The 132,643-nt window shown below is 40.6% G+C and overlaps 4 protein-coding genes and 1 non-coding gene across 10 annotated transcripts; 4 read left to right on the top strand and 1 right to left on the bottom strand.

Moving 5' to 3' along the window:
• Positions 1–12,471: 12,471 nt before the first annotated feature.
• MOS (MOS proto-oncogene, serine/threonine kinase) lies at positions 12,472–13,818 on the top strand. The gene has a single exon (XM_064706118.1). It carries the CDS (start codon positions 12,535–12,537, stop codon positions 13,582–13,584), a length of 1,050 nt encoding a protein of 349 aa, XP_064562188.1. The 5' UTR covers positions 12,472–12,534; the 3' UTR covers positions 13,585–13,818.
• A 16,496-nt stretch (positions 13,819–30,314) lies between these two features.
• On the top strand, positions 30,315–33,324 carry RPS20 (ribosomal protein S20). The gene is made up of 4 exons (XM_064706117.1): positions 30,315–30,484; positions 31,765–31,864; positions 32,607–32,680; positions 33,101–33,324. Exons 1-4 carry the CDS (start codon positions 30,482–30,484, stop codon positions 33,281–33,283), a joined length of 360 nt encoding a protein of 119 aa, XP_064562187.1. The 5' UTR covers positions 30,315–30,481; the 3' UTR covers positions 33,284–33,324.
• On the top strand, positions 32,465–32,528 carry LOC135444742 (small nucleolar RNA U54). The gene has a single exon (XR_010439270.1). It is a non-coding gene; the product is annotated as a small nucleolar RNA U54 (small nucleolar RNA).
• A 2,220-nt stretch (positions 33,325–35,544) lies between the features above and the next one.
• On the top strand, positions 35,545–59,485 carry LOC135443304 (kinesin-like protein KIF20A). Its single transcript, XM_064703515.1, has 19 exons — positions 35,545–35,550; positions 35,920–36,068; positions 37,237–37,311; positions 40,354–40,473; positions 41,371–41,509; positions 41,599–41,783; positions 44,943–45,039; positions 45,526–45,723; positions 45,806–45,917; positions 47,389–47,460; positions 48,921–49,067; positions 49,687–49,852; positions 51,207–51,377; positions 52,032–52,171; positions 53,698–53,863; positions 55,434–55,551; positions 55,641–55,708; positions 57,270–57,389; positions 58,578–59,485. Exons 2-19 carry the CDS (start codon positions 35,937–35,939, stop codon positions 58,821–58,823), a joined length of 2,472 nt encoding a protein of 823 aa, XP_064559585.1. The 5' UTR covers positions 35,545–35,550; positions 35,920–35,936; the 3' UTR covers positions 58,824–59,485.
• A 1,401-nt stretch (positions 59,486–60,886) lies between these two features.
• Positions 60,887–110,460, bottom strand: LYN (LYN proto-oncogene, Src family tyrosine kinase). 6 transcript variants are annotated; one of them, XM_064706112.1, is made up of 13 exons: positions 110,389–110,460; positions 89,159–89,295; positions 87,914–87,962; positions 87,716–87,821; positions 87,164–87,262; positions 86,955–87,058; positions 85,359–85,508; positions 83,947–84,099; positions 77,865–78,047; positions 76,325–76,401; positions 69,118–69,271; positions 67,720–67,851; positions 60,887–62,534 (listed from the first exon to the last, which is right to left on the bottom strand). In XM_064706112.1, the coding sequence occupies exons 2-13, from the start codon at positions 89,288–89,290 to the stop codon at positions 62,332–62,334; spliced, it is 1,542 nt and encodes a 513-aa protein (XP_064562182.1). In that variant the 5' UTR covers positions 89,291–89,295; positions 110,389–110,460; the 3' UTR covers positions 60,887–62,331. The 6 variants fall into 6 exon arrangements, with proteins under 6 accessions (XP_064562182.1, XP_064562180.1, XP_064562185.1 ...); XM_064706110.1 differs by lacking the exon at positions 110,389–110,460 and adding an exon at positions 110,230–110,360; XM_064706115.1 differs by lacking the exon at positions 110,389–110,460 and adding an exon at positions 110,230–110,360 and having other exon boundaries at positions 89,222–89,295.
• Between the last annotated feature and the right edge of the window lie 22,183 nt (positions 110,461–132,643).

The following is a 132,643-nucleotide window of genomic DNA, read 5'->3' as shown; positions in this document are numbered from 1 at the left end:
GTTGTAACGTAGTAATGCAGAATATTTTGTCGCAGTTTTTGTTTGAATTCTTAACTTGCTGTTTTTTTCTCTTTAGTAGCATAGAGAGAGTACTGCATAGGAACCTTCCAGTAGTGTGTTCACGGTTGTAGGCGTCAGTCTCCTCCCCGCTGCCACCGCCAAAGGGTGGATCAAGTCCAGCCAGAAAGTGTGTACCTATTTTCGATTCAAAACTAGTGTGCAGTCAGAAAGTGAATGTAAATTTGCAACTACCAGTTTGTTTTGTTTTGTTTTTATTGGAGTGATCTTTTCAGTTGTGTTACATGGTGTGTTATGTCCTCCTAAGCAACAAGTTAGATGTTAATCACACTTTCTACACCTGGGTACTTGGTTAGGGACTTTTTGCCCATTGCCAAGATTTAAAGACAGGACTCTTAGGAGTGAAGTAAAAGCATATTGCTTACACCACTTTTACCTAATGCAATATATATTCTATTCCCCAACCCCTAATAACCAAAAGAGGAAAAAAAAAACCCTAAAAAAGCAACCAACCCTGTGATGCATAAAAGCAAACTAGATTTGCTGTAATTCAACAATAACATTATTTTCCTTGTCATTTTTGTACAAGGAATTAAAAAATGGAACTCAAGTACATTAGTATCTCTCAAACTATGAATAATGAGAATTCATACAAGGTTTTAAGTGGTTAAACTAAATATACTTCACAGAAACAAAAGTTGCTCCCATTTAAGGAGCTCATGCTCCGGATGTTTTATCAGTAGCTCCTACTGTTTTTTTTAATGCTAGGAGCAATATGCAGGTGTAGTTTTACTATTTTATACATACGTGTATTTAAATTTTATTACTGAAAAATAACATTTTTATAAATGTGTTTGTGTTCCAAAGGCATTAAAATAAGGATGTATTAATAAGGAAAATACCTTTTGAAATTCTGCAAACTACTCCTAGATTTTGGTTTTAGGAGCAGGTTATCTCAAAGTGGGCGTTTAGCTCTGCTTCACGACTGCTTCCTCTGGTTTCTGTGAAACAGATTGCTCGCTTGCTTACATCTTTAGTTGAATGATTTGTTCAATATTGCTTTTTTTCCATTCACCTTTCTAAAGGAAAGAAAAACACAGATGAACAGAGCACAAGCTGAATGCAACCGAATGTAGCTCTAGTTTACATGAACGACCGTAACGCATCTAAGAAAAACTTGGATTTATTCTCAATCCTTTTAATCTGAGATGAAGATAAATGGACTTAATTCCTGCAGTGGGTTATGTCCCGTGTGGAGCCGAGCAACTGCAACTCTCCCTGCCGCAGAGGAAAGCTGCAGGTGCTTGGCATCCTGCAGCTGGCCCAGTAGCGTGGCCAGGCAGCGCTGCCCTCCCTGGGCAGCCTGTGACACACAAATTTCTAGTCTGGAGCCACTTGTTATCAGCCCCAGCTGCTGAAAGACCTTGAGAAAACCAAAACCCACAGACACTTTGCCAACGCCCGTTTCTTAGTGCGTAGCCAGAACCCTTACTACCTTGTTTGTGCCTTAGCTTCCTGAAAAGGGATTGACATTTCACTTGGCGTTAGATATACATTTCACTTGAGAAATAGAGACCTCAGACAAGATATTGAACCTCATTCAGTCAGGGTTTCAGTGGGTGGCTGCACCCAGAGTGTTTGCAGCTGAACTAGGATGTAGGGTAACATGGAAGCAGACTGACCCTTAAAGCAATACCAGCACCACCAGAGTGCTTTTGAGCATCACTTAGGCAGAGTCACTATTGGCCACTACTAAACCATCAGTTTTTAAAACCCGTTTTCTTGATTTCCCATGGATTCTTGGTGGGAGGGGGGAGGGCTGGCTGATCATGCACCACTCTTTGTGCAACTTCTAAACTTCTAGTAAGGTTGTTTTGTTGTTGTTGTTTTTTTTTTTTTTAAATATATATATTTTTGTGTACTTGTTGCTTGTGCTTTATTTAGTAGTAAATTGTGGAATAGAGTGATTTATTGTTAATTTGGCAGTAGCGGTTTTTAAAAACCATATACTGACTGAAACATGAGCCAGAGCTGATTGCTTTATTAAGCTAATAATGAATGTTAAGAGTACATATTTTCAGGATCATTTGCCTAGTGAGCTAAACTTGTATTATAGGCCAATATTTTTTAAAATAAAGCTTGGTCAACCTCTATGTTACACATATTACAAGATATAGCACTTTCAAAAAGAAAACCTAAACCTTTTAAGAAAATTTCTTACAGGTTATGCTTTTTATTATAAAACCTTTTATTATAATTTGTTTCAAGTGCCATTAGATTACATATATGTAGGCCTTTGGTATAATGCTTTGTGTACAAAATGGTAGACATTGTAATTTTAAACAGGTACATTTTTACAGTGTTTTCTTATCAATTTGCTATATTGCACAGAACCAGTGTGTCTTTCTTAAGGGTTTTACAATGGTTTTTACTAGGTTTACATGTTTCAAACTACACTGTCTTCTACTGCCATTTTAAATACCAGTCAAAAACAATTAGGAGTTTGTCCTCACCGTTTGCAAACTGTCTTCTGGAGTTCTTGATGATAAACTTCGTCAAAAATATTTAACATGCAGTATTTGATACATTTTTTTTTATCACATCCTATCGCTATGCTGCTGTCTGAAGTTAACTTTGGGCCTGATCCTGCATCCGTAAATGCTATGGGGATCCTGCATCCTTTGTTATGTCTGTCTCATACACTGGTTTAGCAGCTTCTCCTGTATTCTTCTCAGTCTATAGATAAGCCTCTGAAATATATGTACTTATCTGGTATGTAGTAAACCATTATAGGCTTAGCTGCCCGTCCTGCTTGCCCCCAGTGTACAGTTTAAACCACAGCTTACTTAGCATCATGCTCAACTTACAAGTAATGCCACAGTAGTTCAAAATGTGTTTGGGTAGTCCCAAAGCTTTTATGCAATAAGGGTGTCTTACTTTTGTTGGAAGGCAGTGTCTTTTGATAACAGTTATCTAGCCCTGGAAGTGACACAGAACTATTGCTAATCATATGTAAACACTTTTCAGTATAAGCTTCAGTGGTACAGTTGAACCAGAGTGAATGTTTATCTCCTCAGAAACACTCCTGCAATATTGTTATATTGGATCATGCTGCTAATGTAACTTGGGATACAACTCCTCTCATGGTGCTACAAACCTCCCTGTCTCATTCAGATGTATTTTTACCCATAGAAAAAAAAGGACTATACTAGACCTATAGTTGTATGATATATTTTTATACTGTGACTTAATTTGTCATTAATGAACTTTTGTGCAACACCACAATGTATTCATATGCACTTGCAAAAGTAAAATTTTGGACATGCAAATTTAAACGCTGACAAGCCCAGCTCTTGTTCACAAAAATAGGTGACTGCTAGTTAATGTTAAATGTGGGCTTTTTATATGGTGTGGAGTGAAGAACATACTATATGTTACTAAAAGCCTTAGACAAAAACTGGGAAGAGTATATTGGTGAATGATGTCACACCCAAACCTGACTCGGATTGCTGAAATTATATTTTTAGCTATAATTGTTTGGACTTGGAAAAATTGTTTGGACTTGTATGCTAAAATGTTTTTAATGATAAAAGTTTTGAGTTGGAAAAAAATAGAAAAAAAAAAAAGAACACAGAAAACCCTGCATTCCAGACTGAATTTGTATATGTTTCTTGCATTTAAAATTTGCTATCCTGTGATATGGAAAATTGAGTTGCTTATCATGTATATGTACTTTAAAATGTATTCACAAACTACTGTTGTATTTGTATAAAATATAGACAAAAAGATTGCATATATATTTTTGTGTATAAGCTCTGTAAAATAGCAATCACGTTATGAAGCTGCAGCAGAACTTCATTTTAAACATTCACATCCAAAGAAACAGACTATTTATTGTCCACATACCCTGATTATAAAATATACCTTGCTGCTATTAAACAATAGTGCTGCAGCTTCTTGTGGCCTACAGTGTTATGTTTGCTGTACAAAAATATGTGAACTCCACAAAATATATCAATAAAATTACAGAATGGTTTTAGTTAATGAATAACTTATGCCTGGCATTTCAATAGATAATCTTGATCTGCATGTTTGGGATTGCAAGAAGTAATTACAGTGTTCATCCAGTTTTGCTGGGAGTAGTTTGCAAAGGCATAACTCTCTTTATAATTTATGGCTGGTAAAATGTCAGTTTTTCAGAAAATCTTAAGGCATAAATATCTGTGTTTCATGATTTCACCAAGGAACAAATGGGATGATGCTACTATGAACTGAAGGAAGCAGTTGAGTTTGCCATCAAATTGTGCTTTGAAACACTGTGAGACACTGGAAGGTAAGTATGGGGTGTCCATAGTGGGACCATTCCTTTTGGACACGTAGGTGATTCCCCTTAATTTCAGATCCGTGCAAGTCTCATACATCACTTCTTGTAGTTTGCAGGACAAACTTTGAGGGCGTGCCATGTGCTAGACACAGTATGTTGGATGTCTCTCTGCAGTATTTCCAGGAGAAACTCAGTTGCTTTGATCCCATAGATGATCCCATAGATGTCTGTCTGGCCTGGCAGTGACTTCTGAAGAAGCCAGGCTGATGCCTGGGGAAGAGGTGCCTTGCAGCCAGACAAGCAGCCTGCACCCAACTGCAGAAACTTACCTCTGCTCATTCCACAGGTGTTCCCTAGCATAGACTGTTGGCCAGGAAAGTAAAAGAGTAGCATTTCACATTTCTTTGCTTTTTGGAGCATGTTTTGTTAACATCTTTAGCACTGTCTGGGTTTCCCTGCTTTTGAGTTCCTTTCTTTCCCAAATCTTGGCTTTTTAGGTTCCTTGCTGTAACCTAGCTGGAGAGAAATGATTGTTAAAAAGAGTTGGTGGTTTTCACCTTCGCCACATGCAGACATCTTTCCTTTCTTGTGATCCCTACCCCACTCCTCTGAGCTGACTTATCACTTCTGTGCCACAGGTTTCTAACTTGTTTGAGAGGGTTGGCCTTGTTATTTTGAGAGTCAAAAGCTCAACACATGCTCTATGATATGAAGTACTCTGCAAAACAATTTATAACCACCCACAGACACATATCCCCCACACACACCTTGAGAGAAAACCACCCCGTTCACTGTGTTGCTGTCCTAGCTGGTCTCACCCACTGTAGCTGATTTAATATGCCCTCATTCCAAGCAGAGAGCCTCTAGAAATTCCATCAGCCTCTGAGTAATTGCACAGATGACATCTGTGTGTTATATAGAGATCTCTTGATGCAGTCCCTCCAGAATTTCCTTGTTAAATTCAGAGCCACAGACATCTTCCCTTCTGTCTCTCCTGTAACCACTTCTTTGCAAAACTTGCAGAAGAAAGTACAGAAAAATGGTTCTACAGTATCCTCTGTAGCTGGTCTCACTGTCCTCCAGGAGTAGAAGAGGAAGGTTGGTTTAGTTTTCCCCTTCACTTTTCCTCATTCTTTACACCTTCTTTTTCTTTCCATGTACAAGCATGTCCTAGGATGAAAACTGGTTTTTGACAGAGAAATAGAACTGATACAGAGCTACTGCTGGATGAGCAAGAACTGAGCAGCTACATGCTGTTGGTTTCCCTGCTTTGCAAATCAAAACATTCTATAAAACCGGATAGAAATTAAGTTTTCCAAAGTGGCAGCTGCTGTAGTTGGCACAGCAAGGATTGGCGATCACACACAAGCAGCAAGCAGGACAGCAAGATAAACTCTGTTACAAAATTGAGTCTGTACTTAATAGTTCAAGAAGCATTTCGGAAGATTAACTGGTGCTTATCAGTGTAAGCTGAGGCCTTTAGCAAATAAACAGCAACACTGTATTTCTGTTTTGGGCAACACCGGAGATAATGGTATTGAAAATGACAGACCCCAGCAGTAGTGTGAAGTTTCAAGTTCCTGCTCGTGGGCTATATCCCAGGTAATTCAGTATGAAAGTTCTCTTCTCCTAATAAAAATGTAACACTTTGCCTGGTATTTTTATCTTTCTATACATTTTCTTTCTACATTTATTTATTGATTTATTGATCTGCATGTCCTCAAGTAATGAACATTTTCAGAGAAATAAGTATTTGTAAAAAATATAATGAACAATTCTGTTCTCCATTGTCATTGTCGTCACTCAGCCTTTTTACATTTGGGGATATTTGTATCACAAGATCACCAGCTACAGAGCTGGTTTGCCTGAGAGGTGACTGAAAAGACATCAGCTGCCAGCTGAGCTTTCTGAGAACAAGCCATGGTCATGCCTGCTGTGGCTCAGCTGGAAATCATTTGAATTGATCCCTTGATATTTTACCTGTGGGGCTGATTCTCACTGTTGCACTGAACTGCCACGTACAAAAGAATGGTTTAGTGTCACTTTCATGTGTCAGATCTCTGTTTGATGTGTGCTAAGTAGTGCAGAAAACCTGAAAAGTCACAGTTCCTAAAAATCAGTGCATTGCTTGAACTCTGGTGAATATTTTGTGTGCACATGTACGTGCATGCATGTATGCATGGGAAAGTAATCCAAGCTGGAACAGTTGCTAAATTAACTTCAGGTTTTTTTTTCATTTTGGTTTCCTCCAAAATGTTTAAGTCTAAAGTGTTTGTGTTTTACAAATCCAAAGTGAATCATATTGTTTATTAAGGTATCCCCAAGTTAGCACAGTGTGTGGCTTCCCAGGCAGGCCAGCAGAGCTTCTTCCAAGTACTTGATTAATCTATGAGAGACAGCAGTTTATCTAAAGGGTGCACAGACTCCAGTGAGGAAGGTGTTTGTCAGCTCTCCTTGTGTAGTCCTAGATACAATTTCAGCAGAAAAGCTCTATAGGCTGTGCCTCTGAAATTAAGAGTTAAGCCAGGCTCAACTCTGGCTTACTGGCTTTTGTGTTAAATTGTTACACACACATGGTCATGGGTAAATCCTTAAAGTTCCTTCACAAGTACTTATATTGAAAATAAAAATAAAATACAGACTTTGGTTATGGTTTAGGGGGACACCATAAGTGGGCAACATCTGAGCTATAACATAAGACTACCAAATATCAAACATTCATGACAAATAAACACAGAATAAAGTCCCAAACTTTCTTAAGTCTCACCTGAAAATTGTCTCCTTTTATTTTGTCAGTGTTTGACTGACAGCGAAGTATTACAGGGTTGCCCCATACTTTATATGTTCTGTTTGGCTTGGGCTGAATTCAGCAGTGTTTTTACAGGAAGCTTCTGCTTACTCACTGAAAGCCTTGCAATAATGTATTTGAATTGTATGACCCATTTTAATGTTGGGCTTAAAACCTTTTGACATAAGGCACCTCTGTGCCCCACCAGAGTACCCAGGCCACCACTTCAGAGCCACCAAATTTAGTGGATTTTCTTCCCTCTTCCCCCCTACAACCCTCCAAAGAGGTGTTTGCAGGAAGCCGCCACATTTGCCATGGCAGTGTATTTAATACACATCCCAGAGCTGGGTGTGATCTGTGTAAATGGGATTGTGCAAGCTGCTGGGAGAGACTCACCCCTTTAGGCATCAGTCTAGGCATCAGCATTAAATCCATGTACCTGGCAAAGCAGCAGCCTCCAGTGCTCGGCTTAGCTCTGACATTACCCCCCTGGGTCCTTTGATGTACATGATTAATTTTGCTCATTAAGCATTGAAGCTGTTTCCTAGTCCTTAAGCTACAAGTCTTAAATTCCACCACTATATTTGGCATCTCTCTGTACCCAGCAAAGTCAGCTTTGCTCCAGGGGCAAGACTGCAAAACCACTCTTGGACAATTTGGCTGAAAATACTGCACAAGGTGCCTGCCACGTGATAGCAGTCAACCTGCCAGGATAGGTATTGGTCTTTGCATGGCCAGAAAATTCTGCTGTGGGTGAGAGCCTGCAGTTTACATTTCATTGTCTTTATCCCTAAGTTTGGATTCTTTTAGCTCGTCACGAGGTGCTCGTTTGAAATTGTAGTATTAATCTGCAGCATTAGGTCTCAGATTGTTATCCCTGGTCCACCTTGGTCACTGAGCCCCCTGTAAATTTGCTGTGAAACCTCACCTGCCTTCCCAGTGCCTCCAGTTAAAACCTCAGTGTGTTCAGGTAAGAAGAGCCTTTGCTTCATGCTCTTGAACACATGGAGTAACCTTAGTGTGAAGGAAAAAAAGCATCAAACAGCTGTTTGGCAATGTGTGTTTGAAACTTGATCTTATTATTTATAAACTAGGGTTTAACCTTTTAAAATGTTTATTATTATTATGTCTCAGCAGTAAAACAGCATCACAGTTCTTGCAGATGTACTTTTTCCTTGCATTTGGGTTTACCTTTCATTGCTTTAATGAAAACTTGCTTGTATTTGTGGTTCCAAGGTGTCATTTGTCTCACCAAAACAGCCAAACTCTGAAACATGAACTGGATTCTTTTCTGGCTTGTTCTTGTAGTGAAGAAAAAAAAAAAGAAAAAGAAAAAAAACCAAGTTGTTAATCAGTGGCCTATCTTCAGAGCAAGCCTCTGTAGGGACTGGCTCCAGACAATACTATCACTTACACCTGTGCAATTGATCATATCAGAATTCCTTTCAGGCAACTCTGAATATCATTTGAGGTCTATGAGGTGTGGTCAGAAGCAACACTTGGACTATGAAACTCTGGGCATAGGGAGAATGGAGGTTCATCATCAAACCCTAAACTGAGATCAGAGGGACTAACAGTAGAAGAAGAAAAAATAAAACTTGGTTTCAAACAGAGAAGAAAACCTCTCAGAAGTCACTAAGCCACAGGCTGTGGAACTGTCTTCCTTTGAGTGGGACTGTAATTTAAGTACTGAAGAGCTGCACTTGGCTCCTTTAGCAAGGTTACAAAGTAACCTATTAGAAACACAATGCTACCTCTGTATTTTAAGGCAGTTCTTAGAAGCCTCTGGATAGCCAAGCCTTCAAGGGATTGTTACATAGTACAACCACCAAATGTACAAATAAATTAATCATTGTGGAGAAACATATATATATATATATATATATATAAACTATACACTCCTAAACTCTCTGAAGTCAGTTCTGATCCCCAGCCCTGTTCCTCTCCTGTTTTAGACAAAACTGGCTATTAAGCACAAGAGTGATGCACCTTGATGAAAACAAAGCTGGTGTTTGGTACGTGCCCTGTGTTGTGCAGGGTTACATCCATGCCTGCCCTTTAAGGCCCTTGGTATCAGGGCTGATTCCTCCTGTGCAGTGACCAAACAAACAGCAGTGGTAACTAAGAGCAATGGCAAACAAAGAGTTTCTATATTCCTGATGTGCAAGTGAAATAAGAATGGGGGAAGCAAGTGAGATTCTGTATTCCTTCTCATCCAGAAGCACAGTCTAGATGGGGCAGCTGGTGCAGCACTGGGTGCACAGGTATGTTTTGCCTGCAGAAATGCAACACACAAGCTTGGAACAAACCCATTGATGCTGCAGTTTATTGTAGCTGTGACATATTGGAGCCCACGGGACACAGACTGTGTGCTTCCCCCCTGTCCCTTTTAAAAGCTCTTATTGCACTCTGTACTGATGACTTCTGGCTCCTAGAGCTTCCTTTTCCCACATGGAAAAGGCAGTGCAATGGGAACAGTGTGGCTGGAGGCTGCTGGGGGTTGCCCTGGGGAAGGGTGGCCAGGAGGGAAGGGGCAGTGCGTCCCCAGCAGCCCTGCTCCCCTCTGCAGGTGGCTCCCCAGCCTGCAGTAAAGCCAGGGCTAAATGGGGCCATGAAGCTTAACATGGACATCCTGCAGCAATTGTGGCTCCTGGGAAGTCACTGGGCCAAATCATCAATGGATTACAGGAAAATGGTGTTCACTAAGAATAAAAGCCTGCTTGCATTTAAACCAATCATATTCACACTGAAAGACTCTGGATGTTCCCTTCCTTTGGTCCTCAGCTGTAAGATTGAGGCAGGATAGTAGGTTACACTGGGGCACTTTACATCCCAGAGAATGCCCCTCTTCCTGTTCAAAAATTCACTGTATTCTCCAACAGCAATACAACAATGTCTACAATGGCAGGGCAAAACAGAAAGATTTCTGACAGAAAAGGGTATCAAGAAAATTACCTGAAATGGCAGCAAAAGGACAGCTGACAGATGTGGACATGGAATTTGGAAATAAGAATGTGGAAGGTCTGATACAGCCTTTTGAATGAGATTTCAATCAAAGAAATTTGGAAACAGCCCTAATCCTGTCTATTTTATGAACAAAGATTTTATTGCTATTTTATAGCATTCACAATCATCAGAAAGGCTGCTGTAGTTGTCAGCTTAACAGGTCTGTGCTCAGTCTTTTCATCCACACATCCTTCTACCTGTGCCTCTCCACATTCAGCTTTCCCTTTGAACTTCACTGCCACCATAACCTGTTGAAAACAGGCTTGGAGAATTCAGAGCAGAAATGTCTTTCTGGTGCTTTTATATGCTGTATGGCACAGAAGCCTGTTGAAGAACTGGAGCCCTACTAGCACTCAGAAAATAGGCATAAAAATCTTTCTTATGTAGCTGCATCCACTTTCTGCAGCTTTTCATTTCCACCACAACTCAGCTGCCTAGAAGACATTCTCTGCAAACATTGGAAATGAAGAATTTACATACAGACTTAACACCTTAGTACTATTTAAGAAAGGAAAGTTAATACCTGTTGTCTCCATGGCTTATTTCACTGCACATTTAAAAACCACACTAAAGATCCTCTGGTCCTCCCCCACCCCCAAAACATCCCTGAGTAACTGATGATGAGCCAGAGAAATGCCCCAAAGTGGGGGTAGCAGTAGGATATTACTTGGCTGGCTCATGCTGCACAACGGGCTGTGGCAGCACCTGGTGGGTCCTGGGCCCTCTTGCGCTGCCACAGTCCCTTCTGGGAGGGGGCAGGAAGGAGGAGCCTTGTACTGTCAGGCGGTCCCATCTGCAGGAACTGTCCCACCCTTGGAGGTCTCTCGGCATCCCTTAGTCTTTGCACTCTCACATTTTATCAAGTCCTGTTAGCACCTGTTCATCTAGATCTTCCCCAGCCTGCTCCATACTGCCAGATGATAAACCACATTCTCCATTCCCACTCAGCTGTGGTCCAAGTTGGTTTCTCTGTGAATTGCTGCCACAGATTTCTCCAGATTGTCCTAAATGTCAATACTGGGGAAGATCTCCATCACTGATTCACTGAGGAGTGATGTCTTTGAGACTCCCTGGTCCTGCTGATCTAGAGTTCAGGGAGGGTAAGGAAATCACTTTGAGACATCAGGTTTGTGAAAAACTGAACCCATCTCAAGGAGGAGAACACTCCAGTTCTGCTTGCACATGGTCTGGGTACTCTTGTAACCCCCTCTCAGCAGCCTGCCGTCTACATTATACACATCCAGATTAAAAAAAAAAAAAATCAAAAATTAAAAGAAAACACCAGGACTGCCTGCAGTCAGTGCTGCCCAAAAAGAAACCCTGGAGAAAGAGGCACTGTCAGTCTGAAGTCCCATGGCAGAATCTGTACTGAAAAATCTGAAGAGTGAGGAGGTAGGAAATCGCTTCCAAGCTTTCCAAAATATTTGTCATCATGTACAGAAAGATACTGGAATATTCAAAAATCCTCAACTGTATAGGTCCCATAAGGGTGCTCTGCTGTCTGGGCAGTACAGCTTGTACCAAACACTATGGCAGTTAGCACAAGCACTGCAAATATGTGAGAGGGTCAAAATTCAAAAGAGCTCTTTAAAAACCACATGGACCACTAACACAAAATTATGTTTCTTTGATTTCTGCCAGAACAGCTCTGTAAATTGAGCAATAATTTTTCTAAGAAGGATCCAGAAATAAAATACACACCTGTAGTACTGCATGGGGTGTGATGGGAAGATGACCAAATACTTATGTGTAATTCTAGTTACTGTATCCAAAGGATGATGCACAACAATAATTTGTCTTTGTGCTGCTGTTAAGGCTGCAGTACTGCATGGGCAAAGCTGAGCACCCAAACCAGTCCCCTTGTCCCAGTTATGTTTAAGTGGTAGGGTCCTACAAACACAGTTTTATATTTATGCCTGCCATAGCATCATCAAATGTTACCACTCACCACTTCAGCTGCTTCCACTGAGAAAGACTTTGAGCTGTTTAATGCACCTGATGCTGATCATTCCTGCCTGGAGCCATGGTGAAATGCAATCACCTGTCACTGCTCTATTTATTCCTGGGGCATTTTGCTAGAGGCATTCAATGGGCAGAACATATTTCTTTTTCTTTTGAGATTAGGAATTATGTGAAATACTTATGAGTTAATAATTTTTTAGCTTTAAATCTGTTTGCCTTGATTTTCTAGAGATTTGCTTCAGGGCTGAAGGAGAATGTTTCCAGGTGAACCTGATTTGGTTCTGACAGTTGGGACAGATGCAGTTCATTTGGGGGAGGGAGGGAAAATGGTGAAGGGAGGATAAAAGGCTTTGGAAGGTGTTTTGGAGTCCTTTCTCTCAGGGAAGCTTTGTAGTCTTCTGTCTTAGTAGCTGCCTGTTGTTTTCTCCTTCATATTATGCCATCACCTATTCCTCTTAATTGTTTTCTTTCTTTTGAGTATTCCCCCTCTAAAAATTTGCGCCCCTGCAGCAGCCCTTTAGTTATCCCTGGCAAAGACAGCAAAAGCTTTTTGGGAGGAGATTCCTCAGCCAGGACTCGCCGCTTGCCCTCACGCCTGTCCTGGTGCTCCATTGACTGGGAGCAGCTCTGCCTCCTGCAGCCCTTGGGATCTGGGGGCTTTGGCTCTGTCTACAAAGCCACCTACCATGGTGCAACAGTGGCTGTGAAGCAGGTGAAGAAGAGCAGCAAAAACCGGCTGGCGTCACGGCAGAGCTTCTGGGCTGAGCTAAATGTGGCCCAGCTCCAACACAACAATGTGGTACGTGTGGTGGCTGCCAGCACCTGTGCCCCAGCCAGCGAGAACAGCCTGGGCACCATCATCATGGAGTACGTGGGTAACATCACTCTGCACCATGTCATTTATGGCACTGGGGATGCATGGAGACAGGGGGAGGATGAGGAAGAAGGATGTGGAGGGAAGGCCCTGAGCATGGAAGAGACTGTGTGCTATTCTTGTGACATCACGACAGGCTTAGCCTTTCTGCACTCACAGGACATTGTGCACTTGGACCTGAAGCCTGCAAATGTTTTCATCACTGAGCAGGGAGTGTGCAAGATTGGAGACTTTGGGTGCTCCCAGAAACTGGAGGAGGGCTCGTCCCAGAGCGCCCGCGCTTGCCAGCAAGGGGGCACGTACACCCACCGTGCCCCTGAGCTCCTCAAGGGCGAGAGGGTCACTGCCAAGGCAGACATCTACTCGTTTGCCATCACCCTGTGGCAGATGGTGACACGCGAGCAGCCGTACCTGGGCGAGCGGCAGCACGTGCTCTACGCCGTGGTCGCCTACAACCTGCGCCCGTCGCTGGCTGCCCCGGAGTTCCACGAGTGCCCCGTGGGCCAGGCCCTGCACAGCATCGTCAGCTGCTGCTGGAAGGCCAACGCAGAGGAGCGTCTGCGTGCAGACCAGCTGCTCCCCAGCCTCAGGGCCCTCAAGCAGCGCCTCTAGGAAAACTCAGCACTCTTTATATTCCTTCTGTTGAATTTTCTTTCCCTCTACCCTTCCTCTGAACATAATTAATTCAGCCACTGTGTGATCTAAAGGTTTTGTTGCTGTTTTTTATACTGGAAAAAAATACCCCAAACTGTTTTGATATAGGAAAATTAAAAATAGAGAGATTTAATGAAACTGTGGGGTTTTACCCTGGAAGGGGATAGTGGCAAAGATAATGTTTTTTCTGTTTTTTTCTGGTTGATGTGTTGTGTAATGCCTTGCTCACTAGGAAATGTGATGTGCAGAGAAAGTGTTGGTTGTAATTAAGTGAACTAAAAACCAGGGTCTGCTTTTGGAAGGTTCTTTATACATAATACCTTTTGGTATTTTTAAAATGTCAAATATGAGTAGTTCTTGACACCAACTAGGGTAGTGCACTTCAGCTTTTCCTCTTCACTAACCAAGGAATGAGTATGTATTACAAATCAATTAATGCAGAAAAATAAATACAGGGTGTCAGTGGTCTATTTAACTTGTTCTTAGATGTACCTAATTTCAGTAAGTATGCTGCTTCTGATATGGAAAATGTGAACTACTCACATACTCCTTGAAATAAAGAACCTTTTTGTCAGTCTAAGGCTACTAAGAGTAAGAAGTTGCATTAACAACTTGTCCTTTTATAAGACTTCCCTGCTACCAGGAGTGTCAGTAGCAACTTGCTAGTTGGAACATTGTAAATTTTGAAGCATTATAAGAAGATTTTGTGCAGAATAGAGTTTAAAAAAGGTGGGAGGAAGAGTGGTAAAGTGAGGATTATTTTGCTTTATAACACATGGCTCAGTGTTGGACAAGATACTGGAAGTACTGAAAAGGAAGCTTGCTTACAGCAGTAATAATGTTCCTCTGCTGGTGCTCAAAGCATACACTATTGAACTATCCTGTGCACTGCTTATGTCTTATCTGCTATCTTTCCTAATCTGGTTGTAGTGTGTCTGGGAAAGGAAGTGCTGGAGGCAACACTGAAGACAAAAAGCTCTGATCCCTGACTTATCAGAGCTGATAATTGTACATCTGCACCCTTATCTGGAGCTGCCTGCTGTAGCTGATATTGCCATTCTGCTCAAAGCCTCTGCTTCTTTTTAAGACAGGAGAAAGAGTGATGTTTCAGTCAAATTGTTTTTCTTCTTTACCCTTCCTCCACCCTGCTTCCATTCTGGAAAAAAAAAAATCCCAAAGGAATGGAGCCAGTTTCCTGATTTCTGACACACATCTGTTCTTAGCCCCGTGAAATCCTGGAAATGAGCAACTATGTGAATTTGAGATGATTCTGTAGGTCTTTATGGTATTTGGGTTGGTAATTGAAATTAATGGTTTATAAAGCATATCTGAGCTTAACTATTTCTTGGTCTTCTGTCCCCCTGAAGTGGAAATAGAAAATGCTGGCTGGAATAAAAAACCCTGAAGTAAATTCTGGGAAAAGTTTCCTGTGTTTCTCTGTCAAAATAATTATGCTATAGAACCAGAACTTTTTTTGTGTGTGTGTATTGTGTAACTTATTTAATAAAGAAGTTGTTTTATAGAAGTTATGATAATAAGTCAGCTACCTTTTGAAATGATTAGCTGAGGGCATGCAAGATAAATTTTTAGATAAAGCCATTGACGTGCCTTACCTCAATATCAAGCAATAAAAATGTTTCTGCAGCTTTGAAAAGAATAAAGAATTGAATTAATTTTTTCTAGTAGTTCCTAAATGCTTGTGTTGCATTTATTTTGCCAGTCTAGGAAGCTTGCTGCTTATACTGCTAGAAACCTGTGATTTTTTGCTTAATGATACTTTAGCATCAACAAGTGCTACTTGAGCCTCTGTGAAAAATCAAGCACCCTTCAAATTCTCTGTTGTACTTGACAGAAGGATACTGAATGGCCAAGGTCTACTCTTGAAGTATAATCAGCTCAGCAGATGTTTCTGTCAATTTTATGGGATTCTCTTTTGATAGTGTGAGAGAGAACTCTGCACAGCACTCAAGATGTAGGCACACCATACTCTGCTGCCATAATGATGGTCTCTGTTTTATTAACTTCAAAGGTTTTGTTTTGTTTTTTGATTGCTAATGAGCTCTGAGTTGATACTAATCAAGAAATATCTCCATCCTAACAGCTCAGAATCCTTGGTTCTATGTGAGATGGTAAGTTTGCCTGTTTGCCTCACTTTACAGTAATATACCTTGAATTTCTTTCTGCCAGTTTGTAGTTGGTCCTTGCAATTAAATAACTCCGCCATCAGCATTTTTATTTCTATTCTGGCTCTCCATCCTGCACTTCATTTGTGGATATGCTGGGCAGCAGAGGATCCCCTGAAATACTGGTGGGCACTTTCTCCTGCTGGGAGAACTGGCAGTTTTACCCCCTGTGCCCATCTTTGACTTACCCAGCCCCGGGATTTCTCTCCTAAGTGTGGCTGCTTAGTACCTTTCAAAAGTTTGTAGTGAAGGATTTTTTAAATACCTCTGGAAACCCTGAGGGAACATATCAATCAGTGCCTTATCAACGTGCTGTCACTGCTCCTAAAGAATTCCAATACAATCCAACTGTGAAGTGCAATTCTTCCAATGAAAGCAATATTGGCTCCTTCTAAACAAATCATTTCAATGATGAGATGATCTGTTATTTGTATCTGTTATTTCCTTTAATACAGAATCTGCTAATGTATCTTGTACAGATGTCACTCATGGAATTAGGAAATTGATTTTTTTAAAGACTTCCCTGGGATATGAACCTGGAGAGAAGAAGGGCCAACAACACCTGGTTGATTTTCAAGTATTGCCTTCTCCAAGCTCAAGACTGGTCCATCCCCACGAGCAGGAAATCAGGTAAAGGTGACAGGATGCCTCCAAGGATAAACAAGGAGCTTCTGATTAAACTCAAGCATAAATAATAAATATGCAAGAGTTGAGAGACCAGTGTGGGGTCTGAAGCAAAGAATATTTACTATTGATGAAGAAGGATCAGGTTAGGGAACACTGAAACAAACAAAGTGTACAGAAGTTCATTGGCCCTGATGGGATGCATTCACAAATGCTGAGGGAGATTGCCAATGTCATTGCTAGGCAACTCTAGGCTGTCTTTGGAAGGTCATGGTGCTCAGGAGAGAATTCTGAAGTCTGAAAGAAAACAAATGTAACTCCTGTCTGCAAAATGGCCAAGAAGGAGGATCTGGAAAACTTAGAGCTAGTCAGCCTCATCTAAATCCCTGGAAAACTGGTGGGAAAAATAACTCTGGAAATCATTGCCAAATGTATGAAGGACAAAAAGTGATTTGGAGTAGTCATCAGGGATTTATAAAGAAGAAATCATGCTTGACCAACTTATAGCCTTTTGCTATGAGATTACTAGCTGCTGGAGGGCAGGGGTGGTTGCTCATCTTGACCTTAGGGAGGTTTTTAGCACTGTTTGCCATTACATCCTCAGAAGTTGATGAAGTACGGACTAAATAGTGAAAACTGAGAAGTTGATGAAGTACTGACTAAATAGTGAAAACTGAAAATTAGCTGAGCTACTGGGCTCAAAGAGTTGTGATCGGTGACATGAAGTCCAGTGGGAGACCAGTCATTAGTGGTGAATCCCAGAGATTGGCACTGGGCTGGCTAACATCTGCATTGAGGGCTTGGATAGTGGGATGGAGCACCCACTGCAAGTTTGCAGGCGATTCAGAATTGGACGGAGCAGGCAATACCTTGGGTGGTTGTGCTGGTGTTCAGAGCCATCACCAAGCTGCAGAAATCTGCTGATGGCAACCAGTGCAGGGAAACCCAGCGTCTGGCCGTGCAGCAGGACGCAGCCGGGGCCGAGGGCTGGGAAGGAGCTCAGCGGATGGAGCTGGAGCTGCGGGCAGCCACGGAGCAGAACATGAGCGAGCAATGCACCCTTGCGGCAGAGGCGGCCCACAGCACCGGGGCGCGCTCCGGAGGCTGCTGCCAGCTCCTCAGCACGGCCGCGGGAGATTATTGGAGATAATCTCCTCACTCAGCCCCGGTGAGACACACGCAGGGCAATGTGTCAGGGCTCTGCCGGAACAAGAAAGTCACGGAGGCACTTTCGGGGGCCATTCATTGATCACAGAATTGGAACTTCTGCATGTGAGGAGAAACTGAGAGATGGGAGTGTTCAGTCTCAAAAAAGAAGGCTCGGGGGGATCTTACCAGTTTGTAGAAATACTGATAGGAGGCAGTATTTATCATCCAATAAAGACGGAGCCAGTGTCTTCTCAGTGCTGCCCAGTGGCAGGACGAGATGTAATGGACACAAACAGGAGGACAAGAAACCCTGTTTAAATGCAAGAGAAAACATTTTTACTGTGAAAATGGTTGGACACTGGAGCAGGTTGTTCAGAAGGGTTAAGGAGTCTTCATCCTTGGAGATACTCAGAGCCCAGCTTGACATGGCACATTACAAGCAGCTCTAGTTGACCCTGTTTTGGAAGGGGTTGGACTAGACAGTCTTCAGAGATCACTTCTAACCACAGAAGTTCTCCAATTATAAAAAGCATGAGTTGAAAGGTCTGATTCTGGCCTTTTTTCCTTTTATTTTATAAAAAATTGCATTCACCATCCCAATCTCCCCTGACGCGTCTCTTTCCTCAATAATAACATTCATAGATGTTTGAATTTCAGACATCTCCTGAGTTCTACAAAAATCCTTCTAGCTTGAGCCTATTTTGTGTTTCCTTCAGGACAACATACATGCAAGACAACTCTGCTTCTTTACAATGGCTTTGTTATCTTGGGGGGTTAAAATGTTTAGGTGGGGATAGTCTTGATCTTGTTTGCGGGACTTTTTTTGTTTTGTTTTTCTTTTAAAAACCTGACACAAATAGATCTGCCAGTGAGTCTTGGCAGATTTCTTGTTCTTGATATACTGAAAATAAGAAATTTTGGAGTTTCTGTTAGTTCCCTGAAGGATTTTTTCTCCCTCCATTTTTATATGTAATCCACCAGACTTTTTTTTCTTTTTGTTTTCTTCATCTGGACCCAGCTTCAGGTTTTTAAAAGATTCTTTCCTGCATCTAAAGCTGGAATGAGCTAATGAGTGTAGCTGCACTTTGCTATTAACTTTGTCACACTTGCATACCTACAAATAAACTGCCAATAGAAGGCACATGATGCTAGCAGAGCAGTTGCAGACAATTGTGTCACAACTCTAAGGGGATTCTGTTCATCCAGATTTTTCTCTTTCTATAAACTGGTTTTGTCCTTTCTCCTTGCCCATATATACGTATGCAACAGAGCTCCAGATGGTTAGCAAGACATGGTTCTAAGTTATAACCCTTAAGGGCTACTTGTACCTAATTTATTTATTCTCTTTGTTTCTGGAACTGATTGCCAGAAGCTTGATTAGCCTAAACAGGAGATTTATTGAAGTATTGCAGAGATTCAGATAATGCAAGTGTAAGCCTGGGAATTGGTGGTATTGGAATGTCCTTGACAGCCAGGAATGCTCTATTCAAGGCATGAGCTATCTGATGCTAACAACATCAAATAAGAATGTACCTCCTCAAATAAGAATCACCACTCATCTTTACTGTGTTCTGGGGAAGGAACAAAGCCTCATTTCTCCCAGCTGGTAAATGTAAAGGTCAGGTCTTTCTATTAAGATCAGATTAGATCTTAAGATCAGGTCAGATCTATCTTACTATTAACCAAATTTCACAGCTTGATATAATTATTTTCTTCGGAAACTCAGCTATTCTGGTGTTTCGTTTATTGTTTGTTTATTTGTTTGTTTTGGGTTTTGTTTTTAATACGTTGTGTGCTGTTCCTGGGACCCTGGGATGCCATGTCACAGTAGCCAGCTTCTCAAGGTGAGCTTTTTGTTTTGTTTTATGTTTTCTGTCCCTAAGCAGCACAAGCTGCCTTTCAAACTTTCAGCTCTGCAGCACTGAGAGCTAACTCTTCAAAACTGGGTGGTTAGCTCCTGCCTCATAGCAGTCTGTGGTAGCCACAGCCTGCATGGAAACCTCAGCTCCTTCTCATTAGTCTCCCAGTACCTAACTACCAGACCTGGTGGCATTTTCTAATTTTGGAAAGTATATATAAAGAAGATACTGGAAAGTGCTTGCATTTTCATGGATACTAACCAACAGCAGCAGCCTTGGACATATTATCCATATTAAAGTGTTGTATTTTGTGCTTTCTTGGTTATACAGAGTATTGTCCACTAAGGGAAAGCATAAGTTAAAAGTTCTGATTCTGGCCTTTTTTTCTTATATTTATAAAAAATGTCATTCACCATCCCAATCTTCCGTGTCATGTCTCCTTACTCAAATGGGCTCATGTATTAAGTTTGACAGGATGCACTTAATAATGATTTTTAATGCACTTATAAATGATTTTATGTAATTTTACCTAATTCAAACTCGAATCCCCAGATACGAGTCAATACTAATTTGTGCTGAAATAGTTTTAGGTCAAAATTAATTTTTTTCATGCCTTACAATGAAAAGCAACTTCTACATTATCCTGAGTTCTGCAAAGTGCAACCTGAGTTCTGCAATTATTTTAGCAGTCAAGTGATTACAAGAAAGACAAGAAAAGATTGGTAGAAGCATGGGAACAATGCAATTATAATAAACAGTTTCTAGGAAAAATTAGATAAAAGGAAAAGAAAAATCATCAAAGACTATAATTCCATATTAATCTTCAATTACTATACTATTGCTTAAGGTTTATTGTCTTTGGATCCCAAGTAGAAATATCAAGAGACATTTCCTGATAGGTTTTAAAAGAAGTTAGCATAAGATACAATGCTTGATGCTATGCTTTTTATTTGGCTGGTTCTGTTGTTTGCTCCTGCTACTTTTTTTTTTTTTTTTTTGGATTGTGCTTTACTCAGTCCAGAAGGAAAGTGATAACATCACTATTTTCAAACAATAAAAATACTATATAACTTGGAAGGGGGCACATAGTCAATTCGGAAGGAAGGTAGGATGGGAAGCATGAAAACATAAGTCTGAAGAAGTATGAGTTGCTACTGTATTCTGTGGTAAGATATATCACAGCAAAGAAAACAAACAAAAACAGTTTCATACAATATACCACAAACATTTGTAAATTCAATGGGACTTAAGTGCATGCTTACTATTTGACTCGTGTATCAATTTTTTGCAGTGTTAGTATCTGTGTACGTAATTTCATCAGCTACAACTAAGATGAAAATAGGTATAGGAAATTGTTATTTTTAAAATTAACTGTATGTGGGATATTCTTTTACTTTGTTCTAGCTATTTATGTGCTGCAAATACCTTCATGCAGCGCTCAAAGAGGCTTTTTCTATGCTTCAGTTAACCCAGGCTGCCAAATATTTGTCTGCCTGTCAAAGAAAAGCCTTAAAACCAGTTAAAGAAGGTAAATGGAACAAAAAAGTTTACTGGCATCTATCCCAGTCTGCCAGCAGCTAGGGATGCCCTGGGACAATTTGACAGTGGAGGCAGCACCACCCAGCCCTGGAGTTCTCTGAGCACGGGGCTGAGTTCTGCTGTCGACCCAGCCCGAAGTTCAATAGCCCAAGTGTTCAGCAGAGCAGGGAGGTGATTGCATTTGCCTTTGCAGGGCACCTGGGATAATAGGGCAATTCATAACTTAATAAATATTCTACTGCACATGTGCCAGGCTACAAAGAGCAAAGTCGGCTGCAAATTGGAAATGTAAATGTCCAGTTCTTTTTAAGTCACTCCCTCCACAAGGGCAGAAGGAAAACCAGTTTTATTTTCAAGCCATGTATTTTTCTCGAGCACTTAAAAATGGTGCAAGTGTTTTGATTCAGATAGGGCACAAATGAAGCTTGTACCAGAGACAAGTATAGAAAGTTGCACCTGAACAGAGATGGTAAAAAAGCTGAATGTAAATAAGTGAACTGATAGGCTGGGGAGGCTGGATTTCCTTTTTAATAGCAGTTAATAGTATATATTACATAGTACAGTAAATTTAGAGAGATACCATATACCTTTTCCACATCCTTGTTTTTCTCTTAATTAACAGTTCCAATAAAATGGTCTACAGATAACACAAAGGCTACATGCAAAACCTTTGAAGGAATGTATCACTGCACTACCATGCCAACAGATCAATGTCACACTGATTTCTCTTTGTTAAGGTTACAGAACTCCAGACCTCCCATAAAGTTGTCAATCCTTGTACAGCTTTTGGGAGTGAAATGATTGCTATTAAATGTTTTCTGATTGAAAGGGGAAAATTAGATATCCCTAAAGTTTAATAAATCATTCCTGCCAACAGCTGACTTTCAGAGGAAACAAATGTAGTTAGTAGTAAATTTAAAAAAAGGTTTCATGGTTGCACTGTTTGTTTTAAAAGTTACATATTGAATTGCAAACAGCATTTGAAAAAGTGTCATGATCATAAAAAATCAGCACTTCCTGACTGATCACAGCAAAAGAGCCATTTGCCCAGGAAGACAAGGGAGGGGGCTGGAGGAGGCAAGGACATAAGCCAGAGACAGGGAGAGAGGAGACATCCCAAAATCCAAACCTATTTGCTACAACCCTTTCAATCAGTGAAGCTCTCACAGAAAAGTAAGTTTATATTGGCATGTGGCTTTCTGTGTTGTATGCTGGAGATACCTGCCCACTGGACTGTCAGGGTCCTGCATGACTTAAATTAAGGTCTTGAATTAGTGCTTAACCTCAGAGAAGGGCACTGATTCAGTTCAGAGTGGTCACCTGCTCCCACCAGGTCAGAGTCGTCTCTTGGTTTGTTCAATGAAGCATAGACTTCCTCTTGTCCCAGCCCCCAAAAACCCCAGCTGATCTTGAAAACTTGTTTAATTTTAATGGCTCTGCAAGCCATTACCAGACTGCCTGAGAGGGTTTTTAAATTTCCTTTCCTTTACAATTGCACTATTACTAATTTTGATTAATTAGTGCTATATTTAAGTAGCACCAATGACTTGCTGTACAGGCTAGTACACAAGAAACGGTAGATTTTTCATTGGAAAAGAATTTTCCTTTATATGCAAAAGATTTTTAAGAGTAACAAACTCCATTTTCTGTATCGAAGGTGTGTTGCTGCTTTTGCCCTTTTTTTGTAGTAAAAATGAGAAATAATTCCTAGGTATTAACATAAGCATTTGTTCCTGCCAGAACAAAGGGGTTGGCTCTCTCTCACACCAGGAACATTTCCCAAGAGTGTATGAGAATCAGTTATTTCTCTGAACAGGTAAGGAATTCTCAAAAAGCAAATACACCTGTAGCAGTGTAGTAAGGGGCTACTGGTAGGATGAAGTGACTGCTGGATGCTCTCAGAAACAGCTTCCAGCAGCCATAATTATTGAAACAGTATTTTTAAACATATGTGTTTCATGCATAAACTAAAAACCTGAGGTCATAATACCGAAAAAATGACAGGTATTAATATTTATGAATATTTCCAGGGGATATAGGTACCATACTCAAACCCACCTTCTGTGTCTATCACAATACCTAATTTTATTTGCCTAAAAATTGAATGCTTGACGACAACACTAATAAATGTTAATACTGTCTCTTCCTCAGTTTTAAACCTGTAGGAAATACTGCCTCCCTTGATCTGGAAGATCTGTTGCTGGGGATTTCACTGTGTACGAGGCAGGAATGTCGGATGTGCAATCGTTTCACATTAATGCACATTAATTTACATACAGTTGCTGTTTTTAAGTGATTGCTGCAAGGGAAAAAATACTTTTCTGTTTTATATAATTTCCTAGGGGAAAAATAGAGCAAACTGTACTCCACATTTACAACCATATTTTGTAGACTGGCGTGAAAGGCCATGCACAAGCCCCATTTTCATGAAGTAGGAACTTCTGGCATTCATTTAGGTGAAAGATAAGTTTAATAGACTTGCTGTAATTTCCTAGTAAGACGTTCTCTTAAACAAAACTTCTGGGCCTTCTATGAATGATATAACAAACTCTCTGGTTGTTGCTCTGGCCCTGCCACTGCAACCTCATAACTTCCATGCAGTAAACTGCAGCTGCCACTTTGCCACATTAGCCTTGTGGAGAAGTTAGCAAACCCTTTGAAACCAAAACTTCTTCATATTTGATGCCTCTTGGATCACTTTCATGTTATATTGTGGATCTGACCAGCTGTTCTGAGCAATCACAGCGTGATGATTTCCTCAGTGGCTACTGACTCCTGTTTCTAAAGCACATCTTTAACACCACAGTATCTCCTTTAGTTCCAAGTCCTAAGTTCTGTGTTGCTATTCCTGTTTCTGTCAGGTTTTGAGTAATTTAGCTTGGCTGGTTCACAGAGGGTCAGGTCACAACAGGAGAAGCATTGCTGAATGGGCTTTAATCTCTCTTTCCAGATGCCAGGGTTGGGAAGGGCACCTCAAGTTCCAGAGAAGGCCGACACCTGGATGTAATCTAGATAAAATTGCAAGTTGCAACTAATATCCGGCTCTAATAGTCCTGTAACATGAAGGTGGAAATCACCCCTTGCTTTAAGTTTCTTCATCATCTGTGGGAAGCATTTGCTAAATTTTGTGCTTGCAAACATTCATAATCTGAAAACTTGTTGGATCAAGAATATCACAAAGGGACACCAGTCCTAAAGAGATGAGGATAAACTTTTCATTAACAAAAAACCCACAAATATAGGGAGTGATGCATTCCATACCAAGAGAAATTTTTGTTCTAGTCATAAGGCAGTGTGAGGCCAGAACCATTCCTTAAATTATCCCTGTTCCATGAAGAGAAGCAGCACAAGCCCCGTGAAACAATTCCCTAGTACTCTGTCTCGCCAAAGAATTACATTAGATTAAACTGGTCTTTGGATGAAAAAAGCCATGATCAGCAACTCCATATCTGGGCTCTGAAACACATGGGCAAACATGTATATGGGCTACATATACTGGTAAACAGAATTGCTGTAAAATTAAACACCATTTTTTCCTCCCAGGACAGACATCCAACCAGGCTAATACCCCGAGGCTGGCAGCTTCCCACAAAATCTTTGCAGGAGGCAGACATGAGGAGGAAAGACAACTCCAAAGTCTTTCATAGCACAGTCTTGTGAGAGTTTGCATGCACCAGTATGTGCCACTAGTGCCTAAACACTGTCAGTACAAAGCATCCATAGAGAAGCCAGTGAGGTAGGAGCAGCAAAACTACCTGTGTCCTGGAAGCCATTTCCAATTCTGGCATTAAAACAGCTTCTTCTGTTCAATAAGTCACACAGATATTATTTGGGTAGGTGCAAGTTTGCAATGTGTTCTAAAAACTACTGCAGCCTTCTTGAATTATTTTCACAAAGGGAAAAGACCACAACAAACAGTGCCAAGTGGTGCTGCCTCAAGTGGCCAAATCCAGACTGGAGAGATTTGTGGAGTTTATTATTTTTTGTACTTGATTAACGTTTACCCACATGAAGTCGTCTGAGGTGATTTCTAAACTGAAAACTGGATGCAAAAATCCCACAGTTCTGTTTGTATGCCCACTAGTTCAACTTTCACTGGGCTGATGCTGGGGATTTTTTGTACAGGAATTGGTAACCTGGCCTGGTTATGACAGGTTATAGGGTAGGAATGCAATAGTGTGTGTGAACAGAATACCCAAATTGGCGTGTTTTGAGAGGATGCTTGCCCAAAACCTGATAACACTAAGAAGAAATTAACAAAAATAAAGCTTGCTTAAGACAATGACCACCCAGATTAAATGCTAACCAGGGAATTAGATTAACAAGAGCCTTCTGAGGGGAAAAAAAAAAAAAAAGCTCGAAAAGCAGTATGAGAATTTGTGATTATTAGAAGAAAACTTGCAGCAGGTGGTAATATTTCTAAGACTCTCCTCATCAGACACACTGCTGGTACAGACTGGGGGGACTGGCAGGATGAAGGAATAGTAGGGCCCCACACCCCTCCTGGTATGTGGAATGGCTGCACAGGCTTCCAAAAGTGGGACTGTGCATGTTAATGCACACTTCTTACAAGAAACTGGAAGTGCATGTAAGAAATGTGTGACTATGTAAATGACATCAGTGTAGAAGGGTATGAAACTTGTAGGTGCTTACCAGCAGTTTGTAAGCCTCTAGTATTGTGATTTCTGTTGTAGTGCTGATACTGACCCACAATATATAGTTCATTGATTACCAGCAAATTATAGGTTGCTAATCAATAAACCACCTTAGCTGCTATCCAGACTGTGTGAGTTACACAGTCATTTTCTGCCAAAGGTGTTTTTTTCATTATTATGAGTTTGACAGAAGCATCACATCTGCAGAGCAAGGAGTGGAAAGAAAACAAACACTCTCCCAAGAAAGCAGAGAACACATAATTCATTATTTTGAAAAAAAAATTAAGATTGAACTAGAACAGGATGAATTCAAATATCCTCCTGAAAGCCTCCCAGATGGACAATGCTGTTTCAGCCCCAAGTGTTCGATGACATATTATAAGGATGTATCACAGATTCAATGTCACTAGAAATGCTGTAGCATATCAGCAGCTTTGTATTTTTTGTCACAGTGACCTGTGTCAGAAAAACAAGGCAAAACAGGCTGACAAGGGAGAAGTTTTGCTCTAAATACATCAATATTAGAAGCCAAGTGTATTATCTGCCAGGCACAAAGCATATATTTAGAAAGAAAGGGCTTGTGGTGGTAATGAAAAAGTTCAAGTTGCCCACTTGAAGATATCTCCTAGCAATCAATATTTGTGGCAATGTTTGTCAAAAGTAAAGGATTCCACCAAGGCACAGTTGCTCTTTTTCTCAATCACAGACCTAGTTCATGTTTTCCATGCCTACATGAGGACTTTTTAAGATAAAGAGAGCATAGTATTTTGAGAAGTAATTGCATTTTTATATGCTGAGCTTTATGCTAGAACTGGCATGAAAATTTACAAAATGTAAAATGGACAGGCTAGGTGCAATACGAGAACTCAAGCTGTGCATTCCTGTCTGCCTGCTACCTGCAAAGAGCAATACCAGTTAGCAGCTACCCATCTACACAAATCAGTCTTTGAAAAGGGGGTATTTTTTAGTTTCAGGTTTTTTTCTGAAGTTCCAGTAGCTCAGGCACTTGCAGAGAAAGCTAATCGCTGAGCAAAGAACTTGGCTGAAAGTTCTGCAACATGATACAACTGAGAAACTTAACACAAGAGGATCAGCAGATACCTACAATTAAGACCAAGCAGATGCTGTAGCCATTCTTAAAAGGCTATTCTTAAAAGGGTTGAAAATAGATTTCATTGGATTTCTCCTGAGTGGTTTAGAGACTCAACCATCCATTGATGGCCTTTGTGGAAGCCTGCTTCCTATGATCCTGCTTCACAGGTATTTGAAGAGCAGAGGCTCAAACAAAACCCTTAAAAGGGTGTTCAGATCCCAATGACCTTGGAGAAGGAAGTGATTTACAAGTAAATAGCAGTATGTTCATCACCACTGAAAGCAAATATTAGAGGTATTAGGCTGGCATAGCCAAGACAGCTTCCAGGGAGCTGCCCACATGAAATAACCACTATGAAAAGTGATTTATGAAAAGCAGATTTAAGAAAGCTACTGTGAGCTCTACCAACCACGGGCCACCAATGTGAAACAAGCAGAATAAATCTACTCCAAAAAATGGATGGTGTTCACAACCCAAGCTGCAAAGTCTGGAGAGTATGTCTGTCCTTTGGCTCAGCCAAAAGTTCATCAGAAAGGTTCAACATTCACCAGAAGACAACAAAAATCTGCATTTCACTTAGTTACTACAAAAGACCTGAATGACTACAGCACATGCTCCTTCTGTCACATAGACAGACTCATCCAAGGATTTACTCTTCTGAAGGATAAACTAGTCAAAGGCAGAGAGAAAAAAAAATCCCCTGTGATCTGTAAACCCCAAACCAAAAGTCAGAAAGTATCATGAATGCACATGGACTGATGCTCTGCATGATAAGTCATTAAATTAGGTATCAAGTTCTTTTTGCTACAGACTACTAAATCATGTCAAGAGCATGTCTTGCCTCCTAATCGTTTATCCTCATAATTACTTGACATGAGGGAAATGTTCCTGGAAGCTTCACCTAAAAACCAACAGGCTGTTGGTTATTAATTTAAGCTACAGAACCACAATCTCTTAACTAAAGTCAGCATTGTCTGGGGGGAAAAACCTACACAAAAAGCAGTACGTAATCAAAGGAAAACCAGGCAGAATACAAAATATGAACTAGAAGCTCAGAATGAAAAAATACAAGATAAACAAAAAGTTGTATTTAGAATGGCTTTTTACTTACAAGAATGGCAAGAAGGAGCATTTTTTAATATACAGCGTGTTTCAGGGAAAACAGAAAGTTTAGATAAACTTCTGTTGCACATTTGTGGAAAAAAAAACCATATATCAGAAAATTCCAACAATAGCCATGGTAAGCCTTAAACACAGGAACAGAAGTGAGGCGGTTTTTAAATCAGCAGCTCCAGATAGCCTGCATCCAAGAATTTTAAGAGCTGGCAAAGGAAACTTTTGTGCTGTTAATGTGGATTTTCCATAAGCTCTGAGAAATCTGGGGAAACTCAGAAAAAAGGAAAAATCTCAAAGAAAGCTGAGGTAATGCAAATACTAGGAAAATAAGTAAGAAAGGAACAAATTCAGGCACTTACGATCAACCTCGCCTTAATCCCAGGGAAAAAACACCAAACCCAAACCAACTTCTTCATACGGGAATAAGAAATAAATGAGCAAATTGTACTTAAATTACACAGCTCAAATGTATGGAAAATGTATATTTTCAGAATTACTTTTTTTTTTTTCCTCATGCAATTACAGCATTTGTTTGGTGGACAATAGGAACAGTGTTGATATAACACACTCGCACATTGACTTTTTCAGCAGGACACAGAGAAACTGGCACAGTTATGCACCTACAGTTCACAGCAAGCAAATTAAAACCAAGGCTACAGGTTTGTCTCAGTCAGACATCTTTTTAATTGAATCCCACAGGAATTAACTCTTGGCAGCAAAGTACTCAGTATTTTATCTGGAAATAAAGTTTACTAAGAACATTCATAAAAGCTCTAAGTAAACCGTGCAGCAAGGCTGCTGATTGGGAACCATCTGGATTACTGGAAAACTAAGTGCTTCAGCATGATCAGTGTGAGGTCATGTATTTAAGAGTGATGAATTTAAAACACTTATAGATGGAAAACTTCCTCAGGAAGTAGCTGGAATAGCTGGTAACAGAATAAACATGGGTATGAGTTCAAAAATAGTATATATGTAACTGTTAAATGATTCCAAAAAAACCCAGAACAAAATGATCTTTTCATTGCAGGGAGCAAGAGACCAGAGAAACACGAGTATCACCAAAACTTATTTTTTATGTACTGATCTCCATTGGCAAAAGACATTGCTGCATTCCAGGAAACAGCAACAGGATGAAAACTTCTTTATCCACATTTTTTGGAGGTGCTTTATTAGAATACAACCTCTAGTACTTTCAAAGAATATATTAGTAAATTAGAGATTTCAAATAATCCAAGTTTAGGCAAACGAGCTTAAACAATGGAACAGCTGGAGTATAAAAGTTAACTGCATCACATGAGGTTTAAGGACCAAATGAAGACATCTAAAGCAACTGGCAGGGGAAAAAAAAAATACACATTAAAGCAGAGTGTGAGAGCTGAAAGTAAGCTCATCTTAAAACACCAAGCAAACTTTCTTGAATAACCATATGTATGAATAACCATAGTAATAACTTCCTTGAATAACCATAGTAATAACTAAGCTTCCAGAGGTGCAGTAGTTCTGCTAACATTATACATGTCTATAATTCCTGAACAGAACTACAAATTAGAATTTAGTAATTAATTTTAAAAGATAGTCATAGTGACCCTACTGTAGGCCATCATTTCAATACATGTTTCTCAGGTTTTCCAGTGAGGTAACCTGAAACAGACATGTTTTCAGCAAAACGCTTGGTTTGGGACTAACAATTACCACTGTCCAGGCCAAATCAAAGACAATGCTCAGTAAGAAATATCCCTCCAATGCCCAAACTGAACAGATAATGGAACTTCCATAAATAAAATTCATTTCAGTTTTTAAATTTAAGCATGAATATAACAAGCACTTTTACTTAAATCATTCAATTCTGCTCTCACAGCTCCTCTTGACAGATTCACACGGGGCTGGACCAGACCTCTGGGGCCAGAGTCCAACCTGTGCCCGAACCCCTCCACATCCAACTAAACCATGGCACATCCAGCCGTTCCTTAAACCCCCCCAGGAACAGCGCCCACCATCTCCCTGGGCAGCCCATTCCAATGTCTAGTCACCCTTTCTGCGAATAAGTAAATCCCTACTAAATTCCAACATAAACCTCCCCTGGCACAACTTAAGACCATGTCCTCTCTTCCTGTCGCTTTCAGTTGTGAAAGAAGATAAAAAGACCCAAAGGCTCAGACTGGAACGGGCTCGCTGTCACTGGAAGTGATGAAGCCTCGCCTGTGCGCCAAATCTCGGCCCTCCCCCCAGCAGAACGCCGGAATCTCCCGGGAAAGGCAGGCGGGAGCCCGAGATGCCCGCGGGACCCGAGCGGGAAGGGCGCTGTGTCCCGCAGGCCAGCCCGGGCCAAGCCCGAGGAGGGGGCACAGGAGGTGCCGGCCCCGGGTCCCGCTCCGCTCCCCATGCCCGGGACTGTTGGGCCGCCATCCACCCATCGATCCCCGCAGGAAGCGGAGCCTCCGCGGCTTCCGCGCCCGGCGGGCGGGTGAAAGGTCCCGCGGCGCCCGGATGGAGGCGGCGCCGCTCCGCTATATAAGCGCCCGCTGCCGCCGCGCCCGCCTCTCCGCGCCGCCGCCTCCTGGCTCACCGCTGTTCGCTGGGCCCCGCGCCGCCCGAGCCCGGGAATAAGTCGGTCAGGAAGGCCCCGCTGCCGGCATGGTGAGGCGGGGGAAGTGCCGGGGACGGGGGAAGGAGCGGGGGCGCCGGGCCGACCCCGCCGCGTGTTCGCCGTGCCGGCCGGAGCGGTGCAGGCCCTCGGCCCCGGGAGAGCGCTGCGCTTCCTGGCCGTGCGCGGGGGCCCTCGGCTGCCGGGGCAGCTCCGGAGCTCACCCCGAGCCGGCGGGCAGGGAGGGCGGCCTGGGCGCCCGGCAGTGCCGTTCCTTTCGGGGGCGGCCCCGCGGGGCAGCGCAGGCGGAGGGGAGGCGGCCGCAGCCCGGCGTGAGCGGCGCTGATCCGGCCTCGTGTCTGCCCTCACAGGCCGCCCTTGTTGGCGAACGCGGTCACTGAATGCGGCAGGTAGCACCTCATGGCCAGTGAGACATGCCGTGTGTTTCACAGAAGCACAGAGTAGGTCACGTTGGAAGGGAGCGCAGTGGGTCGTCCAAGAGCACATGGCACAGGATTAAGCCCGGACGGCTCTTACTATCTCCAGAAAGGGATAGGCCATACACAGCCTCTCTGGGCAGTCTGTTCCCGTGCTGGGTCACATGCACAGTAAAAAAGTTCTTCGTGTTCAGGTGGAACTTCTGTGTATCAGTTTCTGCCCGTTGTCTCCTGTCTTACTGGTTGGTACCACCGAGAAGAGCCTGGCTCCATCCTCTGGGAAACCCCCCTGTTTACATTTTTATAGAAGCATATGTAAATATATATTTCATTTCTCTTCTCTTAAGACCTTTGTCCATGTTTTTATTCCTATTTCATCAGCTCACTTAACTGACATTAATGTCCCATTATTTGCAAGTGTTTAATTGCTTAAGCTCCTCAAATCAGTTTCCCGAGTGGCCGAATTAGTCTTTCTATCCAGGTGCCCCTTTTTGTTCTCGTGGTGTGAGCTGTTGCAAATTTATTGATCAAGTCTTTGCTGCTTTATTTGTGCTGAGGTTAAGTTGTAAGATACACAAAGACTGAGTTTTTTTTTTTTGAGGAAAAGGAATGTTGGTGCCAGCTGTATATAGGCAAACCAGGGAAGGGTGTGCTTGCAGCTTCCCACCCTGAGATGTAGTCAGACACTAAAAAATTGCTTTTCCTTAGAGTTAGGACTTAGCCGTTTCATTCTCTTCCCATTATTTCCACCATGCCGCCATGCCCTTCAGATAGTTCTTCTAGTCCCATAGCTAAATTGTTCTTTACCCTTTGGAGATCTGTTTCTAAGAGGCAGTGTGGACAGTGTTAGTCGGTGTTCACTGCAGTGTCTGATACTTGCAACTTCAATATTTTAGGCGTTTAAGGATACTGGCAAAGCACCTGTGGAACAAGAGGTGGCGATTCATCGCATTAGAATCACTTTGACAAGTCGCAATGTAAAATCACTGGAGAAGGGTGAGTGTGCTTCTCTGCTTACCTGGGGAGCTTGTCAAGTAATGAATAATGGGTGCCATGTAAGGCATTGCAAAACACAATGTATTTAAACCAGTTGTAATTAAAGCTGTTACTGTTTGCCTTTTTGTGCGTGCCTCGGCTTGCAAAGCCAGCCCAAAGTGCTTCACACACCAGAAAGTAAATTCTGATTTAATTTTTAATGAAAGTTAGTGTTTTGGGGGTTTTCATTATGTGCAAAACTTACGTCATGACTCGTGTAAGAGAGTGCAGCTTCTTCTTCCCTTTAGTTCTTATGGAGAATTTTGAAGTAGTTATCACACTTTGAATGTATAAGAACTGAAAGGCACTGGTTTCTCCATATTTTGTCATTTGTGTTATGAAGAGTTTAGTGTAACATTCTTTAAAAAATATTTAATCTTGTTTAGGAATTAGCTTTGCCAGTGTTTAATCATGTAATAAAAATGTAAAAAAAGTTGCTATTTGCAGGATCTTCAGGCTGATAACAGCTTAAAAATGGTTTAAACATCTAGTAATGGCTGCTGATTATTGTTGCACCATGACTTTGCTCATCGTGTCACAACACTTCCAGTTGTATGTGGTTGGCTATGAGGAGAAAGCTTAAAATGAATGGCAGTGATCACTCATACGCTATTCTGAGCCAACACCTTGTTTGAAATACTTGCTCAAAAAATCAAGCAAGTTAAATAGTTGCAAACCTGAGCTATTGCATGTCTTTTTTCAGTCTGTGCTGACCTGATCAGAGGTGCTAAGGAAAAAAACCTGAAGGTGAAGGGACCTGTTCGCATGCCCACCAAGGTACTTGACACTGTTTTCCTGTCTTAAAAGTTAATTTTCTTCCTGCAACTGTGTGCTTAAAAACATGTTTTTTTAAAGAGGAAAAGGTGAGGTAAAAAGCAATGCTACTAAACTGAGGTTGACTCAGTGTAAAAAGATGATTTCACAAATTGCTATGACACTAGGGTAACTGTTAAGTGCAAAACATGTTGAATCTGGAAGGGCTTTTCTGTTCAATTTATTTTAATAACGAGCTCATTTTTTAAATGAAATTAACTATGTAGGGAAGGAGTGTTAACATCATTAGACCTATTATAATTAATAGGTAACTTCCTAATGGCATAGATACTGTATAGTATTTGTAGGTGATGATCTTTCCATGCGATTGTAAATTGCTCCTCTCAGTGCATCAGCTCAATGCCCCTGTGTTTGACTTTTCAGACCCTGCGGATCACTACCAGGAAGACTCCTTGTGGTGAGGGTTCCAAGACCTGGGATCGCTTCCAAATGCGTATCCACAAGCGGCTCATCGACCTGCACAGCCCTTCGGAGATCGTGAAGCAGATCACCTCCATCAGCATCGAGCCAGGCGTAGAAGTTGAAGTTACTATTGCCGATGCCTAAACCATGGTCATCCTTGAATAAAGTTGATTTACAAATTTTCATCGCTTGTTTCTTTTCTTATGTGTGCCAAGAGATAGTTCTGTGGTGGTTTTTGTCAAGGAGGACAGCAGAAACCACAATCAGAATGCTGTGTGAGAGGACTGTATATTTAAGGAAGAATATGCCAGCCGTAAATACCAGGAAAATTTAACCTGGGTGTCCTTGTTTCATTGGGGGCTGGCAGCTATATGGTTGTGCAGAACTTTATGAAAAATATATTTTCAATAATTCAGGGTTTGATTTTGGCTGAAACACTAGTTTATACACAGACATTATAAACAGAACCTACATTAAAATTGATATTTAGGTAAAATTACCAAGTTTTCAATTCTTGGTTCTTGCTGTGCAAGACTAAACCAACGCTTAGTTTATTTGGATTTATTTTTCTTCCCATGTGTGTCACAATCAAAGGATCCTGGAGGGTGGTGCTAGTTATAAAACTTCCCAATTTGTGGTGAACACATTGAATTAACAAGTTTATTCTTCTGATGTGCATGTAGAGTCACAAAACTGAACTATGGAACTACCTAGTTGTCCTTTCAGGTTTAGATTTCCATAGATATTATTGCTAAGAGTAAGCATCATATGTAAAGCAACAAAACAGCCATCTTTATTGCTGCTTTTAAGTTTCTCAAAGGAACTTCGATTAATCCTTAAACCAACAAAACAAAGCCCAGAGTTACAGAAAACAGTTTTGTTTAATCCATTAAGGATCACGTTGCTGCTTCTGCTTCAAGCATAGGAGAGAACTTGAATTCTAATTAAAACAAGCAGTGGTGGTTCTCTGCAAGCAGGTTGAGGTCTTGTTTATGTTTGCTAAGACCTAAAACTGACCAAAGCTTGAGCTCTTGTACTCAAGATATGAGAGGCTTTCAATTTCCTTTAATGCCTTGCAAGGATTCTGACCCCCTAGTTGTTAGGCTTGAGAGCTTTGATTGAAGGGAGATGAGTGAGTTAATGGGAACAGATTATGTCAAGCCTACTTCCTTGAGAAACAAATGTGTGAGCAGAGGGGAAAATACCCCCCATCACAAAACACCTGTGTCTTCCTTAAAGTCTGTTTCTGGTAATATGCCACAAATATAAGCTGCCTGATAAATACTTCTAGCTGTAGTTTTGAAATTACTTGTACAATACGGGTTGTTCTTTACAGGAATAATTGGCCAACAAATAGCACATGGAGAGACACTTTGCACCCACTGACATAAGTTACTTGTACGAAACTAGTCTGATTAACAGAGCAGCCCTTGGACTGACAGCACTTGGAGGGATCTAGGCACGGCAGGCTGGGTTTGACACCATTTCTGCCTCTCGTTTTTCCTGCTGTTCAAGACTGTGGAACAGTTTTGTATCTGCTTGCACCTGGCTGTACCTCTGACTTGCCGGGTACCTCTTAAACCCACCTAAACGACGTGAAGTCCCACCGATCTTCTTTCAGCTGCGGCACTTCAAGGACCAATCTCCTTTGTCACCTCTTCACTTGTCTCCTACTTGCCCATAAACACAGATGCAGCCTTACCTTTGTGTCTGGGTCCCGCACTGTGCAGAAATGCTGCTGCCCGCCTCCTGTGTGACCAGGCCGGCTCACACAGGAGGGCTTTACATTCGGTACCGGGAGGGTCGCTCAATCCGTAGCTTGGGGAAGGCGCTGGACCGCGGAGCTCCTCCAGGCTCATCCCGCCGTCCCTGCCCTGCACACTCCTGGCTTTCGCGTGACCCGCACATTACACGATTTTATTTATTTCCTAACTTCGTTCTCTACTCCTACACCGCGGCAGCGCCGGGACGGTTACCTAACACCCACGCTGACTTTATATAACCCGCTCGGATGGAAACACTTCGGTACCCGCGTCTCCGCCGCCCATCCTCCCACCTCCCCTTCCAGGCAGAGCACCCCTCTCCTCTGGCCGCCGGCTGTCGGTTCAAAGCTCTTCTTTACCGCCGTGCCCTACTCAGGACGACACGCAAACCCTGCGCACCGAGCACAAGCCGCTCCATCCCGCTCCCCTCATTCCCCGCTCCCTCCTTCCCTCACGAGCCGTTGCGCTGTGCGGCGGCGCCCCCTGCCGGCCCGAGGGAGCGCTGCCCGCGCCTTCCCCGCTCCCCCGCGCTCGGCCAATCAGCGCCCGCCTTCCCCCCGCGCTCTGCCAATCAGCGCCCGCCTCTCCTCCCAAAATGCCCCCCCTCCCCAGCGCGGGCCTCACTCGCGGGTTCCCGCGCGCGCCAAGGTAGCGGCGGCGCTCCCGGGAAAAGGAGCCGGGAATGGGGAACGGGAGCGGGGGTGGCCCTCGGCCCCGGTGCCTGCGGGTCTTGGGCCTGCCGGGGAGGGGGCTGTAGGTGGATGAGAGCAGTGCCCAGCTGAGGCTTTCCCCTCTGTGTTTTTCCTAGTATAACCTGCCAGGTGTTATTTATTTTTTTTTAAAGGTCGTACTCCCCAAGCTTCTCTAGATTGCCTTCGGAAGTGCTTGTTTATATACGAGCTGGCATAACATCTTTGTTATGCTCCGTGTGTATTTTTGTCCGTTCTCTCAGAAAATGTTGGTGATTTTTTTTCTTTTTTTGCCTTTTTTTTTTTTTCTTTCCTCTTTCCTTTTAAGTTCCTCTGCAGAGAACGATGGCAGATGAGGGGAAAGGCCGTGTTCCCACGGAAGTGTGCGATGTGTTGGAATCGGTTTCTTTTCTGAGTGTAGAGGGTAAAGCATCACCCTTGGAGTCAACAGTATTGCCTAATACAGAGGAACAGCAGGTGTGCATTGGTGCATTCACAAGGTGTATTCCGGTCACGTTGGGTTATTTTTTTGGTGGATTTTGGGTTTTTCTTAAGCTTTAATAAATGCTTCTTTGGTGACAACTGCTGTACTCTTCTTCCCCTAAAATGTGTTTGATTTTTCTGCTTATTTCTTGTTGCTTACACACGGGTCATAGCCTGCACCAAATGCAGACATATGGTCAATGTTAAATCTGATGTGCTCAGCTTTGAGGGAAATAAAGTAAAGGACTTCAGTAATTGCAATTTGACTGTAATGAGACTGTACTGTTCTTTTTAATAAGCTTTAAAAAATACATGGATCCTTAATGTGCAAGCTCATTAGGTGCTTGGAAATAAAATCTATAATGTTCTACTGTGCTCGAGCAGAAGATAATATACCCGGCTATGTGATTTTAGAGGGATCTGTTTCCTGGGTGACTTTTCCTCAGGTGGCTTCACTTTGTCTGCTTAGTGCTGGTCACAGCTGGGCTGTGGAAGAACTCTGGTAAATCCATCTGCTGAATGAAATGTTGCCAAAGTGAAGGCAAAAACTCCTTGAGAAAGGAAGGAGTGCTGGGACCCCTCTAAAATGCTCCCTGCTCTCAGTGCTTTACCTGGGAAGCGAGGCTGTTCTAGAATGGCTGGGAAATGGAAAAGGCCACCTGAGCAACTTGGAGCGGTTTCCTGCTTGTGGCTGTGAGGAAGATGAGGGTCTGGTGCCTGGGTGGTGGTGAGGAAGCAGTCTCTTGGGGCTGGGAAATGTGTCAGTCAGGGCTAATGCTCCATTGGAAATAAAGTGCTGGGTAGCAGCTGTTAAATTAACACAGCTTGAGTTCAGTACAGCGGGAGCCCAGAAGGTGGAAGCACTGCAGTTCGTGCCTCAGATAGTGTGCTCTTGTAAAATCAAAATACTGCTTTTGTCGTGAAAGAATGCTAAAGGGAGGGGAGGGAGGGCGCACACTTAAAGGGTTATTTGAGGACAGTAGAAGGGAAAGAGGCGAATAAAAGCTTAGAGTCTGAACTTGACATGAAAGGAAAATGTAAGGCATTAATATAAAATAGGAAACACCATATCAGATGGTATGCTGATATGATTTGGGGCTGTTCTGCTTAAAAAGTGGCAATTATAACTGTGTTTTGTATCTTTCTTCTTTTTAATTAATAGGTGTATGAACCTTTGAAAGTCTTCTTGAGAGTGAGGCCCTTTTCTGTAGCAGAGCTTGAAAGTCATGAATCCCAGGTTTGTTGCAGAACTAAGAAATAATGTGTTTTTTGGGTTTTTTCCTCCTCTGAACAACACATAGTGTTGTAAGGCAGAACTTTCTTTTGCATAAGCCATGTACTGCCCTTATGTAGAATTATTTGGCATCTGGATAGATGCAATATTTTTTTTTCCCACGCCCCTGACTTTTAATAATTTGTATGATATAAACATGCACACCTGTAGCTCTTCGAAGTTTCACTGGGTATGTTATTTAAAATCTGGTGTCACCTCTCTGTAGTGCTCAAGATACCAAGGAGTTCCATGGAAAAGATTATGCAATTCTAGGTGTAATTTGAGTATCTGACCCTAAAGCTTCTTTGAAATACTTGAATAATCTCCTACCTCATCCTGGTGACTTCTTGCTCAAACCTGTCAAAAATCTTCTGTAACCTCTACATGGTCAGATTCAGATGCTTCAGTGTTTTAAACACACACATGTACAAACACTTAGAAGTGCTCTCCTTCCCCTCAATGTGATCACTGATGCCAAGAATTCCTTTAGCTGTCTTTGGAGGACAAGGTCTCTGTATCATAGCCCTTGTCTTTGCAGGCTCTCTGATTGAGGAGAGGTCAGCTTGCAGAGCTCTAAGAAAGATTTAATGTTAATTCTTATTTGCTTCTTGCAAATTGCTTTTTAAATATGCATTCTTGATCTACCAGAGTTAGAACCTTTGTATTGTTTTCACTTGGATAATTCTTCCCACTTCCCTTTGCCTTTCCTTAGCTCTCCTTGAATAGTGTGTACTTCCACAGTGCTTCCAGTTTGGCAAATTCCACTCTCTGAGCTGGCTCCAAGTGTAAACTGATTTGCAAAATCAAATTGTTTCAGGAGTTGTTTAGTGCATTCCTCTTTGGAGTGAGACATTTCTTAAAAGTAGGGAGGAAAAAGTGAACACTGAAGTTTGTCCAAATTTTTTTTTCTTTTCATGTAGTTCAGGCTGAAATAGTTGAACTTCCAACCTTTTCCTGTAGAATTTGTTTTGCATGGGATTAAGGCTTTTTTCTGAGCCTCCAAAAATGGAATGATTGAAAGATCTTCAACATTTTAAGTGTTTTCTACTTTCTTTACTATCACCTGAATCCAATTTGCTTATGAATACCAATTTGCTTGGTAACAAATGGAAGAAGCCCACACAAAACAATCAAGTTAGCCTCACTTCCTAATTGTTAAATCAAACAGATAAATTTAATTTTTAGTTCTTATTCCTCCTTGCCATTCATAATTTTCCAGAAAGCACCTTTGTTCCAAATCTGTGGCACAAAAGAAAAACAAAGAAAAAGAAAAAGTAGAACCCAAGACCTATTTCTTATAGTTACAGGCTGATGCTTTAAACAAAGACAATCAACAGGTTAACTGATCAGTTGATGCTTATAGAAATAATGATATATGGAAGAGCTCTGGGTGAAATTCTGTACTCCTGTCAGCAATTCTCCAGAGTCACCTGTGGGAAAGTAGGAAGTTGTGGTTTTTGGATGTAAGTGATGTGTTCAGTGCCAGAAATGGTGCAGCTCCTGCCAGCTTACCTGCAGGGTTAGCTGGGGGAGACAAGTGGAGTGGATTGTTATAAACTGGTTTCCATCTCTGCAGAGCTGACTGCTTTGGGCCTCTACTCACGGGCTTCTGTGAGGTTGGTGGCAGCTGATGGCACATGCTGCACATCCTGGGTTATTCTGTAGCTCTCTGGGGTTTGGTACATCTGACCAGCACTCCTGTCCCTGCTGATGTGGGAGAAATGTAAAAGACTGTACAGGTTCAGAGTCTGGCACGGTGAGCAGGAGATTGGTCTGAATTCCGACAGCAGTCTCTTAGAGCTTCTCAGAATCACAGAATAAGCTGAGTTTGAGGAGACCTGCAAAGATCATCAGAGCTCAACTTCTGGCACAGGACAGCCCCAGGAGTCACACTATGTGCCTGAGAGTGTTGTCCAAATGCTTCTTGAGCTCTGTCAGTCTTGGTGCTGTGCCCTCTTCCCTGGGGAGCCTGTTCAGTATGCAGCCATCCTCTGGGTGAAAAACCTTTTTCTAATATTCAACCTAAACCTGCCCTGACAATTTCAGGCCATTCCTTCATGTCCTGTCACTGGTCACCAGAGAGAAGAGATCAGTGCCTGCCCATTTTTGTTTCCCTGTGAGCAATCCTTAGGCTGCTATGAGGTCTGTGCCTGTTAATTACTGGCATAGAGCTTCTATATCAGTTAATAATCAGACTTGTTAATTGAGGCTCCTAGGAACAGCAGCACTTCCTGTGTACATACACACGTGGATTATTGATCTTAGAAGTTCTGGCCAGTCTCTGAACATAAATGTCAGAATAAGTTACAATCAATCTTTACAGATGATGCATCAAGACATTGCTAAGCTATACTGGGAGTTCACTTTGCATCTTTGATAGCCTATCTGGTATAAAATTAATTTTCTTTCAACACTGCATTCTACATTTATCAAGCTAGTGAGTGTTTGGTAATTGTGTTTCACCTTTACTTAATTGAAAATAGCAATCAAATTACTTGAAACTAATTCAGTTTCCTTCATTACTGGTAACACTATTTATCAACCAAAGGGTAACTTACTTTACTTTGTTAATTCTGCTCTTAGGCTGTTTCATACTGAAAATGACTGTGGAAAAACAGTAGATTTCTAGGTAACTTTGTTTTTGTAGTGACTATGCTGATCACAAAATATGAGGGTTTAGAAAGTGATCCCAAGGAAAAGTTGCTGGAAGGAATGTCAGTAAAAGTTTTTAGTTCTTAGGGAACTCCAAAGGATTGCCTTGACTTTGTGCTCTGGCTTTCATGTGAAGTGAATATCTCTGTAATGACCATGCCTTGAGATGATAATTTAATATAAATTGAACATTTAATGTAAATTCTGGGACTTCTTGTAGCTCTGGCAAATGGGTGAAGATACTTGGCTTTGGGGGTGGTTGAAGGGGGTGTTCATTTTTTTTTTTTCTTCAATTGACTTTCCTCCTGAATAACTATGTGCTGTGCTTTAGTTTACCTTGTTCTGTTTCTTAAGGGTTGTGTAACTATTGAAGACGCACAGACAGTAATTCTTAATGCACCCAAAGAGTCTTCTGCAATGAAAAACAGTGAAAGAGGGATTGGTCATGCTGTGCACAGCTTCACCTTTTCTCGGGTAGGCCAAATTCTTTCAAATTTTTGGTTTTGTTTTTTTCCACTATAATGAAAGCTGAATTTTGTATTATGTCATGCAACGTGATTTTTTTCCTTTTAATTACATGTGGTACTTGCCTTTTTTTTTTTAAAAACCCTGCTTATTAGTTACTGATAAGCTGTCAGGAAAGCTGTATTACAATGGAGGTGCCTATTAGATGAGACAAGGAGGCTTCTTTGGCAGATCTGTGGTTTTCTTTGGTTAGATGCTGCAGAAACATGTTGTAGGCACAAACTTACTGTGGTTCTGCTGTTCCTGCAGATCCTTTTATCTCAGAAACCTTATGTTTGTAGGAATTTATGTAAGCATGTACTTAGTAACTTCCTTTTGAAAGAACAGCAGCTTAACTGCTTAAACCTTCTATTCTGAAAGCAAATTTCTTTCAAATTTCTTGCAGTAGCTTTGCCTACTGCAAGAAGTTCTGTTCTTACAGTACTGAAAGATAAACAGTTCTAGAGGTTGAGTTACTTAGACCATTGTAAGGCTGATTTTTCTCATCAATTGTGGGTAACTGGTGAAGAGTGAGGAGGGAGTTTCACATCACCAGCAGAGCTCTTGAAAATGTCCACTGAACAGCATGTGCACAATAGAATTCTGAGCAGTTTATTTTAGGAGTAGGAAAATATTCAAAAATGAGTGCAAGCCTGAGTGCCCCTCAGAATTAAGTAGGCAACCTGTGAGAACCCAACAGAAAACATTGAATCAGAAGGGTTCAGGCAAGACAGGAAATTAAGCTGGTGTCTCCTACCCAGCCTGTTCTGAAAAATCAGTCATGTCTAATCAGTACATAATATTTTGGCTTATTAAACTTCTTTGTGCCATTTGTCACTTCTTTTTTCGTTTTTTTCCTTATCCTAGGTCTTTGGACCAGAAACTACTCAGAGTGAATTTTTTGAAGGTTCAATGAAAGATATCATAAGAGCATACATTAATGGAGTGAATGGACTGGTATTTACTTATGGAGTTACAAACGCAGGCAAGACATTCACTATCCAAGGTATAAAATATTTGCATGTATAAAACCCAAGTAAAATCCAATGACAAGTTTTCATGAATGTTTACACTTAATTTTTTAATATTTTTAAGGGACTTCAAAACATCTTGGTATTTTACCTCGCTCACTTGATGTGATTTTTAACCACATAAGAGGAAGACATTACCTGAAGATGAACTTCAAACCATATTTGAGCAATGATGTTAAGAAACTAGAAGATGAACAAGTTAAGCAAGAAGAAGCCTTAAAAACTGCTATTCTTGCATCACTGAAAGAGGTCAGTGACCAAATGCTTCTTAAAGCTGTTCTGTAAGACAAAGTTTTAAAAGTCTCTATTCCACTATTGATTCTTATATATATAAAAATCTACAGTATGCATACTTGGTGAACTTTGGAATAATAAGACAATTGGCTGTTTTTGGAGCTCAGGGTGAACTGGAAGAACTTTCTACAGCACACAGTTCAAACCAAAAGCCAAATCTCAATTTCTATTGAGAAGTCTCCCCTTTAGAGGAGCAGGTCTGACACTGTGGTGACAGTAGCCTTTGAAAAGTCTGAGAGCCACACGACCTAAGTAAAACCTGGTTTTTGTTAAGTGTCTCTTCTTGCAGGTTGGGTTCCCAGGCTGGATCTTGGTGCAGTCATTCAAATGCTTGTACCTAGCTCAGGAGAGATGATGGCACTGTCTTAGCAGAGGCAATGAAGAAGGCAGGGAGAACCCCTTTTGGTGTAAGCCAGTCTTAAGGCAGATTAAAAAGTTTATTAACCTGTGATTTATGTAACCTCATAAAGAAGTTTTCTGATTCAGCAGGTGAGGGAAGATGCCACAAAATTAAATGTCCTAAAAGGATTCCTCTCTGCCTTAGGGGACAGTATGTGACTAAGGCTGTAGGTAGGATAGACAAGTCTTTACTGTGGCAACCCTCCTGCTCTTATTATCTAGTGATTTGTGTTTTATGATGAGAAATTATCTTACCAGAAAATGGGCATCCATGTACTTGGGACTATTTTATACTTCTAAGTCCAGCTGCAGTTTGCTTGTTGTCAAATTCCTTTTGCTCAGAAAATTTTCCCCTGAACGTTGATTATGTGCATTTAATCCCAGAATGCAGTAGGCTAAGCTGGTTATCATTCAAAGCAACTCTAAATTAATTCTGGGATGTACAGAAATAATGATTGAGTTTTCTTTTTTCTGTGGTCTTTAACACTAACCGTAAGTGCTCCAGTTAACTGTGAAAAAATATCCTCCTATGATTTAAATTCATATGTTAAGTTCCAGATTAAATTTGTTGCTAATTTAAATCCTGCAACCCAGAATTTTGTTTAGTCTGAGTCTGGTTAACTCTTGAGGAAATATCGCAGATAAAAAACCTGAAAGATTTGAAAGATTACATATTTCTTTTGAAAGTGTCTCTGAGTGTATATGCACATAGAGGAGGAGGGCATCTTAAAGAAAAGTTGAGATGGTTAGGAGGACAGTAAGTAAATATCTTCACAATTTTTATGGAAGCTACAGCCTTGAAAGGAAAAATCAGGAGCCCATGGTCTGGAACAAAAGGTCAATATTTTGAAGACAACTCAATAAAAATATTTCCTTCTATTAAATCACAGTCTTACTTAGTAGTAGCTTAGTAACTGAATGTTGCAGCAGGTGATCTAGATGCTGATGCACTGTACTGCAAAGAGAGCAACACTCCACCATCAGGAAGGACTGGTAAAGCTGAATCAGGAGACTATTACATGGCAGGACCTTGTTTGTGTGTTACAATGCTTCCATGGAGATAGCTCAACCATCCCCAGTTCTGATAGCTTGTGAATGAATAGCATCACTGTTTGGATGCTTCCTCAGCTGTGATTTGAGAGCAGATAGAGTTTGGTGGGCTTGGCTTTAGTTGACATGGATTTCTGTGGGTTCATTTTCCAGGCTCAGTTTACAAATCTCACAGAAAGAGTTTGCTGTTCCTTTCATTCTCCCAGTTTTCACTGCTCTGAGTTACTGCAGCACTTAATGTCCCACTATTTACGTTCTGTATGTGGTACTGCTGAACAACTCTTGCTTAGCATGGTTCTTACCCTCCCTTCCTTCCCTTTCCTGGTTCTTTTAAAGGGGTTAAATACTGTTTTTTACTGGATTAAAAGATGCTTTACCTGCATTCCTATTCCCACCTATTGTGTTTTCTATTAAATGTCAGCTTCTGTCATTGACAAACAATGTCAGTTCCTGTTCCCACTTGTTTTTAGCATCCTCATGCTCTTTGCTGTATTTCACCTGAAAAGCAGTGTAGCAACAGTTAATTCACTCAGTTTTCTCACAATACCTTTACAAAAACTTATTACATGCACAAGTCATGTGGTGCTGAGTTTTCTGCATTTTTGACATGCTTGTGTGTCAGTCCCATATCTTGGTTGGCACTTCACAAACAATGAAGAGAACCCCTGCTGTGGTTAGGCTGGTAATACTCAAGAAACACAATCATATAGACAGTGCAGCTTCTGCAAAATGGTCACTTGTATGATTTTGTTGTAATTCTATTCTATGCCTGTTTATCTTAAAAATGGAAGATCTCAAATTATGGCTTTGTGCCTCTCTGTAAGGATTCTGGTTTGGGTGTACCAAGTGGGTAACATTGGCATCAGCAGTCAGTCCATGATCAAGTTAGTACTGCATTTGAATAACACTAACACTAGGGTTTGCTTCTCTGGATCTGTTCCCTCCTACTGCAGGATGATCCTCTGTGAGGAAAGAGAAATCAGAGTGAATGTCCTGATTTATAGGGGCGTATAAAATAAGGAGAGAAGGGTACTATGTGGAGATGCCTGGCTCTAGTGGGAGTTGCTACTTTGTTACATTAGTTTTTCCTGGGGTAACTTCAAGGCTGTGCTTTGGTGAATCTTGGCAAATTTAAAACAGTTCTGTTGGTGTAAAGAAATTCAGTAAATGTGTGTATTTAAAGAAACTGTATTTAAAGATGCTGTTGTCTGTTTTTCATGGCCTTTTAGTTCAGTCTAAATTAAACCAACACAGTGTTTGTTTGCCATAACTGAAGTCCTACCACCTTGGCAGTTCCTCCTGGAGTGGGTGGCTGAAGCCCTGTTCAGATTTGGTCAATGGCTTGTAAAGACACTCTAAGCTGTTGCAGTCTGGCAGAATCCTTTTTCTCCAAGGACTCTGAAGTTAAGTGTGTTAGCAGCAACTGGCCACTAAAACTGGTCGTTGGGAGTAACAGCAAGCAATAATTCATGTGGTGGAAAGAGCATTTATTGATTATAGTTCAGTGTTATTAAATATGTTTTACTTTCAGCCAGAGTAAGGGTGGCCTAACACTTAATGCCACTTCAATATTTAAATCTGAAGTATTGGAATTGCTGTCATCTTTAACTTCTGCTTTTCTTATCATCTGTTCATGTGGATTTAATAGTCTCTTATTTTCTTAAGGAGACAGAGAGCATCTCAAATACCATAACAAATTTCTGTGATGTGAAGTTGGACTCTTCTACCTGTACTTCAGACAATCACCCTTCTAACTCCCTAGGTAAAGTGGAAAGCTGTCATGTGTGGGAAAAACAATGTGAATTAAGAAATATTAGTGGGTTACTGCCAATGGATAAAAAAAATCCCTCTACTATACTGCAAAGTAAATACATATTGATTTTCACCAAATTTTTGTCTTCCTCTGGAGAAAGGGCAACTATATAAAAGTATTTTGATAGTTTCACTCCTTTTGGGGGGAGCAGGAAGACTTAGTTTTGCAAATACAATGTATAAATTGCTGGAAGTCTGTGATAAAGTGAGGCCATCAGCTTGGAACTTGGGCATATTCTTATAACAGATGACTGCTGAGAAGTCTGAACATTTTTTGATAAAGCTGAAGTTATCCATGTATATTTAATTGTACAACACAGATGTATCTAAGCCTTCTCCTTTAGCAGGTGCTGTAGGTCCTTTTATAAGATTCTATGTACTGATTTAAACTCTCTCAATGAGTTGATCTTTGAACTCTTCCTCTCTTTTGGATTAGCAGAGAAGAGCTTTGTTCCACTTGACATTCATAAGACCAATATGCAGCAAAGAACACAAGCATCTGTGTGGATTTCCTTTTGTGAAATTTACAATGAATATGTGTATGACCTATTGACTATTTTATCTACATCAAAACCTCAGAGACGCAGAGTTTTAAGGATTTGTGAGGACCAAGGAGGAAATTGTTACATTAAAGGTAGTAACACTGTTTTATGGCCTGGGCAGTTGCACTGAATTTCTCTGATCAGAAATTGTATGTAAAAGATCTCTTTTTGCAGATTTAAAGTGGATTAATGTTCAGAGCACTGAAGAAGGCTGCAGACTGCTAAAAATAGGAAACAAGAACCGAAGCTTTGCCTGTACTAGAATGAATGAGCAATCAAGTAGAAGGTTTGTTCCTCTAATTATAAGCATACTCTGTCCCTTTTGAGGGGAAGAGAGGGCACTTTAGAATGTGTGTGAAATGAACCACTCTTCAGTAATAGTTTAATGCATCACTTGATTATTCTGGTTTTGTTATGAAATTCTCTCTGAAAGAAAACCAGGAGAACCCCGTGACTAGTAGTAGCTGCACTTGGGTTGCTATTCATGTCTTTGGACAACCAAAAAGATCCAATCATGTTCATTTCTGAGTGCCAACAGGGCTATGCATCTTGGCAAATGCTAGTGGTGCTGAGTGAGAATGGCTGTGTGAGGATGCTGAAGGAAAATCTGGTTTATTTTTCATAACTGGCAGTATAATTCTTGGAAACCTGTAGCCTGCCACTGGGGGATATAGGAAGGATCAGGTCATGGGGTGTCTTGCTGTGCTGCTTGACTTTCTAGATGCTTTTAGCTTGCTGTGTTCAAGCTGAGCTTAGTTGGTATCTTAAGAAGTAAACCCCTACCTTTTTATCCAGCTCTGGACAGGGATTAGGGAGAATCTGGCTTTTGATGGAAATAGAGAAGGGTGGTCTAGTTTCAATAGAAAGTGCCTCCTTTCTTGATTTTAATGAACCTGTTAATAATTTGTCCTTTAAGTGTGGAAGGGCTGTGTTTTATTTTTAGCTAATACAATCATAGCCTGTAATACAATACAATCTAAGCCTGCTTTTTTCTGTAAAAAGCAGGAGTTTTTTTGTTCTGTATTAGCTAAAGACAGCTGCTGTTAAAGTTCATGCTCTTCTTACAGAGTTTTATGCCTAGAATGCCCACTGCTTAAGGAATATACCAAAGAAGTTTGTTTGCTGTACTTCCTGATGAATCAGAGAAACTGGGCACTTCTGATTTTGTGAATTTTCTCTTTGGTTTCAGACAGCATGCCTACTGCTTGTGTGGATTGCTGTCTAAACCAGAGTTACTGGATTTTTCAAGTGTTACAAGCTCAACCTTTTTGGAAAACATATTTATTTTAAAACCAAACAAGTAACTGTGCATATTGAAGTAGGTAAAATTACAGGACTATAAAACGTGAATTTATTTCCTTCCCTCCACCCTTTGTTTTTAAGTTAATTCTTCAGATCTGCTGCGTTCAGATACTGCCAAGAGTTTTCTATATGAAGTGGCTACATGACTACTCTTCTTTTGATCAGTAGACTTTAGTGAGCTGACTTGGTGTTTTTCTCCAAGACAGTTTGTAGGCTTTATGTGATATTTTTCCTTTTCTTTTGTGAAAAGAAATAGAAAGTCATAAAATACATGTTTTTTTTTTTGCTGCTGAATGAATGCATTGCAAAAGTAACTAATATACCAAGATAACAAGTGAATAAATTTTTGTCCTTTCTTCAGCACTGAGCTTTCTGTAGCATACAAATTTTACTTTGCTTCAGTGACTGCTTAATTTTCGTAACTGATTATTAAAAAGAGTTTCTTTCCATTCCAGTCACAGTATATTTTCCATCAGGCTACTCAAGCTAACTGATGAGCATCAGCCTCGTGTTCTTGGAGTATCAGAGTAAGTGAATGCTTCATGCAACTACCAGCAATGTAAATACTTTGGAAAAATTATTAAGGTGTAAGCATGCCAAACTACTGAACTTTTTAATAATAAACAAATTCTGCGAGAGTTGAGGAGGAAATCAGAACTCCACTGAGCACATAAACTGACTGGAAGCTCAACAGGGACAAGCACAGAAGTGTTTTCCCGTCTCCTACTCTAAGGTTTTGCTGGAGCAGCTCTGTCAATAGTGTGTAAATTGAGGAAAATGTGTCTTTTCTCACATTATGGGGAGGTGGTGGCAGAGTAAGACCATGCAGCACCAGGTGATCTGTCCTGGTAAGCAGAACTGAAGTGCCTGGCTGACAGAGGGTGATCTCTGCAGCTGGAGGGCAGCAGTTGCTGCTGAAGGGCCAAGGTGCAAGCTGTGCCAATCTGTCTTTCTGCCCTGGGACCAGACTGGACTTCATGGGCCAAATGTTTGTGACAGCACATTTGGTGTGCTCCTAGAATGTAAATTAAAATCTGTCATCCCAAAAGAATTCTGGTGGCATGATCTCAGACTGTTCCATGGTCCAATGTACAGTAAGAAGGGACCATCAAATGATTTGCTGAAACACTGTTCTCATTAATGTAAAATGCCAATGTAAGTGCACCCTGTGAGAGCAGTGGTAAGTCCTTACATTTAAGTCTCTGCTCTTTTCTGGTTTAGGGGAAGCAGCCTTATCTTCTGGCCTGAAGGCATTTAGATACCTTTTTTTGGGATGGTGTGTCTGTCTTTCTTCTGATTAATTTAGCTTGATACAGAAAAATGAAGACAGCCTGTAACAGAATGTTTTAGTTCAATCCTAGCTCCTACTGCTTTCTCCCTTGTCTCTGCTGAGCAGGGATGGTAATAAATATACCTCACTGTGAGATAACACCTTTAAATGTCAGATGTTACAGTGATAAATACTCTCAAGAAAAGATAACTTGAGAAAATTACTTCATCTGTATTTTTTTTGCTGTTCTCTATCATAGTGGATCCCCCTGGCAAAACTTGCATCAGCTGTTAGGTGAATGACAGAGTTTGTGTGTTGTTTAAGGCTTTTCATCTTGTGCTGGAAAGGATGAGGAACATAAGGCTTTCATACATTTGAAATAGGTTCCTTAAGAATTTGTGTAGGATTTACTTTAGCTGTATGAAAGGTTATGGTCTTACAAATTATTTAAATAAATTTATGTATGAGTAATGGTATGGTCACATAAGTTATCCAATTTTCAGAACTTCCTGTATTTCAACAGCTTTCCTAATATAAAGTGAAATTTATTGAATTTCTTGATTATCCAGGATGATTTTCTGATTGTAACCTATAGTGCCATGAGGGACAATTCAGTGGCCTGAGTTTAGCAGCAAATAATTCTATAGCCAAGCAAAGAGCTCTAAGGTGAGCTGGGAAGGACTTCATGTGTGTGTTCTGGATAACTCTTTCATGCAGGTTGTCCTTCTGTGACTTGGCTGGTTCAGAGAGGTGTAATAAGACACATGTCTTTGGAGACAGACTGAAAGAAGCAGGAAATATTAATAATTCTCTTCACATCCTTGGAAAGTGCATTGCAGCACTGAAGCAAAATCAAAACCCAAAGTAAGTGACAAGTTTTAGGTGGAAACACGAAGTATCCCTTTATATTTCTGTAAGCAGTTAGCACAGAGAAAATTGGAAATCTACAAAATCTTTTAAGTCTTCTTTATTATGGATGTTACTGTAATACCTGCAGAGTTCTCCATAACTGGTGTTTGTGGAGAGCAAAAAAAGGTACTTTGCAGTAAACTACCATCATATTTTTAGTGTATGAATCTGAACAATACACTTTGTACGGAGCTTCAGTTTTGTCTTCTTTACTTCCACCTGCAAATTATATATATTTATATATATAATTATATATATACAATATTTGTCAGGTACATTTGTCAGGCAGCTCATGGATGACCTGTACTTAGCTTTTGGCTTATTCCACCATCTGCTTTGGAACACTAGGAAACTGTGATGCAGACAATATGCTACTTTTAAATAGTTCAGTTTGTTGGAGAGCCTATGAAATCCAGCAAGAGGTTGCTCTTTGATGTAAAATCACTTAGGCTTAAATATGAGCATCCTACTGGACATCTTCCCTGAAAGAGAGAAACAGAATTAATGTGAGCTACAATAGCCCACAATATAATTTTTTTCCCACAATTTAATTTCAATTTTTTCCCTCCCTGAGGATGAAGCCAAGCTACATTCCATTCAGAGAGAGTAAGCTGACTCGTCTGTTTCAGCCATTTTTCTGTGGGAAAGGCAAAGCTTGTATGATTGTAAACATCAATCAGCATTCTTCCACATATGATGAGACACTGCATGTAATGAAATTTTCAGCTCTAGCCAGACAGGTAAAAATATATCTACTTTCTCTGTATTCTTAATTTTTTTTTGTTAGCAGTAATTTGTGAAATGATCAGGTTTTATGGATTTTAGTGTGATTTGGATTCTTGATTCTTCAAATTAGTTCTTCTTGATATGACCTCTCTCTAAAAGGCTTCTAGTAGCCTTTCCCATCTTCAAACCTATTTGTGGTAAGAAGTTAAGACAACTGCAGCTGTTTGACTGTTCAGTTCTGCACCACTGATGTTCTGTGTAAAGCACAAGACACTTTCAGATATGACTGATTTATACCATATATCTGAGCAAATGCAGGGTTTCAATTCAAACTTTTGATGAATTACTTAACCTGGGTGCAGTTAAACATCTGTTGCACAAGATGAGTTGTTCAGTTCTTGGACAGTTGGTGATGGTAAAAGGAGTGTCCTTCTGTAGTCTAAATGAGACATTTTGCAACTGCATTGCTCCTATTTGGCTGAAGTAAGTAGTTAATGCAAATAATTAATAAAAAAGAAGTGTCTTGGCAAACTTTTCCTCCATCTCCTTCAGTGGATCCCATCCAGCCCCACAGACCTGTGTGTGTCTGTGTGCTGCAGGAGGCCAATGACCATTTCCTCCTGGATTATGGGGGCCTCATTCTGCTCTGTCTCAATCTCCCCCTGAATTCAGGACTTGGGTTTGATGCTTGGCCTCAACCTCATTGAAGTTCCTTGAAACTCCTTCTCGCAGGGAGTGGGATGGTGGGCTATGCTGTGTTTCATGGCAGAAATACAGTTATTTTTTAGCCTGGAGCCACAGATGATTTCTGTCATGTTGTTACAAATCTGTAATAGTATGTCTAATATGATCTCAGAGAGGAAGATTTTTCTGATTATCTTCAGGTGTGACTTTTGTTATAAGTGTGTACTGTGGAGAAAAACTTCTCTGATATGCTGTCCTATGGCATAGTTACTCAAAGTCTTTATGTAAATAACATGAATTTCTGAATCTTGGTCATGTTGTTTCAGGAAGGAGCAAATGTTGCAGGGATTTTCTGCTTTTTATTAACTTTGCAGGAAACTTCACCAAAACCCTTATATTTTAGGGGAAGAGAAACCACCTGTCTAGACAAGTATGCTAAGTTTGCTAGCAGATAATATTTCCATTTTCACTCTTTTTAGAATACCCAAGTCTTATGTTCACATAAGAATTATGTTACATTGATGGATTCTTCTTTATTCTGCTAAAAGGCATGCAAGCTTTTGTTGACATGCATGTAATCATTAAATATTGTGTAAATAAAACAATGCCTTCATGCCACTTCTTCCTGATATCCTGATACCTACAATATTGGGAGCATTGGTAAATAATCTCTGAATTTTTCAGGTTGTCCAGACAATCCTGCCCAAAAATTTTGGTTATTTCCCACCAAAGCTAGTTGGAGGTGATGGCAAACCTGTGATGCACTTTGATGCTAACACATCTGTAGATGACTTTGCTGACAGTGCTGAAACCTCTGCAGAAGAGGAAGTGGACATCACCATTCTGAGTCATGAGGTAAATGCATGTCTACTTAGAACTGCACCTAAGAAAGCATTTCTGTTAGTTCTAATACTGTTTTAGCATAAGAGATGTGCTGAAAGCTGCACCAAATGGGAAGTTTAAGTTTCTGTTCAGTGTCAGACTGACTAGACTTTGAGTGGCCTATTTCAGTGTAGCTGTGGAAGGATGCCCTGTGGCTTTCTAGTTAGGTCAAGTGCTAAATTTGGAATTCAACTGATTGCCTAACAAGAAGACTGAGGAAGCAGTACATATATTTAAAATATAATTTAATTTTTTGTGCTTTTTTTTTGTTTGAAACAGCAGTAACAAGTTAAGATGCAGCATTTCAAAACCAAAGATAAACAATCTAATAGCAATAAACTGTAAAAATAAAGTAGGTTTTATGTAGTTATGCTGTACAAACTAATATTAAAATGCCAAAAGAGAAGTGAACTTTTTGATAGTGGACACCATCAAGATGAACACAGGATGTATTTGCAGTAGAGATTTACATTTGAAAATATTTAAACTTTGGTACAGGCCCCCAAAAAAACTTAAGTTTGTAAAAAGTACCCTCTGTGGATGTCTGCCTGTATGAATATTTTGATTGAGATGAATGTCAATATGTGTTTCAGTCTTGGTTTTTGAAGTGAAATGTTTTAAATTTAGGACCTCTTGAGAGCTGCAGAGGACCTAAAGGAGAAGGTGGCTGCAGAAAGGCGCAGTAAGCTCCTTCTGGAGGTGAAGATCCGTAAGGAGATGGCAGAAGCAATGTTTCGCCAGCTGCTGGAAACAGAGGAAGCCTGGAGGCAAGTCCCATTGCAGCCTGCTTTGAGGCTGAGAGGGTTCCATGTGTGTAAATGCACACATGTGGATGTGCGTGCATACAGGTGTACATTCAGGACATTTCTAGTTGTGTTATGTAGAGAAGACAGGGCTGCACAATTTCAAAACCTCAGAAGGAAAGGGAAGAAAGAACATTAAACTTGTTCAGATCAGCCTCTTCCCATTTTCAGTGAAAAAGTAATGCTGTTTTCTGTTCAACTTTCCTCTGCTGAATGTGTAATTACTGGAGCCTGTCCTGGCTTGTTATTGCTACTTAGCAGATGTGGAAGATTGCTACAGGTACCCCACTGAGGCTATTTTTCCAAAACACACTCTGTCATGTTAATATGTATGCATGTGCTTAAGGTAGTTTGAATCAGGCTCTTTTGAGCTCCCTGCATGACTTGTGAGCCACTTTTAGTTTACTATCTATTACTGTGCCTTTATGAATTGTCTTATGAATTATGAACCCTGCACTGATGTTAATTTAGGAATTTTTTTTTCAAGTCCAGATTCCTCAAGTTGAGTTTACTTCCTCTTAACTCTTCTTTAAATCGGTTTCCTGCTGTTTGAATTATTTAAAAAATTAACACCAAGTTGCCAGCTGAGCACACTATGGTTTAACCCCTGCACTAGCTTTAAATTAGTTTGGTTGCTTTGGCCAAACAGATGAATTAACATTGATGCTTTTTCTCTGTTGAGATGATTTTCTGCAACATTGATGGGGCATGTTTTTGAATTTTGACAGTAATGTGGAAAGTATTGAAAAAATAGATGGGGAGGGACTTCTCACAAGAGTATGTAGTGACAGGAGAAGAGGGAGTGAATTCAAACTGTGACAGTTGGTTAGCTTGGTTGCTATGAAAAAATTCTTTACTGTGAGTGTGATGAGGCACTGGAACAGGTTGCCTAGAGAAGTTGTGGGTGCCCCATTCCTGGAAGTATTTGAAGGACATGTTGCAAAGGTTTAGTGAAAAGTGTCCCTCCCCATGATAGTGATGTGAGATCCCACAATAGGGATGTGAGAATTAGATTATCTTTAAGGTCCTTCCCAACCCAGGCCATTTTCTGATTCTATGAAAATGGATTTGGCATTTGTCTTAAATGGAAAAAAAGAAAAACCAACCAAAACCCAAAGTGAAAGATGGCCCCAGGATGCATGTTTCAAATATAACATCTAAATGGGTGTGGTCACTTCTGTTGCTGTATGTTGGTGGGTTTTCTTAATTTCTATAATTTTTTTTCTGACAGGTGTTACATGTGTGTTCTTCTATAGCATTTCTTTGGTATATGCCAAGTAGAAGTTACACGTTGATGCAAGTCTGTAGGATCACTGAGATTAAACAGAAAAAAGTGGGTTTTGTCTTTTTGTTTCACTATTTCTGATTAGAGAAATAACTTGAGTATTCTCAATTGAATACATGTAGCCAAATGCACTAGCTGGAATGCAAAGTTAGTTGTATTATACATAACTAAGTTATATTATACATAACCAACATGTTCTCTTCAGCAACCGCTTGGAAGACATGAAAGACAGCTATGAAGAAAAACTTGAGAGCAAATTTGAAATGTATAAAGAGGCCATTAAGAAACATGCATATATGTGTGCAATGGAACAAATTGAAGAGCATTATGTTCCCATAGAAGAATTTCTAGCTGAACAAGAGAAAGTTGAGGTATGACTTGACTGCCATTAAAGTATGCTCTTTAGATTTTGCTTTTCTTTAACAGAATCATTCTGGGATTTTGAACGTAACACTAAACACGGAAAATAACTAGCAGTTCAGCCTTGCTGTTCTGTATTCAATGCTCACCATAAGCATCCAGATGTCTTTTTTCTGGCACCACCTTTAGTGCACACCTAAACCTCTTGATTTTTGAGGGCACAGTTCAGTTAAATCCAAGTAGTCTTTATCTTTGTGGTGCAATGACTGGAACACCCAGGGGAGTGATGTACACAGGAGTCTGGCTTTCTACAGATCTTTGGCATCATAGGATGTAGATTAAAATGCTGCTCTGAAAAGGGAATGGGGAATTTGTTACAGGATACCTATTTTAATTATAACTGGTCTGGAGGTGGTGGGAGGATTGTGGGATAAGAAACCGATGAGAAATCCAACTTAATGCAGGAGAGAACTGAATCTCCTGAATGTACTCACACATAGAATTGCTCAGGGTTGGCATTAGTGAGTTGCTACTCCTTTTGCAATGCAGCCAGGTCAGCTATGAGCAGCTCAAGTTTCTAACCTCTGCATGGATGGTTAAGTGCATGCAGGCAGCAGATGAGCCCTGTGGGTCTGGTTGTTTCCAGAAGGTTTTTAGTGGAAGAGTAGAACAGCTGTGGTGTCCACCAGAGGAGCTTTCTCACTGCACTCTCCTGTTCTGGAACTGAGAAGCCATCACAGTCTATGGATAGACAGGTTCCTTTCAAGACATGAGGAGTGAGTTTCTCTTAAAGATTGTGGAATAGAAATATTTCTGCTTTTACAGCTTTCCATTCAGGTGCTGACAAGCAACACCATATTATGAAATGGGCTGTGTTTTTCCATCTCCCTCAAGTTTGTCTCTTTTCCTCACTTGGACTCTGTTTCTGTGTTAAATCCTAGCTATAAACTATATTAGAGTGAAGAAAAAGACTTTTAATAGTGCTCTTGTACTGGCTAAGAGGCTGCATAAGGGAAAATTCAAAGAGCAAGATGCTTTTGGTAGCAAGTCAGATAAGAAACTACTGAAATCCCTGAGATGTAGAAGGGTTAGCTGACAAAAGAGAGAACAGCATGAATCTGAGTGGGCAGCTTCAGAAAACCAGAATTAGATGAATAACTTCTCTTGATGATGCCACTTGTTTGATTTCTCACTCTGAAATACCACGCCAGCAATCTGACAGATACGGGAAAAGAGTTTGAGATTAAAATGTGGCTCTGTGAAGTATTTTTTTCCTTAGCTGGCAAACTAACTTGCGACAATGTTTAGCACAGACATGCTAAAGTTTCCTTTCTGCCATAAGGTTACTTTTAATACAGTTTGGAAACCCTCAGACTGGAAGAGTTGACTCCTTCGTAAAGAAACTTCCTCCTAGATGTTTTTGTGACCCGAGTGTTATCCCTTACTGTGATTTCCTAACCATAACCTGTGAAATAATTTAAAATTACACATGTGTGTGATGTAATTGAAGGATGTGCACTAATGCATCAGATCAAGCAGAAGTGCAGACAAATTCTACCATATGCCCTTATTTTTTTGCAGGATAGAGAGAGGAAAATACTGCAACTGGAAAGGCAACTTGATGAGCAGTCAGGGAGGCTGTTGGCTCTGGGAAGCCTGAGCTCAGATATTCCAGTTTCTGAGAATAACATGGAACGAGGTAGGGAATGTAATCTGGGTATTCAAAGTTCAGTTTACTCCTGGTAATGTGTATAAACAAACTTTTCTTTTGCCTTCTTTTTCTTATAGATCTTATAGACAGCACATTGAAGAGAGCCAATGAAGGATTGCAGAAACAATGTGAAGAGAAGGAAGAGGTAGCTCCTGCTTAGTATTTATCTGGGGATAATGATTGTGAACTCTCTCATGGCTCAATGCTTGAAGATGTGCATTGTAGACAAAAGCATGAAGATTCCTACAAATGGGCATTGAGCTTATCAAAAAAGAGCCCTTGCTCAGTTGTGGATGGCTTTTGCCAGAGACTGTTCTGGCTTTATTCTGGTCTGTAAAATCATTTGCTACTGTAACAAGACATGGTGAATGTGGTGTGAGTTGGAAGTAAGGAAGTATGTTTAGCTTTGTGCTGGAATTTATTGTAAATATTGCTGCCATGACCTCAGAGCTTTCCTTCCTGAAATGCTGCCTGCTTCTGCATAGGGGAATAGTTGCAGAACCTGGTAATAGTTTAGATTTTTAGACCTAAAATAAAAAATAGTGCCTTTAAGCAGTCCTTTCTGGAAGTACTCAGCTCCACTATCACCCTAAACTTAAGTAAAGGTGAATATCTCTGTTCTTCAAACAAGATCTCTGTGCTCTGAGTGCCATATAAAGGTGGGAATTATGGAAAACAATCATTAAGTATGCATTTTTATTCTATTCCTTGAGTGATTTTCTTGTAAAGATACAGTTTGTTTCCCATGTTTAAAGAGGATGTGGGGAGAAGGGAAGACATAAGTCTTGCTCCTTTCTCTAACATCAAATATGAGCAGAGATTGGATAAATAGTTCCAGCTGGTTCTAATAAGCCATGTAAATAGAAAATGAACTTAAATCCCTTTCTATTAAGAAAGAATACTCTAAGAATAACTTTTTCCTTACCAAGTTTATTGTCTTGTGCTATGGCTGTAGGATTTGTTTTGCACTCTTTTTGAGAGCTCTACATCTTTTTCCCATGTCACTTTCAAATTTTGGTGAAAGTTTGGCTTTTATGCTTGTTGTGAGGATACAGTTATTGATGGTTTTGTGTGGCTAGAAAGTGCTAGAATTATGAGATTGATTCCTGGCAATAACTGAAGCAAGAATGGTTTAAACCAGTTCATTCCATCAGTGCCTTTCTGCTGCTTTGTCCCAAAGATCAGTGCATGTGTGATCTGTAATTCACCACTTTCTTCTTCCCATTCAGCATTAAATATGGGCTAAAGGTGTGAGTTTTTTTAGCAACTCTGTAAATCAACAGTAACATCTATTTTTCTGCTTCAGATTTTTTTGCCTCTTGGGCCTTAGGCTTAATCCATTAATTTTCCCATCAGAAAGGTGAGGCCTTCTGTGCTAACTGTGCTCCAATGTGAATAGTATTAATGAGACAAAAGTGTTCTTTTAACCACTCTTACTGAAATGGAGCAGGCTGTTCCAGATGTAGCCTGATCTGTGCTGCTGTTCACTGATTGGCAGCTCTGTAAATCACAGAGTGGCTTCAACACAACAGCCTTTGAATGCTCCAGCTGCATTTTATCACCTGAAAGGATGAGCTGGGACAGAGGAGGTTGAGAGAAGCAGACTTTCTTGTTTTGATCTTGCAGCTTGCACTGCTCTAGTCATAAACAAAATCAATGTAAAACATGCTGTTCTGAACTTCCATGTGTATGGGCTTTATTTTCAGCTTATAAAATCTCTGAAGCTTAAAATACAGAAACTAAATGAATCCCTGCTAGAAGCTAATGAAGGCTATAGAAAAATGGCAGAAGAAAACAGTCAACTGAAGCACACAATCATGCTCAAGGTTAGTCAATGATTTAGAAACAACTTAAACATGGCTTGTAACTATAGTTGTACTGGCTACTTCTGCATATTTTTACATGTAAAACCATTGTTAAATTAGCAATTTGTTTTCATGTTAGCATTTTTTCTGTGCCTAACTTCCTGAATTATGAGCTCAGAGCCCTTGTGTTTCACTACTTTATTCTGGATCTTGTAAGACAAAACTCATTTTTCAACTTAAGTGATAGACTCTGTCAATGGGGTGACTCTGCTGACAAAGCCTGATAATCTAAAGATGTTATGAATTCTTGTCAAGCAAAGAAAATACTGCTTAGAACTCATCATGAGGCATGTTGCTGGGAGAAGCAAGTTGTCAGTGCACAAATGCCACTGCAACAAGGCCTAAGGATCTATGGCTTTATACTGATGGTCTTGCCAGAAGTGGCCAAACTGGTATATGGGCAGGTAAACTGTTTGATGTAGAAATAGACATCTTTCCTTCAAAAGCAGAGACTTCCTAAAGTTTACTGCGTCTGACCTCAGACATCAACTAGATTCCTAAACCAAAAAATCAAGATTTTCAACTCTTGGCACTTTGAATCTATGCCTTACTTGTAGTCTGTAGGTATAATAACTGCTTAGTGATGTCTTTCTTTGAACATTAGATTACTTTCTGCATACTTTTTAGTTTAAATCTGAGACTGAAAATTATTTGACTTGAACTTTTTAACTGGAAGTGACCTTCCTATCCCTTATTAATAGGAAGGTGATTTTGCTAACCACAGAGATTAAAGGGTGTATTTAACACTCTGTATTCTGCCCACTCAAAGCATTTACTCAGTCCTGGTTAGCAGACTTATGCTATGAGAGTTTTGATTTGCCCAGTTGTGCTTTCAGAAATTGCAAGGCAGGGAAGCCACCTTTATCGGGTTCCTAGAACAGCATCAATTCTTTTCATAGTGTGGCAAAGCATTTTAGCATCAGCCTCTTAGTCAGAGTTGGTCTCTAACTAGATTGTATAGCCCTGCAGTTTGCTGGGTTTTTAATTACTTTGATGTAATTAGAGGAAATGGGTAGTGAATGGCCATGTGACACTGCAATAACAAGGGTGTTTATGGGTTTAATAAAATAATGTGAGCCAGAAAATTAACTGCATGAAAGAGAGAGACCATGGAGTGTTCACATGCTTAACACAGCCTTATCCTCACAGGACCAAGAAATGGAAAGTCTTCAGAACTGGGCTAAACGTGTTCTTGAGCTTGAAGAAACAGTGTCTTCCCTGCAAAAGAAGCTTGAAGAACAGAAAAAGAATTTCTTTGCAGAGGAGTCAAAACAGCAGAAACCCAGGAGAGGTTTGCTGGCTAACCTGAAATCCACAGTAGCATCCACTGCTAGTTCACCTCTTGGTAAAGGCTGGGGGAAGTATGAAGAGGCTTTACCCTATTCAAGAAAATAAGTAATGTTGCCTCATAAAGCAAAACAATAATATTTGATAAATCAAAGTGTGCAATTACTAGGCTTCTTTATTAGTCTTAAACTGTTGGTAGCTCTTTCTCACTCTTAGATGCCATCTTTGCTGTCACATGGACAGAGAAAAATGTTTAATACAGAACTTTAAGTGAACCAGGGTTGAATTTAGAGCTATAAAAGTTTGAGTCTAGACATGTGGTTTTACTGTTGATATAGGCATGTGATTTGAGAAATAGATATATTTTAATTCTGGAGTATCATGGTCTTCTGTACTGATAAATGTGGGTAAGAATCCATGTCTTCAGTGCAATACAACAAATGTGTGGTTCATGCAAAGTGGGACGTCCCTCATCTGCTGTTCATTATGTTTTTAAGTGATTTTATATATTGTTGATTCCTAGAAATCAGATGGCTTGTAAACTTAATCCTAAGTAGTTAAAATAGCATGGTTCTTCAGTTAATATTCTGGTTTTGACCTGGAGACTCCCTTCTTGGGACTTGCTTCTAAGCAAACTGCCAAAGGAGGTGATGAAATGAAATCTGATCTGGCTCCTTGCTATTTTTATTCAGCTAACTTGGCTTTGTAAATAAATTTGTGTAAATAAAATTTGAATTTCCACTAGGAATATGTATTAAACTTTGAAACATGTATTTAATAAAATTTTCCATTACTAAATTCAGCTCTGACTCATAATTTTATAAGTCAGCAAAACCAAGATAAGAAAAGCTCATGAAATTAGAGCCCAAATAATGACAGTGATTGATACAGGATGATCTTGAGTTGAAAGAATCATATCCTTGATTATCTTACTTAGCTTTTATCTAGTAGCTTAAGGATGCAAGACTGGAGCATGATAAAATTTGAAGTAGTTTTCCTAAAGCCCTTTCCAGTCAGTGAAGGTGAGGGGATTTTTAACTACTGTGGAAGTACAATGCCTGTAACTGCTGGAGGCTTGCTGTGGAATCTGTAAGAAAATTGGATTGATCAGTCCCTGTAAGGGAGCTTCTCTCAGTGGAGGAGGCCTGAGTTCAAAGCAAGAACCTCTCCCTCCCTGGGGGGACAGTAGGTGGTGCAGCCTCCCCGTGGGACAGGAGGACACCCCTGCTCTGCTGGGACTCCCTTTGCCAGCTTGCTGGGAGTTTTGGGCTGGTCTGTGATCAGTCATCACTCTGACATCTATTTAACAAGGCTGTGGAGGTTGTACTTCAACCATTGCTGTCCTCATGCCTTGAACTGTTTCTGTTAAATACAGGGTTATCTGGTTTTAGTAGTTCTGAAGGCCTATAATCCCTGCAAGGTAGGATTTCTAAAATATTTGTCTACTCCCACATAAACTGTTCCAGCTATTAAAAAATATTTTGGTGTAGTTATATGAGACACTGAATGCTGCCCTCTTGAATAAGAAAGCTATTACGTACAAATTGCTTTAGGAAAAGTAATTAAAGCAGAAGTTTAAAAAATCATCAGAACAGGTTAATGCTGGAAAATTTCCATGATACCATTTCAAACTAGCTTGTCCTACACCCTGGCAGCCTGTCCAGCAAGTTTATGTAACACTAACTATAACCTCCTACTCCCTGAACAACTGTTATTTCTATGCTCCCTCTCACTTCCCAGAGCTCTTTGCTTGGCTACAGGAAAGGGTTTGAAAGACAAAGTTACATTATCTTGGGCTTTTCTTTTTGTTTTTTTTTCAGTGTTAAAATGAAGCCTCTAGTGAACTACTGGCCAGTGCTGAACTGTTAATGTTTTCCCAAAAGTTGCTAAAGCACAGTGTAGCTATTACATTAAAGGTTTTTGAGAAGCTGTTTTCAAGAATAGCTGAGGGTAGGTTCTCCTCTTCATGCCCTCCACGATAATAAGAAACCACAAGAAGGAATGCAAAAATGGTGGGTTTGGTGCTTTTCAGTTTCCCAAAGGTGTAAGGAAAGCAGAGTCCATTAATCTTGGTAGTGGTGATAATCAGAGATTCCCCTGTTCCATATGAAGCTACCCCTGGATAGAACATCAGCTGTTTGTTTTATCTCAAATCACTGCCATGCTACTAGCTTCAGATTAAGTGTTTATTAAAATTAAAAATCACCATACAATAGAAACTATTTACATATTTAACTGACAGTCTGTTTAAACTGCACAGTTTGACTGAATGAAGCCCCTGGAAAAGAAAAGCCATGAATACTTCTGCTGCTGAGCTTCAACTGCAGGCACACTGAAGCCTTCTCAGAAAAGTTTTAAGCTTCTGCAAAGTACCATTTGCCTAAATAACTGGGCTGAAGGGTGGCAAAGATGTGTACTGGGTTAGAGCTCTAAGAACCAGTGTCATTTTGAAATAGAAGTAATTATGCTGTGCTGTGGTTACACTGCAAGTGCACTAGCTCATCTGTTTGGGTAAGTAATTTGATAGAACAATTCCATGTAAAGAGCACAGCAACTTGCCTTCACTTTAAGAATTAGATTTGTACTACTAAGCAACAAGTGACAGTGTCACTGCAATATAATTTGATATCTTATTGCATGTTTCCACAAATTGTTTTTGATAGTGCTATAGCTAGTTTTAGCTTTCAAACAGATTTGAGGTTAGTTGATTAAAGCAGCAAAAATATAAGGAATATTCTTGAATAACCACAGAGGATTAAAAATGAAGATTAAAATATTTTCACTGGTAACATTTTCAGCAACTGCAATGAAGGTATGAACTTCCTTCAAAATCCTGGGCTTTTCCATGGACTTCAGATGATTCCATGGACTTTGGCCTTGTGGGAAGCTGAAGCTTGAACACACAGTGAGGTGTGCTGCCATGTCTGCAGTCAAGTGTGTTCATCTTGCACTTCTGCATCTGATGCTTTTGTAATGCTTTGAAAATGATTTTAAATTTAGGGTTTTACAGCAGAAAAACAGATTTTATCCGTGTAAAAAATGACATACCTAACTCTTCCTCAAAGAAAACCTTGACACTGTTTAGAAAGCCTTACAAGAGGTGAGTGTACGCCTGATACTAATGTGAAATAACAAGGATATAAAAATAATTTTTGCAATATGTTGTATTTAAAAAAAGATGATTTAAGAACGTCACCATGTCTTAAATCTGTAAGTTCTCCTTTGTGACTTTTTGTTTCGAAAACAGCTGTTCATGCATCCTCTCAACCCTTTTATCAAGGTCTCCTCGTAACATATTGCATGATTTATATCCTAAGAAGGTCTTGTCAAACTGTACCAGGGCATGACTGCTTTCCTTCCTTCTCCTTCCTGACCCCAAAAAGCCTGTTTGCTTTGGGCTGTTTCTACAGATGCAAAACACAGAGCCTTTAAGGAGAACTTGAAGCTTTAGAGGAACTGTTTTAACTAAATAAAAACATTATTTCTCTGCAGAATTATTTTCCAGCTTCCACACTCAGTTAAGACATCTGAATGCATGAAGTAACTGGTTTGAGCAGTCTCTTCTAAAGATAGTCTGTGCCAATGATCTATGGCAATAGAAAAAGTGTTCTTTGTTCTATGGCTGTTGTTGGTACTGCCCTTCTGTTGCTGTGTAGAAGTCATCAAGCACACTCTGTAGGTAATCAAAGGTTGGCCTCTCTTCTGCTTTGTCTTTCCAGCATGTTTTCATGATATCATAAAGCTCAGCTGGGCAGGTTTCCATGCGTGGCATCCGGTACCCACGCTGAAGAGCAACCATCACATCAGAATTGCTCATACCTTCAACAAAAAACAAAGAAGAAAGAGCTGATGAAATTATCTCCATTCTTAGAGAAGTTACTTTTTCTTTTTTTTTTTTACTTAATTCTAAAGATCTTCACCCACTAGTTTAGCATCTTTGCTACTTATTAAAGATAGCATGAGTTCAATAAACAAGGTCAAGGTGTGCACCAGCAATGAGGGACTTCCTCTGAAAATCCTGGTGGGATCACTTCCATTACTGCAGCTGAGAACCACAACCTCTTTAGTGTCAAGTCTAACAAAACTGTGAGAAAAATCACAGTTCTTGTCTCCAGAACCATCTCTGCTCTGTTCTTCTGACCAATCCTGTCCTCATTTACTCTGATTCCTGTGGTGGTGTGATTCCCAGCAAAAGCCTGCCCTGCCACCAGCCTTCATCTCTAGCTGCAGAGCTGCTGCTCTGCTTGCTGGAGACCCATCCATCCTGAGATGGAGAGCAGCCCCCCTGTTTGACCACACTGCCAGTCAGCCTGCCCAAAACTTTCAGGATTTCTTCTGCATTGGCTTTTGTGTAAGTGCTGCTGATTGCAAGATACTGGAGTCACTCATGAAATCATTAATTGTAATAGGCAACTTCCCTGTCATGCAAAACCTTCTTGCCAGCTATGCTGAGCTTTGCATTTTTTCCCTGCTTTGGTTTTCTTCCAGAGGATAAGAATCGTAAGTACCAGGAGTGCATCCTGCATCTCACATGCCAGCTAATGTCACATGAGAGTCCTGCCCTAGACTCCATCCTTCTCCCCCTTTTTTAAATTTCCTGTCACCCCTCCTCCCTTTTATCAAACCCTTGAGAAACTGGTTCTCAGAACAATTTCAACACCTACTTTCAGGAGGTCAGCTACACTAGGGCCAGCTTTTGCTATTTTAGGCTCACCACTTCCTACCCAGAAACCTGCCTTTGGGCTTGTCCCTTCCTCTGCAAATCTGATCTAACCATGCCACTGGTTGCATTGCCTTCTCTGGCACAGACTCTCTCCTGTATCAGTGATGCTGTTTGTTCTGATGGCTGGGCATGCAGGGAGCACCTGTGCTTCAGCCTAGAGATTCATGCTTGCCAGAGAAGGCTTTCCCTTTTGGGAAGGGTATCCCAGCCCTCTCAGCCACCCCTCAGGCTACATGCTCCATGTGGTGCAGTTCTGCCTTAGACTACAGCTTCTCCAGGTTTTTTTTTTTCTCAGGCCATTCAGCCTCTGGTCAGCTCCATGCAGGACAGTCTCCTGCACACCCCAGCTTCCCAGAGGTGCAGGGAGGGCAGCTCTGCTTGGCTGACAGGAGGGAGGAGGGGTCCTGCTCTGAGCAGGGTCAAGAGTGGAGATGCAGATGTGGCGCTCCCCTGAACCCTGGGTGCAGCTCTGCTGCTGCAGACCCTGCAGAGCTTTACATGTATTATCTGTTTACATGTATTATCTGTTTACATGTATTATCTGACTGCTGTGGCTGTGGGTTGAGCCACTGGGCAGGTAAGGACACACTTGAACTGCAACCAAATGACAACTTTATCCAGTATACTTGGATTATTCAAGATGACCATAGCTCATTGAGCTGACTTCAGCTCAAGCTCGTTGGGTTTAAGCTTTACCAAAAATAGCCACAGCCGTGTAATCTGAGTCTGGATCAAAGTGCTTACTTTGGGCACATCTTTTGTATTTTCAGTTCCTCTTTGGAAGGAGAAGGGAAGCTTTCCTGAACTAACACTGCCCATATGCAGAAAAGAAGTATTTCAAAGTAGAGGGAAGGGCATGTTGTCACAGAATAAGTAATTACTGCTATATAGAGACAAATTAAATACAGGAAGAAATTCAATAAAGTATTTTATAGAGAACAGTGATTGGACTGCCTGAACCTCATGAAATGGGATTTTTAATAATATATGCAGTAAAAAAGTTATTCCTACCCTACACAATCTTAGATAACCGTGCTGCTATATGAAGACTGCTGCTACTGGGCTTTTGAGCAGAAGGGAGATGATTTTTGGGGTTTAAGTACTTCATAGGATTGTGCTTAGATCTGCTGTCTGCAGGACAGATTGTTACCTTGTGAATGCTAAGGACAAGCCCGTGTTTTAGCTACCCTGCAGGAAAAAGATCTGTTTAATATCCATTTGAGTTCAGAAGCAAAAAATGAAAACATTTTATAGTAAATATGTCATGTACATACTTCCATGTGTTTGGGGCTTTATTTAAAACAAAAAGGGTTATCCACAGTCCAAACAGTATTCTCAAATAGCTACTTGTTTAACTTCACCTTTTTAAAATTGTTTCAATTTTTTTCTTTTAGTAGCTAAAGAATCACCTGTCTTACCATATCTACATCCTAATCAGTGACAGAAATATATCCCACATACATATTTATCACACACCCTCTTGAAAGCTAAAGTTTTGGTACATGTCTGTTAATTTATGCTGTGGTACCTGTTAGGTTTCACAAAGACATATTTCTTTATGTTAGGGCCTGGGAAGTGATGTGAACAGAGTGGTATGGAGGAGGAATCCCACTGTACAGAAAGGGTCATAGCTTGTGAAGAGTCCCAGGCATAACTGGAATGCAATTATGGATGCTGCCAGTATTGACATACTATGTGATCACCTAGAAATCAGGTTTGAACTACCAATTCAACTTTTGTGCCCAGAGAATCAGATCCTTGTTTTAGATTTCAGAGGTAGTTCCTGAAACTCTAGTTCCACTAATGGCTTTGAGTTTCTCAGGAGGAGAAACAGCTGTTGGAATTCAAGAACAAAGATCACAAAAGCTCCCAATTTCTTGGCTAGAAATGCTTCCTACCAAGTTGAGTACAGGTATTAGCTACTTGCCAATTTCAACTCCAACTGTTTCATATGCAGCTCTATTATTATAATATTATTTTCAATTATTAACCAGCTCTAGCAACACTCTGGTTGCTAGAGCTGGTTAATAATTGAAAATAATATTTTGAAGCATTCCCACAAGAAGTGAAAAATCAATTTACTGTTTCTGTCCAGTTGTTACTGGTCACAATCCATCACCAGGTTACTATTGCCGTGCTGGGGTAATTTTCCCAGATCTGTCATATCTCCTTGTGTAAAGTAGATTGGTCACCCACATATATTGCTGTGATTTTGGTGCTCAGAATCAATTTTTAGTCTAACAGGCTATTTCAATTTATACTTCTATTTAAAATAGATGTATATCTCTCATCCATTTCAATGCAAGCAATACTTGCAAATATTAAAACAAAATACTTGCAACATTAAAATCTTCTAATATGCAGTCAAGAGCCTTCCATATGTAACTGCCGGTTGATAAATGAATCCACAGCGCAGGGAGTATTTATGGTGCTCATAAAAATGCTTCCACATTTAAAAAAATATTGTCCAGACTTCCCCTAGAAGAGAGATTTTCCCACAGCAGTGCAGCAGTGCCGTGTCTGCTGTACAGATTGACTTTATTCTCAGAATAGAACCATGACATGGCTTATGAAGGTAAAGAGAGAGCACATTCAGCTGCAGAATTAAGTATTGGATTGGGTTTTGTATTTTTTTAGTGCTGGTTTCCAGGTGACCTTGTAGGTTTGCTCAGAGAAGGACCATTTTCTAAGCAGAAATTCTTCAGAAATAATCTTGTGAGCCCAGCTCCCTGCAGGAGCTCTGTACACACAGGCAAGTGCTAACAGGGAAAAAAAGGCATCTTGACTGTGGGAAGAGCCATGCATTACTTGGCTGCACACATCTCCCTTCTGATCCTTCCCATCTCCCTTCCTTGATTCTTCATCCATCCTCCTTAAACAGTGCTTCCATGGCAGTGTTTAAGGAGAGCTTTGGGAGGACCTGCTGTGCTGTCCAGTATTTCACAGCTCTCACTACAAAGTGACTCAAGCAGCCCTATCACCTCTCAAAGTTTAAAGGGGCTAGTCTTGAGCTTCAGTGTTTTCCTGGCCTAGAACTGTGCCATGAGAATGTCTGGTTTGGCTCTAGCTCTGTATGGAAAGTCCCTGTGCTCTTCCATAGCTGTGTAAAGTTGGCTGCCATCACTCCCTTCCCACTGCCTGAGTCTTGTGGGATTTCCCATCTCCCTGTGTCCAGAGGTGTTCAGCCTATTGTCACTGCAGGGATTTGGGTCTGCCTCTTGACCATCTCTGGCAGTTCAGGATGCAGAATTCCAGCTGCTCATGAAGTGGTGAAAATGTTTTCACTGTTTAAACAGCAAGAGCTGCTGCACTGGAAGCACTGGGAGAGTTTTGCTTGGATGAAATATCTGGTCTCCCTTTCCTGCCAGGATCCCAAGATTCCTCTCTGAAGTTACGCTGCCCATGAGATGGGCAGTGCAGGTGAATATGGCTGTACTTTCCCCATTTGCCCACCGGAGAAGGGAATTTAGGGCAATTTCCCATAACCTCAGTAAGCTCAAATGAATGCAGTCTGTTGCCCAGAATTAATCATCTATGCCTGACATGTAACAATTTTATCTGCATAAAAGACCCCTTCATACAAGGTGTCTCTGTGTGCTGGAAACATGAATATTTAATTTTACATTATATATATTTAACATATATATATATATATATATATATATAAACAATGAAAAATGAGACATGAAGCACATGACCATGTCACAGCTACCCAAAGCAGCTCAATTTGATGTGCACACCTCTGTGGCCTTGTACCTGACTGTAAGGAACAACAAACATTAAACATTCCTAGTGATACATCAGCACTGCTTTGGGGTCTGCTTTCATATTTGTTTAGACTAGGCTAGCACTGACTAAATTACTACAGCCTATTTGCTTATGAAAACACACTTTCTTAGTATCTTCACATATTATGTTATTAAAGACCCCAGCAGCTTACAGAGCACTGTTAGAGCTTGCAGCACTGAATCCTTACCATGGGACTGTCCTTCTGTCCACAAAACAGGGATGTCAGAAACACAGGATCTGCATTTGCTGCAGTTGTAACACCTTTAGAACATATAAAAATGACTATATACCCATGGTCCCATTACTCTGTTTGCTAAAATTCACCCTGGAGAAGCATGTACCTTACACGTACAGTAAGTTTTCAAAGCAGTATGATTACATGTAAGACATTTTTCCAGTCATCAGTGTCACTACTGCCAGCTCTCTCCCTGAGTATTTTCTTTGCCTTTTAGCACCAAAGTATAAATACAGACTAAAACCACAGGTCCATACCTGGATAAGGAATCTTTCCATATGTAACAATTTCATACAGGAGAATCCCAAACGACCACACATCAGATTTAATAGTGAAAGATCCATAGTTAATTGCCTCTGGTGCTGTCCATTTAATAGGGAATTTTGCACCTGAAAAAAAAAGCAGTCTCAAATAGTCACTTTAATCCATTTCACATCCAGCCATAGATGCAAAAGCAGTAGCAAGACATAACTTAAAAAGTCATTACTTAAATTACTGTCTTTCATATCTAACTAGCAGATCCCAGAAATTGTCATATAAAAACAAACTCTTGACAGTCAAATAAAAACATTCAGGCAGCCTTTGTTGGGAATACTATATTAATTCATTTGACAACAGGGAGTAATACAAGCAGAGTCTCTCTAAGCCCTTTTTAGCCTGCTCTAACATCATACCAGGTGAGCTAGGAAACTTTTCTGATAGCAGAAAACACATCAAAGAAACTTGACATAAAAATTTATAACCTGAGAAGTTAATTTAATCAATATACAAAGCTAAAACCCACAGATATGGGTCTGTACCTCTGAAAACTGCTTAACCAGACTCTTCCTGCTGATCTATTGAATTACTATAACTCAGTGCCTGCTGAAGAGCTCATCTTCCTTTAATCTCAGCTGTAGTGTGTTGCTCTCTTTCTTCATATTTTAGTTCTTCCCCTCTTGCCTACGTTACCAGAGTATCCATCAAAACTGTGAAAACCTGAGGCTGTGTCTTTAAAAGGAGAAGGGCAAAGCCAGCCAACAAACTACTCTGAAAAGCTACCCTTAAGCATGGAAGCAAAAATAAAAACTTTTCACTACAACCAACACTGACCAGTCCTGACCCTGTTATCTCCCATCCCTGTGCTGAACAGGGACATGACTCAGCCTTCCAGGGTCCCTGCAATGCTGCCGATCATGCAAATTAATGCTGCAGCTCCTCCAACAGCTTCCAAAGTTCTGCTAAAGCTTTTCTTGTTACCAGCAACTACACCTGCTTGGGTTTCTTCCTTTGAAAGGAGGTCCACAAGGCATTTAAGGATTTTAAGAGAATTTAAGATCACAGTTTCTTGGCCTTTAATTCTGTGAGATGGAAGCTGAGACTATGCAATTATTTTGTTCAATTTAGGAAAAAATGGTGTGCAGTTAAATACTGTAGATTGTCCTTGTCTTTCAAATTTATTTAAAATAAACTCATCAAAAAGCTTGGGCAGCACAGAAAGGTTATTTGTTTCCTTTACTCATTTTAGAAGTTGGCTTCTAAAGTTGGCTTTTTCGAATGCAGCCCCTAGGAAGCTTTTAGTGCACTTCCTATCCTTGGTGACCATATTTCTGCTAGATACAGCCTCACTGCCTCCCAGAGGCAGAAGTTTTAAAGGCAAAAATAAAAATACATACCTTCCCTTGCTGTGTATTCATTGTCTTCGATCACTCTTGCTAATCCAAAATCAGCAATTTTACACATCAATAGGTCTGAAACCAGAACATTTGCTGCTCTCAAATCTCGATGGATATAATTTTTCCTTTCTATGTATGCCATCCCTTCTGCAATCTGTAAGCAAAAGAAGAATTATTTTGATATTTCAATACCATAGAGCTCCATTGGCAGGTCTGATCCTTCTTTCTTCAAAGGTATCAGCAAAGCCACATCCATCTATTCGTTATTGGTGTCTTTGGAGAATTTTTTAGATGGAAGCCAGGAAAGGGGGGATTGCCATGGAAAACCTATGCACAGATCCAGCCCTGCAAAACTCTGCTTATGGTAGCAGTTCTGAAAGAATTATTTGGGTGAATAACAGCTGGCAGGATTAGAGACGTATGGAAGACATTTCCTGAAACAGAATATGGAACAAAATGTTCCTAAGGTTTCTATTAAAATATCTTCTTTCCTAGTCTATTTTCTGGATACTAAGAAAATAAAAGGAATTAATGACTTAGGATACAGGTGCTCTGATGAAGCAGGTAGTGATAAAGCGACAGTGCAGACAAAGTTAAAAAATTCCAACAATTTTCTATCTACCCAGTATAAGCCTGGAAAATTAGGAAGCAATTACTAAGATGGGGAAACACCTTCATTTTCTTCTGCAACACGTACCTGTTCATACATGAGGAATTTTTGGCAACAGCCAGCTGTCAGATAGTATCATAAGTAAATATAATCTGCATTTCAGCAGCCCAAATTGATTTCCAAACCAAATTAATAACCTTGAAAATATGCAGAGGGGATGATTTTTTTCCAGACTACTTTTTTTTTCTTTTTTCAGGAAAAAACAAAAAAAGAGAAGAAATTGAGATAATAGAGATAATAGTTTCTAAACTCAGAGTAATAAAACTGATGTGTAGACTGTATCCTGTCTACAGGATACAGTTTAAGCAGAGTTTAAGCGGAGTTAAGAAAAAAACCAAAACCCTGTCTTTGGGAGGCATCAGTTTTTATCTTTCTTGTGAGACTGGTAATGGGGACACCTGTGACACCAGTGCCACAGGTGTCTGGGATGCCCGTGGGGAGGGACAGACCCCCAGACCCCTCTTGGCCATGTGATTTGGGAGCCCCCATGCCCTCAGATCTGCAGTGGAGCAGGGAGGGTCCTTCAGCAGTGCCAGTCCCTGGCACTTTCCCCACAGGCTCTGTGCTGTGCCCTGAGGAGCAGACCATGCAGGGATCCCTCCCCAGCAGCAGAGGTGCTCCTTCCAGCTGAGCAGCAAAGCAGGCACAGCAGCTGCCCAAATTGAAGAGGACATGAACATCACTTCTGCTTCTTCGTTTTTCAAAAGTCCCTGAGGGGTGCTGCCAAGGCACTCGCTGCCACCACTTACAACACAAACCTCACAGTCTTTGTTCCCCTTTTTTGGTTTAAGCAATGGAAAAATAGAGCCGCTTGCCCTCCCACTTCCTCCACTGCAAACCTCTTGTTACAGTCAGATACATCCTTCAGAGAAGTGTGACACTGCCCTTGTACAGTGCAGGGGGGCTCTCACACCAAACCAAGAAGAAACTCTGATGAAGAGAATGAGCAACACCTGCATTTCACATTTTCTCGAAGCAAGTCAAACATTTACTAATGAAGGAAGCAGCTGCTGGTGAATAATTGCCACAGAGAATCCTATTAGGGGCTTACAGACACCACAGAAGAGCAGTATTTAATTTAGAGTCTGCTCTGCCTCTCTCTGCTCCCCATGCCATTACATGGGTTTGGGAAGGAAGCAGAGATGAAGAGGAAGGTTTTGCTCTAAGATCAATGCTGAGTTTGGACTGGCCAGCATGGCAGATAGACCCAAAATGCAGACAGGTCTGGTAATATCACCAAAATACATCAAACTCCACAAAGGAATCAGCTTCCCTCCTTCCTCCCTGCACAGAGACAACATTTGGGTGAACTGCTGGAAAGGGAATGAAGAATCACTTCACAAAAGAAACATTTGCGATCGTGATATTTAGTTTCCAAGTCCAACAAAGAAAAGCCATTGGAAAGATGATTTTTATTTCCTCTTATTTGTGCTAGATTCACTGAAAAATGCAGAAAATTCCAAAGTAGGAAAAAATTAACAGCAAGGAATTTTGAATCAGTGCAGGAGGGGAAACACAGCGACCAAACAACTGAATTCACGCATCTGGTTATGTTAAACCTTTGCTTATAGGAAAAGAAGAAATAAAAAAATTGAGATTTTTTGATTGAGATGGGTGCCAGAGCCCACATGATAACTCCTAATGATTATTGTTGGGTTTTCATTGCCAAATGAAATGTTAATGCTAGAGAAATTCATATGAACAAAAGAAAATTAAAGCCTTTTCCCCTCTCTTTTAATGATCATTGGTACCTGTCAAGACTGCTCAGCTACATGTAGCATCTATTTGGGAGCAGAATGGGAAAGCTAATTTGGGCTTCAGGAACATCTTTTGTGGCTTTTAGAAGAGAATTCTTCCTGCACTGCTCAAGTGTTACTGCAAAGAAGAAGTAGTTCCCAGTCACCTTTAATGAAGTACTGACACACACTTTTAGAAATACCCAAATTAAATCCTTTCAAAAAAAACTCCAAACAAATCTCTACATATTAGGAACTATGCACCCAGGGTAAGAATGAAAGAAAAGTCCTCCAGGGGACGGTGGAGGTGTTTTTGATCTGGACAGAGCTGTCTTTGGCCTGGGATCAACCTTTCAATATCTGTACCTTTCAATAATGTCCACATGCATAATAAAATAAAATATACTTCTTGATCACAGAATTTAAAATAAAATATACTTCTTGATCACAGAGTTTTCAAAAAGACACAGTTCATCTTCCTGTGACCCATTGTCTATGAAGAGGGTGTAGACACTTTGTAGCTGGCCAGTGAAAACTGCTGCAAAAGACACATATCTTCAAATGATACATCAGTGTAATAACAATTTTCAGTTTGCAGTAGTGCTTATCCTAAAGGTGAAGTCAGGAAAAGCTGCAAAATCATATTCCTCCTGTCCCAGTCAAGCAGCTATGTAGTTAAAGCAGATTCACAGAGAAAAAAATTATTATTAAAGTAATGTATATAATTATGCACTGGAACATTAGAGTGTATCATTAAAATTCAAAGAAGCATGAAAAGGAATACACAGTGGAAATATTACAATGCCAAATAAGACTTAAAATTAATTGTAATCTAGGGATGACTTTCTATTATGATTTTAAAAATGAGGGTACAGAGGAATTAAAACACTGCATCCAAAATCTCTATTAATTTTATTCTAAGTTTACTATGATTTCAATGACACTGTAGCCTTGGAAGACAGAAAGAAGTTGCCAGTCAAGCTGTAGATCATAGAAGAATTAATGAAACTATCAGCACTGCATGAGAAAGAAGGAATGACTGTTTTTAGGACAAAGCTTTGACCCTTTCAAAAGTTATGAGTTTGTTTAGTAAAAACAGGCAGAGTTTTCCTAAGCACAGCCCTTACACATGTGCATCCTACACAGAAGGTAATGGATTTGCATAAGAAGCAGGAAGAGTTTACACATACAAAAGGTTTGCTGAATTTGTGTCATACGTTTTCAGCAGATCTAATCAAGCAGGAACAACTATGAATTCAGGAAATGTGAAACAAAGAATTGGAGGCTCTTCTGGTAAATTGCCTCTGAGGCAAGACAGAAACCAGGCAGTAAAACCCTGAGTCTTCCAGTTGCTTTAGGAACTGAAGGAGCCAGGCTGGTGCTGACTCCTACAGAAAATGCCACAGCTCTACTCTGTACTAAGGTAGATAGAATGTGCTTGAAGATATGCTTGCAAAACTCAGTTTCCCTCAAAACATTTTAATTTCAGAGACCTCTAACATTCATCTCCAATGGATAAACTTGTCTTTGCCAGGGCATAGCTAACATTAAATTCCTCCAGCCCTTTCATGTGCACTGATTAAAACACGAGAGATACCTTCAGCTCTGTCAGAGAGCAGGCTGCTTTAGAAATTGAGCTGGATCACCTTCCCAGCAGGCATTTGCTTGCCATCTTTTCTACAAACCTGATTTCATAAATCATGACCATTAGTACAGAAAGTAAACCACCAAAGTCCAGACCCCACAGCTGTAAGTTTGGGTAGGCACTGATGTGAGTGTGACCCAGCAACAGCTATCTCTCCAAAAATCCCCATCAGCAGGTGTGTGTGCCTGTCCAGACAGCTAAGCCAGTACAGCAGAGCAGCAGTGTAATGTAATTTCTTGCTTGAAAAATGCTTACTTTCAAAAAGTTGTTTATTTCACCCAGAGGAGCAGTCCTCCTTTTGCAAAGTCAGTTTCACCTCTTGCAAACACATCTTTTTTTCAGGACTCTTCAAGGCAAAGGCATAATGAGCATAATAAACGACAGCCTGGCAATGCAAACAACAACCCACAGTGCTCTTGACTTGGAAAATCAGCTTCAGCTGGGGTTTCCTGTACAACTGCCTTCTTTACCCAGCTAATGGTCACAGAGACCACATCCTCCTCTCCCTTTCTCCCATTCCCAGTCCCTCCTGTGTTTGTAAAATCACAGATGGATGAAGGCAAAAAAAGCTAATGCTCAGCTATTATTTCTTGCATTTTCAATGTTCCTGAGAATCTTGGATTGAGCAAAGTGCTTTGCCAGAATGGTATGATCAGAGAGTAATGAAGAGCTCAAGTGTGTGTCCACCAAGGGAAAAAAAAAAGCCTGATCTTATCTAAGAAGAAGAATTCTCACCTCTTCACCACAAGCTTCCTTCTATTTTAATTTTAAACTCTCCTGAAACATACCTCTCCAAATTTCTTTCCCCTTTGCTCTGCAGAGAGGTTAACATCACTTCTGTAAGAATAAGTTAGTGTTCCATTGGTGCAAACCAGAGTCACGCCAAAAAACTCCACACCTCTTGTGTTCTCCTTTACACACAGCCTACATTCAGGAAAAGTGTGATCCACAAGTTACCTTAGCAGAGGTCTGAAAAGATTTTTGTCCATCTTTTGCCCCAAAGATCTATCAATTAATTCAGACTGCCAGAGGTAGAGAAGCCCGGTGGAACATCTGTGTTGGTCAGAGGGAAATCTCTGGTCTGGAACCACACACATGCAGCCTGCAAGTCTATTCCTCACACTCCTGTTATCACACAGTGGCATTAAGGGCTCTTTACAAACATGCTCAAAAACCCTACAAATTCTTTCCGTAAGAAAAATCCCAGTATCTCTGTTCCAAAGTTTTGTTTGGGCCTCAGCCAGAAATCCTCAGAGAGGCATTCCTGAACATCCCTTTAGGATGATTGCAAGCCAGTCTCAGGAATTTCTCTTGATGGTTCACATCCTATATGGCAAGAGGGACTTCTCACACCACCTGTGCAGCACAAGGTCCTGGCCTCTGGGGCCCAGGGCAGGAGGTGGCTGAGAGGGGCTGCTGTCAGATCAGGGTGACAAGTGATGTCCATTTGAGGTGACCTTCAAAGCTCTGAGAATGGCAATCTCTGACCCTTGTTATCTTGAAGTGATTTACCCAAGCTGTACACAGAGTTGCTCCTTAGCTCATTACCCTATTCAAGCCTTAAATTCCTGAAAACACAGCATTAATTTAAAATGAACACAACGTCCCTAAAAGGTGTTCACTCCAACTAAAAGGTCTGCTGTGAAACCACATGCGCTTTTCTCTCCCCATCTCAGGTCTCCTTTCACATCAGCACTCACATTCTTTTCTCTCTTGAATTCTACACATTATCTTCAAAGCTACCTCTTTTCTGCCCACTGTCACTCATGTCTTCAGACCATGACCTGGGATCCAGCAGATTTTCCGCATCTACAAAGCTTTTATCCCACTAAAAATAAATTCTCAAGGACAAATTTCCCAAAGATTCCAGAAAATTTAAAGAGCCTATAGCCACACTAAACCAATAACTATAGGAAAAATAGCTTTTCCATTGAGTCTATGTGAAATAAAAACCTATATTTGATCTATTGAACATCTACATAACAATATGTGATATATAATATACTATAGAATACAATAGTTTCTGTTGGAAAGGACCTTCAGTGATCATCTAGTCCAACTGCTTTACCACTTCAGGCCACTTTAACCAGAAATTAAAGCATATATCAAGGACATTGACCAAATGACTTTTAAAATATGACAGGTTTGGGGCATTGATCACCTCTCTAGGAAGTCTGTTCCTAGGTTTGACAACTTTTTTGGTCATGAAATACTTCCTAATATCTAATCCTATAATTATTTGTATAGCAATAATTACATTAAAAATTCATATAATATTCTTATTGTGAATTTTTGGTGTAAATTCCTAATGCTTTATTATACCTACTATTTTTGTCCCATTTTTTCTCATGAGTTACAACAAGTTAACATAATAGGGTACAACAATCTGTAAACTCTAATGCATATTAAAAAAACCCAAAAAAAGGTTGGTTAACAATAACCTACCAGAAATGCCATCATTACCTACTACTAACATGAAGTACAACCTGCAAATGCAGAATTACTACTCTGTTTCAGTTACATGCCTCCCTGAATACCCAATTCTGATAACTGTCCAAGACAAAACACTAGGCTCTGGGAGCTTTGATTGAGGCTTTGACACACAAATCACTCCAGAGTCTCTCTTCAGTTTCATCTAAGACATAGATAACTTGTATATTTTGAAACAATCATCCTGATTCATAAATCATACACTAGTACCTGAAACACCATTTCACAATAATTTACCTAAGAATTTGAAACCAAGAAGGGTACACTGAGGTTAAGAGGAGTTTGATCAGTTAACCTAACTTAAGAATTAAAAAAATGACACATTTATTAACTCTGAAAGGATCTGCTAAGCAAAAACTCACAACTTGTCTTTACACTTTCAATTTGTAGCTGCTCAAATTGAAAGCAGCCTTTTCACAAAGGAAGGCATCTGGGTACTGCTGCCATCTGAACAGGTCACCAGCGGTATTTAAGAGTTAAGCCTAACCACATATTCCCTTTGAAAATTCTTCCATCTGCCTCCTCCTTTCAATTAACTCAAAATTTACCTGTAAATTGCATTTTTGTAATGTAAACATCCTTAGGATAAAATGGCCTAGTATGAGTTTCAGACTCTAAGAGAAGGAACCTCAAAATATAATTTTGAGCACATTTTCTAAGTTTTACCTGAGCAGAGAAGTCTATTAGCTTTGGAAGCAACAATTTACTTCCTTCATCACTCTTCAGAAAATCCAGCAAACTTCCTGTTAAAACAGAAAGATTAGATCAGTGCATCTTATTACAAAAAAAACCTGTCACATTGGTTCCCCAATTTTCTGGGTAACAAAACTGATGCAGTGAAGTATTTTGACGTATTTTCATGTTGACTACAGCAAGACAGTCTCTTTGCATGATTTAACAACAGGAACCCCCAAATCAGCATGTCAGACATTCAAGTTTTGCTGTAGAAAACTCCCATGAGATCACACCTCAGTTCAATGGGACTGAGTTTGATAAGCATCCTACTCTTTCCTACCATCAGGAAAGCTGTCTAGGAGAATCACATATATCAATCCTTTCCAAATCATACAGACTAAGTGCCATAACACTTGTTCATTAAGTTACCAGCAAAATTGCTTGAAAACAGAACAAAACAAGAAAAACTACTATCCAAGATAATCTGAGAAGGAAACTGCATATTTTGTAATGCTCTATAGAGTCCTTTCCTAGTAGTGCAGCCACCCTTGCAGGACCATTCCTCGCTCACCTTTATCAATTCAAGTCCCACATAAGGCAATTCCTAAGGTTTGTTTTAACTGCCTTGCTATCATACCAGAAACAAAAGTTAAGTAGGGAGTCCAAAGGAAGCAGAGCTATTCTGGGGGTTATCCTCTAATTCAGAAACAATAGAAAATGCTGCATTTAAGAAAACTGTAAAAATGGTTTATCTCACAAATGCAGTAATGAGTCATAAAATTAAAGCTTCAGCCCATCTTAAGGATGATAGGTGCTCCTCCCTTTAATATTTGAACATTCAAAAATAACTCTATCATTCCTTTCTTTACAAAGAAAGGGAACTAGTTTAGGAGAAGCAGAAGAGTTCACTAAACTATTGCTTGCAGATTGTCGTGGTTTAACCCCAGCCATCAACCAGAACCCAGGCAGCCACTCACCCACCTCCCACCAGTGGGACCAGAGAGGAATCACAAGGGTAAAAGGTAGAGAACTCATGGGCTGAGGTAAATACAGATTAATAGGAAGATGAAAAGCAAAAGCTGTGCACACCAGCAAAGCAAAACAAGGAATTGATTCACTGCTTCCCATGGGCAGGCAGGTGTTCAGCCATCTCCAGGAGAGCGGGACTCCATCACATGTAATGGTTACTCAGGAAAACAAACACTGTCCCTCTTTCCTCCTTCTTCTCCCAGCTTTCTATACTGAACATGATCCCACATGGTCTGGAATATCCCTTTGGTCAGCTGGGGTCACCTGTCCTGGCTGTGCCTCCTCCCACCCTCCCGAGCACCCCCAGCTCCCTCACCAGTGTGGCAGCACCAAAAGCAGGAAAGGCCTTGGCTCTGTGCAAGCCCTGCTCAGTGATAAAAAACCATTGTGTTATCAACTCTCTGTTCAGCACAAATCCAAAACACAGCCCCATTCACCCACTGGGAAGAAAATGAACTCTAGCTCAGCCCAAATCAGCATGCAGATGCAATGTTTTTCTCACCTTTTGCCATGAACTCTGTTATAATATAAATAGGCTCTTCTTTGGTCACCACAGCATAAAGCCTAACGAGCTTATCATGCTGAAGTGTTTTCATGAGGTTGGCTTCCTCCAGGAAGGCTTGCACAGACATTGTTCCAGGTTTCAGAGTCTTCACAGCCACTTTGGTACTGTTAAGATAGTAACCTACAAGGAGGGAACAATCAGTGCACTGAAGTCACTCTGCAGCCCACAGTGTCCCGACCAGCAGGAATTTGTAAAGCAGGTGAGGTTGGATTCCAGGAATAGCTGAGAGCCTGAAAACAAGTGCCAGATGTAGCACAAATATTTATGCTAGAATTCCTTTTTATTTTGCAACTTATACAGCACTGCAGAGAAAAATGACCCATTCCCTATCTTTAGAAATCAGTTATCTGAAAAAAAAAATAAAGCAAGCAAATGATCTTACTTCATACCAAGCTTCCATTCACAAGTAGCCTCTGAAATACTTGGTCAAGGCACATTTCAATGAATGTCCACTTAAATTGCCTCAGAACAATAGAGTCCAAGGACTGGCTGGAAATTTCTGAAGTATCTTAAATCCCATGATTACACTTATTTCATGCATGCCAGTCTCATGCTTACAATCCTTCCTGTAACCCTTGGTGCTCAAAATGGAGCATTACGGGAAAGCGCAGCTGAATGGTTCTCGTGACCAACACGGACACGCTGCCAGGACTGCAATCCTGCAGTGCTCAGCACGAGATTCAAAATGTGATAACTTCTTATCACACAGCCCATGCCAGGAGTGGAGGAGACTGTGGCTGTGGCTCATTTCTCTGTTTTGCAAACCTTCTAACGTAACATTCTAATTATATAAAGAGCAACTAGCAGTAAAGAGAAAAGCAGTGAATTATTTTCAGATTTAATGTTCGCCAAACAATAAATAAATGTCAAAGTAGCATTAAAAATATAGCGGCGAGCACTGATCCTAAAGTTTATCTTTGCCCTAAAGTTCATCTTGTGAAGTCATATCATTTGAAAATTGAAGAAATAGAAGAGAGAGAAAGAGAGATATAAATGCAACTTTTATCCCTCCCCATAACCATTGCAACATGGTAGAAATATTTCTCAGAAGAGGTGAAACCTTCATGACTCAACAAAATAGCTCATTTCCGTATTCAGCAACAATCCAGATCATTGCCATGATGGATACACTTCTAAACTGGAATCCACCATTTCCTTATGCTATTTATTGTCCAACAAAAGAAATCAGGGGCAAAGCAAGGACCTAGCTTCCAGACCTTAAGTGCTTGCTCTGAGCACTGCATCTTTTTGACAAAGGATCATCACCTGAGAAAAGCCACTATGCCACAATCACAAAATATTCACCTGCATGATTATTTAAATCTATTTTTCCAAACATGGTCAGGTCAAACCATACCAAAGACATTTCTCGAAGTTACCTAATAATAAGAAATTACAGTTACAGGTCAAATCCACTCTCAAAGCTCAGGTATATGATTTATAACTATCAGAACAACAGAAAATAAATATATTTCTCTCTCTTTAAGAAGCAGAAAGACTATTTGTATCATTTCTACTATTCCATTCCATGCCCTAAAACAGAGCATGAGCTCCACTCTCAATTGGTTGAATTCTCTACTGATAATAGAGAATACTAATTAATACAACTATTTAATTGTTGTATTAATAGAGAATACTAATTAATACAACTATTTCAGTGGAGAAATTATGACCAACACACTTAAAATTAACTATCTAACAGTATTTTACCTTCACTAAAGATATCCCTCAAACTCAGGTCTTTTGTTTTAAAAAAGATGGTTTGCTTTACTACACCATCTCTGTGATACTGAGGTTTTCTGCTGTAAAGAAGTCTACTTGACTCTCTGGTGGTATTGTGCAAAACAAATAACTGATGAGAGCACTAGAAATACCTGATCTTGGATTTCTCTCTTGTTCATTTATTTTATCATGTGTTGGGAGGGATGGGACACAAAAACAAGATGGCCATGAGCTCTGTGACCACACTCTGGTATTTCTAACAATTGCAGAAGAAAATACACTTCCAAAGCACACATTACTTATATTCTAATTCAGAGCTTATTGAATAAGAGAATCCTTTACACCTGAGATGCAAGCAAGATGTGACTCATTAATAAAATACATCATAATCACTGCATTTGCCTTGTTAACTTTCATCCTAGCCCTGCTTGAGAATTCTCTTCGTGGATTATTAATACCACAGAGCATCATGATTCACATCATATCAGTTCTCACTAGGAACAAAAATGCATAAAACATAGACCCTGCTCTTGCAGTGCTGCTCTGCTTCACCACATCACTAAAGCAGCTGCCCAGATGCACTGAACTCCATGGTCTAAAAACCTTTCATACCATGGCAGGAAGGCAGTCTCTTTGCAGTTTTAGCCACTGTTAAAAATCAAATGTGAAGCAAGCACTAGCATGAAAGTCTGAGGATCGTGTGATGATGTCTCACGCAACAAGCCATGTTCTTTTTTACATATTAGAATTTAATTCTCAAAAAAAATTAAGTGTTTCAGTATTTATTTTGTAGTTGATTACTTTTATTTAGACAGAGTAGTGTCTTGTGTAGCCAGGCTGTCCCCAGATTCTTGCATGGGCTTAATCAGGCCAAGGTGTGATATGAACTTATAATAGACAAGTGAGGTTGAGTCTACCATTTCTGAACAGGACTGAAGATGCAGAGCTTTGTGAACAAACCTCTAATATGCAGTTTTCTCCTTCCTCTGCTTTTCCAGTAATTCCCTGGGAACAACTTGTTGGAGCTATGGAGACATGACACTACAAGAAGGCAGAATGGCTGGAGCAGTTACTGTTGGAGGAGTACTGGGAAAGAGTCTGGGAAGCAGCAGCTTCTCTGCATCCAGCTGCACACCAGCACTTCACTCCTTTACCTCCTACAGCCATCATTCAGCTGCAGGACAGAATAATGCAGCAGCAGCTCCATCTCTCACTCATCTCCACACAGCCCATTAAATGTGAAGGCAGAAAGCCCAGGCTGCAATGATGACCAAAATGAGCACATAAACAATAACTCGGTAGCCTAAACCCAGAAAATCTTTATAAAATGCATAAAATTGCACTTGTATTGATAGAAAAAAAAAACTGGAAAACTGAAAGCAACTTTTCTCTGTGTAAAAGTAACTCTTCAGAGCTGGAGGAGATTTACCTGCCCATTTCATAAAACAATTTTCTGCACAGGTCATACAGGAACACAGCCAAGTGCTGGGGTCATATGGAGGCCTGCTTTGTGTTCCTAGGATTTTCTTACTCTTTCCATAATATAAGTTAATTTCCTCCAAACTGTTCAAGAGGAAGATGTCCACAAGGAAGCGCAGAAAGTAGTTATAGAGATACTAAAAGGAAAAGACCATAAAAGCTATAATTGCCTATCTTCACACTGCAGTATCAGCATTATCTATATCTCTCAGAAACATATCTTTCCCATATTTCTCAGAAACACAGAGGGGACCTGTGGAAAGCATCTGTGTCCAACTCTCTGAAGGACACCTAGAGTTGGCTGTCCAGGAATTGTGTCCAGTTGGTTTTTGATTCTCTCCAAGAATGGAGACACCACAACCTCTCTGGGCAGCCTGTGCCAGTGCTTGGCCACTGACACAGTGAGTGTTTGGAAGGAACCTCTGTGTCTCAGCGTGTGCCCATTGCCCCTGGCCCTGTCACTGGGCACACTGAGAAGAGCCTGGCTCCATCCACCTTGCACACCTCCTGCAGCTATTTGCACACTCTGATAACATCCCCTAAGCCTTCCCTCAAAAGAGAGGTGCTCCAGTCCTCTCATCATCTTTGTGGCTCTTTGTGGGATTCTGTCCAGTAGCTCTGCATCTTTCTTTACTCAAAAGGACAATTCCTCTGAGTGGGACACTCTTCCCTCTGAAAGCACAATTCTAAGTATCCTTTATCAAGAAGAAATTTATTTAGTAATGGAACCATGGAACAACATTTCTAATTCACATGATGGCTGAAAAGCAATTTTGTTCTCTGTGAGATGGCAGTGCAAGAACCAGCTCTCAAATCAGGAGAGCACAGCAACCAGATTATTGCTCAGTACTCCAACATAACTCCCTGGGTGATCATTACAATACACACTGTTTGCTGACACCCTGCACCACACAGCTGACCTAATATGCTTTTCCATCTTGAACTTCTTTGGTTCTAAGATTAACCATGCTCCTGATTTGAGAGGATCTGTGCCATGCAAATCATCTTCTTTCGCTTCAGAAAGAAAGCAAAGAAGAGGAAATGCAGCCATTGCTTTCACAGTACATTAGTTTTTCTCACAGTGCAGCATTCAGACATAGGCCTCAGACCCAGTTTAGATGTTAAAATAATGACAAAAACAAGAGGAAGCATCTTGAAGCAGAAACACCCTTTTAAAGTTTTATTATTTTCTGTGTCTATGTGCAGAAGTAGTCACTTCCCAAAATGATCTGCATTTTCAAGCAGGTGATTAGCTCCTACCACAAAGTCTTCCACAGTGTTTCAGTGTAAATTAAACATTTGTTGCCCTGGTTTGTTAGGCACAAATAACTGCACAATGGTTGACACTTGTCCTGATTAGTATCTAAATTGTCACTCATATCATAGCTAGAGGGTTTCTTAAGCCTCTTCTCGTGAAGGCAGATAAAGGCTGAATTTGGCTATATTACATTAGAGATGTGTTGCTTGCACTTTTTACGTGATTTATACCAAAAGATTGCATCTGAGACTCAGTTAGAGCTTTTTGATTGACACTGCAGTTGAGTGTGTTTAACTTGCCACTCAAACTGCACCAGTCCATGCTTTGCTTTTCTAAACGAGAGCATCTCTTCAAAGCAATGACATTCCTGTCAGACTGACACACTCCCATGGATTATCTGAGACCCCTTCATAGCTTTGTGTCCTCTAGCCAGCTTTGGGACACATTTTTAAGTTGCTCAGAAATGCTCTGCCAATAGAACCTTAGGTCTTAAAATTAATAATGATCATCATCACCATAATCTGATCTTTTATTATAACAAACTTATTTCTACTTAAACATAACATCCCAAAAAACGGATTTGGGGAAAGGCTAAGAGAATGACTTGGCCTGAAGAAACATCTTAATGAAGACTTTGGGAGGAAGATATAGTTTACCTCAATTAAGATTCTAACTGGCAAAAAGTGTGTAAGCAATGAATAGTACATAGAACATGCAATGAGGAAGCCAGAAGAATAATCTGATGTCAGAAAAGGCAGCATTTCAAAAGCAAGATGATTAAACCATTTCCACAGAATGTGACACTGGGCATAGCCTCTTGCCAGTAGGAAGTCACTAAGGCTGAGGAAATAGTGCTTGTAAGCTGACAGAGCAGGTTGTTCAGGTTATAATAATTAATGCTATCATTTTCCGCTGGGCATATATTAATGTTTACAGCTTGGAAGTCTTATGACAGTTTTATTATTGCCTGATGAGTCAAGGTATGGGCTGTTCAATCTCTAGTCTTGTTACTACATAAATCACCTACTTTCTGAGCAGCACCCTGACAGACAACACTCTTGGGTTAAGTCTGTTCCCTTTCTTCACCCAGCATGGCAGTACCATGCACTACATTGCAGAAGGCATCTTCTTCACAAATGGATTATGATATCTCTATCCACAGTTCACTAAAAGACACTGTTTCTTTCTATTTCATATTCTTTAACACTTTCTGATTTGAAACAAAGTTTTGAGAGGCTCATCGGTTTTGAGATTCAGGAGCCACATCTTACTATAATCTTGTATTTCTGCCTCAAACCATAACAAAAGACTCTTTTGTCCTTGACCTTCTAAATTACAGTGCTTACTCACTATTTTTTTCCTTTAAAAGACACCATTTCCTTGTCAGGTTATCTATCCTCTTTTACAAGCCCTCTCTCCTCACAAGAAGGTACATTCTGGGCCTGATTTTGCTGTTTTACAAGTATACAGCATCAGGTTCATGTCCAATGTGTTTTTTGAATCACTCTGAAACAACATTTCCTTCAGAGTTAAATACTCATTTCAAAAGAACAAACTTACCCATCCAGACTTCTCCAAACTGACCAGCTCCAAGTTTCTTCACTAATTTAATCGATTCCCGTGGAATTTCCCATGCATCTTTATCCCATGGTTTTTGAGGTTTGGGACTAATACAAGCTTTTTCCAACTTTCTGCATAAGCCATCTGATTGCCCTGGTTTTCAAAGGAAAAACAAAATACAAAATACATTACACTCCTGTGCTGCATGACTTGAGACAAACATTGCTTAATTGCACCAGCCAGCCCAAAATAATGTTCAAAATAACCAGATGCTCTGATGAAAAAGGCCTTTCTGGTGCCTTCACAGAAGTTTAAGTGCCACAGATCTGAAATTTTGCATTCAGAGAAAAATTTAATAAAAAGTATCACATGCATCTGGTTACTGTCAGATTTTTAAGGGGTTTTAGTACAATTTGCACCAAGTAAATACAATATCAGATCTTATTCCTGACACTACGTTGGTTAAGATGTACAATGGAGTCAGGTTTGGGATCTGTATTTTCATTTTGTCATTAAATTTTCTTGCAACATAGTTTCAGACAGATGCGCATGCAAGCATAAGTAGGTCAACATTATTTTTTCTCCAGACACTGACCAGCTATAACTTTTATATGAATGTTGAATAATTCTCAGGTTTTCCAGCTGTGTTGAACAGCTAGCATACATATCTAACTATTCAGAAAAATTTCATGGCCAAGTTCTCAGAATGGCTTTGAAAACTTACTATGTGATTTTATGTTCTACATTTTATTGTCCTGTCTTTATTTCCAGGTACAACATTAAAAAAACCCTGAATTTTGGAGTTATTCAGCAGGAGGTTATGCAGAATGAGAAGTCGGTTCTGCAGCTACAACATAGATAGACTTGTCCCTTACTCTCCCTATCTTTTCTTTTTTAAAATAAATGTATATATTCTACGTGGGTGCAATTTTATTTCTTTGAAGTATATGGAATATTTCTTCCTTTAAAAATTGATAATTAAAAAAACACATTTACAGGAAAAATAAAACCAGTTTCACACTCAACACTAGGAACAAGACAACATTCACAAGTCTGTATGTATTTCTGATAGTTATGAATAAAAATTTACTCTTAAATAAAATATTATTTACAATGCAGGAAATTCTTATAGCTTCACATCACCCTTAGTTTGATAAATTGTATTATAAAGCTAGTCTTAATTTCACAATGGTATGCCACAGAGCAACCAGCACTAGATCTGGTTATGGTAACAACAATACTTAGGTTCCAATTAGTTTTACTTTATCTTTGATAACATGCATGCCCAACTTATTTAGGGGAAAAAAAAAAGAAAAAAGAAAAGCTTTGAAACAAAAGCAAAACATTTATTTTCCTTCACAGAAAATAATGGCTGCATTCTAATATGTACTTCACTGAATGATTTAACTTACTTTGATAATGTTTGATCATATCATTGATGTTGGGAAAAGTTATTCTTGGAGAGATGTAAAACCCTCCATTGTCTAGGCTCCTGATTTTGTAGTGCTTGATAACGTCGCCATGCTCCGGATCATAGTCCCGTATGGAGAGAGAATAGCTGCCTGTGGATAAAGAAGGAACCCCCATTAACACATAGCAAAAATCCACAGGGTCCACACATGCACAGTTGAGACTAAGAAAATCACCAATTCATCTGCTTTTCTTTTTGCTCCCTTATTTCCTCAAAAACCATTTTGCAATCCACAGGAGGAAGTTAGCAAAAACCAGCCCTGAACTGGTCACCAAAATGCTTACGGTCACACTTTCTTTTTCAATCTTATTCAACAAACTCACTGGTTCCATATTCCAGGCAGCTCCACAGTCAGTGTCCAGCTTTGCAGAAAGTCCCCCAGCTCGAGTAGAGGTGGCTGGGAAAGCAGGACTGTGGCTCTCACCCTGCTCAGGCAGAAGCTGAAATCTGGAGATCAGCATTTTGAAAAAGGAACATGCTGGTTGTCACGGGCCAGCTAGCAAAAGGATAGTTTGGAGATGGCTTCAGGCATAGAGGAGGGAGAGCAGATCTGTTGATCTGCTAGATCTGTCCAGCCCTAGGCAGCCTCTCCTGCCCCAATTTAAATCCATCTGGGATTTAAATCTGGGCAGGAGAGCATGTACCTTTAGCTACAGCACTCTTTGTTTCTTCTACTTGTACAATTTTTGCCCATTTTCACAGGATAAAAAAGATCTCTCCCCTTATCTCTCCTCACACACATAACCAATGATTCTGTGGGGTACTTTCCCATACTCTCAGTACCCTATGTAGAATTTAGGAAACTTCCTTTGAGAACTTCATTTAGGAGTCTTCAGCTGAGAGGACAATGATATGGGCCCATTTCAGAAGATACCTAGTCAAGAATTTGCAGTATTAAGGCCAAAGAAGCTTCCCTGTGAACAGGCATGACCTGCTGAAAGGTTTCATGTGTCTTCTTCTGCAGTTACAGCATCCAGCTGGAATATCCATCCAGACTTACAGCCACAGTCCACAGGCTGGGGCTTCTCAAAGCTGAAGAGCCTGGAGACTTCGCAAAGCTTTTCAGCACAAAGCACTCTGTTTACGGCACAAAATTTTACTAAAAAGCTTTCTGAAAAGAATCCCCCTACACTGTAGAAGTGAAAACCCTCATTATGCATTAACTACAACTTAAAACTTGTATCCAATAATGGAAGACTGTAGAATGTAGCAGCTACTATTACAGTAATACGTCTTTCAATAAAGGAGTCACAAACACTAAGAAAAGATACCACTTCATTCATTCCTGCCTCTTGTCAGTGTAATCACACATGTAATGCCTTTTTTTTCTTTTTTATCTCAGCTTTGGGTGTTAGCCTGCAACTCTCTTCTCTCTTTTTCTGGTAATTTTCTCATTCTTCTAACTCCTATAGAACTGCAGAAAATTCACACAATAGGATGCACTAAAACTACTCCACACCCAATATAAATTTTTGTGTAGACTGACTGCATGTTTTTTATCTCCTTCTCAATTCCAAAGTACCACCCCAAAACCTACCTTTTAATGTTTCACTTTCTCTGATAAGGAAAGATCCAGGACCATTTCCAGGAGCCAGGAGCTGTCTTTCAGCATCTTTTCGGGTTATGTCTTTGAAGAACCATCTGAAAAGTACTTCAAAGAGTTAGAACCAACTCTTTCCCCACCCAAAAAGGATACACCACCAAGGTGAAGAAGTTTGCCAGAATTTGGAGACTGGGAGAACTTACTCTTCTGTTTCCAGGGTATTTACTTTTGCTACATAGTTGCTGGGAATGAAACCTTCTTTTCTTGTCGTGAGAGATTTTGCTCTCCACCATTCTCCCGATCTGAAAACCAAAAACAGTAGTACTCATAGGAAACGAAAATGATGAATTGTTATTTAGGTTCTACTCTGCTGAGAGCTTTGCCCAGGCTGGAGAGAGAAGCACAACCTTTCCTCTGAGGTCAAGGGCCCTGAGAAGCGACTGGCTCCACCAGATCAATGTTTGGTCACTGCTACTGAGGCCAGCTGCCAACCAGAGAACTGTAGACTCAAAAATGGTTTGGGTTAGAAGGGACCTAAAAGATCATCCCTGTCATGAGCAGGAACACCTTCCACTGCAGCAGGTTGGTCAAAGTCCCATCTAACATGGAATAACTCCATAAAGCATTTGTACTACCACATGTAAGAGAGCTCACTGTTCATACACCCAGGGTACAAGTAGGATATTAAAGCACTGTAGAGGGAACTAGATGAGCCCAAAGAAAATCTGCAATACAATCAATATTGCCATACTTACTCTTCAATAACTTTCAGTTTTTCTCCTTTTTTGAAGGACAAGTCCTCTTCATGAATGCCATCATAGGGATACAAAGCTACCACAATGACACCCTGCTCCTCTGCGTCTACAAAAGCAGAAAGACAAAGGCACATTCACATCACTTTGCAGGCTGACATGGGCACAGCACACAGCTGTGAGATTTCTATAGAAACATACCTGGACTGACAAACCTCTGTCCTGGTAAGAGCTGTGCTTCTGGATTTGCCTACAATAAAATATGTCTTTAATTAAGCAGTTTTAGATCTTTGTGATTATCTTAAATTACAATTACATATTATACAGTTGGTTTGGTATCATCTCATATGTCTTAAAAGGAAATGCTCAGATCTTTTCCCACCATTCTTCAAAATATGTATTATATATAAATACCATACATTATTTATATGACAATATAAAAATATAGTGAGTCCCCCTAGATTTTAAATTGAGCAGCTCAGACCTTGTGAAGGTGTGGCACAAGCTGTGGGGAAGAAGTTCACAGCTTTGGGACTTCTGCTGAAGAGGCTTTAGGCAGGGCACTTAAGCAGGACAGCTATTACTGTGTAGCTGTCATGCTAAAGAACTACAAGCACGGTTATGCCACCAAGACTGTGCAAGTGGAAAAAAAAAAGAACAATTTTAAAAAAAAAGGTAGTTTGTGATGTGTGTTCATGGACTGAGAGCACACTGAGTTCACTGTGTCAGCTGGGGAGAGAGGAGAGCAGGGAGCCATTCACACCTGCAGGGAGGAGGTCCCTGAACAGGGGCAGTCAGGACACAGTTCCCTCAGCACAGTAGAGAAGCTGGGGAAAAAAAGGTCCCGGCCAGACTGCAAATTAGCAAAACCACTTGGTACCCAGCAGAATTGCCCACCCCAGCACTGTTCCTTCCAGTGCCAGGCAGCACACATGGAACACGTTAGCCTGTTCCTCCCGCAGCACAGCGCTGCTCCCTGCACCGCTCACCCTCCCAGCCTCACCCACACACCTCAGGCAAGGCTGAGCCATGGCCCTCAGTGAGGAAAGCTGACTAGAGCTGGTAAAAAATCACCCATTATTACTTCAGCCTATAAACGGAATAACAAACACCTGGATCCCATAGCTATTAAAAATCCAACACCAATGCTTTAAAAAATGGATCTAAACTACTTCAGGTTTTCTAATGTCATCTAGCATTCTTCTACAGACATAGTTACATCTACTCAAGAATTGCTAAGTTATTTTTTTTATGCAGAAAACTATGACAAACATAAAGTAGCAAACCACCATGTTTTAATTTTTATTCCTCTAGGTACTTATTCATTGAGGGTGAACTGCACACAGTTTGAGTTTTTCCATGCATATGCTTTGGATTGAAATTTAAGTTACGCCAGTCATGCTTTGTTCTTGCTACAGGAATTCTCTCCTGGGACTATCTACTTACTGGCCTTTGCTGTTTATTGGACGTTGGATCCCTCACATAAATAGTTCGTTCAGTTTTACGTACTGGTTGGTTCTTCAAATCTAGCCCATCTCCATGCAGATTGTCTTTCCTTTTTGATTTTATACACCCCATATTTCCTGTTGAAATAAAAAAGGTGTTAAACAAAATCATTGTGCCATAAACCAAGCCCTTTCCCGTGAAATCATCTGAGCTGCACAGTAAAAATGTTCTTCCTTCTCATATAAAACAGTTCATGGAAAAAAAATAACTGAAGGTTAGGCCCACACACTGATAGCTCTTTTCTGTTCCAAATGAAAGAAATTACCCTGTCTCAATCCACAGAAGAAGCAAACAGTTATTTACCATTTCTTCAGATTTTCTATAATTCCTCCCCAGTCTACTTTTCCCTGCCCAAACTCCTTGCATCTTTCTGATACTTCTCTAAGCTTTGGAATAGATATAATAAAAATGCAATTATTGCAGGGATAATTTTTATCTGTATATTTTAAAGAAAAAAAATTCCTGTCCAAATTCTGAGAACTGCAGCAGGAAGTAGCAACGCCGGTATCTCCCCACTTCATTTTGCAGATGCCAGTCTAGCAGGGAGCTCTGTTTGATTCAAATCCCTGTCTCACATGAGGCTGATGACTTGTGCAGTCCCAGCTCCATGGCAGGCACACTGCTACTGTGTCCTTCAGCAATGTACCTCCTTGTTCACACAGGCACCTTACAGCAGCCTAAAATAGACAACGTGTGTGCCAGCAATGGCAAATCAGCACACCAGGATTTCTTCTTTGGTATCATTTAGAAGGCTAATTCTTCTCTCAGGATGTGCATCCATGCAAAATCAGATGAGATACAGCTGTTAGCATCTGCATGACTGGAACCTGACTGCTAATCCCATGATACAATTACATAGTACTCCAGCAAATATATATATATATACAACATTATCTCTACAATCCTCCCTCTGAGGAGAGTAATTGTACTTACTCTTCAAAGAATCCACTATGAATGCTTTTCAACCCTCTTCTTCTCTCCTCTCTCCCTCCTTTCAGGTCAGTGCTCTAATGCTAGGTTCACAGTCACATTTTCCCTTGCAGGCACACAGTCTCACTCCCCCCTGCCCTAATTAATGTTTAAAGCCAGTTCTTTGAAGAACAATGCAAAACCTAAAATAAGAGCTCGGTGCTCAAGTAAACAAACACAGCTGGAGAAGCTAAAGCAGATTGTAAGACTCTCATCCTAGTTTTACCTTCATCTCTAGGATAGAAAAGGTTCGTGGCAGTGAACAGGTAAAGCAGTAGCAGAAGTGTCCATTGGCAGACACAACTGTACCAATGGGATGGAGCCTTGCAGCTGCAAAAATTAACCAGACTGGACTGGGTTCATGTTAAAGACTCACACTTTTGTAACAATATCTATGATAATCACAATCCTAACTGATACTAAAATAAACCAAGGCAACAAGCAGTCTCACATGGCAAGTCTCAGCTTCCAACATCACCTTCATCTTATGTCCCATCCTGCCATTGAGGAAGCACTACATAATGACACAATGCACTGTCCTATCCACAGTTAGAGTGTTTTCTTCTCAATATGACAGAGGGATATTTCCTCTCCTACCATTTCTGTAAATTATCTGTCACCTATTGCCAACATGTCTTGGATGTCCATAAGATTCAGCAGTGATCGGTGATCCTGGTTTAAAGCAGCATTAAAACCCACTGCTCCCCTTCTTGTCTTCTCTGGAACTAAAAATAAAAGGAATCCTACAGAAAATCGATAGGCACTGACCAGGCAGAGAATAAAAGTTTCCACTTCTTGACTGTCAACATTTCAGTGTTCCCAAACTTATTGGAAAGCACGGGAGCACATCTTCATGCAGGAGCTTCCCTTAGAAGCAAACATCTTTAATGCTTAATTTTAATGCTTTAATTTTTGTGATGCTCAGCTATATGTGGGTTGCATACTAGTTGTTTTGCAATACTGAGAAGGATTTTAAAATTTATTTTATTTATTTATAACTGTGGGTATGTAGATGACTCTTGTTCTGTCATTCATGGTTCATAGGAAATTTCTGTACACCCACAGGCAGACTGATGTTTGCAAACTCACCCTAGACATCAGGAAGGCCAGTGTTTAATTACCTGCTGTATCTGCAAGATCAGGTATTTATCCACTTAAGTGCTAACCTTTCTGCTCTTGAATAGTTCTGCTTGTACAGAACAAACAGCTGAAGTGGAGGGCATGAAGTAATTTGATCTAAGTTGTCAGCCAAAACTCCCTTTCCCTATTCCTGTAAGAAAGCTGAGCACATCTTTAGAAACTGCAGCCTGCCCAGTGTCAGTGTAAACTCAGAGAAAAGCATTTTTTACTCAGATTTTTTTCTCCAGCTGAAAGCACATGAACAGCTGTAAGTTAAATCTGCTGTGAGGCTGTGTTAAGCTCAAGGCTGGCATTTGTTCATGACAGTAAGAACTGATCAGCAATAACTATGTAGAGGTGCTTTGAAATCACACAGAAGTTTACTTGATGCCATGTGAAATCACATAAATCAGTTTGTGAGATGACCCTTGTGATGGCTTCAAAGAGAAGATCCTGAGCCTCATCATGAAGCACTGTTTTTTCTGGGTTCTTTTCCTCATAGAGGTGAAAGTCCACAGTCCCCACAGGACTCAGCTGGTTCTACATGAGCAAAAAGCCCCAACAGTGGGTGCTGAAGCCCACAGCTGGTTCAAGGGGGTTACTGCCCCTTTCACTCCAGTACAGCCCCAAGGATTGAACACCTTGAGGAGGAGTCAGCTAACAACAAGGTTTTACCTAAATCTGAGCCCCACGCTGCATTCTCCCAAAGCAGCCCCATTCTTGCACTTCAGTTCTGCTCCAGAACACAGATTACAGCTGAGCATGTGGGCAACTGCTTCAGGAGTGGCATCCTGACCTAACTAAAACAGCAGTGCAGGGAGGAGAGTATAAATAAATAAAACATTTTACTTGCTGTAAATGTTTATTTGCCTGGTGCTCTGTAGATGTGTCACAAGGAAGTGTTTTGTGCAGATAAAAAGAGAAAGAGAAAACAGTAAGCAAAGAGCAATACAGAGAGCCCAGCATCATTACAAACCAAACTCCATTGTTCTTTATCAGAGATAAAAGTAATTTATGCATCAGAGAAAATGCTGCCAGCCCCTACTCAGATGTTTTCCATTCCAATTTTCCATTCCAGCTCTGCAATACAGGACACACTATTTCCTATTCATGCTTTGCATTCATTGTCCTGTCCACACCTCTAGACACGAAAGATTAACACTGAATTAAAAGAAATACTATTTTACATAGCTGCTAATTTTTATAAACAGATATCTAAAAAAGTAACAGCTTCTCTTTTAACAAAGAGCATACTGTCGTTTATGGCTAGAAAGCAAACACAAGTACTTAGGTTAACAGCTGCCGCAAGGTGACAAGAATCTAGGTTCAGGCAGCCTTCAAACAGCCACAGGAGTATCCACAAGAGCTATCACACAGAGCCTCTGCAGCAGGTTTTGCCAGGACACTGATTTTGATGTCTACATTTGCCTTGAATTTGCTCTCTGAATCCCCTATCTCATCTTGGGTCTACAGCACTTGGGTCTTCATTCCAAAACGGTTTGGGAGGAGTGGAAGTCAGAAACTAATGCAGCATTCTTCCAGAGTCAATATCTGCTGTCTGTCCCCAAAACAGAATTCCTTTATCTGCCCTTTTCTACACTTCCAGCAAAGCAATGTGTCTACAGACACGATACTTCCTACTGCAGGCAGCCAAGTTTCATGTGACCATCACCTGTCCATCCCCCATCAGCAGCATTTGGGGTTTCATCTCATCCCAGTGCTTACCCTTTGTATCATCTACAAAGGTGATCTCACTTTTCATTTTGTGTTCATAACCATTCTCTTCCTTGTGATTTTTTTGTTACATGCAATGTATATGGTGCATATTAGAAGTTATTTCCTAAAAACCCACTTGACATGTCTCGTCTTTTCTGATCAAAGTCATATCTTCATGGAAATGATTCTCAAATCTTCATAGATTATACTTCAGCTTTTCCAATAATAAATTAACTTTTAAAATAATTAGAACTACAACAATGAGCATACAAGCTCTATTTTATCAAAGTATGTATTTTATCCAATAAATATCTGTTGTTGAAATGGTCAGCAATCACTTACCAAAACACCTATGTTAAGGTTTTAACAGATATATACATATGCATTTTAACAGGTACATAAATAAAATAAATTTGTATTCAACTGAATGCAAAAAGTAAACTCTTCATTTAAACCACAAATTTTTCATTATTAAGAATAAGGGAAAAAAATTTAAACCCCCAACTTACTCTGAGTTTTGAATATTGCTTTATATTTAAACTTCTGAATCAAAGAAGAGGAAGCAACTGTTTACATCTATAAATAAAATCCAAACTGGTTACACACCTGGAGCTTTAAAGGGGGCTTAGAGAGCAGAGAAATAAATAGTTTTATTTTTAATACCTCTTCCAAAATATGAAAACAATACCATTGCCTTCTTCTGTTTTAGAAGCTTCATTCTGGCCTCGAATGCCAGTTGGTTTGCTGCTACTTCACAAATTATAGTCAGGGTAACACAGTGATGCCTTCATCAGATCTCCTGAACTCCTGTGCATTTCCCTCAAGGTCAAGGCAGAAGTGTCTCAAAGCTCAGAGTGACCTATTTAGATTAAAACTGCTGGGGAGGAAGGACTGTAAACCTGCTCTGCTCAAAGACAAAAACACCTGCTGTCTCAGAAGCTCATCCAACATTCTATGTCACTTCAATCAACCGCTCAAATTTATAATTCAATGAAAAAAAAAATTAAAAATCTTAAATATAAAAACTTCATTTACCTTAATCTTCAGTGCTTACTTTCACTTTATGTTGATCTGCCTCCACATCATCTGTATTACCCAAGTGTTGCAAGGATCTCCTTTATCTCTGTTATTGGGACTATGAGGACTGTTTCTGGGAAACTTGGGTTCATTTCTGACCCATCACTACATGGCAAAGCAATGGCCAAGGAATAGAGAGCAGGAGTTTAACTAGAGGTGGCAAAGCTCAGCAATGGCTTATCAGTACTGGTCTACACATATTTGTGCAGGTGAAGACTTGCCACTAGACCACAGTGAGAATAAGAGTGACAAAAATAAATTATCTGTGGTTGGGAGCAATATGAAAACATCAACTGGAGAGCAACTGAAGTTGTTTTCTGTCCCCCGCCAGTCTCAGAAATTGTTAGATTTAAGCTTGTTCAGCCTTATTCTTGTACCAGCAATTCACCACATATATCTACAGCTATATATAATAATTTAATAATATATAATATTATCTATAGATACACATTTCATTTTTACTGTAGGTCCTGTCTGATAACTGTCATCAAATTGGACTCATGCAAATGCAGAAATCTGGGGGTCAGCTTTCATTTGAGCTTGTTTCACTTCCTACATCTTGTTTTTGCACTGGCAGCTAACTAGGGGAACTTAAGCAGTTTCTTCCTCCATTGCCTTTCTGCTAAAATAGTTCTGTTTGTCTCAGTCAATCCTTGTTGTATGTATTTTAATATTTTGTCAAATTTAGCTTATTTCTGTAGGTCTGGATCAGGCCATCTCTGTGTCTCCCAAATGCAATTCATTCCTTATATGATATACATGGGCATACACAGAAGGGCACAAATCACCATGTGCTCCCTGCAAGGCTTATGGAAAGGAGCATGGATAACCTGAACCAACTCAGTGCTTGGCTATGACAGACTTGCCCTCTGTAGACTCCCACTGCTCCTCAGCTGTGAGAAGCCATAGTCCAGCTGCCAGCATTTAAAAGAAAATTAAAAAATAATGGAGGAATTCTTTTAACTGCTTCAATTTTCTTTGTGGAAAAGGTGAGACAAAGTTAAAATAATATTTTGACATAAATATCTATATAAACAGGTCAAGAAGAGGAACAAGTTAATCCCCTGTGTAACCAACATTACTGTGGTGAAAAAGTATGCAACCAGCATGATACTTTAAAATTTCCTCATACTTGGTCTCACTTAAATCAATCCCTCAAATTTTCCAAGGGTGCATGTCTGTCACAGCAAGATAACATTGCAATCTAATTTATCAACCATGATTAGAGCAAAGGACTACAAAATACTCTCTGGGAAAGGCAGATCTGTTGTAGGCAGCACAATCACATGGCACAAGCTCAGAAGCAAGTTTTCCATGCTCCATTTTTAGAGAGATTAATGGGTGATGGTGGGGAAGAACAAAATATTATTGCTGAAATTTTTCAGAACCTCACTCTGCTTGGCTTAGAAGCTGTCACGTAAGTCCCAGTCTTAAAAATGTTTTGTAGACAATAATGGCATTTAGCCCTTCATCCTCTTGGGGGATTAGGAAGAAGTCACATCTTTTTCAGCCTGTCTTCTAGACTTTAAAGACCAAACCCTCTCAGTTTTTTCCACTTCCACTGGTTATCCTAGCAACCCTTCTCCAGATCTGTTTCACTTTGAACCCATCCCTCTTAAGAACAGGAGGTTGGAGCTGCCCATATGTTTCAAGATGATTTTCAGCAATGCCTTGAAGTAAATAATATTACTATTTCTTCCACCTACTGAAATACATCACTCAACAAATCCCAGAAATTAATTTATTGTTTCCACACTTTCATTATATTGGCCTTTCATAATCATATGGCCATCCAATAAGACGTCCAGGTTTGTATCACTTTTCATAATGACAAACTATTGTCATTGTCACAGCAGATTTTCCTATCTCCTGTGGCATTATTTTACACCCTGATATTAAATTTCTCCCCATTATTTCCCCAGGCTATTCATCGTGTACGACATTCTCAGCCACCTGTGTGTTTCTAATGCCTCTCAATATCACAAGGGACCTCATATTTTTTCATTGCAAATGAAAGTACTTTTAAAAAGTCTCAATGTAATGCTAATGTAACACCAGGAAACAGAAAGTGGTCCTGCTAAGAGACTGGTAGTGGCTTCTGTCTGCTGCACTTCCCCTTGTTCCACTTCTTTCACAATTCCTTCCTTAGAAATTGAGACCAAGACAAATTCTACTCTGTCCATGCTATCTCAGATTATTTTTATGCTTTCCTACATCAGTGACAGAAAGTATCACCCTACCACTTTCATGCTCCCAAACATCTGCATTCCTACTACACTTATACATCGATCACATTTATACTTCCACTGCAATGCTCAGTTTTGAGCCCTGTACCAGTATTTCTGTCTCTCTCCTTTTCCAAGACCTGATTCCCAACATAAAGGCACAAATTAAACCAACTAAACCAGTCTGGGTTGGCAGATCCCTTCCCTGAATCCTCTACCAAGCTGACTGCTGGTCTCAATGAAATGCTCACCACCCATTCCTTTACTGTTTGGTGTTCTGTTTTTCTTTCCCACATTTGCCTTCATATTGAAATGAGGGATAAGGACTTTACAATATTCATACCTCAATTCCACTTCCTTAAAATGGAAATTCAAGTTACAACAGGGCCAAAAGGTGTGCTGCCATACAACTATATTGGAAGTGAACTGTGGATTAGAATCAATAAAATGGTTTGGGCTGGAAGGGACCTGCTAGATCATCTAGTTCCAAGCCCCCTGCTCTGAGCAAGGACACCCTCCACTAGACCAAGTTACCCAGAGCCCAATCCAACCTTGAACTTTTCCAGGGACGGGGCAGCCACTGCTTCTCTGGGATACATGTGCCAGGGCCTCACTGCCCTCGCAGTACAGAATTTATTCCTAATACCTAATCTAAACCTGCTCTCTGTCAGTTTGAAGCCATTCCTCCATGTCCAGTCACTCCATGCCCTTATAAAAAGTCCCTCTCCAGCTCTCTTGTAGTCCCCTGTAGGTTCTGGAAAGCTGCTCCCTGGAGCCTTCTCTTCTCCAGGCTGAACAACCCCTATCTCTAAGTCTGTCTTCACAAGACAGGAGGAGTCATACAGCAAAAATCCCCCAAGAACTGACTGAAGAACCAAAAACTTTTGGAAAGATAAAATATACGGACTTGCCATACTGATGCTGTATTGATGTGTTTCTGGAAAAGGCAGTCCCGTTCTGAGCAGCAATATCATATCACATCATATCATCATATCATATAATCACATAATCTCATATCATATCATATAACATAATATCATATCATATATCACATAATATCATATATCATATCATATCAATCTTTTTTCCCTATACGCCCCATTTAATTTTTTTTCTTACTAGGTGAGGCTTTTTAGTGATGCATTAACCAACATGAATGAACACATTGCTGCACTAAATGGCAAATAAGTGACTTAAGTTATCACATCCCAACCTTCCAATAGGAAGGAGTGCTTTGGTAAAAATAATTCTGTGAAAGTAAACACTTTTCTATATTCACATGGCACTTTCCAGCATTTGCCTGTCTTGCCTTTAAGTGTCCAGGGAGAGGGTAACTTCATTCAGTGCTTGGCTAAAATACACAGTCTTTGCTGGAGCTCATAAATGACACATAAAATAAATATCATCATAGCTGATGACATGAAAAGTAGCTCGAACAAGAGTAGGAAGCTGTGGCCAAGAAAAAAAAAAGTCAATTTTTCTGTAAATTCCTGCAGTTTTGTCTAGATTAGTTAAAGTCTTAGTTTCATGAAGGAATTTTGGCAGCTGTTAAAAAACAAAAAAATGATACATTAAAGTAAACAAAAATCAGCAAGAAACACTGAAAATAATGTCACTGTGGTGGTATAATGATGTTATAATGCTTTCAGAAGGATGAAAATAAAATCCTGAAACAAATTATCACATTGAAATGAAGCAGAATTTGTACAGACTACTGATCCTAGTTTATCGACTTGAAGAAAAAAAAATTACCAAAACACAAGTTAATCCACAGAAGATTGTAATTTTGCTAACATTGCATAATAGACTTTATATATTATGAAAATATTCCATATTAATTTAGTCAGTATTTTTGGCACTAATTTTAAACCAAGTCTTACATTAAAATAACATCTGTTTTCTGACCTTATAATACTTGCTTCATTTTATTACAATCATTTGCCTCAACTGCATCCTCCAGAATTTTGAATCAATATCAACAATGAATTAATTCACTTTGCCAGCCCTCAGGCAACCACATCTTCCATTTCCTCAACTTTTTTCCACTGTAGTATATCTTTTGAAGATAGGGGGAAAGGTCGAATAACATCTTAATTTGACATAACAGAATAAATACTTCTATCAAATTCTTCAAAAGGATCATATGACATGGAACAGAAAAGCTGTGCCAACACATTAACCAACTTAAAGCAAAGGTTCCCAAAATACTTTAAAGACTTTAAAGTGTAATGCAAGCTACAAGTAAAAATGTCATTTTCTTGATTGGTAAAAACTCCCAGTAATGACAAACAGCAGCTTCATATAACCAAATCTCCATTTCCAAATGAAAATTTGGCCAAACCGCTACACTGAAAAGGATCAACATTCTTCCTAACTATTTGGAAGTGTCCCAATCCAGCTAGCAAACCCCAAGGTCGACATCTACTTTCCAAGTTGAGTGTATCTATGACTCACATACCATTTTTTTCAGCTTTAAATTGATGATTTTGGCCAGCAATGGCAGTGTGCTAAATTTTCAGTAGTCTATCTTTGCCCTGCACTTTATGTATATATGCTGCTATGTATTTCTATGCCTTCCACTAGGATAAGGTGGAAGGCACCTTCCACTCCTTTCTAATGATTAGAGCAATAAGTGTGGTATAGGAAAATGAGTAACTACCCATAAAAAAAAAAAGTTGGTGGAATGAGGTCCAAGAGTAGCCCCAAGGTCTTCATCCTCATAACAAGTGACATGATGGAAGGATAGGACAAGCTTCACACAGTTCCTCTGGAGAACACACATCTGGGAACTATTCTTCTTTACTCCCAACTATTCTTCTTTACCCAGCTATTTATCCTCCCCTTCCCCTTCATAGACAAATACTTTGCCTCTCAAAACAAGGTATAGCTGAGAGATGTGCAACCAGAACTTCTCTGTGAGTCCCAAAGGCCTGGTTCATGCCCACAGTGACTTTGCTCAGGTGTTGATTTTGATATACACTTTGATGTATTAGAAAGCAAAGGCACAGCCACACAAACCATCTGCACATCACTGTGCAGGGCCACATGCCTGCATTTACAGTGTGACACGTGGAAGAGAAATGAGAGCTTCTCCCTGTTTTCTGAGCCTCAGAAGACAACAAGGGACAAAGTGAGCAACTTGCTAACTTATAATGAGTTTGGGGAATCATCTGCACCAGGCTGCACCCTAATGAGCTCTTCAGCTGGAATTTGTTACTCTCCAGAAGGTGCAAAGGAAGGTGTATTCGCAGGTAGCAGCTGATACTTGAAACTCTTGTCTCCTTCAAGTAAGGAAGCCTAATGTTCAGCCTCCACATGCCTGGACAAATGGATTGATGGGACTCTTGCTGAAGAAAATTATTAATAGCTACTATGACATAGGGAAGAGGATAGTTATTTATGAAGGTGGCCTTCAAGTAGTTAATATGTTGTTGGCGATAAAGGACTATTTTGCAGATGTGATCGCTTGCTTTGAAGTGTGCCCGTAATTCAAACCCATTGCTGTATTGTAAATAGAATGCAAAGATAATGAACATCATGAAACCACCACAACATAAAATCATGGACTTGTTAAGGTAGGAAAAGACCTCTAAGATCATCACATCCAAACCATATCCCCAGCTGCCACATTTAGAGAGGTGCTTTGAATGCTTTCAAGGCTGGAGATCCTACCACTGTCCTGGGCAGCCTGTTCTAACATCTGGCTACGCTGTCAGTTAAGAACTTTTTCCCAATATCCAATCTAAATCTCCCCTGGCACAACTTGAAGCAATTTCCTCCTGTCCTGTTGCTTGCTGCTTGGAAGAAGAGATCAAAGACTACCTGCACACAGCCCCCTTTCAGGGAGTTATAGAGAGTGATAAGGTCTCCTCTGAGACTCCTTTTCTCCAGGCTAAACAGCCCCAGCTCCCTCAGCCACTCCTCACAGGACTCTGTGCTCCAGACCCTTCACCAGCTCCACTGCCCTTCTCTGGACTCGTTCCAGAACCTCAATGTCCTTCTTGTAAAATCCTGAACATAGGATTTGAGGCATGGCCCCACCAGTGCCGAGTGCAGGGGTCAATCCCTGCCCTGCTCCTGCTGGCCACACCATGGCTGGTCCAGCCCAGCATGCCATGGACCTTCCTGGCCACCTGGCTGGCTCATGCTCAGCTGGCTGCTGACCAGCACCCCCAGGTGCTTTTCTGCCAAGCCACTTTCCACCCACTCTGCCCCAGCCTGTAGCGCTGTGTGGGGCTGTTGCAACCCAAGGGCAGCATCCAAGATTTGGTCTTGTTGAACCTCATGCAACTGACCTCAACCCATCAATCCAACCTGTCCAAGTCCCCCATCACATCGATATAAACATGCTGGAGGACAGCAAATTCAAAGCCAGCAAGCCCTGATGAAGGTTTTGAGGGTGGTCTCATAGAAAGTATGCCACTTCTCCTTTGGGTTTATCTTCTGTTTTCAGTGTGTTTCATAAACGAGAAATGGGGAGCAGAACAAAAGCGCATATTAGTTTTTGTTCTTTCAGATTTGGGTAACTATATCCCCAGGGTATATATCGATTTTTATAAACCTTACCTGGTTTCACACATTCTACAATCCACTTTCAACATGGATTATGGCAGTTATGGCTAAATCAGGGCAGAATGACTTCTGTGTCAATGGATCCTAACCGTACCAGCCTTGCCATTGTGCAACTCATATTACTTTGCCCCATGCTGAATTTGCCATCCTGCTTCATTGGTCAGAAGGCTTCTGTATCTTCTGTCACCTCCATGTTTGAATGCTAATATGTACTCATGACTAAGCTTCCAACTAAAACATAGCATTCTTCTTATAATAGCATCATTTTATGTCTTGAGCATGTCTAAAGCACTGAATTTCACAAAAGAGATGCAGATTTTTTTCACTATCTTCAAACACCAGCATACATTTAAATTTTAAAAAAAAGTTACTCTTCCTGCAGATAATATTGTGTTTCATTAGCTGTACAGCACTAGATAAACACAGAACACTCCTGAAACAGAGGACATTGTACTGGGGTATGCAATATGGATTCAAGAATGAACTCTATGCTCATATAAAAATTTAGGGTTAAATCATTCATGCTGACGTGAGCTAACACTCAAAGCACAGTTCCTCCTGAAGGTTTGCAAACATTGGACAAGTTTGCTCAAGTTGCAAAAGGAAACTGCAAGAGTTCTCAAAAAAAAAAACAAAACCAAGCGTCAAATCTGGTGCCACTAAATTATGTGGCAGAAATGAAATTTTCTTGCAGTTTAATCTTTGCAGGGATACTAGCCCAGCATTCAGCACTTTAGCAACTGCTCAAATATCCACAGGAGAAACCACCTTGTCTTGTTCTCACTGATGTTAAGTAGCAGAATCTCCCTGAACTTCAAGGGTGTAAGAACATCCTCCAGGTTCTGGCATTTCACAGAAGCCTATTTGTAACTCAATTCTTTTACTTGACTTTAAACTCTGTGCTAGTATATTCCTTCAAGGGCATGAATCTAAACCAGGAATGTACCAGTTGGTTTTTCACCCAACTTAGTTAACTGTTTAAAGTAATTGTTGCAATATGTCACAGGTGCTGCAGCACCAAAGGTTCTGAACCAACAGTTTGCTGCAAACATGACAAGTAGAATTAAAGGAGCTCTATAATTAGCAATTTTGGGAGGTTTTTAGATTAAGTCCTTGAAATCAGAGGAGTTTTTTTTAATAGATACAAGTAGACCTCTCTTAAGTCTACCAAACATATCCTGAGGGGGTGCAAAATTTCACCAATTTGGGTCTGAAAGCTTGTCATGTACAGAGGGAAGCACACTCTAACTGAAGTCTTGTGAAACTCCATGCTCAAGATGGGGTGGCAGTAAGAGTGTAAAAGGAAATACCTCACTGAAGGACATATGTCGTTGAATCAATAAGAATTCACACCCAAGTTTCTAAGCATATTTTACACATTTATTACACATATGAGCAAGAATAAGAAGTTTCTCTAAAGTTAACCAAAATTAGAAATATTTTATGTGCTTTCCATTTTCATAAAGGCATGAGAGTGAGAATTTGGAAAGGTCTCTGAAGAAAACATTGCAAATACCTGGTATGACAGTTCACTTAACTGTTCCTGCCTCAAAGGTTCTAAGGAAGAACTGGAGTGCTCCAATTTTAAACACAGGTATGTCTTTGCAGATGATCTTTCTCAAGGGCAAGAATGAAGCTTCCCATATTACCAGGACAGCAGCTATGCAAGTATATTAACTTGATTAGAGTTTTCTATTTAAGAGAAATTATTCTGTACTAAACACAAGATCTGACTTGGGAACCATTTAAAGAGGCATGCTGAATTTTCTCAATATGCTAATTTATTTCATTTTCAAAAACTAATAATTTGATCTCAGCTACTATTTTAACTTTGCCTTGAAATTTCTTGTTTTCTCTAAAACTCTAATAACAGCCAACATTTTTGTGTTCACAAAATGCCACTTCAGGGTTATGCAGCATTTAGTATTTTCAGTTGTTTCAAGTCCTGCTTAATGGTCAGTTGATAGCGGATGAAGACCTAGCAGCTACAACCATAGCAAGTTTCACTGAACCAGGCTCTGATCCTGCAAGTGACAGCACACAGCTTGCAGGAGCTCGACAGACTTCAGGAGACTCACACCAGGACTTTCTGCACAAAGGGCAGCACAAAGACCTTAAAAAATAGGTCAGCACTTACAATAGTTCTAGCAGATTTAGACTCACAGTCAACTGGAGAACAATGACAATGATTATTTTCACATTCATACTGCAGATTTCAAGAATTTCATAGCACTATTATTGGCTGCTCATCAAAGTTTATAACCTTTGTAACTCCACATAATTCAAAAGTATACAGCTCACAGGCAGGACATGTGATAATGCCATACTTTGAAAAACTGCCTTAGATTGTGCACAAGCCCCAGAGTTTGAATGTGACTTCAGCCCTCCCAGCCCATGCAGCTAACTTTCAAAGCAAGAACTAAAACCAAATCAGTGTTCACAATGGTTATCCAAGTTTGTTTCAGGAGAACAGTAACGAGTCCACAGCTTGCATTTTAATTCCACAGTATTAAGTGTTGTGCAAAGAAGGTGCTTTAACAACCGGTAAGACTTCTTCATTGTTTGGCCACACACGGGAAGTCCTCAGAACAACACAAACCATAGGAGAAAAGCTGTAGGAGAGGAGGCCAAAATCCTTAAGAAATCAGAATTGGCATTGATACTGAGAAACAAATTAAGCAGGAAGACTGCAGAAGCAGAAAGACAAAAAGAGAAAAGAACAATCAAATAAGAATGAAAAGGATAATAACTAATTGGAGACAATTATAGTCCCTAGGAAAGCATAAACTCTCAATCAGTATGACAAGATACAGAACATGTAACAAACATATGTATTCTGTTTGGAGAAACATGAGAAATTACTTTTCTGTGTCATACCACACAAGCCACCTGCTTTTATTGCAGGAGTAGAGAAAAGGAACTTTCACTCATCCAAACCTAGTCCAGCACATATAATTTGAATAAGCTACTCAGATGCATTTTTGACACTTGTAGCCTTGTTTAAATGCTCCATTAAGAGCAGAAGTATTTTACCTGAAGCACCCTTCTCCCACTTGCTCACTCTACCAAAACTCTTTTCTGCTGGTGCCAGCTCCATTGAACTAGGTTCTTCTGAACTTGCACTGCCTTCTCAAAGCTAAATTTCTTCAGTTTCACTTTCTGTGGGGTCAGTGTATGGCCCACACCAACACCAATGAGCACAGAACATCAATCCTGGAGCAAGAGCTGTTGTCTCATCACCACATCCCCACAATAGCAAGACTTGATTTCTTCTGTGCAGGCTAGCACATGTGCTGATGAATCCATGCTCTGCTTCCCTGAACCAGAAGTGTTTACAAGGAGGGTCAATGCTGGCTCAAAAACTTTCTCCATGCACCACTTAACACAAAAACCTGCATGCAACAGAAAAGAAACTTGACCAGGAAAGGTCAAAGCAGCATCACAAGAAGGGCACACAAAGTGGCAGGGGACAATCCACACTGCCCATTTTCAAGACAGAAACCTGTTTTAAGTCAGTTTGAGGTGACAGTTTTAAATCAGATGTGTCAAACAGCAGTTAGCTGTCTCTAAAGATCACTTACATAAAATGTACATATAAATGTACATTACATACAAAATGTACTCTACACAGAAGAGTTCTTGCTGATCACCTACAGAAGTACAAAATTGCCCTTAGACAAGGCACAGCCTTAAAATACTTTGAAGGCCATCCCAGTCCTTCCAGGTTGGTACTCCACTGGACTCATATCTCTTCCAGTGGCTGGGGGTATGTATTTCTGGATGAGTATTCCCTGATAAGTAGTTTACAAATGATTATTGGATTATGAAAGTTGATAAGGCTTACTCTTCCAGAAAGGGAAAAGAAAATTTGCTGCAGATGTCTAAATCAAGAGATTAAATAAACAGCTTATAACACTGACAGTCCTGAAGACTGGAGAGAAAGAAACAGCAGAATGATGTTGGCAAAAAAAAAAAAAAGAATGATGGGAGGAGAATAAAAGGAAATTGTGATAGGGACTACTCCTACAGCAGGGCAAAGACTGAAACATGGATTTTTCCAGGAAATTGGGGAGCAAAAGCCTCAAACAAACAGCACATCATTACTAATGAAGACATTTGAAGCAGTGTGGGTCAAGGACTTTTTTTGAAACGCTGGTAAGCATTATGGCAGAGGGAGGGGAACTGCTCCCAAGGAAATTTAGCAGGAGATTTTGAGAAGAGGCAAGCTCTCCTGTCAGGCACAGTGGGAACACTGCTGTCTACTGCCTGCCATCTACATCCCAAGAGAAATGGGCTTAGAATTCACCTCAGTATGACTTGGTGCTTCTCCACTGGTGCCATGACAGCTGCTGCAACCTCTCTTGAAGCCAGTGCAAGTATAGCTGGACAGAGAAAGGAGGACAAATTGCCACACCAGCAATCCAGCAGAAGAGCTGCTTAAAAGGCAGGTTTTCCAACACCCCTCACGGGCTGGTTTCCCTCCAGCCTTCGCACAGTTCAGCATATCTTTTGCAATGGAAGCCTGGGGTTACAAAAATGTACTTTGAATCCCATTTGCACATTCTGCTACATCACAATGGCACATTCAAATGATTCTTGCAATGTATTTTGAACAAGTCGAACACAGAACATCCAATATAGGATTTCCTCTTTCTCCTGCCCATCCCCTTCCTGTTTGTTTACCAAAAACTTTCACTTCCTCAGTGACACTGACACCAGCTCTGGTGGTCACTTAAGCCTGGTTCTCCAGTCCTTGTCCACTCTCACCTGAATCACTGCTCCCCAGGGCATTTAGCACTTACTGAAGGGTTTAAAAGAGCCCTCAAAACACATGGTAAGGCTGGGGCTGCCCTGGAGAAAACAATTTTCTGTCCACTGGATCTAATGAATATAAACTTCATTATTCTGGTAAGGGACACTCTAGCAGGCAATTTCAATATACGCAATAGATGTGCTACTGTTCAGATCTTTCCCTACTCAGTTGATACTACCAGGAAATATTCTTTTTGTCTGAATAAAGTAGAACTTAGTCATGGGTCAGACCTACTGATTTATAAACGTGTTACCACTACACAGCAATTCACTCAAACATGGTCTTTAACTTTTGGTATTAATTTTGTTCTAAGTCCCTAGGACAGTCATACATGGAAAGAGAAAATCTTAGCAGTCAAATATACTTCTGTACTAATTCCTATGATACCATATTGCTTCAGTTTAAACCTAAGGTAAAACCCAATTAAGATTTCATTAAAAAAAAATTAAACAGGTTTGTATACACCTATCTGTACAAAATAATGAAGGAAACATGAAAAAAGCAATAGATTGTAGATACCACATCAGAAAGCCCACTTAACAGATTATGCTTTTTTTGACGAACTTCCTGAAACTGCTTTTTTTAAACCAACAAAGGAGAAGTTAAAAGCACATCCCAGAGGGAGTCCTTTCCCTTTAAAATTTTATCATTTCCATACTTAGAGCAATCTTCTAAAACAGAGAAAACTGCAAAAAGTGCCACTGCAGAAGAGTAGCTGCATCCCATACTTCAACACCTTTTGGTGAACTACCACGTGTCCAGTTTAAGATTGCACTATTTCCTATCACAGCTGGCCTTTGCAAATTAAAGTAAGAAATTCTGCAATATGACAACCACAGGAAGAAGAAGCCTTGTGCCACATGCAGCAGGGACCATAGAGGAAGAAGGACACTTTGTTCAGACTGTTTATCATTGGAGTCCTTTGAACTGAAGACGTAAGACAAGTGTGCTGCGCAAACACAGGAACCAATTGTAGATACTTAAGATGCCAGCAGTTTGAAAAAGATAGGCAAAGCTGACCTAAGGGAGACCAAAGGCTGGCCTGGACAGAACTAGTTCACCCTTTTAACCCACCAGAGAAATGAGATCTACCCATTATTCCCTCCACCTTTCCTCCTTTCTTTTCTCTCCAGCAAAGTATTACTGTCAAAATACCATTCCTCTTCTGACACTTGCCTGACAAAAGTAACCAATCTATTTACCTCTATAAGTAGTTCTTTAGGGCACAAAACAAATACAAGTATCCCATAAATATTTGGAGGAAATGCTTCCAGCACATGATGAATTCTGCCTTCACGTTTTGTTCCATGAAGCCACATTTTTCAGGAAAGATGCTGAACTCAAACGTGAATAATTCAGTCTCGGAAATTACAGCATTTAATGACAATGTCAACAGGAAATGTATCTGAATCAGGCAAAAATAAATATGAAAGCACAGACCTTTCTATCCTTCCCTGAAGGACAATGAAGTTTAAACTAGGAACAGTCACACTGAGGACAGTCACAGACTGCATTTGTCTTTTATTAGTACAAGCTGATTTCTTGGAGAAGGCACCACTACTGTTTACAGGGTGGCAGACTCCTTCACCCTGCATGCGTCATTAAAGACTGTTTTCATACAAATGCAATTTTACATTTTTATCTACAGTTTCCTGTGGTAAGGTTTAGCAAGTCTGGAAGCCTTTCTTATTACACCATCTCTAGCATTCCTTCACTCTCATTAAAGAGGGGAGAGAAATAAATGGGAGAAGTAGGAAGTAGGAATATGAGCAACAGGACAAAAAATTTTAATTCTCAGCTGGGCAACTGGTTTTTCTATAGAATGAAGCCTTTTTGCTTGGAGATGGAAATCCTACAGAGGCAATATTATAACAAATGCTGCTTAACAGAGTCACACGGTTTGGTGTAATTATTTACACACTCAGCTCCATAGCTTCAAAAGGAAGTATCATTCCCTGCATATAAAGCTCACACAACCCTCAGGATCCCCAGCCCATGGATTCTCCTCCCAAACTTCCCATTAGCACATGATGGCTCATATCCTTCTGAGATCTCTGTGGCAGCAGACATCCACCTCTGTGTACAGCCATGCTACCACAGCAGATTGCCAGGAATCCTAGGTTATACCTAATGCCCACCCCATTAATTAATTATAGTTAGTTAGTTACTTAGTTTGTTAGTTATTCCCCATGTACTCGTCTTCCATGTTCACTCGGTTTGAAAAGGGCTCCCTGAACCCTAAGAGTAAAAATGGCTTTACAACTCCCTGGACAGAAGAAAAGATTTCACTCAGTTACTCAGGATATGCACATATGGAAAGGAGGAAAGATCTCATCCTCCTCCCAGATCACCTAGCCCTTTGACAAAAATTGTCTCCTGATCAATATGTGTTCATCCTGAAATCTCAAAGATTCCTATTAAGATTCAAAATAACATGCAGAGTAGAGATAGGCAAACATCTCCTTTTTTGTGACAGCAATGGAATAACATCTGAGATTAAATACAGCAGCACTTAAACTTTCCCAGCTAACTTCAGAGAGGTCAGTGTTGCTCCCTGATGTGCCCCACAAGAAGGGTCGGTCAGGTGTAGCATCTCTGATTTGGTGAGACACTCCGCTGAAAAACAGAACCAAGCTGAGCCAGGAGACCTTGGACTTGTTTTCATTGCCTGTCACAGGAATTGTTCCCCTCAACACTTGCTGCTCTGTGATGCCATTTAGCTCACAGGAGTCAAAAAGGCCACAGGAAGAGAGGTCACTTACACAGAAAAACTGGGGGGGAGAGTACTGTGGAATAGTTACTTATACATTCATAAATACTTATCTGTTCATAAATACCTGCAAGGAATTGTTTCACATTTATGGAAACTCCCTTGAAAAGAGTAACATTAAACCCCATAGTATTAAACAACTCAAAGGCAGCAGGGTTTAACTTTGTGTTGTAAAGTTTCACAACTGATTGCTTTGTCAGAAAGAGTCATTGCACAACTCCACATGTCAAGGGGCTTAAAAAGGAAGGCCTAAACCTTACCGTGTCTTCTGCATAAGAGGAAAAACCTCTTACTTACTAAAAAATAGAGAAAAGCAGAATAACTTGAAGTCAGCCAGCTACTGTACAACGATGATCGTTCTATGTCATCATGGTTTAAAAAAAATCTATGTCAACAGCACACAATTAAGAGATTTTTACGTTATTAAGTATTCTTTCCTAACTAGTCTCTAGCTCACAAAGTTGAAACAGAGAAAGAAAAAAAGCTTTAAATCTCAGAAGAGATCCATAAAATGAGACATCTTTTGATCTCACAGTTCATTAATTTCAATCCTTCTCCAAGGTTTCATAACATCCTATTAACAGTATCTAACTGATTTCCAGCCTGTTGCTTCTTTTTCAGAGAAAACTATTTGATTTTTTTTCTCATCCATACTTTCAGCGCTGTTGATAGTACGTATTAAAAAGATAACACCTATTCTGTCCTCAGTGTTGGGCTGGAAACAATTCAGACAAACACAATTTGACTCTCGTTTTGGTAAAACTGAGCTATGTTTTCCCAACATAGCTTTGCAATTTCTCAACATGTATCTTCTGCTTTTTGTTTTAACTCTATAGTGATACTGTGTTGAGTGCAGACTCATCTACATGGCACTTGTCCTTCACAGATACTTTCAATTAACATTACTATTCCTAAATTGCTAAAGTCTTACAGGTACTTGATGGGACCAAGCTTAAAAATTTTTAATTTTCAATTTGTAGTGCGATGTCCTGAAATACATTAAGATTGGTCAGAGTGTTTCTCTTTCTTCAAAGGTGGGAACGAAGGCAGGAGACGGGATATTGACCAGGGGTTTCAGATGAAACCAGCTTTGTGCTTCCTATGTATATCCGGGGGAATATAACCTGGCTAAACAAGCTTTAAGTGTTAATCCCTTTGGCCTGTAGTGCCAACAGAGGGGAGCAAGGCAGCAGGATGAGTTTGCGCCAACCCATTCACTGCAAACCCTTGAAAGATGCAATTTCAACAGAAACTCTTAACTGCTTTACTGAAGGTACAGCATCAGCTCCTAAACTAAAATTGTAAGGAGAAAACCCTTAAAGACCATTCCTCAGGAATGCAGTACCTATAATAGCAGTCTGCAAGAAACACCGTGCACCAAACATCACAACACCATTTTCTCATCTTTCTTTTAATCCCATCACACTTGAACATACACTTAAGAGGAAGAAGCTTTAACTTGCAGAACGCACCAGAAAACACGCTCCTAGAAAAAAGCAGTGTAAGAAGGGATACCCAGGGATCACATCACCTCACCTCAGTCAAGGCTATCGTTTTGGCTCGAAACGCCGACTGCGGACTTAAACCAGCTAATTTCACACGCTCCCCGGCACGAAACAGCCAGAAGGCACCCGAGCCCTCCGGATCCCAGCAGAAACCCGGCAAGGGGATACGAGACAAATCCCGCTTTTGAGAATGACCATTTTATCCCCAACGCGGCTATTCCCCTGCAGACCCCGCGCAGTCCTACCGGGCAGCTCGGGCGGCAGCGGCTCCTCCTCGCGGGGCAGAGGCGAGGGAGAGCGCCCGGGGCCGGGCGGGGCGGAGCGGGGCGGGGGCGCGGAGCGGCGGGACCGGGCGGCCCCCGCGGGAGATGCCGGCACCGCCGCTCCGGGCAAGGCGCACTTACTTAGCCGGGAGCTCCGGCGGAGCGGAGCGGCGGGACCGGGCGGCGGGGCCGGAGCGCGGCTGTGGCTGTGGCTGCGCGGGCGGGGCGCGGCCGCGGGAGGTTCGCAGCCCGGGTACTTCCTGCTGCCGGGATCATTTGCATGGGGTGGACAGCGGGGAGAGCGCCGGAGCGGGGCCCGGCCCGGCCCGGCCTGGCACGGCTGCAGGCTGTGCCGGGGGTCAGCCCCGCCGAGCGGCCTCAGAGGGAGAGAGCCACCTCTAAAAGTTACAGTAAATAAAACCTTGTTAGTGTGAGAGGCAAAAAAAGCCTCTCTTGTTCCACCAACATCTTAACCCCATCTTAAACCCCAAAAATCCACTATAAGCATCTTCTAAAGTCCATTGGAGTCTTGGTTGAGAGAAACAAAGAGCAATCAAGCTTGTCTTTCAATGTTTCTTTTCTTTCAAGAATGATTTACTAGCCTGGTGAAAAGTGAAATAAAAATCTCACAGGTCAGCAAAACAGGAAATATGAACGCACGGACATAACAGGCAGAGGATGCAGGTGAAAAGCTTTGCGAGAGCTAGAGTCAGGTGTCATGTGTGTCCTGCTAGACCACGTGGGCGAGTTCAGGTCATGGAGGTTTCTAAGGCAGAATTTCAAATGAAAAGCGTTCAAGCTTTCCATATAAAAGTATTTAGATAGTGAATCAAGTTTCAGAAACAGTAAAAGTGTTACAAGATGCGAGACACTCAAGAGCACCTCTGTACACTCTCCCAAAGTTCACCAGTACAGCCTAACTCTGGGTTGGAGTGGACTCAGGAGCTGGTGAGGACTTCTAACAGGACACCCAAACTGCTGAGAATAGCTCAGTGCAGCTCACACCCTGTTGGGTTTATGGGGAGAACCTGATTAATGTCAATGGGACTTAGAGATCTCTGGTGCTGGCACTCCTGGTGGTATACAGCTGGCACAAGCACTTCACTCCGGTTGGTGTGTGCTGCAGTCCCCTCCCCATGCCCTGGCTCCAGCACACAGGTCACTGCCGTGATCCTCTCAGTCCATAGAAACAGTGAGACCATAATCTGTCACATTTCTCAATCAGTCCCAGATGTCCCTGGGCATCTGTGGAGCTCTGAAAAGTAGTAGGCAGTAGTTTCTGGTCTTCTTTGAATTGTATCATCAATGATTAAAATAATATTGTGTAAATACTCAGTACTAGACCAGTCTCTAAAAGTATTGTAGGGTGAGACAATAAGGAATTCCTCAAGATCTATTAATAGAAAATTGGTAAATGTTTTCTCTCTCCTCCTCCAACTTAGTAATAACAATAACAAAGAACAACAATAAAATGAACAAACACTCAACAACCTTTTCTCAATGAAAAGCTTATACAAAAAGGAAAGATCGGACTAAATATACATTGGCTTGGGTTTGGGGATTTCTTTTGGTAGGAAATTTATATTCCAAAAGGTTATATAAAATGAGCTATTTCTGTTTGGAAGTGCACTGTTAGTACGTCATGTTTCCATTTTCCTCTATAGGACAAGCACCTTGATCTTGTAAGTTTCTTGGAGAAGTGGTGCAGAAATCTCACATCTGTCTTGCTCTCCCTCCTTTCATCTTTATATCTTCATTTCATTATTAAGTATTCTGCTGAGTCTGATATTTGCCTTCTCCTAACAAAGTATTGGTGAAAATAAAATTTAGTTTCATAATGCATAATAGATTCCAGCAGTTTAGTAAAATATAATCCTACCTATAATGTGAAAAATCTGGAAAAATAAAAGAGGGTCTTAATTATCCTTAATAGACTCCTGTGCAATAGTAAATTGAGGAAACATAGAACAAACTCATCAAGTCTGCCCTAAAAGAACTAATATGAAGAAGGTTTAGAGTAGAATAAATACACTGTGCTTTATAAATTTTTTTTTAAAAGACAGGTTGTTAGTATCATTTAAAATGTCATAGGTTTATATGATATTTATATCATTATCCCCACTGTTAAGAAGAATATATACAAAATCTACTTTAGAAAGCATAAGCAGGAAAGGAGCTCTCTCTCTCTCATTATATATTCATCAAAAGGAAAAAAAAGCTGATTCCAGCCTCACTACATCTGTAGGTCAGCTGTTCATCACATTTTAAATGTCTTGTGCATAGATCAAGAGAGTTGGGGATGGTGTGAAATGGGGCAAGAATGAAACTTCAAGCCTGTCACTAAAGGGGAAGTCCTTGCAGGAAGGACTGTGAGTCACATTGGCTAGCCAGTGTTCATGCCCAGCAATCGATTTCCCGCTTTGGGAAGAGGTGACTCCCAGACAATGTCTCTGCTGCTGATTTAAGCATGGCTGCAAGGCACTGCTCCAATGTGAAGGCCAGCTGGCAATGTAGGAGTCCATGCTATTGGCATCCAGAACGTGGGGACAACCCCAAACTGGCTCATGTATGCTGGTTTCTGCTGGATAGAGCTCATTTTCTTCTTATTAGCTAGTGCAGTGCAGTGTTTTGGATTTAGTAGGAGAATAATGTTGGTAACACACTGTAGTTTAGTTGTTTATGCTTTCCCTAAGTCAAAGCCTTTTCAGTTTTCCATGCTCTGCCAGCGAGCAGGTGCACAAGAAGCCAGGAGGGAGTGACGTCAACTGGCCAAAGGGATGTTCCATACCTGTCATACCCAGTATTTAAATATATCATATGTATTATTATATATGGGAGAAGTTGGCGGGAGGGGGCTGATCATATCTTGGGGTTGGGCTGGGCACTGATCAGTGGGTGGTGACCAACTCTACTTGACATCACTTGTTTTCTCTTGGGTTTTATTCCTCTTTCTCTCTCTCTTTCATTACTACCATTATTATTAGTAGTAGTAGAAGTTGTAGTAGTAGTTCAGGTGAAATCTGAAATCTCCATGAGCCGAGCTACTACTACTACTACTACTGCTGCTGCTGCTGCTGCTGCTACTGCTACTATTCTTTTTTACTTTCCTTCAATTATTAAACTGTTCTTATCTCAAACCCTGAGTTTTTACCTTTTTCCAGGTCTCCTCCCTATCCCGTTGGGAAGAGGGCAGTGAGTGAGCAGCTGCCTGGTACTTAGTTGCCAGCTGGGTTTAAACCACAACACCTTTTTAAATTTCAGATCAGCTCTGGAATATTTTTTGAGTGATAAGTGGCCTGGGCCAAGGATGAGTCAAGCAATTTGTCAGTAGACTCAGAGCAATGTCCAATGATATTTGGTTGGGCACTGTTAATTACTGACTTAATGAGCCTTGTAGCGTCCCCACCAATCCCTCTACAAACCTGAGCAGGTAGCTGCTGCTGCTGGTCCCTGTTTGGATTGAGTCTGGGGGCATGAAGAGGCACAAACTGCAGGGAACAGTGACTCTGGGCAGTAAATCAGACTTTGTCATGGACAATAAAATCTTCTCTCTAGATTTTTTATATTTCTTAATCTCGTTGCTGTTGAGCTCTTTCTGCAGTATGTTTGAATACAATAGCAAAGCATTAATAGAATGGCATAACCAGAGAAATAATTTGAGGGACATCCCAAGGAATACCTGGGCTCATTCAATTAAAGAAAAAGCAGGGAAAAGATCACTTTGTTCAAAAGTAGATTTGCAAGGATTTAAGTTCTTTATAAAAGAACAAGGAAAGATAGAGCACAGACACATGTAAAACTGAAGCATTTAGACATCTGACTGTTTTGTATGAGCCAGAGTTTGGGAATCACAGTAGACAAAGTAAAATGTCTTTTCTTTAGAAATTCCAGCACTTACACAGTCACTACTTGTACTACTTTTCTCATAATTTTATCTCAAGATATTATCATTAAGTAAATTGCATATTGTCAACAGCGCTTTATAATAATGTAGCAATTTTTAAGCAAGTAGTAAAGAGTGGATTTAAAAAAATGAGATACAAGTAATGCAGTCATTCTTCACTCACAGTTGCTAGAGAAAATTAAAGCAGTATATTCTTTAATATTATTTTTTTTCATCATTTCCTTTCTTATTGCAACCTACTATTTTAAAGAAAGTCATGTTGACCTTTAAGTAGAATATTTATAAATTTTATTCTAAATATGCCCTTCATGTGCTAAAGATGGGTTGCTTTTGTTTGTTCAAAGAAAAATAAAATAGAAAATAAATTTTGCTTTCAAGTATGAGATAACAAGTTAATGCACCTTATATCTGGATATTTATCAGTTCCTGCTCTCATTTCCAGTTCGAAGCCTGGGAAAATTAAGTTTTGTGACACTAAAGAAAAATTCAAACAAAAAACCAAAATCTTAGTTTCTAAAGGTAGTTCCATTATGATTATTTGAAATGTATCAGACAATAATTAAGAATCTTGACTAATTTTGTGACTAAAATTTTGGAAAATATTAAAACTGCTTTGGGGAATAATGCACAGATCCTTGTAGACTGTGCATATTGACTCAACATGTATTTGACCTGTTGTACAGACTAACAATTCACATACTAACTAGGCTAAAGCTGGGAAAGCTGGCATCTTTCCTGTAGGCAGTGGTCTGCGTAAAGCACAGCCACTTGCATTTTATTACACTGATACTTTCTGTCCATAAATCCTCAATTCAGCATTTTTTATTTCATCTTGTTACTTCCAGTTTCTGTGAACAACTCATAATAATACAGCAGACAGAAAAAATACTCAGCTTGAGATCCTCTAATTCTGAAAGTTAGTAAAAGCTGCTTCTTCTGCATCTTTGCTGATTTTAAATATTTTATTCACTAGCCATTATGTGTTTTTATGCATAGAAATCTTTCCTATTCTGTTCCCACTTGTTCCATGGCTGTGAGTGGAAAAATTGCTATTCAGTGAATCAAAGCAGGTCCAACACTGGAAGGCAATTTGAGAACCATCTGCATTGAACTAGGTTGTGTTGGTGGGGCAGCACCCTGAGTATCCTGATGGAGACTGAAAATGGCCTACAGTGTGCACTCTACAGAGTATCCCAATTGCCTTTCTGTAGAAATGACTGCTCAGATAAAGGGCTGTTGTGGTTCTCATGAATATCATCGTACAGAGCCAAGAAAAGCGGCTGGACTGATGGGTTCTTCACAGTTCATTCAGGTAGGCAGTGAGAAGGTTGAGCTGACAGCAAGTGATTCCACCAATCTTCCTCTTTTAAAGATTTGTGGCCATTTGCAGGTATTTTTCTTGATCTGAAGAGACTGCCCACACTAATAAAGAATGTGTTTAATTTATGCTTAATATAGTACACAGTTCTGTGATCACTAATGTTGAATTACCTGAAATAACAGATTTGAGCTAATCCAGAAGCAGGTGTGTGTGATCATTTCAAATTAGCAAGATCACACAGTGGTGATATTTTTGTTTGCTTGTTTGTTTTCTGCCTTGTATTCGGAGCATTGCACCTTCTATTGCCAGCCTGGAGAGGCATTCAGGCTGTGTCTTACAGGTCCTGCACCACAGAGATTGCTAATTCAGAAACAAATTGGTGTTTCTGGAGGCATTTTCCACAGTGGGCTGTTGTTGAAGAGTAGCTTTCCTTTTCCACGATCAGCTATGTGGTACAGAAAATTTCCCTGTGGCAAGGCACTGTACCATTGTTAGCATTGCTGCCCTGCAAGGGCAGAGCAGTGCTCAGGTTGCCCTTGAACAGCTGCAGTAGCAGTGGGCAGGTAATCCCATTGCTGATCACAGCTGTATGAAGCATCCATGGACCACATGCAGCTTTCATTTTCCTCTGGGACAGCACAGAGCATCAGGTAACCTCTGGAAGCTGAGTCAATGAAGTCACAGCTGGTACCACTGAGTAAAAAATTGGTACCAGTTGAAGTTATCAAACCCCTCCCCTTCTTCCACAGGATTTGTGAGAAGCAGCTCTTATCAGGGATAGAAAATAGTTATCACTGGAGCAACTCAGCATCAAGAATAAGGTTGCCTTGGTTATATGAAATGTAGAAACCTAAATTTTTTCTGATGCATTATCCATCAACTTGGGCTTAGGAAGGTGACAGGCACCTATGTAAATTAGGAGGTGACACCTGCAATCTATAAAGTTCTCAGCTTGCACTCTCTGTGGACATGGAGAATGTGTTGGAAGGCTATGCTGCCTGTAAGGGCGACCTCATAGGGGTGATTTCTTTATTCCCTGTCTCCTGACCCAGCACAATTTTCCATCATCAGGAATGGCGAGAGGAGCTAGCGTGGTTCATTTCACAAATCCTTTACTGCTGTCAGCTGGGGCTGCCTGGTCCAGCAGGACACACAGCACTCACATCTCTCATATCTCCTGCCTGTCTGATGCTGTGCAGACATGCCATGCACAAACTGCTGCTGAGCCCATTTGGAGTTGCTGAATAACCCTCATCTTGAATGAGCCTGCTTACTCCTTGCACTTAGCAGCAACTTAGCTGTTGCTGGACCTCTGGCTTTACCACCTCAGGGTGGGGTTCCCAAATTGCTGTGCAGCAAGCCTGAAAGGCTGCTGGAGGGCTTCTGAGCTGCCCTTCCAAACCAGGCTCCGTCTGCAGGCTGTGTCCTTCACAAAAACTCAGAGAGCCAAAAGAGCAGATGGTGGCAGGGTAGGAGTGTAACAAGTGGAACTACAGCCAGTCCCTCCACCAGCTGCAGCTTGATCATTTCCTGTGAAATTTGTGAGGGTCACGTTGTCAGGGACAACCTGACTGATTGCTTTCTGTTGAGTGGCTGACAGCTGTTTGCTGTAACTTGAAATCACGCATATGTCGGACATGAGCAGTAAATCATCTTTCCTCTGATTTTCCTGTTCCCAGTTCTTTTTTCCCCATGAAGCTCTTTGTATCCTGCTCTTGGAGACAGGCCCTAGTGGCTTTGGAGTCCCAGCTGTGCCATCTCATCCATTTCAGCTCTGCAGCTCTTTGCCCCAGACTTTGGAATATTTAGAATTTCAACCCTGGACATCTCATGTCATCCAGCCCCAAAGAACAGCCTTGGCTGGTAAAAAAGTAGAAAGTAATTGAAAAGCAAAGGCAAAAAATAAAAATGATATCTTAAACAAAACTGGACACAGGCTCTATTTCCACACACACAGAGTCTGGAGGACGGGCACTGCCAGAGTTCTTGTCCTGGATCAGGTTGTAGCAAAAAGCTAATACAGTGTCTCCTGCTGGCAGTGCCTGCTCTGGTAGGAGTTGTTCCCTAGCAGCTGCTGAGCCTTGGGTAAGTTATCTGGTGTGGAAGTGTTTAGGATAAGATATGAAGCAGTCAGGAAGGCTAAGTCTGAGGTAGCAGGAAATTCTGAGGAAGTAGGAATTGCTGATACTCTCGGTGTTTGCTATCAACCTCTTCTGAGTCTGTGCTAGTACATGTGAGCTTTGTCTCCTGGATCCACTCTTTGGATGTCCTAGGATACTCTATTTAGTATCACAACCACCTCTTTATTGTGTCCACCCATTGGCTGCCACAGGACTGTTGAGCTTAGTGACTACCTTGTTCTTGCTGTTCTGTTTTTGGCCACAGTCATCTGAATTGGTTTAGCAGGTGAATACAAGTAATCTTTGTTCTGTCCTTATCTAAACAAGTAATGAAATTTTACAAAGGTTATTTGAAAGTCTAGACCAGCAGCTTCTGCTCTGACTGGATGAGCTCAGCTGCTGGCAGCTTCCGTGCAGAGCAGCCTTCGGGGTGGTTTCTGAGGAACACCACCTGTATTTAAGTGGTATTTGAAGCTTGCAAAACTTTATGGCTTGGCTGTGGGTCAGTGATGGTGCTGTATTAGCAGACTGTTAGAATGCCAAGGCAAAGGGAAGGGTGAAGGAAAAGATTTGGTGAGAAGATGTGAGGCAAGGCAGAAATCTAGGGAAAGATGCATGACAAAGATATCTGACTGATGAGTGTCCCTTAGAGATGACCAACACAAGTAGGACTGCATGCTTGCAGCTGACATCAAAGGATGGTTGTCCTTGAACAGGGCAGAGAAAACAGGGCATTTGGGCAGACACTTGGAATGGTGCTAGCTGCGAAAGAGGCACTGAATTTATACTTATAACCATCATAATTTAAAGTCAGCTTAAAGTTCATTGATCTAAATTTAAGCCATCAAAACATTACACTGTATGTATCAGAGCAGTGTTTTGTATTAGCTGCTGCAAGATTGGTCCAGTAGTATTAAAGTGAGGTTTACTGTTGTGTTGGACCACAGCCTTGGAGGCACGGGTGGCACTATAAACACAACTCAAATGTCAAAAGCAACTTCAGACTGAGCTCTGGAGTGATTAGGCTATTGTGGTAGATGGCATTTCTGTTAAGAGATGTCAGATTATTTAAACTAATTTTCATCCGTATGAAATAAATTGACCAGCATATTGGCAATGTTTTTTTCTGTGGTCCATGCTGTAGCATTAAATTTTATTAAACAACTTCCATTAACAAGTTGAACTGTTCATACTACTAACACTGAGGTCATTAGTGCAACCTGATATTGGATTCCAGCATGTGTACACACTGCTGCTGCTGAGGCAGCCCTCTTGCCCATGAAGGGTTAAATTTTAGTTTCATGGTACTCAGAGGTAAGTCAAGCTCACTCACAAAAAGAAACACAGACCTGCACTGTGTAGTCCCCAAACCAACAGAGAAGCATACATAGCATTAGCCATGCAAATTGCTTAATGATAATTGTGGCTAATTTGATATTTGCTTGTCTGTAACAGAATTTCTTCAGGTGCAGCTGTGAGTGATCTCATGGGCTATGCAGGCCCAGAGATAAACTGAATGAACCCAATCTTTAATGTTGTAACTAAAATATTATACACAGTAGATTCTAATTTAATTTAAATTTCTATGTAAATTATCATAGAAAGAGTTTTTCCAGTTTTACATTTGTGCTAAATAAAGCTGGTGAAAGTAAACAGGAAAAACTACATTATTTTGGGCTTGAAAAATAAAAAAGACAATATATGTTTTCCAAGTCTTTCACCTCCCAGGAAGGCTACTAAATAGGGACTCCCAGCACCTTGGATCCAGGGTGCTGGGAGTCCCTTAGTAGCTGCACATCTTCTGGATGGTTCTGATATCCTCCATTCTCTTTGTAGCTCCCTATTTAGCTCTTTTGTGCTCAGCTGCACAGCTGAGCCCAAAAGAGCTCAATTGGATTCAGAGAATCATAGAATCACAGAATGGCTGGGATTGAAAAAGACCTTAAAGATAATCTACTTTCAACCCCCTGGCATGGGTAGGGATGCTTTTCACTAGACCAGGTTGTTTAGAGCTCCATTCTACCCAGGGCAGGACTTCCAGGGATGGGGCTGTCACAACTTCTATATGCAACCTGTTCGAGTGCCTTGCCAGTCCCACAGGAAGAACTCCTTCCTAATGTCTAAGCTAAACATGCTGTCTTTCAGTTTGGTCATTCCCCCTTGCCCTTGTCACTTTTTACTCTTGCAAAAAGATCCTTTGTCTCCTCTCCATCTTTCTTGCATGCTCTGCTCACAATTCCGTCTCCCCCAAGACTTTTCTTTTCCAGACTAAATTAACTCAATTCTCTCAGCCTATCTTCATAGGAGAGGTGCTCTATCCCTCTAATCATCTTGGTGGCCCCTCCTCTGGACTTGCTCCAACAGGTCCATGTCCTTCCTGTGCTGGGTCCCCAGAGCTGGATACAGCCCTGCAGATGGGCTCTCACCAGAGTGGAGCAGAGGGGCAGAATTCCCTCCCTGTCCCTGCTGCCCAGGCTGTTTGGATGCAGCCCAGGACACATTTGGCTTTCTGGGCTGTGAGTGCCATTGCTGGGTCATGTCCAACCTCTCACCCACCAACACCCCCAAGTCCTTCTCACAGAGCTGCTCTGGATCTGCTCATCCCCAGCCTGTGCTGAGACAGGGGCTGCCCTGAGTCAGGTGCAGCACCAGCACCTGGTCTTGTTAAACCTCATTAAATTGAGATTCCCATATTTCTTGAGATTGTCCAGGTCTTTCTGATGGCATCCCATCCTTCAGGTGTGGTAACTGCACCTCTCAGCTCGGTGTCATCTGCAGATTTGCAGAGGGTGCACTCAATTTCTTTATCTATGTCATTAATGAAGATATTAAATAACACTGGAACCAATACAGAGCTCAGACTGATGGCCATTGACACTCTGAGCCATTGACCACTACCCTCTGGATGCAACTGTCCCTTTGATTTCTTATCCAACTAATCAAGTCCATCTCTCTCCAAATTAGAGACAAGGATGTTGTGGGGGATCATGCCAGTGGCTTTACAGCAGTCTAGGTAAATGACATCTTTAATCTTTCCCTTGTCTACTGATGTAGTCACTCCAACTTAGAAGGTCACAAGGTGGTCAGGCAGGATGTGCCCTTGGTGAAATTCTATCCCTTATTGATAACATTATTATTTCAATACAGGTCACAGTTTTGGAAAACTACTGACATCTACTTAGGTGACTAATCAAATAGATTAGTCAAGATTTTTTAAATGGAAACAATATCCATGGCAGAGGTAGGTGATTAATAATTTGCAGGCATTGCTGAAAATGTAAAATATATAATTGTCTGAGTAAAACACTAAATATTTCCTCTAAAAAGGCCAATGTGCACACAGTTTAAATCATGGGGGCTTGGTGACATTACTCAAATGTTGCTCTGCTTTGCCATCATCTCTGCATGAATGTAGTGCATTGTCAAGGATGACATTACCCAGCCTCCAAAGAACCTGCCTGCCCTGATGTGTCAAATCAATGTCTGCCAGCTACAGTAACAGGGTCATTAGGCAGCAGCCAGTTGATCTGTCAAGCTCATGATCAGAGGAAAGGCTCACAGTAGTCCCAAAGCAGTAGAAGACATTTCTATTAGTGACAGCTACAGCCCATTTTGAGGAAAAACTGTCACGTGACTCTTTTGCAAGTGGCTTCCAGAAGATGAGGATTCTTCAAAACAAATGGGAATTGTGGCTGCACAGCAAGTTCATGGACATGCCTTCTGTGATAAAGAAAATTTAGGAATCTGGACCTGGGAATCACTATCTGCAACTCCCACATCTCTATCAAAGGTTTGTTTGTCTTAGGCATGAGTGTTTGTCAGAGAACAAGTCTAGTGCAAAAATCAGTACCACTCACTTTTCTGGGCAGATATCTTATGTGAATAACCTCCTACTTCACACTCTCCATAATTCATGTACACTACTGCAAAATTAATTAGACATCTAGTAAGCCATTTTTGAGAGAAAACCACATCAACACTAACCTTTATAATGAATCAGTGGAACAACAGCTCTCTCAGATGAAAGCTTTTTGAAAAAAAATCTTGAGATGCTCTAGTAATCTAGTAAAAGAGCTGCTACAGAACACAGCTAGAACTATGTGGCCACTTTTCTCATGCAATTGTTTAACCTTCCTTCCTTCTATTTTCTTTTGCATGTGGTATCCTAATTGTTCTAGACTTTTCTTTTTGAAGGTTTCCCTCCTTGCTCTCTTTATTCTCCTAGTTTTTCTCCTACCCTACTATCTTTCACCCCTTCCTCATCAGTGATCAATTTGCAGACTGGGGCTACAAAGATGGTTGGAGAACTGCATCACAATGATGCATGAGGAAAAGCTGACACCTGTGTTCATCATGGAGAAGAAACGACTGGATGAAGGTCTAATTTTAGTTTTCAGCTATTTGAAGATGTGTTACAGGGGAGAAAGTGCCAGATTTTTGGATGTGCAGTATGAAATGGTAAGATGCAATGGCCAATGTTACATCTGTAAAAATTCCAGATGGACCTAAGGAAAAGTGTTTTCTTCATGAGGGTAGTTAAACCAACAAGTGCCCAGAGAGCCTGTAGGATCTCCATCCATGGAGATGCTCAGAAATCCTAGACAGGACCCTCAGCACCCTGATCCAACTTTAAAGATTGCCCTGATTTGAGTGGGAAGTTGAACATTAAATGTCTTTGATCTGCTAATCTCTGTTTACTTAAGGCTTTCTTCTCAAATAAGCTTCTCTTCAATCCACCCCAGTCAAGCCTTTTTCCCTGCCTGGTCAGCCATCAGCAGCTCTGGTCCCAAGGTGAGGCCACACTTTTTATTCATGCGCACACCTTCCAATTTTTCATCATGCTCTCCCATGCCTGGCTGTCTTTGAACAGGAAGAAGTTGCTTTAGCTCTTTGCTCATCTGCAGGTAGTGGCTAGAAGAAATCTATTGACCAAGAAATCTTCTGGAAGAGTCACAGCCAACTTGGTGCCCATGAGGTTGAGCCCACCCATCAAAATGGTACCTGGATGCTGTATCCAATGTCTGCCTAGGACAGCACTTCCACTGTGTGCAGCTATTTCCTTGCTTGATATTTAACAGCCAGATTTAGAAATATAGTTAGCATCCAATATAATGTAATGACAAGAATACCAAATTCTTGATGAAAAACACAAAACCAACAGAGATATTAAGACACATCTGTCCCACATATGAGGCAAAGTGTATGAAAAAAAGGACAAAATTACAATATTTGCAATAATACAGTTATAATTGTATAATGATAATAAATATTATAATTGCAAATAAACAAAAATCCAAGTTGCAAATATATCTGAGAACTGCATGGTCACTTCAGTTTATAATATGTTGTTTCTTGAAAGGAGAGTTATGAATAGCAGTTTTGGCAAGAGTCTGGATTTGACTACCAACATCAGTATTAAATGCTTTTATGGCGAGCAGAGCAAAGTTAAGGCTGCTCAGTAATTGTAAGCACATAAGGAAACCTTGCACGCTGCTGTTTCCTGAAAGAACAGGCCCAGAACACAAACTGCTTAGGATGAGAAGATTGGACCAGATGATCTCAGAGGTCTTTTCCAGCCTAATTGACTCTGATAAAAATATTTAATTTTGGCACTTAGAAATGTCATTGAAATGACAGATCCCTCAGGCACAGCAGATAAATTGCTCAAGGACTAAGCAGCCCATTTACTTTTGATGTCGTGGCTTCCCCCTTATCTGCACAGTGGAGAGTACAAATGAAGATAAACAGGAACCAGCGTGGGCTACTTCTTTAAAAAGAGAAACAGTGAAAATCTCTGTGAAGGAGTCCCATGGGATTCCCGCTGCTCAAAGAAACTGCCAGGTTGCATGAGACAGAAAGAGGAAGGAAGAACTTGGTAGCGTAGAGGGCTTCTCCACTCAACAACTACACTTCAGTGGCATGTGCCAGGAGGGAACTGACAAGGAGATCCCAAAATTTTGGACCTTCAAATGGGGGGTGTGTGAATTTCAGGAGGCCTGGGGGAACAACAGCCCCCTTACCAGTGGGATGAGCTTCACTCAGCATCCCAGGGCTGCTTTCCTGGGTGCTGTACTTGTGAGGCTCTTGGGAGGAAAGGGTTAAAACAGGAAGATTGATGAGGAGGGAATGGTTTTGCTCAAAGTACCTTGAAGCTGGGACCACTAAAAATGTTGATGTGGGAAAACACTATTTCTTATGGCTACTGTGCACGCTCTGCCTTTTTTGAGGAGCATTCCTGTCCTGTCAGGGACATGCAGATATCAACATCTTTTGTCATGGTGAGGAAGGCAGCAAGCCTCTGTCCCTGCTGCCAGCTGGGATGAACTTAGCCAAAGGGATCCTGTGTCCCTGTGTCCCTGTGGCCAGGCCTTGTTAGTGAGGTCATGAAATAAATCCACTCTTTGCATTTTGTCTGTGGTTTGAGGGTTGCTCATGCTACATGTATGTGTGAATTCTGAGAAGGGGAGTGTGTCTGCCCCACTGGACTGTGGCAGGATGTGAAGGCAGAGAGAGGCAGAGTCAGAGGCAGATGTTTGCAAGGCACAAAGATGTCTGTAGGAGAGGCTGATGGTTCTTGTTTGGCTGGCTGGGTGGTGAAGGCCAGGCTGTGCCTCAGCTCAGCTCCAGGGTGGTCAGGAAGCACCTGCCCAGGACCACCACGCTGTGCACCTGCCTCTGACAGCAGCTGAGGCTGGGTGCACCAGCCAGGATCAAACTCCTGTGCAGAGCACTCATGCAGCACTTGCCAGAGCCTCAGGTGGCCCCAGGCACAGGGCACAGCTTCTGGGAGGCCATGTCACCTCCTGGGACACCCCTGCTCTGCAGCTGCAGGCTCCAGCACCCACACTTCCAGCCCCAGGAGACTGGGGCAAAGCCAAGCCATGAAAGGGCAGCTTCCTTTGTTCCTCTGTCATTCTCTTGCATTGCCTGCAAACAAGACCATGAACCTTGAGGACTGTTTGTGCCACACTAAAGGAAAGGGGCAATGTGACCTCTATGTTAGCCAGCTCTCTGACAGAGATGCATTTTGTCCACACAAAGCAGACTAGAAAGAGGCAGTAGGTGGAGAATTACCCAGTCCTCTACAAAAACAAGTATGTCACCTTTAAACATGCTGCTACACATGCTTTGTATGTTCTTTGACATTATCCAGTAGTGGGTTACATTGAAGCAGGCTTTACAAAAATAAATAAGCAAAATGACAAACATAAATGTAAGAATCTAACCTTCCCAGCTCCACTGTTTATTTCCTGAGATGATTTAAACAAAAATTTTGCAACTAACTACTCAGAAAAGACTATTTTTGTGAACTGATTCAACTGTGTCAGTCATCAAAGATAAAGGAAACAAGTACAACTTGAAACTGGAGTATTAGGTGTGCTCTGAAGTACAAGGAGCAGTAAAGGATTACAGAGATTACACCAGACCAGGCGATAAGAACGTAATAGAAAAGTGATACTGCAATCACCAACAGCAGACACTGAAAGCAGGTTACTGGGTAAACTATATATAGAGTTCCCAACTATTACAGAAACACAAATAACATCTGGGACAAAGGAACACTTTTTCCTCTGGCATTTTTTTCATAGCACATTTTACAAAGCCAGCTAAATCAAAGGCTTTAGAAAACAACAGTGTGAGAACAATTAGAAGAGGAAGATATGGTTCAGGTAATATTTGAAGAAAAGCCAGGAAAGCCCAAATTATTCAGGAAGGTTATTGCAAATAAAAGAGAGAAAAAGAAAAGGCTCAATACTGCAAATATTGAACAGTCTCAAGAGAAGCTGCAGAGCCTGAAGCCGGATGAAAGAAGAGCTCAGGGGTTAGGAGGGCCAGGAAGAAACAGGTAGCAACCTTCAGCTTTTGGTTAATGCTAGAAAGTAGTCTTTAGAGTGGTTCCTGGAATTAATAGGCTAAAACCTTTTCACCCACACCAATATTAGTTACTGTAATTGGAGTTTGAGGTTTGAAGCTGGGGCTTTTTGAGGATAAGTAAACATATATAAATGTTAACCTAGAGACAGTCCCTGCCCAAAAGACTTCCAGTCTAGACTTAAGGCACGAATCTGATGTGGAAAGCAGATAGGGAGCAGAAGGTGTTTTGCTGACAAAACCTGTTGTGAAATAGATGGAACTGGAAGAGGAAAAGAATCAGTAATTGAAAAATGAGGGGAAAAACGTTTGCCAATACAAAGAGCAGAATGCCTGCTGCCAGCATACCTGTGACCAAATCAGGAAAACACTTGAAGAATGAGGGAGTGGGAGAAATCCAGATGAGAGGTGTGTAAAAGAACTATGGGGAACTTCTCACCCTGAAGATAGTGGTGATTAAATAACACATGAAACCAAGGAACATGATCTTTTTTGTTCTGCCTGCTGAAGCTCTGTGTATATGGGAGAGAAGGGAAGAACACTGCCATAATTAAACATACATGATAGCTGTTAGACATTGATTTTTCTTTATTTCACTGTCAGATCATGAAGTTATGAGACTTATTTATTGGTAGATTTGTTCCTGGTGATTATTAGTGGGGTTAATTGAAACCATGGCCACAATAGAAGAGCACCGTGTTGGGTAGAGCATAAGCAAAGTAGAATGTTTCCTGACATGATGTAAAGGGAATATATAATAAAAGACAATTTTAATTGAAATAAAACCCTTTTTAATACTTGACAATCCCAGTTTCATCAACTTCTAAGTGTCATAGTAGTGACAAGTTTGGAAAAGGGATTTTGAGGAGGGAGATAAATCTCAGGAGATTCCAGTTATTTCATGTGAAGTCATGCCTCCAAAATTCTGCCAAGAACTATTGCTGAAAGTTGTGCTTTATTGATTTGTTCTCTCTCCAATAATTTCCTCTCACTTGAACAGTCAGCATAAAGCTGTCTGTTTAATTTTTGGTGATTATATATGTATACTCACACATATGCAAACTGTCTCTCAGGCTTACTCTAAGATTTCCTACTAGATGTTTATCTTCCTTAGATCAGATCTTTTTCTTCCAAGGCCTTTGCATAAGATCACATTGGCTTTTTATAGATCAAAGGTTCAAAGCTCTGTTTGTGCTTGCATATAGAGTAGAAAGAAGTATTTTATTTTCCCAGTTATTCAGCTTTTCCTTCTGTCTCTTTAAATATGCCAACTCTGTGACCAGAATTATGGTGTTCTGATTTATTGCTTTCGTTTGTTGAGAGCAGCATTTGTTTGACTTCAGTTACATCACTTTTACTGGTATTCTGGTCATCTGTATCCCTTTACTGGCGTCCAAAAGAAATGAGTGAAATCTCTTAAAAATTCTTCTACTAGGCATGCAAGACCTAAAAATTTAGCTGGGGATGATTAGTCTTGAATTTGGGTGAGAGAAAGGACTGGCAGCACAGAAATGCCCCTTCCAGGTCCTCCCCAGAAGAGCTTCAGTGAAGAAACTCCTCCAACAAGGCAAAAGGCTCAGGAAAATAACATCAGCTTCTCTAAACTCACTCAGGAGGCTTGACCTTTGCATTACCTGCTGCTGGCCAGGAGCAGACCACAATCCATCTGTATATCCCAGCACCAGTGCAGGTAGTAACCCCCGAGGTGACTGACTTCCCTCTCCTGACGTGGGAGAGAATCCAAGCAAAGAGGAGTGCCTAGACAGGACTCTACTGCCACTTTCTTTCCTACTTTGCTATTTATGTTGTAGGCAAAAAAAGGCAGAAGTTAAAGAAACTGCCCAACGGTCACAGGATGTCCTGTTGCATTTATCTGGCAATGCAGGCGAATGACTCACCCAAAATATTTGATGATCGGAAACTATTATGTTTTTCTTTCTTTTTCACGTTTCTGCCTGCAAATATCAAACATTCAAACTCTGAAATATGGTTAAAGCTATGGTTAAGCAGCATCTTAAAGCTATATGAATTCAAGGCAAGAATAAGGAGACTTTGAAGCTTACCATAGTCCAGAGAAAGTAATGTGACAAGAATCTGCTTGCCCGTCTCTGAAAGCTGTGCTACAAGAGAGCAAATAGTGTCATCTCAATCACTGGCAAAGTCCTGTCCAGAACAAACTCTTTGACACGGATTATAGACTGAACCTGAATTTTTTGTAATGGTTATCATGTCAGCCCCAGCTCAGAGCAGCATTAAGAGCCTTAAGCTGTTCTCAGTTGTGTTTTATGTAACCCAGTGCAAGGCTGCTCACCTGTGAGTGTCCAGGCTGCAATCGCTGGCACTCGGCCTGTGCACAGCTGTGGGGACAAGCCACGTCTGCTTCCTCCCTTTGTCACATCTCCTCTGGCCCAGCCTGGCAGTGGGAGAGGCTGAATCCCTGTCCCTGCTCCAAGGGACATAGAAAGTAAACAAAGATGGGTTATAAAGCCTGGCTTTATGTAACATACCTGTACCGAGAAACAACCTGTCCAAAACAGATCAGGAAGGGAAATACAATTATCCGCATTTTATACAGGATTTTGGAGACTTCCCCAAAATCACATGGGATATCTGTGAGGATGGAAACTACTTCCAAAAAGTACATGTGCAATAGTAGGGGCATACAACATTTTCAGAGAAGAAGAGCACTCGAGGTCTTCATTAAAGCTACAGAGAGAACAAATAATGTGTAAACTGTGAGAATATCCAAAGCACGTAGCTGTGGGCTGATTGTCAGCACACACTTTTGGACGAGCAAAGGAGAAAAAAAAAATTAATCATAAAGGTTGCTGACTGGGGGTGAATGCAAAGACTGTTACAGGATATTTCATGAAGAATCAATTTTCTGTGTGGTCGTATCTAAGCAGCTAAGAAATATTGGGAATGATAACCCATGAAGAGTGAATAAAGGGTCAGAATTACCATCAGGTGATTTTATTTACCTTCAGGATTTAAGACTGGGTTCATATTTACTCAGCAATCACAAAGTGAGTTATTTACTTGTGATTTTCTTTTTCATTGTGGTAATGAAGTCAAGGTTATCATGTGGTTCCTCGATTACCATCTGCTGGGGAATTAAGAAAACATCAGATCCCATGACATTCACAAGGCTGTGAGAATTTATAGGACTGGCTCTAAGCACACAGAACTATCTCTTCATACTGTGCTTAGTTTTGGTACTGAGCACTCAGTTATTTCTGGGTAAATGTTGTACCTCTCTCTTTGCTTATAAGAAGGATTTTCTCAGTGCTATGCAATAGAGATACAGATAGGAAATGGCAGTTCCTGTCCTGGGGACAGGCAGAAGAACAATTTAAGCATCTCACTGGTTTGGCTAGGCACTGAGCACTGTTCTGACTTTCATCTCAGAGTTTTGGACCCCAGTACCATTTACATAGAAGTTATTGTTTTATAAAAATCCACTGTGTTATTCAAAGCAAGGCATAACTAAAGGCAGTCTAAGAATATCATAAAGACTCACAAAGTCCCTGTCTTAAAAAGTCCTTTTATGGGCCTTTTCCAAAATAACAGCTCCCTCAGGCTCAAATGTCTCATACCCAAGTAAAGGTTTTGTTTAATTCATAACGAAGTTGATTTGTCTGCTAGATTGTTTCCCATGGATCAGTCTGCTCACAAACACAAAACATACCGGCATCCAGCTGGGTGTTACTGCTGCCAATTTCAAGACAATAAATGGTTCAGTACTGAGGAAAATTCAAAACTTTTATTCCACAAAGCAATAAAAGCAGTAGACATTGCCTACTGACACACTGCCAAAATAAATATTACCTACTGTACAAGTTTCCATTCAGATCTTTCATCAGTCAAGGCACAATCACAGATATTATCAAGCTTTACTCTGCATCAAAAGAGTTTTCATGAATGATTGAAAAACTTTAAAACTGCATTTTCAAACATATTACTCATTGAATCTTAATGACTTAAATCTTCCTCAACAGCAGTGTGTAATGGGTTGGTACAATTCTCCTGAAGACAGGGGGTTTATTTTGGGATGCAGCCTTCAAGGAAGACTTACACAGCTTCTTTGGCGTTTCTGGCACCCCAAGACATGTTCTCAGCACACAAAAAACCAAGGGAAAGGGTCTGAGTTCATCACATCTCCAATGTGGTCCCTAGCAGAAATCAAGCCAGGAGCAGTGTTTTGAGCTAATTTTTATTATTTGTTTGCTTTATTAATCCATCCAACTGCCTCAGAAAGAAGGATGTATCGATTGTATGCAGTAAGGTGACTATTAATAGGTTAGACTAGGGAGCTGTCTCATAGAGTTGATGGAAACACTTGCTACAAATAGACCTGCTAGATATCAAAGAAATGTCCTAGAAAAAGGAGAATTTGTACATTTTTTCTTTGAAATAAACCCACTATGTTCTGCCCTTGGCATGTTTAAAGGAAGAGTCTTTTTGGCTCTCTGCATCTTTAGTAAAGCCACGTATCAGTTCCCAGCGGTTGGACCCCAGCTGGAGCGAGGTGTCCTGTGTGCCAACACAGGCAGCCACCAACACTCCTGGTTCTATCCTGAGCTCCCAGAGGGCCATTTCATCTCTCCCCACGCTGCTGGTTCCATGGAAGATGTGTTTGCTACCTCAGCAGTTTAAACTATTGCACAGATAGGAAACTCTCAGTGATGAGAAAAAGAGAGGCTTTGTAATGGGCCTGGAAGGTGACGGCACTTGGTTGATGGCAAAGGTGTGAAGTGAGCATCATAAGGGATATCCACCAGCAGCTCCTTTGTGTTCATACTATAGGAAAATGAGCTGAGATGCTTCATTTGGAAATAGGAGAGCAGCAAATTTTTGGGTGAGAAGGTAATCAGGGAAGTGAATGACATGCAAGCATAGTCTAGTGAGGGGCAAAACAGTTTACCTGATTACATAGAGCTGGTTATGCCACAGCTTTTGGGCTCTGCTTAACTTCCAATCATTAAAGGGGCAGATTTAGATTTTCTCTGAGAAAATTATATTCTGCACACAGGAGGTGGACCATAAAATGCATACACAGTATCCTAAACAAGGCTTTAAAAAAATATCAGCCATTTCTAGTCGTTAACCTAGTCCCTTTTCCCCACTTTAATGCAAGTCCTTGTGGACCATCTTACAAGTTTTCATACAGTCTGGATTTTTTTTCCCTTTGGATTGTTCTTTGTTTGCAATGCCCCTTTAGAGCTCTGTCCTGCGGAATACCATAACATTTTCAGGAAAATATTTTTTCTGGTATAATAACTAACATTAAGCTTTATTGCATGCAATAGTGCCACACTATTGAATCCTCCCCCTCTCTTCGCTCTGACTTGCTCTGTTACTTCGCTTCTTTTTAGGCCAGACTCAGATATATTTTTTAAGGCAGTTTTTAAAAGCAAGATTTTTCTCAGCTCTACCCACTGCTCACCAGCTTTGTTTTCAGCTAGATGGGTATGCACAGCATTTTTAGGCTGCTCCAGACTGTAGCCTGGCAATGGTCAGCAGTGTCCCCTCCCAGAGCTGGGAAATGCATGCACAACTGGGAGGAAACACAAGAGCCACCCAGGAGAAGATAATATGGGAGCTGTTCACTCAGGAAGCTTCAAAGAAATGTGCTCTACAGCAACATGCCATGGGATGGGTATTGCTTAGGGATTGCACTTTTATTCTGGACAAAAAGATTAACTTTTTTTGTGGGATACATAATTTGATAGGAGAGAAACTCTAAAGAAATAGCAGGAATGAGCCATGGAAAAGCCAGAGGTAGGAAAGATGGTCTTTGGGACATCAAGAGTTAAAACTTTAAGGTTGTAATTTATTTATGGAAAAGAGCTAAGAGCTTTGTGTATATGGTAACCAGTCCCAGCTCCTGGAGCCATCAAGGTGGCAGAATCATACTCAGAACTCTAATTAGTGTAACAGAAGAAAGAGTATACTTATTATCTGATATAAACCAATTTTAGAAACTCCCACAGTTTAGAAATAATAGTAATAACAGTAATTGAAAACATGAACTGACAAGTCACTAACAGCCCATTATATCATGGCAGCATGGAAGTGCCTTGCACCTTTACAAAGCACCTTTCTGTGATCTCTGACACAAACACACCCCATCGTGGTCTCAAGAGCGCTGTACAGAAAATGTTAAAATATGTCACATCCAAATCATGGTGTTTCTGCAAGGTATTTTGTTTCTGGAATAAGGTGGAACTCAGAAAAACGTATCAGTAACTGGCTTCAAAAATATTTACTGGTTTTCCTAAGCAGGTTTGTTTCTTGGTGTAAATGAAATTACTGTGAGCAAAAATCTGTTTTTGCTTGGATCAAGACAGATATCTCAGCCTTCTATTATTTGAGCTCGTATGAGATAAGAATAAAACTAAAGGGCATGTGAAGCTAAAAGACTGGCGCAATTTATCACACAGAGCAGTGATTCATTGTGTACCACAGAGGCTCGTTGCTTAAGCTAGAAGTCTCAAGTAAATACCCTCACCCCAGGGAGCTGCAGCTCATCCTTGCCCACCTGTGTGCTGGGCTGAGGCAGGCCAGGCAGGGGAGCAGGACACAGGCATAAGTCTCATGTTGCTCTATTTCCTCTGCCTGCCTTGGGAGGGAAAAAAAAGACAAAAGGTTTTGTAAAAAAGCAAGAAAATTAGCTAAATACAGACTGGATGCTGTAGAGAAAAAAAATCCAAACCAAGCCAAAACCAAAAAAAAAAAAAAAAAAAAAGAAGGAAAGAAAAATCTTTCTTTCCTTCCAGTCATTCTTGTCTTCATTTCATGGAATTCCATTTTTGGGAGTAGTAGCATGATGCAACTGAGAAAACAGCTACATAAAAATTCCCCCTCCCTATTCCACATTGGCATTCAGCTGCTCTAGGATACCTTATCCTGTGGCTGCCAAGGGAGGGTGACTGGCAAAGGAGGCTGGGGGTGGAAAAGGGAACGTATTTGCATTCCTTGTGCTTTCTCATTCTGAAATTGTATTCTGTCTATGCATAGACAGGTTTATAGAGAGAGAAATGCTGCAGATTATAATCCAGACTCTAATTAGCTCCAGAACTAATGAGCTGTCAATCAGTTTGTCTTCCTACAGCCCTTCTGTGTGCCCTGCACCAAGATCAGCCCAGCCACATCTTGGCTTGTCATTTCCTCCAGATT

Source organism: Zonotrichia leucophrys, chromosome 2 (assembly GCF_028769735.1).
Source record: "Zonotrichia leucophrys gambelii isolate GWCS_2022_RI chromosome 2, RI_Zleu_2.0, whole genome shotgun sequence".
NCBI classification, from domain to species: domain Eukaryota; kingdom Metazoa; phylum Chordata; class Aves; order Passeriformes; family Passerellidae; genus Zonotrichia; species Zonotrichia leucophrys.
Note: the sequence above shows the minus strand (reverse complement) of the source record. Positions and strands in the feature narration are given on the sequence as shown.

Coding starts and splice junctions, on each gene's coding strand:
- LYN (XM_064706112.1), bottom strand. CDS start 89,290: ATGGGGTGTATAAAATCAAAAAGGAAAGACAATCTGCATGGAGATGGG. Junction 87,822..87,913: donor ACAGAGGTTTGTCAGTCCAG/GTATGTTTCTAT, acceptor CTGCTTTTGTAG/ACGCAGAGGAGCAGGGTGTC. Junction 87,263..87,715: donor AAACTGAAAGTTATTGAAGA/GTAAGTATGGCA, acceptor TTTGGTTTTCAG/ATCGGGAGAATGGTGGAGAG.
- RPS20 (XM_064706117.1), top strand. Junction 31,865..32,606: donor TGTAAAATCACTGGAGAAGG/GTGAGTGTGCTT, acceptor GTCTTTTTTCAG/TCTGTGCTGACCTGATCAGA. Junction 32,681..33,100: donor CTGTTCGCATGCCCACCAAG/GTACTTGACACT, acceptor TTGACTTTTCAG/ACCCTGCGGATCACTACCAG.
- LOC135443304 (XM_064703515.1), top strand. CDS start 35,937: ATGGCAGATGAGGGGAAAGGCCGTGTTCCCACGGAAGTGTGCGATGTG. Junction 37,312..40,353: donor TTGAAAGTCATGAATCCCAG/GTTTGTTGCAGA, acceptor CTGTTTCTTAAG/GGTTGTGTAACTATTGAAGA. Junction 55,709..57,269: donor AATGTGAAGAGAAGGAAGAG/GTAGCTCCTGCT, acceptor CTTTATTTTCAG/CTTATAAAATCTCTGAAGCT.
- MOS (XM_064706118.1), top strand. CDS start 12,535: ATGCCATCACCTATTCCTCTTAATTGTTTTCTTTCTTTTGAGTATTCC.